This window comes from Sorex fumeus, unplaced genomic scaffold, assembly GCF_029834395.1.
Source record: "Sorex fumeus unplaced genomic scaffold, SorFum_2.1 ptg000006l, whole genome shotgun sequence".
Lineage (NCBI taxonomy): Eukaryota > Metazoa > Chordata > Mammalia > Eulipotyphla > Soricidae > Sorex > Sorex fumeus.
Genome location: NW_026606063.1, coordinates 63,252,687 through 63,396,865, shown reverse-complemented (window position 1 = coordinate 63,396,865; position 144,179 = coordinate 63,252,687). Strand labels below are relative to the sequence as shown.

At 40.4% G+C, this 144,179-nt stretch overlaps 1 protein-coding gene across 1 annotated transcript; it reads left to right on the top strand.

Moving 5' to 3' along the window:
* The first annotated feature begins 61,283 nt into the window (after positions 1–61,283).
* On the top strand, positions 61,284–124,731 carry MRPS9 (mitochondrial ribosomal protein S9). Its single transcript, XM_056124744.1, has 11 exons — positions 61,284–61,428; positions 70,543–70,722; positions 87,163–87,225; positions 87,321–87,351; positions 97,020–97,099; positions 109,679–109,764; positions 111,043–111,118; positions 113,511–113,679; positions 114,594–114,702; positions 121,051–121,220; positions 124,179–124,731. Exons 1-11 carry the CDS (start codon positions 61,294–61,296, stop codon positions 124,268–124,270), a joined length of 1,191 nt encoding a protein of 396 aa, XP_055980719.1. The 5' UTR covers positions 61,284–61,293; the 3' UTR covers positions 124,271–124,731.
* Positions 124,732–144,179: the final 19,448 nt, after the last annotated feature.

Genomic DNA, 144,179 nt, shown 5'->3' with positions numbered 1-144,179 from the left:
TTTTCCTGCCCCCTGTCTGAATTATTTTATATATTTTGTACACAGAAAGCTTGGGGACATTAAAGATCTATCACACGATGCAGGGGAGACAAGACAGAGTCAGAGATATGATAATATAACCATGCTTTTCTATCACTATTCAGAATCTCAAGGTAGTTCTCAAACATTTTACGTGGGATTTTCTCATTTCTCTTGAAGGGTTTGAAGAGGTGATTTTCAAGAATACCCATGAGTGAATTTTAACTCCCTTTGGCTTCCCTTCTTGAAATATGTCTTTTCTTAGAGAAATAAAACATAATGGGACAATATTTATTAGCACGATTAGTACTATAAATATGCACCTACTGGACACTGAACTGCTCATGCAAAAATTAATGGGAACACAATGGGAATACTGTCAATAAGTCTAATTCAAATTGTTTTCTTCCTCTTAGCAGTTATGCAAACTTGGGTAAATTTTAATCTCAACATCCTTGTGTTATAAAGGCGGGGGATCTAGTGACTACATCACATCATGATATTATAATATATAATATAAATATTGGGGCTGGAGCGATAGCACAGCGGTAGGGCATTTGCCTTGCATGCAGCCAACATGGCCGACCCGAGTTCAATTCCTCTGCCCCTCTTGGAAAGCCTGGCAAGCTACCGAGAGTATCTCGCCCGCACGGCAGAGCCTGGCAAGCTACCCGTGATGTATTCTATATGCCAAACACAGGAACAACAAAGTCTCCAATGGAGACGTTACTGGGCCCGCTCGAGCAAATCAATGATCAACGGGAGGACAGTGACAGTGAATATAAATATTTATATTTAAAATATATAATTTTATATATTTCTATATAAATATATATTATATGCAATATATAAGAGTCACTAATTTAACTTAATATGATATTTCGTACAGGGTTTTTGGAGTAAACAAATATAAGAGTGAATATGGGCATGGAAGTGGATCAGGTTTCATAATGTGGAAATATTTTCTTGCAGAATCACTAGGTTCACACCTTAGATCTAATGATCACTATCAGTTTACACGTTCAATGCATAGTGACACTTAACATTAAATTGTCAATTTCTTCCACAGATTTTAAAGTACTTTCATCTTTACCTACATTAGTTTGTAAACTAGGACAACATTCTTGCAAAAGAGCAGTGATTTTTTTCCTACTTCATTTTTGTAGTCTAAAAACAGAAGAGTGATGAAAGTTCCTTGAAATCATGAAGCAAATTATTGGCAAATGCAGAGAGGAAAAAAAGCAAAGCAAACAAACAAAAATTCCTTTCCACTAGATCACATTGCTTCCAACACTAATAGCGTCACTAAAATTCCATTCTGAACTCAAATGAACATAAAATTTAGAAGCAGCTTAGAAAACTCAACACATTTCTTACTGAGCTTTAAAACTTTGTAAATACAAGCAATTATAAAAATGTTTCGGCTCACTTTTCATTCAGTGAGTAATAAAAGCGGTTCAACAATTTGATATAATCAAGATATAGTCTCAAAATTAAAACTTACCTTCTTTTCATTTTTTTCAGACATATTTTGTGTATTTTAATTACCTTTCAGTACCTAGGTGAAGAAGAGTGCAAATAAATAGCTCACATTTTTTGTTAAAGATCACATTTATTTGACATTTTAAAGACGTAGCATCATAAGTTGGTTATATTGGCAGCAGTAATAATTCTAGAAATTTTGGCTTAAATTTTTTTAGCGCTGGAAATTGCTTCAACAAAATCAATCATTCATTTGCATAAGGAAGAAAATGTATGCTTTCATCCACTGTTGAAGTCATTCCATTATTTCCTGAGTGTCCAATATGAATTCTAGGAACGAGGAACTAAGGATATAGTAAAGGGAAAGTGTGAGCACCATGTACATAACATCCTATCCCCTACATTCTGACTGGAGGAGAAAGGCAATAAACAAAACAAATGTACTTATCCAAGAAGGTGATAAGTACTTTGAAGAAAAATGAACTAGGGAAGGAGGATTAAGACTAGGGAGGCGGGTGCACTTTAAGCTATGGGATCTGGTCAAGGAAATTTTTGTTAAAGGGAACATTTAAAATGATTTTTGGAAGGCTTGGGATCGTAGGGAAATCTGTGGTGAGGTATACATACTTAGGTAAGAAAGACCCTGAAAACAAGAGTCAAGGGCAAGTTTATACTTTAGGAGCTTATTTATTACTTTTTTCATAGTTACAAAGCTTTCTGGTTTGAGTTTCAGTTATACAATGATCAAACACCCATCGCTCCATCAGTGTACAAGTCCCCAGTATCCCTCCCCAACCTCGCTCCATCCCTTCCCCTGCCTCTATGGCAGACAGTTTCCCTCTTACTCTCCCTCTACTTTGGGCATTATGGTTTGCAATACAGATAATGACATACCATTATGTTTGGTCCTTTATCTACTTTCAACACACATCTCCCATCCCGAGCAATCCCTCCAACCATCACTAACTTAATGATCCCTTCTCTGTCCCAGCTGTCTTCTCTCCCAGTTCATGAGGCAGACTTCCAACCATGGAGAAATATTCCTGGCCCTTGTCTCTATCATCTTGGGTGTTAGTCTCATATTATGATATTTTATATTCCACAAATGAGTGCAGTAACTCATGTCTATCACTCTCTTTCTGACACATTTCACTTAGCATGATACTCTCCATGTCCATCCACTTACATGAAAATTTCATGACTTCATCTTTCCTAATAGCTGCATAGTATTTCATTGTGTAGATTTACCAATATTTCTTTAACCAGTCATCTGTTCTTGGGCACTTGGATTGTTTCCAGATTCTGGCTATTGTGAACAGTGGCTCAATAAACATACAGGTGCAGATGTTATTTCTATTGTGCTTTTTTGCACCCCCTGGGTATATTCCCAGAAGTAGTATTGCTGTGTCTTATGGAATCTCAGTTTCTAGCTTTTTAAGAAATGCCCATATTGTTTTCCAGAAATTCTGGACCAGTTGGCATTTCCACCAATTATGAGAGAGTCCATTTCTCCCTACATCCATGCCAGTACTGGTTGTTCTTGTTCTTTTTGATGTGTGCCAGTCTCTGTGGTGTGAGATTATATCTCATTGTTGTTTTGATTTGCATCTCCCTGATGATTAGTGATATAGATCATTTTCTCATATGCCTTTTAGCCATTTGTATTTTTTAGGAAGTCTCTGTTTATTTCTTCTCCACATTTTTTGATGGGGTTGGGTTTTTCTTTCTAGTACAATTCTACTAATGCCTTGTATATTCTGGATATTTATCTGAGGGGTAATGGGTAATTTTTTTCCCATTTCATGGGCTCTCTCTGTATTTTGGTTATTGTTTCTTTTGAGGTGCAGAAGCTTCTGAGTTAATGTCATTCCATTTGTTTACGCTTATTTTCACTTGCTTGGTCAGTAGTGTTTCTTCCTTAAAGATGCCCTTAGAGAGAGACAACAAAAGGGAATGCTCTGCCACAGAGGCAGGGTGAGATGGGGAGATGGGGGGTGGGAGGGATACTGGGATCAGTGGTGGTGGAAAATGGGCACTGGTGGAGGAATGGGTACTCGATCATTGTATAATTGATACCCAAGCACAAAAATTTGTAAGTCTACAACTGTACATCATGGTGCTTCACCAATAAAACTTTTTTTTAAAAAAGATGCCTTTAGCTTCAAAGTCATGAATGGTACTACCTACATTTTCCTCCATGTACCTTATGGATTCAGGTATGATATTAAGGTCTTTAAACCACTTTGATCTGACTTTTGTGACTGGTGTTAGACAGAGGAAATAATTCATTTTCTTTGTAGGTAAGTGTCCAGTTTTCCCAGCACCGCTTGTTGAAGAGGTTTTCCTAGTTCTACTTCAAATTTCTTGTTCTTTTACCAAAGATTAAGTGTTCATATGTTTGAGAGTCTGTGACAGAATATTCAACTCTGTTCCATTGGTCTGCGGGTCTGTTTCTAGTCCAATACCATGCTGTTTTAATTACTACTGCTTTGCTATACTTGGGAGCTTTTATGGCTTATTTGAGAAATTGCCAGAAAGAGTGAGTGTGACTAGAATAGAATGAGCAAAGAGGGCCTTGAAGGAGAGGTGGTTGGAGAAGTGAAAGACAGCAGTAAGGGGGAACAGATTCTTTAGGGCCTTAGTTCATAATTGTAAATACTCCTTTGGCTCTGAATGAGAATGGAAGCAACTGGAAGGTTTTGAGTAGAGAAATGGCAAGATATAATTGACACTTCAAGATTGCAGAAGTGGAAGCTCAAGGTTACTTGATAAGTTGTTTCAATAGTTAGCAGACATTTGGTCCACCCAAAAAGATTCTTAAATTGCATCCTGTTCAAAATGTCTATGTTTAGAAAACACCCCTGAGTTCAAGTGGCCTGTAATATTTATTTATACATTTGTTTCATAGGATTAACATTAAAAATAATATCATGCCATATTGGCCCAGGAATCCGGAGTTCCGACCTCCATCGACAATCGAGGATCAGGGATGCTGTCTCGCTTGCCAAGGCCTCGAAAATCAGATGGGCCAGACACGTAATGCGATTTGGAGATAACTGCTGGACTAGAGCTGTTACCAACTGGATTCCACGAGACTTCAAAAGAACGCATGGCTGCCCACCTACGAGATGGTCGGACTTCTTCATCAAGACCCTGAACAAGCGGTTTGATGTTCTTCATGTTCCTGGAGTGAGCAGATGCGACACTAGCTACATTAGCATGCGACAGGAACAAATAGAGACATTTATGGCGCTTGCTTGAGCGAATTGATGAGCAATGGAATGACAAGTGATACAAGTGATTGGCCCAGTAATTGTGTTGTGACTGTATTGCCTATCATGGCTCTTCTTATCTTGCTGGTCTCACTGGTAATGGTACATGGATTATTTAGATGGTTCAGGTTTGAATAATGCAGAAGAGTAGAATAATGCAAAAGAGTATAATAAATTATAGAAGATAATTTATAGAAGACAATTTTAAGATAAATTATAGAATATAATTTTTTGGGGGGGATAGCACAGCGGTAGGGCATTTGCCTTATGCGCAGCCAGCCCGGCCGAGCCAGGTTCAATTTCTTCGCCCCTCTCGGAGAGCCCGGCAAGCTACAGAGAGTATCTCGCCTGCACGGCAAAGCCTGGCAAGCTACCCATGATGTATTCAATATGCCAAACACAGTAACAACAAGTCTCAAAATGGGGACGTTACTGGGCCTGCTCAAGCAAATCGATGAACAACGAAAGGACAGTGCTTGCTTGTTGGGTCACACCCGGTGATGCTCAGGGGTTACTCCTGGCTTTGCACTCAGGAATCACTCCTGGCAGTGCTCGGGGGACCATGTGGGATGCTGGGAATCAAACCTGGGTCAGCCGCGTGCAAGGCAAATGCCCTACCTGCTGTGCTATTGTTCCAGCCCCCAAGAATATCATTTTTTAAGTCCCAGGAATATTGTCCATAAGAGTAGTTCAAACATTTTCTGAACTCAGGAGTTAATATTGGAAATATATAAACAGTTTCCTTCTAGACTCACTATGAGGGGCTGGAGAGACAGTACAGGGGTAAAGGCACTGGTCTCTCATGTGACAGTCAAGGGTTCAATTCCTGACACAGCATATGGTCCCCCAAACACTATGGATCACTACTAGTTGTGATCCCTGAATGCAGAGTCAGAAGTAAGCAGTGAATACAGTTGGTTATGATCCATACACTCCCTACTTCCCTCAATCATTATTAAATGCTACTGCCTTACTAAAAAAGCCAAGTGTGTCTTTACTCCATATTTTTAAACAGTTTCCATAATTTTATCATCTAACCAGAAGAACAGGCATAGATAATATTTAGCAGAACCTAGGCAGAATGATTCAAGTCCCAATCATCATATGTATCACACCACATTATTGTTATTTCAGCAATGATCTCAGTTATTGGCTCATAGATTGTCTCTGTTATTAAATGTCAGTTCTCCTCTACACTTTACATACATATCACCCTAAACAGTGTCATTGTGCAAAGCCAAAGTCCTCCAAGGTTGGTATTCTCCCTTTTCCTAAATATAGGGAAGTTTATTCTATTCTTTGATTTGCAGGTGTAACACTGGAAAATGCCTTGAAATTTCCACCCATGCATATCTCTAGGAAAATGATTAATTTTTTCAGTTACAAAAATATACCAGCTTTTCCATTTGAGTGGTGGATAAAACTGAGTAGTGATGCATAATTTCCAACTCTCTGTTTATGTTCTTGAAACTGTCTCAAAATAAACAGTCCTTAAGTGTCTAAGAGGCTGACATGCTTGTCATAAATATTGTTCTGCACTAAAATTTCATTGATACACATGAAAATTTACTTAATCTCATTTCAGTATATTTATCACTTGTCTTCAAAAAAAAGGTCACTTTTTCTGAATACCTGATCAGGATACAGTAACATATTTATCTTAAAACCAAGTACAGTGAGCTTGTGGTAAAAATTCCAAAAAATTTAAAAATAGGGATGGGAAATGGTTATTATGTTCTACACCCATTTTCTACCTACTCTGAAGTTCCCCAAATGTGCAGTGTTTACAATATCTGCACATAGTATTTTTTTGTTGAACTTTGGCTTTCCTATAAAATGACCCTGGTAACAAGTTTCTGCCTACTTCATTTTTCCTTGGGTTTAAGTTAAACCTAAACCCAAGTTAAATGGTCTTAGAATATGGTACATATAAGTGGGAAAGAAGGTCTAGTTTATATTCTAACAAAAAAGAAATGGAAGCTTTAGTTGTCCATCATTGTATTCTCACGCCTCTGCTTTTATTACTTACTTAGGGTGGTTCCATTGGTCAGAGAGTATGTTCATGTCTTCTCCTAAAGGCATTGTTGTCAACAATGGGATCTGAGTTTTTTTTTCCATAACTATGTCTGTTGAGGAAGTTAAGAGGAGGCATTTAGGTAGTGGAAGAAGACCAAATGGAGTCCACAGTTATTTGTGGTTCTATGAGAAATCTTTCCTCTAACAAAACCCCAAGGTGTTGGTATAGTCTCCTGGAAAAACAGGTTAGGCCTTACAATATAAAATGGCAATGCAGCCTGGAAAGATAGACTAGGTGATGGGCAGCAAACTTGAGAGCCCTGGAAAGAATAGAACAAAAAACTTTAGGGTCTTCAAGATATAGAAGGGAACACAGGCAAGAATAGGAAATTGTAAAAATAATAATAATAATAAAAAGAATAGAAAATTGTAATGACTTATACTTTAAGAATAGCTGCTGATTGGCTATGTGAAATATTTCAGCTTTTGCGGGGTGGAACCGGTACTTCCTACATGCCCTACCGAGGCCACGAGTTGCTCCCCAAGAGCAGCTCTCTGGCACAGCTATGGCCCCAGAGGCACACAGACCTAATTCAGAATCCAGCAGCTTGCGGCAGAAATGTGAATGGACTATGCCTTAAACTATGGCACCGTGCCCACCACCCTGGGAGGGAAAGGATGTCTGTCTCTTCCGCCTCCCCCGCCCCCCCCCCCCAACCAGCAGTACGATGGCCGCCACCTCAGAGCTTATCGGACAGCCAGGTATGAGCCAGCAGTGACGGGGCAACTGCAGTCTCATGGGATGGGGGTGGAACCAGCACGTCCTTCAAGCCCTACCGAGGCCATAAATTGGCCCCCATGAGTGACTGTCCGGCTTGGTCATGGCCCCAGAGGCACAGAAACCAATCTCATAATTATCTGGCTTTTGGCAGAAATCCCTTCAGACTTAATTAGTAAAATATAAGAAATCCAAAATCGCGCAACATCATATGGTCTTCATAACCAGCAATAGAAAACAAATTATTTCACAATGCCTTTTCAGTAGTTCTGATTGTTGGGGGGAAATTACAAATAATAATGATGCATCTTTTGTCAAAATAATGAGTGTAATCAAAGTATAGAGAGAGTTAAGTAGAAATCATCTGCCTCACAGGCATCGGGAGGGATGGGAAGGGGGATATATTGAGGTTCTTGGTGGTAAAAATATGCACTGGTGAAGGGATGGGTGTTTGATCATTGTGTAAACAAGACTTAAACCTGAAAGCTTTGTAATTTTTCTCATAGTGATTGAATAAATAAATTTTTAAAAAAAGAAATATTTCAGCTTCTGTTCTTCATATACCTACTGAATGTTTATGTACTTGCTAATTGTCTTTAATGTCTCTGTCAATTTAAACAATGATTCACATATTGGAAACCATGATAAGGAAGCAATATTGTGTTGAATAAATGGCTGCTGTCAGGTCACTGGTGCTGCTCAGGCCACGCTAAAGCTTGGACAGTCCTTATATGTTTGTTTGTATACTTATGTGTTTGTCTCATTCTCTGTGACTGACCTCCACTGGAGGGGGTTGAAGGTGGCAATCTTATTGGCTTAAGTGTTGTAAATTGCCACAGGATTCTACTCTTCAAGACAAGGTGTCATTTCTCCACCTTCAGTGTGGGGTGCTATATAATCAGAATAATTAGATATGGTCCTTCGAGCCGGAGCGATAGCACAGCGGTAGGACATTTGCCTTGCATGCAGCCAACATGGCCGACCCGAGTTCAATTCCTCCGCCCCTCTCGGAGAGCCCGGCAAGCTACCGAGAGTATCTCACCCACACGGCAGAGCCTGGCAAGCTCCCCGTGAAGTATTCAATATGCCAAACACAGTAACAACAAAGTCTCCAATGGAGACGTTACTGGGCCCGCTCAAGCAAATCGATGAACAACGGGAGGGCCTTTACCTTTTTTAATTAGATATGGTAGGTGCAAGATTATATGACTTCAAACTACAGGGTTCTGAGATTTTTTGCTGCCAAGTGAATGACTTCAGGCTGTCCTCCTGGATACTACAGTGAGTGGCCTCAGGTTCAGGTCTACTCCCGCCACTGCTGCTGAGACACTATACACATGAGTGAGCCTTGCCAAGGAAAGGATAACTGGAGGTACTGCCTATGCTAGAAGCACAGGATTACCCAGTAGGAGACAACTGCTACTGAAAAGCGAGTCAGCCTTCTACTCTCTCTTCCAAATCAAGAAAGACTGTTTCTAAGAAATTCTGATCTTCCAAAAGTGATTATTTCCACAACAGTTTAATCCCCCTCAATGATACAAGCTTTAAAATCAAAATCAAAAGGTTTCTAAAGAGATGTATGATGACCAATAAAAAAATTAACACTATAGTATAAATCTAACCACAAGAAAATACCTTTCTTACCTTGAAAAAAAAACCCTCATTTCATTTCATTTCATCATCCTGTTAATCGTCGATTGCCTCGAGCAGGCCCCAGTAACGTCTCTTTCATCCTAGCCCTGAGATTATATTCACGGCTCTTTAGGAGAATGAGACCCATCAATGTTACTGGTTTTTGGCATATTTGGTAGGCCACGGGGAGTTTGCCAGACTCTGCCCTGTGGGCAGGCTACATTCGATAGCCTGCAAGTTTGTCCAAAGTAGGAATGAGATAATAAGATGTCATAAAGAAAAGTTCTGATAAGATGTCTGGACATCTTACCAGAAAAAAAAACCCTACTACATATTAATTCACTGCCATTCAATTCTGCCAAGAATTGCCAAAGACTCAATAGATATTCCTCCGTCTATAAAGCCAAGACTAGGAATCTTTCTCCCCGAGTCACTACATTCTTAAGAAGCAACATCATGGGAAAACATGCTATACTTCTACATTAAAAGACTCAAGTACATAAAGATGATGACATTTCAAAAGTACCCTGTGAACACAATGTTTTCAAAATAAGAATGTTAAGAGAGTTGAAAAAACTTTAAAATTTATTCTAAATTTCAACTGGAATTAGTTAAGAATTGCTAAGAATTATTAGAGAATTGGTATAGGGCAATGTTGGGTAACACTGGGTTGTCCTTGCTGCTCCCACAGGGAGCTTAAAGTTTATTGAGCCACTCCCACAACAGTGAAACTTGAGGCACACCCAATTTCATCAGGCATTAATAATTCTATATTGCTTTTGTCTTTCCCTTATGCCATTTGTATGGTTTATTTAACAATGTCCTTTTTGTATAGACACAGGAAGACAGTTGATGCTATGCTATGCAACATGGTAGTTAATTGACTCCAAAATAATATTTACTCCTGGGAATCCATATTTACTTGACTTAAGCCTCAGTTGTCCTTAGTTCCTAGCACTCCAAGAGCAGGGTCCTGACAGGAACTGGATGTACCCAGGACAAGCTATGTGCTACCCTGGCATTGAAATGGCCCAGGTCAAGCGGCATAATACTTAACTATAAGTTAAGAGCACGGTTGAGGGTATGGTGCCACCAGCAGGTCAATCTATACCTGTGAAGTGAGTGCATCAGAAGCCTGATGGTGTCTTCAGACTTCCAGATACCCAAAAATTGCTATTGTGCCTTTGGCCAGACCCCAAAAACTTGGGGCAAAGTTTGCCAAGAAAGTAAACGGCCAAAAGTTAATCATGTGAGAAACACATCCACAAATCACCTCTGCCTCAGCTATATAATTGGAGGCATGGTCTCTCTAGTTCCTGATTGAACTGCTTAATGGCCATGATCCCAGAGACTCAGAAACAAATCTCGAAACCCAGCAGCTTTTGGCTAAAATGCATCCAGTCCCTGCAGTAAGCTACCGGTGCTGGGCCAACCCAGGTGGGAATAGGTTTAGTGCCTTGTCCTGTTCCCCCTGGAGGCCCGGTGGCAGCCATCCTCCAGAGGCCACTGGACAGTCAGGTTTGGGCCCGCAGTGATGAGACATACAGGGCTTCATGGGATTGGGGTGGAGTCGGGCCACCCCAGGGGGAAAGGGTGTTGTCACTCCGCCTGCTCCCCCTTGGCGGCTCGGTGGCCATCATCCTCCAGAGGCCATTGGACAGTCCGGCTTGGGCCTGCAGTGACAAAACTTGTTGGGCCTTACGGGATGGGGCGGGGAGCCGGTCCTATCCTCCCCATCCCAACAAGACCCCAAGTCATCACCCACAACAGCCTCTCTGGCTTCTGATCAAGCTGCTTAATGGCCATGATCCCAGAGACTCAGAAACAAATCTTGAAACCCAGCGGCTTTTGGCAGAAATGCGTCCAGACCATGCAGTAGGTTACTGTCACCGGGCCACCCCAGGGGGGAAAGGGTGCTGTCCCTCCGCCTGCTTCCCCTGATGGCTCAGTGGCCGTCATCCTCCAGAGGCCACTGGACAGTCAGGCTTGGGCCCACAGTGACGAGACATTTGGGGCCTCATGGGATGGGGGTGGAGCCAGTCCTGTCCTCCCCACCCCAATGAGACCCCAAGTCATCATCCACAAACGGCCTTTCTGGCTCCTGATCAAGCTGCTTAACGGCCATGATCCCAGAGACTCAGGAGCAAATCTCAGAACCCAGCAGGTTTGGGCAGAAATTCCTACAGATTTTAGTGTTAAAATTTTGAAATTTCAAAATCGCGTGGCCACACTGCAGCCATGCAACATCATATGTTATTCATAACTAGCAACAGAAAACAAATTGTCTACTGTTACCTTTTCAGCAGATCTGAGTGTTGGGGTAAAATCTCAGATAATAATGGTGGGTCTGGTGTCAAAATATTGAATGTGATCAAAGTAGAGAGAGAGTAATGTGGAAATCATCTGCCTTACAGGTAGGGGGAGGGTGTGGGATGGGGGTATACTGGGGTTGTTGGGGGTGGAGAATGGGCACTGGTGAAGGTACAGGTGTTTTATTGTATGACCGAGACTTAGACCCAAAAGCTTTCCAACTGCTCTCACGGTGATTCAATAAATAAAATTATAAAAAATGAAAAAAAGTAAGGTGGAGTTCATGCCCAATTCAATCAGCTAATTGGTGGCTGAATAAATAGCAGTACTCCTACATTAAAAAAAAAAAAGAGCACGGTCATGTACAAATTCTGTCATCATCCAAAAAGTAGTAACTGAATAAGGACCCTGGTGGGGTTAGGAAAGACAAAACTGGCCTGAGGCCTGTGGTCTGGAATATATAGCAAGATGTTCCCAAGAAGAGTTCCTTTAAGCTTAATATATCTCTTACTGTGTTCATACAAATGACATTTCTAGAAATATTATAAGAAGTAAATATACTGTGACTGTTTAAATGGATTGCTAGCTGAGGAAAGGAGAAAGCCATACACCCTGAATGGAATTCCACCCTTGGGCAGATCTCCTAGTAATCTGAGTGCTGAATCCTCAGATGAGATTTTGATTTTTGAGAATCCTCCTTGAGTTAATGTTCTGAAGGAGTGGCCTTATCTCTCTTAGTTGTTATGATAATGTTCAACCCCACCTTTGTATACCCACCCTTCATGGTTTCTATATTACTATGCTGTAAGGGGTAAGAGGGAACAGAATGAGACTAGATGTTGGGGAAGGATATGAGAACAGAACTACTCTGGGACAAGACTCTGGGACGGGGCTCTGGAAAGGAGATGCTGAGATGGAGATGCTGAAAGGGAGATAAATACGAGATGCTGGGACTAGATATTGGGAATGAGAAAGTTGGGACTAGTTGCTGAGGACTGGATGCTGAGGATGAGACATTGAAGATGAGGGGACTAGGATGATGGTACTCTGATGACCAGGACTATGACCAAAATGACTATTAAAACTGCACCATAAGGGGAGAGATGGGAACATGCCAGGGATGAGAGAGAAATAAACCGATAACCAACTAGACTGTGTTCCTATGTCTCCGTTCTCTGAGTCTTCCACCCGTCGTTTGGCCTGGGGACCAGGCCTCTCGACCGTTGAATGCCACCTCTGTGTCATGCCTGTGTGGACCCTTCGCAACCTCCTTACCCTTTTTCCTTTCATTGAAACTTACAGGGCATGGTCTTATATTTGTAGTGCTTTATAGAAATGAATGTGTCAAATATCTAATATCAATGAGGCTTAAAGGCAAGTGACAGACAGAAAAATCTTGGTGCTTTTTGTGTGTGCATGCGTGTGTGTGTGTGTGTGTGTGTGTGTTTGTATTTTTTATTTGGGCCACCCTTTGAAGTGTTCAAGGCTGAGTCCTGGTTCTCTATTCAGGGATCACTTTTAATATTACTCAAGAGACAAGAGATCAAACCTTGGTCAGTCACATGCAAGGCAGGTACCTTAACCCCAGTATTGTTTCTCCTACTCTCTAGTACTTTTCTGCAAGATACATTTATTTATTAATAAATTGAATAGGGTGAATTAAAATGCTCATAACAGATCATCAGAACCACCAGATGGAGGTTTTTAATCTGTCTTAGAAGGCACATAATAAAATCTGACTGATTTTTAAAATTGTAATTAAAAAATTAAAACTCTAGAAAACCAAAATCAAAATGCTCTTTCCTGTTTATGATAGAGAATACCTATTTAAGTGAAAACAGTAGCCAATTATAATACATTTATAAATTATCCAAGAGATGATTATTAAAGAATAGGTTAAAGATGTCTAAAGTCAAGCCACGGAGATAGAGTACAGGGGTAATGTGTCCTGACTTTCTTTTGATCCCAAATCAAGATATGACCTCACCAAGAATTTAGACCTGAAAACCCATGTGCACTCTTAGAGAAGTCTCTGGTACCACAGGGCCCATCTAGGACTGTGTCCTTAGGACCTTCCTATCCAACTGTCATCAGTTCTGCCAAGAATTGTGGAGCATGGCCCAGAACCACCAATTGGGAGCCACCACCAAATGGACATTTTTTACCAACTATTTACTTTCACTTCGGAGTAAAATAAAAAAAAAATACACTAAACAGCTTGACCAAATTAAGCTATAGAGTTCAAGAATTTAAGACAGGTTTAATAGAATTGTATATACATTTCCTTTCTGTCTTTAAACTCTTCTGTTTTACTATACCTAGAAGTGTTGAGTGACTATTCCTAGCTCTGTTCTCAGGAGTGATCTTTGGCAGTGCTCAGAGATTGAGTGGGGCCAACTGTATGTAAAGCCAAAAATGACTTATCTCCTGTACTATATATCTAGATGCAAGATTTTTTAGATGTAAGTTTTTAGTACCGAACCTGTGAGCATTTTAACCTGAAGTTTTTGATATTTCTTTTAGAAAATTGACATTAAATTCTATGTAATAACAAGTAGTTGTATTGTGGTGCCGAAATCATTCTCCTAACCCTGAAAGAGCCTTGAATATGGCACTTTAAAAAAAAAAAATCTCAGGGCTAGGACGAAGAAGACGTTACTGGCACCTGCTCGAGGCAATCGACGAACAACAGGGTGGTCGTGATCGTGATCGTGTATTGTGGTAAAAAGAAAAAAAACAAAGTGGAAATAATTATTAAAAACTACAATTGCTGAAATAAAAACTGGTCAATAGTATAAATGTTACAATGGCGTTCATCAAAATTATGGTTTCATGAACCACAGATATGATCCTGAGAGACAGAAAGAGAAGAAACACAGAAAGAGAAGGTAGTAAAGGAGAATAAGACAGAAACTGGACAAGTAGTGATGATTTTCAATCAAAAAGAAAAAAATATTTATTGGTTGGTGAAGTAGACAAAGAATAATAATGGTAAACCATTTTCAAAATTCAATTTACGGTGATTTACATTGCTACTTTGGAAATTGATATCCCACGCTTCTCCTCACCTCAAGAACTTGGAGTAAATTATTTTACTTTCCCCAATGCTTTCCATGAGTGTGTGTGTGTGTGTGTGTGTGTGTGTGTGTGTGTGTGTGTAGAAATAACTCATCAGAAAAGATTAGAAGAGTATAACCACAGAAGAGATCAAATATGGGTTGATGTGCAATGAATTGGAGATTTCAGACCCACTGAAATCAGGAACCTAAAGACAAAACTGAGGAAAAGGATGTAAACTCCTAGGAATTTGTAGAAATCCTGGGAAGGAGAATGGGACTTCCACAAAGTTCTGAGCCAAATTCATCTGATTATTCTGAGCCTCAAAGACTTCCTTCCAACCCACACCTGACTTACACAGTACTTAAACCCCTTTTCCAGAAATTACTCTCTCCACTGGGGGTATGGTGTTGCCAGCAGGTCAATCTGTACCTGCAGGGCGAGTTGATCAGCAGCCTCATGGTGCCTTCAGGCTTCCTGATATCCCCAAACTGCCGCTGTGTCTTTGGCCGGATGCAAAAACTTGGGGCCAAGTTTACCAAGAAATTAAACGGCCGAAAGTTAGGTATGTGGGAGCTACACCTACAAACGACCTCCAACTCACTTATTGGTCTTAATTCAGAGACCCATAAATCTCAAAAGAGATCAAAAACCACAGTAAGGGCCAATGGCGCACCCTGCAGAGCATATGCCAATAGTTTATTTCCTTGGAAAAGATGGAAACAAGGGCCATGATCCAGAAACACAGAAAATATCTCCAAACCGAGCAGCTCACTGCAGAGATGCCTCTGGACTTTAAGCCAGGTCAACTTCACTGCGGTGCCACAGATAGGGGCAGGCATCATCCCTCTACCTGTCCCCTAAAACCCCTGATGGCCGCCAACTTCCAGAACCCAATGAGAAGTGCAAGTACGCGGGTTTGGTGACGGCAAACTTCAGGCTTCAAGGGCTAGAGATAGCCAGTCCCTCTCATCCTCCGTCCTCATTGGGATCCTGGAGGTCACGCCCACAAACTGCCTCTGGCTGCTACTTAAGGTCCTTAACTGGCCATGACCCAGAGACAAATAAAAGAATCTCCAAATTGAGCAGGGGGAGGGGCGGGTTGGGGGAAATGCTGGGCACATAGATGGTGAAGAATTTGCACTGGTGGAGAATTGGGTGTTCAATCGTTGTATGACTGAAACCCAAACAGGAAAGTTTTGTAACTGTATCTCACAGTTACATATAATAATAATAATAAATTAAAATAAAATTCTGAATAAAAAAAGAAAAGGAATGTGTTCATGCCCAAATCAATCAGCTTAATCAATGGCTGAATAAATAGCAGTTCTCCTACACTAAAAAACAAACAAAAAATTGCTTTCTCCAAGATAACCTATGTGCCTCAGTTTCTCCCTATACAAAACTTCTGATAAATGCTTTCCCTTGTTCTGTCTCCTCAGAGTTTACTCCGCTAATAGTTTTGAATTTGCTATTTTATCTTCATTAGCATACCTTTATTCTTTCCTTTTGTTGAAAATCAACATTTCCCAAGAGTTTCCCCAGGAAATCTCTTTAAATCTCTCTGATTTACGCATTCAGGGGGTCACCTCAGAAAAGACCATCCATGTGGTTTTAAAGTATACGTGAATTATGCTGGTCTTGAGGAGCATGAACATAAGAAAATTCATCTTGTGTTTAGGAGAAAGGGTGGACTTTATTGTGATATTGACTCCATTTCAAACTTCTCTAATTTTTTCTGTAAAGTTTAATGACTATTTTAGATTTTACAGACCATATGGCCTAAACCACTATACTTCAGTTCTGTCATTTTGTGTGGATGCAGTCATAAACAATATGTAAACAAGGATCTATGGCTGTATTCCAATAATATTTTATTTACAGAAACAGGCTGTGAAAATGATTTGGTACACAGTCATAATTTACTCTACATAAGCACTTGCCAAAGTGAGTGAAAATGCCCTTAGATATTATGTATAGGGAAGACCTAGGGATGGGTAGATCTGGATAGCATTTGTCTGATCTTCCTGTGAATGTACAATCCATCTACATGGTTTCAACAAATTTTGAGAATGGATTACTCAAGGGCCAGTGGTTGGTTATAGATATACACCTTTGAATGAGCTTTCTCTGTTCTGTACCAGACCTATGTTCATTTATGTACCTAACAAACTACACTGTTTTGGTGAATGTATTAATTTGCTGGTGCAGCTGTCACAAGAAATAAAGTTCCAGAGACTGAATAGTTTAAACATCAGAAATTTGAGGCCAGAGAGACAGCAGCAGGTAAAGATTGGTCTTGCATATATTATCCCAGGTTCCATCCTGCACCCCATATGGTTTTCCCAAGATCCTGGCAGGAATGATCCCAGATCACTGAATGCAGAGTCAGGAATAAGAGTCATTGTCATGTGCGGCCCAAATATCACAAAAATTAAGAAAAAAAAAAACCAAACAACAGAAATTTATCTTCTTAAACATCCTGCAGATTTCCTAGCCTCCATTTAGTGCCCATTCAAGAGGCTTTTGGACTTTCAGGTTAGTTTCTTCTAAGACTTCACTCACTGATTTGCAGACACATTCCTGGCTTTTGTTTGCACCACTCTCAAGTCTTTTCCTCCGTGAATATCTGTATCTTAATCATTCCTTGAAAGAACACTAGCCATATTAAACTCTGTCTCTAATAGGGACTGAAACAAAAATATTTTGCGGAATTTTTTGTAGTCATATCTTGCATGATTGGGGCTTATTCCTTGCTCTGTGCTCAGAAATCATTCCTAGTAGATTTTGGGGGAGCATATGTGGTATTGGAAACTGAACCTGGGTTGGCCACATGGAAGGCAAGGATCTTTACTACTATACTATGTCTCTCCCATGCCCATCTCTTCCCCCTCCAGTGGAGACATTTTAAACTTACCATTTAAAAGATCTAATCTCTTAACAGTCACATTCTGAGCAAATAAAGACTTGGAGCTTCAACCCTCTAATCTGAATTTGTGGGTAACATAGTTCAGTCCATATTTATGAGAACACAAGCTTTTTTTTATTCTCTCCTCTTTTTACTGTGATTATACAATATCAGTTACCAGAAGACGGAAGCTATGTAGACAATCTATCAATAAACCTGTGTAGTGAAGACCAATAAAGACTTGGACAATAAGCGTGGATGAATGTGCCTGGTTAACAACACACATATTGTTGCATTTGGATAATGCAAGTATAGTCACTCTAATACCATAGATTGCAGACAAGAAAATCTCTATGCTTTTGTAACTTTCATAAACTCAGCTTACATGCTACCTTGTTGATTTTAAGGTGCATCCTTTCCATCTGATAAACCATAACTGTGCACATAAGAGTTTTTGGCAAGTTCTCTGAATCTTTTTAGTTAACTCTCAAGCCTGAGGTTTTGGACTCTCTTTATATTTCCAGTTTGAGCCAGAAGTGAGATAAATCTGGTGTGGAAACCCAAACTCTTTTATTTATGGTACACATGAGAGCAAAGAAAGTTAATTTCTCTAATACCCTAAATTTAGAATCAACATCATCAGTTACCTTCTAACTAGATATGTAATCCAGTGACCCAAAGACAGTTCTTTGAGAAAATCAAGAAAATTGATTGATATTTACCATCATATATATGCATATATATTTATAAAATAAATTAAAACCATTATGAGGAATTAGAAAGGTTGCAGTCATTAAACAAATAGATAGTGATCCCTGAGCACTACCAGATGTGTCCCCACTCCAAAAAGAAAAAAGCAAACACATAAATTTACAGATAGGAAATATCCACAAAATATATGGAATAATTATGGACTTATCAACTGAAAACTTCAGGTAAAGAATAGTCAGTAACTCAATAAACTAAAGAACAAAGCTCACTTAAATGAGAAATAGAAATCCAAATACATCTTTGTTTACTAAAGAAATCATGTTTTACTTTAAAACTATAAACTTATAAAAGATTTAAATTTAGGGGCTGAAGAGATAGTACAGCTAGTCAGGTGTCTTACACAAGCTTGTCTTACATAAGCCTGACCAGGTTGGATCCCTGGCATCCGGTATTGTTCTGCAACCTCCCCCCCCACCCCAGAAGTGATTCCTGAGCACAGAGTCAGCATAAGCCTTGAATACCAGCAATTCCACCAGATGTGCTCCCAACACTAAAATTTTAATCTAAAAAAAGGGATGTTTTTGGTGAAATTTCAAAAAAAATTAAGAATAAAATAACAATAGTACTAAATAAATTCTACCAGAAAATTAAAGAAGGAATATCTTCATCTCATTCCATGAGGCCAAAATTGCCCTGATACCAAAACCAAACAAAGGCATTACAAGTATACTGCATAGCAACTATTTTCATCATCACAAATTCAATTTTTTTCTTTTTGAATCACAACCGGAGATACACAAGGGTTTCTCCTGGCTCTGCACTCAGGAGTTACTCCTGGCGGTGCTCAGGGGTACCATATGGGATGCTGGGAATAGAACCCAGGTCAGCTGCATGCAAGGCAAATGCCCTACCCACTGTGCTATTGCTCCAGCCTCCACAAATTCAAAAATTTGAATGATAAGAAAATTGAACATATCAGTTATTTCTTGTCCACTTTATCATAACACAAAGGCAAAGGTAGAGGGTTTAGGGCATATTGATTGTAGAAAAGCAAGGTAATAGTATGTACCAAAATCGTAACTACTGATCACAATCAGCATGAGGAAAGGCAGGGAGAAGGAAGAGCGGACCAGAGGTGACACAAAGACAGGAGTGGAGGGTCATGGGCATTTTGGTGGTGGTGGTGTACAGTAATTCTGTACATTAATACTGTAAGCTTAAATGCTACTATAACCTTGCTATAATTTGAAAAACTGAACACAACTATCTACCTCTCTATCCAGCTTTTTGTCTCCTGATTAACAGACATTTATCCCAAGAAAACAAAGTTGGTTGAAAAACCAAAAATCAATCAACATAAATTAACCACACTCTACAGCAAAACAGGAAAAATTAACCACCTCTGCATGTGCAGGAAAGAGATCTGAAAGAGTACAAAATCTGTTCCTGATCATCTCTTTGCAAACAAGAGGCAGATAGGAATTTCTTCAATCTGATGCAACATGTCCATGAAACGTTAACATCGAAGCATGTTGGCTCACCCACCTTCCATGCTCTACTAAATTTCCAGGGAAATCTCTAAGTCAATGCAATTCAAACAGTTAAAATTCATGGAAACACTTGTGTCATAACTCCGCTCCAAAGTTCCTCAAATATTCTCTGCTGAGATGCCAAACTGAGAATAATTTCAGATACCTGGTGTCCAGGTTAGAACTCTGAGAAGTTTGACTGTGAGCAGACAGCCTCCCCCACTACTTCCAAAGTCAAGCAGCTACACCCACCTCCTTCAGCCAGGGCCGTGGCCCAGGCCATATAGATCCTGAAGTCTCTAGACACCTCCTAATTCCTCAGTACTGAAATTCTAGTAGGAGCACAGAAATTAGACAGGAGAGTAACGTAGAAACTAACTAAACAATTCAAAAACCTTAACACAGAAGACTCAACTAGCAACAAACAGCTTAATAAATCCTTAGACAAGGACTTAACCCCATAATATGATATAACAATTTTCATATTAAAAACTGATTTTTATACTTATTTATTTTAATATTGGATTGTTGCTATCTAATCAATTTCAAGTCAAATGTAGACAATTGTGGCTTTTGTCTACATTAAAATTAAAAGTTTTTTAAAAAAGAAAGAAAAAGACATCTGGAGTTGATGGGAACAAAACCCCACATTATCTAGGATTTCTTTTAATCATCTAACATTTATTCAATGCACAACCATCATTAAGGAAAAAAGCTTTTAACACTTTGTAAGTACAAATAAAATATTTTATTTCATCCCTGAAAATAAAATTGTCTAAATTTTGTAGAAGAGACTCAATGAGTTTTCCAAATTCTGACATTATATAATTAACTTAATCACACAAATGTAAAGAGAAAAAGAATATGGGAAAGCAAATTCACAAAACAATACGGCATTATTAATTACGGCTAAGAAAAACATAGTAGGGACTGGAGTAATAGTACTGCAGGTAGGGCACTTACCCTGAATGCAGATGACCAGGATTCAATCCCCAATACCCCATATGATCCCTCAAACTCCACCAGAAGTGATCCCTGAGTACAGAGGCAGGAATAAGTCCTGAGCACCACTTGGTGTGCTGCCCTGGCCAAAAAAAAAAAAAGATTAATAGAGTAAAAGTAATGCTTTGCCCTATTATTAGAAATCTTGGGGCTAGAAAATAGTACAGTGGATAGGTTTGATCCCTGGAATCCTGTATGGTCTCCCAAACACCTCCAGAAATAATTCCTGGGTGCAGAACCAGGAGTAACCCTTAAGCATCATCAGACATGACCCCCTGCCAAAAAATACTTTTTTTGAAATCTTTTTTTGAATTGAATCACAGGGAGATACATGATTACAAAGCCGATCATGATAGGATTTCAATCATACAATGTTCCAACACCCATCCCTCCACCTAGCTATATTTTCCACTACCAGTGTCCTCAGTTTCCCTTCTGCCACCCCAGCCCACACACACACACACAGCCTATCTCTGTGGCAGGCACTTTACCAATCTCTCTCTCTCTTTCTCTCTCTCTCTCTCTCTCTCTCTCTCTCTCTCTCTCTCTCTCTCTCTCTCTCTCTCCCTCTCCCTCCACTCCCTTTTGGTATTAGGGTTTGCAATACAGATACTGGAAGGTATCACATTTGTTCCTTTACCTACTTTCAGCATTCAGTTCTTATCCAGAGTGATCATTTCTATCTTTCTCCTAGTGGTGCCTTCTCTATCCCAAATGCCTTCTCCCCCAGCACATGAAGCTGGCTAGAAATTTTACAAGACTGTACATTCTCAACATATCCAATATCAAACCAGAGGTTTAAATGACAGTATGCTTAGAACATTAATTAAATCTACCGTATATATTGGGGGAACTCATGCAGCGCTCAGGGTCATTCTCCAGTGATTCTCTCTACCCACTGGATCAGAGATTAATAGAATAGGATAGGATCCATAAATAAACCCGCACATTACATGGACATTTAATCTATGATAAAGGAGTCAAAACAGTGCAACGAAGAAAAGAGAGTATCTTCAACAATTTTGAGAAAAATCTAAATCGCCTTACGCATAACAGAAATTTGTCATTATTTAACATCAGCACAAAAATTAACTCAAACTTGAATAAACTTACAGATCATAGATCTGACACCATAAACTATATAGAAGAAAATAGAAGTTATATACTCCAGAACTTCAACATTGGAGATCTATTTCAAGGTTCAACCCCAGTATTGGTGGAAGCAAAAGCAAAAATAAGCAGTAGAACTTCATCAAGTTCTACTACACTTTGAAAGAAACTAGCACAAAAAAAGGCAACTATCAATTACGAAAAGTCAGTTGCACAGCTATCATACAAGATAAATAAAGAACTCAAACAACTCATCAATCGAAAAAACAAGTAAACCAAGCAAAACATGGGCAAAACTTCGGAACTCTTTGAAACAGAATTTTAGCCTTGAATATAATGGGATGCTCCAATTCTTGCACGGAAATGAAGTGTTAATTTAATAGGCTGTTACATATTTATAGCCTATTTTTTAGGAACATGATTAAAATGTAATAAACTTTTTTATTTAAAAAATCTATAAAAGAGTCTTCTCTAAAGAAGACATACAGATGGCTCATAAGTACATGAAAAACATTACATTATTTGTTATTAGGAAAATTAAATCAAAACCACAATAAGATGACACTTGGAAATAGGTATAGACATGAATCTAGGGGAAAAACCCTCAGGAATAATTTATTGGAAAGTAAACCCTGTGGAAAATAGTACAGAGATTTCTTAAAAAACATAGAAAAAAAAGAAAATGGAAATCTTGTGTGCCATTACAATACATATAGACATATATGTCTCTAGTATATATAATACATATAGATATATATGTCTATAGTGTATATATGTACACAATACATATAGACATATATGTCTATAGTATATATATATATAGTATATATATTTTTTCACTTCTATGTTCATAGCCCATTATTCACAATAATTCCACTATGGAATCCACTTAAATGCTCATTGACAGAGGACTGAGTAAAGAAACCATGGAATACTACTTTGCCATTAAAAATGCATTATGCTGGGGCTGGAACGATAGTACAGTGGGTAGGACGCTTGCCTTGCATGCGGCCAATTCGGGTTCGATTCTCAGGATCCCATATGGTCTGTGCACTGCCAGGAGTAATTCCTGAGTGCAAGCCAGGAGTAACCCCTGTGCATCACCGGGTGTGACCCAAAAAGCAAAACAAACAAAAAAACAAAAAAAATCATGTCCCTTGGGACAAAAATGGATACATGTTGACATGATCATGTTAAAGTAGTGAGGGGGAAAAAAGATAATTACTGGATAGCTTCAGTCACATAAAGAATACAAATTACTAAAGTAAATGAACTATTAATTAAAACAAAACTAATTCCTAGCCCAGTAAAAAATCCTAATATCAAGCCTCAGTGAAAACTAATTCCTAGATTCAATAGTTCCTAGAAGGAAAAAGTGATGAGTGAGAGTAAAAGATAAAAACTGTTTTTCATGAAGAAAGTGTCTGGAGTTGAGGTAGAGTGTGCAGAGAATCCTATAGATATAGAGAGGCATTAAGGCATACACCTAAAGTTCTATAATGTAAATTAACAACAAGCCAATAAAAAGATTTTATGAGTACTGGAATCGCCAAGATAATATTGAAAAATAAATTAAGCTACCTGAACTATATGGAACTTAAATTATCTGTTTTTAAGTCTTAAAGCCACAGTATTTTATTTATTTTATATTTTTAAAATTTTTTATTAGTGAAACTCCATGTGGTACAATTGTTGACCTTACATATTTTTGTGCTTGGGTTTCAGTTATGATTGAGTACCCATACCTCCACCGGTGCCCATTCCCCACCCCCCATGCTCCCAGCATCCCTCCCACCCCCACCCTGCCCCCATCCCACCCCACCCCTGTGGCAGGGCATTCCCATTTGTTCTCTCTCTCCTTTTGGGTGCTGTAAAGCCACAGTATTTTAGGAGTACGATTCTGGTGTTCTCTCTCTCCTTTTGGGTGCTGTAAAGCCACAGTATTTTAGGAGTATGATTCTGGTGTTAGATAAATAGATGAATGCTGTAAAACTGAAGAGATTTTACACATAAATGACAAGTTATTTGTAATAATGGTACCAAAAGAATTTTTTACAATCTTTTTATACATGATGCTGAACTTTATTTTGTACCATATAAAATATTAACTTGGAGTAACTCACTGTCTACATGTAAGAGTAAAAACAAAAATACAGACTATATAGGTGTGTGTGATCTTGTATTCAACATAGAGCTTATAAATATAACACTGAAAATACAATGTATAAAAAGAAAAAACAAACAATAGAACTTCTTCAAAACTGAACATTTTTTTATTATGCCTGTGAATAAATGCCTCATTCTTGAGAACAGAAACTGGTGAGAGCTACTCATAATTTAGAAGACAGGATGAAGTGAGAACCTAATCAATGTTAGAGGAATTCTAAGAAAAGGAAACACACAACTCATTTGGGAATTAGCACAAATACAGAAGTAGCAACATTTGAAGCAAACTGAAAGATTTCAATAAAACTGGAAAAAAAGAGAAGAAGAGTGAATAGACCAAACTGAACAAAAGCACAGATTTGAAGGTACTTTGGGGTGTTCTTAAAATGCAACATCCTTCCTTTAACTACCATAAGTGTTGCTCTGTAGATATACAGATCTGTAGTTAGACTACTTATTATACATTTTATGATACATTTTTGTTGTGTATTCGATATGCCAAAACCAGTAACTACAACTGGTCTCATTCACCTGACCCTGAAGGCTTCACCGACATGGCAGCACTGAGAAGGATGAGAAAGGAGAGGCCGACAAAATCTCAAGGCCGACCTAGGCTGCCACAACGAAGGAAGACAAAAATGATCATCTGTACTTTCAATGCACGTACGCTAGCATCAAATGCATCCATGGAGGACCTGATGGTACAAGCGCGAATGATCAAGTACGACATCATTGGTCTGACCGAGACAAGAAGGCATGAATCTCACCATGCCGTTTTCGACACTGGAGAAGAATTGTTCCTCAGAACATGCGATAAAAGAGGTGTTGGAGGTGTCGGTGTCCTTGTCAACACAAACTTGGCCAAGAGCATTGATTCATTCGAATGCCTAACAACCCGAATTGAACGTTTACATTTGAATAGATGTGGCTCACTGCCTGCAGTTTCTATCTTCGTTGTCTACGCACCAACATCTCATTATGATGAAAGAGAAATCGAGAAGTTCTACATGGAGCTAGAGAAGTTCTATAAAGAAGACCACACCTTCTACAAGATCATTGTGGGTAATTTTAATGCCAAGATAGGACCGAGAAGAGCAGCTGAAGAACTTCACATCGGGACCCATGGCCTAGAATGGAACGAACAGGGTGAGAGACTGTCTGAGTTCATCATGTCGACCAAGACCATTCATGGTAACTCACAGTTCCAGAAGGCAGAATCTAAACGATGGACATGGGAGTCTCCCGGTGGACGATTCCACAACGAAATAGACCACATCATATTCAATCGACGGTTTTGCCTGACTGATGTCGCTGTTGTCCCAAAATTTCGAACAGGATCAGACCACCGTCTCCTTCGTGCAAAATTCTACTTCACAGAGCGGGGAGAAAGGGCTGCAAAGTTCAAAAAGAGAACTCCCAGAACGACCACCAACTGGGAACTCTTTGGCACTATTGCGGCAACATGGGAAGATGCCATTGTTGACAACATTGACGAGGAATACGATCGACTGGTTCAGCACCTCCATGAATGTGCGAGGAACGCCAAGAGAGAGATAGCCACAAAAAATCGCCTATCTTCGAAAACTCTTGAGCTAATTCGCCAGCGTGGTTTGGCGCATGCCTCAGGCAACCGCAAGCTAACGTCCAAGCTCGCAAAGCAGTGCAGAGATGCGATCAAGGAAGACCTCAAAGAGAGAAGAGCAGAAGTACTGGTAGATGCGGCAGAAGCTGGGAAAAGTATTCGTTACGCCCGCCTGTCCTTCGCCAACTACAAGAACAAGATGACTGCCCTCCGACGTCCTGATGGATCCATCACATCCTCCAGAACGGCAATGGAGAAGATTATCCATGACTTCTACTCAAATCTCTTCAATAGCCACGTCCACTTGCCGACATACCAAATTCCACAGGATGGATATGTCGTTCCCAACGTTCTCCCTTCCGAAATCCGACACGCCATTTCGTCGGTTAAAAAAACAAACAGCACCCGGCCCAGACAAGGTCAGACCTGAACACCTGAAGAACCTGCAGTCAGTACTCATCAAAACACTGGCTCGGCTCTTCACTCGCTACCTGTCTGAATGCAAGGTTCCGTCCCAATGGAAAACCAGCAGGACCGTACTACTGTTCAAGAAGGGAGACATCCATGACATTGGCAACTATCGCCCGATCTGCCTATTGTCTGTCATCTACAAGTTGTTCACTTGAGTCATCCTAAATAGGATTGGCAGAATACTAGATGAAGGACAACCATGCGAGCAAGCAGGGTTCCGCAAAGGATTCAGCACCATCGACCATATCCACACGATAACCAAGCTCATTGAGGTTTCTCGGGAGTTCAAGATGCCGCTCTGCTTAACGTTCATTGATTTAAAGAAGTCCTTTGATTCTGTTGAGACGGAAGCGGTCATTGAAGCCCTAGCCAATCAGGGCATTCAAGCCCAATACATCAGGATCCTCCGTGAGCTGTATTGCGGATTCACTACCAGGATCTCACCATTCTACAAAGAAGTGATCGTTGATGTCAAGAGAGGGGTGCGGCAGGGTGATACCATTTCACCGAAACTCTTCAGTGCCACCCTCGAGAACATCATGCGATGACTGGAATGGGAAGGAATGGGAGTGAAGATAGATGGTCGGCAACTACACCACCTCCGCTTTGCTGATGACATTGTTTTAATAACACCAAACATCAGCCAAGTGGCACAAATGCTGGCCGACTTTGACCGTGAGTGTGGAAAGGTAGGACTACAGCTGAATCTTACGAAGAGAATGTTTATGAGAAACAGCCTCGTTCCTGACGCCCCATTCGCTCTCAATGGAACGACCATCTCCAAATGCAACAGCTATGTGTACCTAGGTCGAGAGGTCAACATGACAAATGACCTGGCACCCAAGCTGCGCAGGAGGAAGAGAGCAGCTTGGAACGCCTTCAAGAACGTCGAAGAAATAGCTAAGAGGACGAAGAACCTCCGGCTCCGGGCACATCTCTTTGATTCCACTGTTCTTCCTGCATTAACATATGCCTCAGAGACCTGGGCCCTACGCAAACAAGATGAGAATGCTATTCAGGTCTCCCAAAGAAGAATAGAAAGAGCTATGCTTGGAATATCACGTTTCACTCAAATTAGAGAAAGAATCCAGAGTTCTGACATCTGTCGACGATCAAGAATCAGGGACGCTGTCTCATTTGCCAAGGTGTCGAAAATCAGATGGGCAGGTCATGTAATGAGATTTAAAGATGACCGCTGGACTAGAGCTGTTACCGACTGGATTCCACGGGATGTCAAAAGACCGCGTGGCCGCCCACCTACCAGATGGTCAGACTTCTTTGTTTAGATCATGAACGATCGGTTTGAGGCCCTTCATGTTCCTGGAGCGAACAGATGCCATTGGGCTACACTAGCACGTGACAGGGACAAATGGAGACATTACTGGTGCCCACTCGAGCAAATCGATGACTAACGGGAAGTTAAGTGATAAGTGATAAGTGATAATACATTTTGAATACTATTTCATATCTATAGGGATATATTCCCCAGAGTCTCCTTTTGAATCAAAGCTGACACTGTCACTGTCGTCCCGTTGCTCATCAATTTGCTAGAGCAGGCCCAGTAATGTCACCATTGTGAGACTTGTTGTTATTGTGTTTGATGTATCGAATACAACATAGATAGCTTGCCAGGCTTTGCCGTGGGGGCGAGATACTCTCGGTATCTTGCCAGGCTCTCTGAGAGGGGCGGAGGAATCGAACCCAGGTCAGCCACATGCAAGCAAACGCCCTACCGCTATGCTATCACTTCAGCCAAAGCACCTTTCAAAATAATTAAATAATGCTAGTAAAATTTAGAAACTCCTTTCACTTCAGAGAATATATTTATAATTTCCTCTCAGTACTCAAAACATTTTGATAATTTTTTTCATACTTACATTTATAACAAAAAAAGAAGGAAAGATCTTCCACTACTGTGACAGCTGTCCCCTTCACAATAACTGTAAGATTGGTCTGGTCCCCTGGGCAAAGCAGTTTAGGTCTTTAGAATATAATCAAGGCAAACAAAAATGCACCCAGGAAATAATAGAATAAAAGTTTGAAATTGGCTATGTGAAATATCCCAATCTCCTCTGAATGTACCATTAAATTTTGATGTGCTCACTAACTGTTTTTAATGTCTCTGTCAACTAAAATAACTCATATGGTGGGAGCCAGGGTGGGGAGGATATTGTATGGCCAGTCTGTGTCCAGGTCCTTGTGTGGACAGTCCTTGTGTGTTTGTTTGCCTCCTTATGTGTTCGTTTGTCTCATTCTCTGTCACTGTCCCATCTAGAAGGTTGTGGAAGGTGCCTATTTGATTAGTATTAGGCACACAGCCATGTGACGTTTAACTTTCACCATTAAAATTTCTGTGTTTGGGGGCCTGAGCTTATAGTATATTGGGTAGGTCATTTGCCTTGCAAGAGGCTGATGCAGGTTCAATTCCCTGGCATTCCAAGTGGTCCACAGAGCACTGCAGGAGTAATTCCTAAGTATCACTGGTTGTGACCCCCTCCCCCTCAAAAAAATTCCTGTGTTCAAGTATTTTAATACACTTCTTTTAATAGTGGTAACAGTGGCACATGCAAATTTTTGCTTTTTTTTGTGAGTACTTTTATGCCCATTGAGTTAATTAATTGGGTGTCTAGGTTTATTTTCATTTCATATCTGGGAATTACATCTGCTCAAGTATAAGGAATCAGTGGATTATATCGTTAACAAAAGGGTTATCATTCTCATGTGACTGTCTTTGGGTAAAGGGCAAGAATTAAAGCAGTATTAGTTACAGATAGCATTCAATATTAACTATATCAATATGCTACATTCAAAAGCAGCTAATGGAAAGTTAAGCATTAGCAAGACCTGTTCTGAGACTAAACAAGAATTATCAGCTTCCTGATAGTCAACTTTTGGGTTGAAGAGGTTTTTCAGTGGAAATGTGTGCATTTGATGAATGCTAATTACTGGTTCCAAATCTTCTTTAGCCAATCCATTTGCAGCTGTTATCCAAGTTATTTTATAAATGCCTGAAACAGCTGTCAACATTCTAAGGGGGAAGCTCTTCAATCAATGAATTGACAGAAATGCAATACTTAGATTTTTCTGAGCAGAAGGCAAGAGAACATAATACACATCTATTTTGTGATGTAGACAGCAATGAAAGGCAACAACTGATACTGCCATTTTGTTTTAAAGTGCCAAAGAAAATGTTCCTGCTCGTGGGCATGGAAAAGACATTACAAGAACAAGTTACTTGCAGGGAGACCCACAAAGTCAAATGGGCTGTTTGAGTGTCCTAAGGATACGAGCAGTACAATCTTATTTCCCATCAATAAGAAAGCTTGGAGTGGCGTATAGCATCATTGTAAATCATATTTTAATTAAAATTTTAGTACTTGTTGATGCTATTTGTTTATTGTCTCAATAAAACATTTTTAACAGATGACATCTGGACATTTTGCTTAACTTCTTTTCTTTTCTCTATAAAATTCTTTAGTAAATCTAATTGTCAAGAAAGGCAGCAAACTGACAGCGCTGGAAAATGAAGCCTTTTATTTGGTCTTGGAATCTGAATTTTTTTGAATTACAGTCATGTTTTTAGTGGCCTTGATTCCACATGAGAGAGATGGTTTCTTAAGGCAAGGCTTAGGTCACCTTTAACCATGACTAACACGTGTCTTTTATTTACTAATATTTCAACTTTAGGTGTCAAAATGCACATCTTTCACAGCAGCATTTTCTGGATGCTCTAGTGTCAGAAATAAGATGGAACCTACTTTACTTCTGCAAACGGTTCAAAAATAAATCTTAAACTGTCATAACCTTAAGTGAAAGTAACTCAATCTTTTCTCTGTGAGAACAGAAAAGCCTGCCTGCTCTGATTTTTTATGTTAACCATTGCCCTGCACGGACATGACATTACTCACCTGATGCCAGTAACTACAGGACAGTTATGGGGCATAGTTTGCAAAAGTTAATCTGGTTGTCTTGCTGGGAGAATACACATACTCATCTATATAAAATTAATACCGATGACCAAATAAAAACATGAAAACATTTCAAAACTAGTACTACTCTTTATGGGATAAAAATAACAGCACTGGATTATTTCTGAAAATATGTGAAATAATCATCTAACTTTCAATTGAAGAACTAAATTAGAAATACTTTGTTGACTGAGGTTTGAGCATTGATGAATAAGTTTTTTTTATTTCAATTAATGCTTATTCTATATTATTTCTTTTCCCCATCAATTAATGTACTTCTATGGTCAGTCACTCTTGGGGATACTATGGCTCAGAATGATCCCCCAGGAGAAGATTTGGAGACAAGGACATGTGTATAAAAGATTCACTGAAGGAGTGCTCTCGGCAGAAGCCAATAAGGGATAATGAGAATCAAGACAGGAAGTGAGAAAGGCAAGCAAGATTATCATTTCAGCTATATCACTATGAGAGAAGAACCAAGACTGATCTGTCAGTTGAATTGGATTATAAATTTTTCCTTGATTTATCCCAATCTGAGGCAATAGATCTGTGCTTTCATTGATTACAATAGTCAACTACTGGGTAAGAGTTTTCATGAGATGTGAACTCCTGGCATTTTCTGCATTTTTTCCCCTCAAACGTTTGTCCAAAGTGACTTCAGAAGTCCCAATGATAGAAGGAAGTGGTCACTCTGGATGAAGACTCTATGCTGAAAGGGGGTAAAGGCATATGCCTGATACCCTATCAGTAACAGTATTGTAAAAGCTACAATGCCTGCCTGAAAGGAAAATAGAAAAAGAAAAAAAATGCCTGCCATAGAGGGAGGCTGGTTGGCAGTGGGAGGGGAAGCGAGGAGGGAGGGGGTTGGGAAGAGAAACTAGGAACATTGATGGAGGCAAGTGAACAGTGGTGAAGGTATTGGTGCTGAAAATCAATCATGAATAATTTTGTAACTTTATACTTCACAGTGATTCAATTTTTTAAAAAGGGGGGGTGAACACAGATGTGGACACTTAGAAGCATAAGCATACAGAAGTCCGTGCACGCATAAGAATAAAAGACCAAATGTCATAGCCTCTCAGTATCTGTAATGTAAACTATAATGCCCAAAAGTAGAGAGAGAGAGAGTATGGGAGAAGTTGTCTGCCGTAGAGGCAGAGTGAGGACTGTGATGTGTATGTATGTGATTGAATCTGTCCAAGCCTCATAAGTGTCAAGAATATGTAGGAAATTTTAGACAATATTCCTGAAATTGTAAAATGATGATAAATGCTCACTCAGAAATCATGAGTTATGTACCTAGAAAAATATTTTTTTAATGATTTTATTTGGATTGAACCTGGGGCCTTGTGCATGCTAAGCACACGCTCTACCTCTGAGCTACACCCCTGCAGGCTGGAGCGATATAGCACAGTGGTAGGGCGTTTGCCTTGCACGCTGCCGACTGGACCGAGGTTCAATTCCTCCGCCCCTCTCAAGAGCCTGGCAAGCTACTGAGAGTATCCCAGCCCCACGGCAAAGCCTGGCAAGCTACCCCTGACATATTCAATATGCCAAACACAGTAACAAGTCTAACAATGGAGACGTTACTGGCCCGCTAGAGCAAATCCACGGGAGGACAGTGACAGTGACAGTGATTTTATTTGGGGCTGGAGCGATAGCACAGCGGGGTAGGGCATTTGCTTTGCATGTGGACCGACTTGGCCGACCCGACTGACCTGGGTTCGATTCCTCTGCCCCTGTCAGAGAGACCGGCAAGCTAATGAAAGTATCTGGCCCACATGGCAAAGCCTGGCAAGCAACCCCTGACCGTTTTCGATATGCCAAACACAGTAACAACAAGACGTTACTGGGCCCACTCGAGCAAATCGATGAACAATGGGAGGACAGTGCTACAGTGCTGCAGATTTTAGTTAGCAGTAATGAGTAGCATACGCACTGATATCAGTGAAGAAAACTTAAAGTGGATATTCCAACAATACTAATTAGAATCCTTAGGGAGTATTTATAAATCTCTACACTCAAGTTACACCACAGATGATTCAAACAAAATGCTTTTGGTCTGGGATCTGACATTAGTGTCTTTTCAACACATAACTGACGTGAAGAAACTTTAGCATGAAGCATGGTCTCAATACAGAAGAACTTGTAAAAGGAGAGAACTGCCTTTCTTTAAATGTTTTTTTTAACCTATAAAAAAACACCCTACTACTCAGTACAATGAGATGTTAATAAAAATAAAATTAATCTTTCCCCTATTAATGTATTGTTTGCATTTTTTAAAATGGTTTAACGAATACAGAGACAAGCTACTAAGAGTTCTTCAGAATCACTGGGTCTGAGCACTGACTTGTCAGATTTGCACTACTAGGCTGGGCATCAGTGGGAATTGTCCCTACTAAAATCTAGTTTTACTGTACCTTTATTTTGTTACTTCACTTTTTGATTTCTATATTATAAATAATTAATACATTAGTTATTATTAGTAATACCTTAAAATCGTTAGTGTAAATGCTAATAGACTAGGTTCAATCCCTGACACTGTAATAAAATAAAATATAACAAACTAGCAATAATTTTTTTCAGTCTTTTTTTTATTGAATCACCATGAACAACACTTACAAAGCTTTCATGTTTGAGTTTCAGTCATACAATGATCGAATACCCATCTCTCCACCAGTGCACATTTTTCACCACCACTGTCCCAAGTATCACCCCCACTCACATATATACACATCACAGTCCTCACTCTGCCTCTATGGCAGACAACTTCTCCCATACTCTCTCTCTCTCTCTACTTTTGGGCATTATAGTTTACATTACAGATACTGAGAGGCTATGACATTTGGTCCTTTATCTACTTTCGGAACACATCTCCCATCCCGAGCAGTCTTTCCAACCATCATTGACTTAGTGATCCCTTCTTTATTCCAGCTGCCTTCTCCCCCAGCTCATGAGGCAGGCTTCCAACTATGGAGCAATATTCCTGATCCTTATCTCTACTGTCCTTGGGTATCAGCCTCATATTATGTTATTTTATATTCCACAAATGAGTGCAGTCATTCTATGTCTGTCCCTCTCTTTCTGACTCATTTCACTTAGCAATATACTCTCAATGCCCTCTCCATTTTCTCCATTTATACTAAGCAATGGAGCAAATTTTATGACTTCATCTTTCTTAATATCTGCATAGTATTCCATTATGTAGATGTACCAAAGTTTCCTGATTCTGTCTATTGTGAACAGTAGACTAGTTATAATTTAACTTTGTTTTCTAACATCTCATTTTTTATGTGATTTAAGATTAACTTTAACATTAACATATATATTTATATTTTGAGGGGTACACAACATATAAATATGTAATTCTATAACAGTAACTGAAATTGGTGTGAGTGGAGCTGGACAGAAGCAGATTTTTCTACCTTTTTAATGCTAAACTGAAATCAAGGAAACTGTCATACCTTTAATAAATTAAGTGTGGTCCCCACGATAACCAGAAAGAAATGAACTATATGACTCTTACAAAGGAAAGTTAAAAATAAATAAAATCATTTCACTATAAAAACAATCAATGAAATACCAAAAAAAGAAGAAAAAAGACAGCTGCTGTGAAGGACTGCAAGGTATAAGGCATATACACAAAACAAATTGCAAAAAAGACAAAAGTTAGTTCTTTTCAGTAACTAAGTATAAATGGATCAAACTCTCCAATCAAAAGACAGAGATTTGCTGAATAGCTTAAAACATAATCCAACTATATGCTGTCTGTGAAAGACTCAGTTAAGATCAAAGACACAAACTGAAGTTAAAGGATGGGAAAAGATATTCTATGTAAACAGTAAGGTATAGCAGCATTATTCACAACAGCTACAATTTGGAAACAACTCACAGAGTCCATTGGTAAATGAATGAAAAGGGAATCCGTGGTCTATTCATACAAAGAATGAGTCAGCCTTCAAAAGAAAAAGAATTTTTAGCAGCATTACACAACATAAAATAAACTAGTCACAAAAAGATGCTTCTGCTTTATGAATTTCTTTGAGAGGTCTTTTGAGACCAAAAAGTGCAGTGTTTGCTGTCAGGGGTTGGGATCAGAGAAAACAGGAAATTGTGATTGTGTTCAAAGCTTCAGTTTTGCAAGATGAAAAGAGTTCTGGAAATGGAAGGTGAAGAAAGTCACACAACAGTATGAATGTACTTAATGTCACTGAACTTTATGCTCAAAATGGTTAAGATGGCCAATCTATCTTTACCTTACTGCAGTAAGGTAAAAAGAGATACATCACTATCAAGGTAACAGAGAAAAGAATAATAAGGCAATAAAGAAAATTGGCGCCAAAATAATACAAAGGGTATTCGACTGGTTGTTTTTCTAAATCCTCATTTACTCATTTACTCCAAATCTAGAGAATGTTTGAACCCCTGGCCAAAAGCGTTCACTTTATAAAATCTGCATATCAATATTTAGAGAAAATTAGTAATTGTAGTGATAAAATTACTTTTTAAATCATTAAATGATTTTTCGTATTATTTAGTAATTTTATTTACTCTGTATGTTTGCGCATATGTGCATGTGTGAAGAAATTAAGAACATCTGAGAAATTTAAGAGCTAATTCTGTTTTCACAACCAATCTACTTAGGTAATGCCGTTTTTTTTTCCTTTGAAGTATTTTATTTTGTGATATTAATATGTGGTATTTTTCTTTCCAACGATAACACTTTCTATTGCTAATAGATACTTTTAGCATTTAAAATATGCAAGCGAGTGTATCCAAATGTGACATGTTTTTTGGTATACTCAAAAATCTAATTAGGTTATTGTGAAAATCAAATGAGGTAAAATATGCAAAAATGTTGTAAAAACAATTTATTGAATAAATACATGATATACATTTTGTTCTAGATATGGTTATAATCTAACTTCAGAAAAGTATTTTATAAAATAGAAATTTGTAAAATAAAGGAGTTTAGTATAATGTGCAACAAATTCACCTCACGTACTTCTTAAACACGTTGCATTTTAGGTAGCACGGCGGGTAGGGCGTTCGCCTTATACGCGGCCAACATGGCCGAACCGAGTTCGATTCCTCCGCCCCTCTCGGAGAGCCCGGCAAGCTACCGAGAGTATTCGATATGCCAAACACAGTAACAACAAAGTCTCCAATGGAGACGTTACTGGGCCCGCTCGAGCAAATCGACGATCAACGGGAGGGCCTTTACCTTACCTTTACCAATTAAATAATTAAAACAATAACTAATTTTTTCGCTACACATGTTCTGGATCTGCACACAAATTAAAAATTTTAAGGTACCAAGTAGAAAATATAACAAAAAAAATTTAAAAAATAAAATAAATTTTAAAACTTTTTTTAAAAAACAATATTTTTAGGAAAGGAAAACACAGACTTTTAAAAATAAGGAATAGGAGTGACTGGAGACATAGTACAGAAGTCAAATAATTTGAGACTAACACCCAAGGACAGTAGAGACAAGGGTCAGGAAGATTGCTCCATGGTTGGAAGCCTGCCTCATGTGCTGGGGGAGAAGGCAGTTGGGATATAGAAGGGATCACTAAATCAATGATGGTTAGAGGGATTGATTGTTTGGGATGGGAGGTGTGCTGAAATTAGGTAGAGAACCAAACTTGATTGCTTCTCAGTATTGCAAACTATAACGTCCAAAAGTAGAGAGAGTTAAAAGGAAAATGCCTGCCATAGAGGCAAAGGTAGGGCGGGGTAGGGGTGGCGGGAGGGATACTGGGAACATTGGTGGCATTGGTGGTGGAAAATGTACACTGGTGGAAGAATGGGTGTTCGATAATTATATGACTGAAACTCAGTCATGAAAGTTTTGTGACTGTATCTCATGGTGATTCACTTAATAAGTAAATAAATAAAAAGAAGCTAAGATTCTTGCCTTTCATGACGTAGACCCTGGTTTGATTCCTAGCACCATTTAGAGCATTCCCCCTCCCCACCACAGCACTGCCAGGAGTGATCTCTGGTGCACAGAGCCAGGACTAAGCCCTGAGCACCAACAAATGTTAGACAAAAAAAAAAAAAAATTAAATTAAGGAAGGAATCGGAGTTTAGTGATGTTGGTAAATGCTAGAACCCTGATTTCACATACCCAAGTCAATAACACACAAGAGCCAGATGGTACTGTCTTTTGGGGTGCCAGGTGTCACAATTCAATGTGTAATTACCTATGTATCATGGCTAAGTGGTTAGTCCCTGGCAAATACCACAACCAAAATGTGTGAGCATAGCAATCAAATGTCAGACTCCTGGTCATTAATACAACAAAGGGAAATTAAGGAAGGGGAACCAAATTAAAAATAAAACAGTAAAATAAATAGGACTTCTGTTTTGATCATGGGAGGGAAAGGGGGGAAGTTATTTGTCAAATAATGCAGTTTCCCTTGTCATTCTTCATTTCAAAGAAACAAGACCACAGAAAGGACAAGTTGTTGGGAAAATTGATAGTACAATCATTATTTTCTGACTAATCATGTTGCATTTGCCTTGCTTCAAGAGCTAAGATGCCATTTTCTAAATTTAGAAGAAATGTGTCTTCTGCCAGGGTAGAAATCTTCAGTGATATTTTTCTGTGCACTCATTAGGCAACTAAACTGTGAGTGTGATAGCCAGTCTTACACCGAATTAACTAAGCATCAAATGAATTTAACTGTCAGTATAAACAGAAGCGATACACCAATACAAATCCTCCATGTGCACACATTTCCAGCTTAGGAAAAGGAAATCAGGAGACAAAATTCTCAAAAGTTCTCAAAATCCTCAAAAATTATTCATGACATCCAATGATAACTGCAGAATCATCAACTTATGATTCTTGACACTGAAGAATGGTGAGTTAGAAGAAAAAAACAACTTAGGATTTACATAAACATTCATTTAGTCAATAAGCATTTATTGTCTACCAAATGTGTGGAAAACTCAAGTTGGGGTTTTAATGTCAAATAGTTATGGACCCTTCCCTTATGATATGTGAGGAGCTAGAGCAACAGTACAAACATTAAAGCATTTGCCTGGCATGCATCTGTGTCTGCAGGGCTGGTTTGAACCCCAGCACTCCATGTAGCTCCTTAAGTACCATAACAGGTGGCCCCTGAACACCTGTGTGGCCCTCAAACAGAACAAAGTATTTAGGAACGACTTCAAATTCATTTCATCTAAGCACCCACTAGATTAATAAGCCCACTTTGGCAAGATCTCCATGAAGTGTTTGTACCAGACAATAGTGGATCCCTTCCTCAACTTCCCTTCCATCCAGTTTTTAACCATCAACAAACAAGTATGCATCAGGGGCTGGGTACTCTGTGGTAAACTGCTAGGAACAGAATAGCAAACAAGAATTTAAATATGACTTCTTTCCTGTAGAATTTAAAAATCTAAAGCTGAAAAATTAGCACCAGAAAGATAGTAGAGGGCAAGTAGCTTGCCCTGCATGCTGTTGATTTGAGTTTGATCCCCAGCATCTCATATGAAGTCATCCTCAGCACAGAGTCAGAAGTAAACCTGATCAGTGCTAGGTGTGGCCCCAAAACAAAAATCAAACGAACCCCAAAGAAAATAAATAAACTGAAAAGTTATATACTTCCTTATCGTTAGATTGCATTTGATATGATACAGCAACTGGATTGAGTGGAATTGGATGAGCAGAGCATGAGGCAGACCCTTATATTGGGCAGAGCATAGCCATGACAGAGTAGTTATAGAGGAAATCTCGTCTAAATTCAGCCAAAATCAGGACCATACTGAGAATACAACAGGTGAGAGTGCTGGCCTTGCATGTGGCCGACCAATATGGGTTTGATTGCTGACATCCCACATGATCCCCTGAGTGCAAAGCCGGGAGAAACCCCTGAGCACTATCAGATGTGCCCCCTCATGATAAATAAATAAATAAATAAAGCCATAATCCAGTTTACCTTTCAATACCTTTGCAGATTAGTTAATACCACATTAATTCTACTGCTACTGAGCAGAAAGTGACTCAATTTTCTTAGTCCAAAATTTATGTCAACATTGAGCGCAAATCCCTTCTTATTGTTAGTCAGGTATCCAACTGTAATACTGATTATGTACAAAGGTAAAAAGATGAAATATAATAATCTTTTTTTGTTTGTTGAATTTTTGTTTGGTTTGTTGCTGTTGTTTTTGTTGTTTTGTTTTGTTTTTTTGTCTATACCCAGCAGTACTCAGGAGATACTCCTGGCTTGACGTTTCAGAATTGCTTCTGATGGTGCTTGGAGGTGTCAGGTGCTAGGGCTTGAACTCAGACCTACTGAGTGCGAAGCATGCACTCCAGCCCATAAGGTAATCCCTCTAAATCTAATGTCCTATTTTCCCCTCATATTCTCTTCTTTCAACAGTAGAACAATCACATTCAAAATAATCTGTAATCCAGGCTAAATTGTATTTGCCAATTTTATCCTTCCAGTTATAAGCTTGCATGAGCTGTTGAATTCTTAAATCAAACTTTTGTTTTTGACTACACAAAGGAACATACTGCTATAATTAGAAACTTCTTTTGTTGTTGTTTTTTATTTGGGGCCACACCTGGCTATGCTCATGGGTTACTCCTGGCTCTGCATTCAGGAATCTCTCCTGGCAGTGCTCATGTACCATATGGGACAACAGGAATCAAACACGGGTCTCTTTTGTGGAAAGCAAAATCTCTACCTGCTGCACTATCTCTCTAGATCCTCTAATAATAAACTTCTAAATAATATGGATATTTAATAAATGCATGCCCCTAGGTTTTAGCAACACATATCTAAAGAGTGATGGATATATAAACAAGATGATAGGAAGTGATGAACTTACCATAAAAACAAATATTTTTATGCCGCAAGGTCACTAAGAGGGACCAGATATATAGCTCAGTGGTAGAGGACTTGCCTTGCATGCATGAGGCCCTGAGTTTGATTCCCAGAAAGTTTAAAAAGAAATCATGAACGTAGTTGTAGAAGCTTTGTTTGAAAAATTATATGCTTATTTCAGGAATGGCTGGAGTGATAGCATAGCGGTAGGGCGTTCGCCTTACAAGCGGCCAACATGGCCGACCTGAGTTCGATTCCTCCGCCCCTCTCGGAGAGCCCTGCAAGCTACCGAGAGTATTCGATATGCCAAACACAGTAACAACAAAGTCTCCAATGGAGACATTACTGGGCCCGCTCGAGCAAATCGACGATCAACGGGAGGGCCTTTAAATAAAAAAAATAAAATTTAAATAAATAAAAATTTCAGGAATCTGTGTTTTATGATTGCCACTCAATGCCTCTTTTGCAAACCACAACACCCAAAAGGAGAGAGAGAACAAAAGGGAATTCCCTGCCACAGAGGCAGGGTGGGATAGGGGGTGGGGGGTGGAAGGGATACTGGGACCCGTGGTGGTGGAAAATGGGCACTGGTGGAGGGATGGTATTTGATCAGAGTATAATTGAAACACAAGTACAAAATTTTGTAAGTCTACAACTGTACCTCATGGTGTTTCACTAATAAAAATTTGTTAAAAATAAAATATTTTTAATAACTAAAAAAAAAGGAATCTGTGTTTCCCAAGATAAACTGTGCCTATGAGTCAGTCTAAAGTCAAAAAACATAATGCAGGTGTGTACAATCTAATCATAGAAAACTTTGTTTCAAAAGAGACAAGGAGCATAATCATACAGTAGCCTGCACTGTGTTCATTGAAATTGGTCCATTTTCAGATTTCAGATGATACTTGATTTGGGGAAACACATGAAGGAACAGAAATGTTTTTCAGTAGAAAAGGGAAGATAGCATGCAAACTCAGAAAAATCATGTAAAGATACTTGAGGATAATTTTAAAGGCCTAATTTGATCCATTGAAACAGAAAATTCTACTTTGTAGGTATTATAAAATAACTGCCTTCAGAGTGAATTTAGAAGTGTTTGTGCATAATAATAGTTAAGAAATGAGTTAGATGTTTTTCCTATTTTGATTTGCCACTTGTAAAACTTTTTGAAAATAAAACCCTCTTGATCTATTTGGCAAAAAGTAATTGTTTCCTTCTTAAACTTCCAAATTACTTTTCAATTTTTTCATGACCTTACCACAGTCTTTCTAAAATGATCTTACTTGTGTAAAGATCTTTTCTCCGCTAAAGTCTGGATGCTCTGGAAAGACACGTACCATCTAAATATTAGTGGAGGGGCCAGAGCGATAGCCGGTAGGGCATGTACCTTGTATGCAGCCGACCCCAGCATTGATTCCCAGCATCCCATATGGTCCACCAAGCATTGCCAGGACTAATTCCTGAGTGCAGAGCCAGGAGTAATTCCTGATGTTTGAAACATCAAGCCAACATGGGTGTGACCCAAATAGCAAATAAATAAATAAATATATAAATAAATAAATATTAGAGTAGATCGCATAACAGAACTTAGCAAAGTATACATCAATAAATAATAGGGAGTACAAAAATATAGTTCTTGTATAGATTAAATTCTTATTTTATACCCACTCTACCAAAATTCTATTTCCCAGCTGAATAGCAAAATCTGTGGAGACTTTGAGTAGGTTTGTCATTGTTTCCAAGACATAAATTATCCTGTTCCTTCGTTAATCTGTGAAGAAGTCTCTGGGCTTTAGAACCCCAGAATTTCTAGTTATCTTTGAGTAAGAAAATTGAAAGTTTTCTGAAATTGATGTTTGTATTCAGGAAGCATTTTTCAAGTGCATGTGTGTGACACTTATGAGAAAGCAGAGATGAAATACAAATGTGGAACCAACATGAAACAGGACAGTGAGAGTAGTGTGGTGAATGGAGGATATGTGATTAACCTAAAGTATTGCATTTGACACACACACACACACAGACACACACACACAACTGTGCAGATCAAAGGTCACATTGCTTTTGTCTGAACATAATCAGGACAGATATCATGATATCATCCTAGGTCCTTACACAAGAGAAGGGATTGCTGACACTTAAGAGACCAACAGACAGAACGAACAGAGATTTGAGATATTTGTTGCTGAGGGGAGATGACAAGTGAACAGGGTCCCTAAATTGTGGTACCTATAAACAGACAGCCTGAATAAAGGAGAAAAGAGAGCCACACAAACACATTTGTCTTGTTTACCATTTTTTTGGGAGGGGAGGGGGGTGATTTTTGTGTTCCACCTGGCAATTTTCAGGGGTTACTCCTGGCTCTACACTCAGGAATTATTTAGGCAGTGCTTGGGAACCATATGGGATGCCAGGGATTAAACCCACATCAGCGACATGCAAGGCAAATGCCCTACCCACTGTACTATTGCTCCAACCCTCTTTATCAATCCACTTGGGGTTGGGCACTGCAGACTGAGTAGTAGGTGAGTAGCACTATATGCTGGCTCAACCCTTCCTTCTCTGTGGGCCCACAGGTTATAAATAGGTTATAATCTCCCCTATTTCTTCATTTGCTCATACATGAGGATAATTATAGTGTCTCCCTCATGGAGGTGCAATTATGATTAGATATGGTTGGTATAAAACTGTGGCAATGAAAGATAGTACAAGGGTAGGGCACCTGTCTTGCATGCCACTGACCCAGGTTCGATCTCAGGACCATGTACACTTTAGTACTGCCCACCCTCTGTCTCCCCACCCCTTCTTCTTGCCCATTACTACCAGGAGTGATCTCTGAGCACAGAGTCAGGAGTGAGCCCCGAGCACAGCTAAGTGTAGTGCCACAAAACAAAACAAAATTAATTATAAAACTTATAACATCATTGAACTAGTACTGTTGTATCAACTTACATTTTAAAATTTTTCATTTGTGTGCATATGTACATTGTTTCTGTAACTATAGTTCCTATTTCTTGGAATATCTATGGTCCTTCTAAATCCACTCTTACTCTGATAACAGCACTAGTGAGTGTATTACTTTTACTTTCTCTTTTTCCAAAGATTAAGAATGAAGAAATTACACTTAAGAGCATTCCTCTCTATCAAGTTCAAGTTCAAGTTACAATCATATTCTACTTATTTACATTTTCAAGCTGCAACAACTTCTGAGGAGTAAAGCACTTTTTGAACTGCCTCCCTTCTGTGTAAAGTGGTACTCCTTCTATTTGTCCAAAAATAGTCCTTTTTATAAAGTGCCTTAAGGAGTGCACTTTCGTTCTAGTTTTTCTGGAATTTGATGATTGCGTCTCTATTAATTTAGTTTTTGCCCTCAATGATCATATTAATTTTATTTATTGCCCCCCCTTAATATTCATATTTTTCTTTCTGAAAGTTCTCACACTTCCACTATCTCCAGTACATCACTTGGGCCATTTAGTCCCTTTTATATCCTACATATCCTTTTATACACCTGATCAGCATCCCTTACAGGGAGACTTCGACTGAGTCCAAGTACATGATTAGGACATTGTTGAAAAAAATTGCCAACATCATCACAGACTGTCTCCCACAAACTATTATTTCAAAGAGGTGATGACTTATAATCCCACCACTTGATTAGAATGACTAGTTTCCATGTCTACATGCACTTAAATATATATATATATATAGATACATAGATGTACATATCTATATATACACACACACACTATTCAAAGTAATTACAAACACAGACAAGGAGACACTGCACCTCAACACTCTGCTTCTGAAAACTTGTGAAAGTTTGAAGCATTTTCTGTGCAGGGCAAATAGTGTGATCGATTAACCTTTTGGTTTCATGTAAATTAGTCTTATTTTTGATAATGGAGCACGGAGAAGTGATTCTTGAAGCATTAAAACAGCACTGATTGATGGCTCCCTGAGTGCCAGGTCTTTTATAGCAAATATAATTGACAGCTTGGAGGTAAAGAGCAAATGCCGATGGAGAGAGTCCACATTGAACACAGAAAGAAAATGCAACAAAGATATGATCTGTTCTATTTTTATTTAATAAAATTCAATTATAATGATAAAAAAATACATTTCAGAGATGAAATTTATTTGTAGGCTGGTTGGAGCAGACTCATTTTTTAAATTGTTATAAAAACTTGATATATAGTTATAAGACACCAAAATCACCTCCTATATAAATATTTTATTAATTAATTTATTTTGTGTGGTACTGGGAAATCAATGCCAGTGTAAGGCATGTGCTCTACCACAGAGATATATCCATAAGTGCTTAAATCTTGTATAACATCAGTGAAATTTATATTGCTATTTTTTTTACCCATATATGCTGTTTATTAAGCTGGGAATGATACAAAGACTTTTAAAGTCATAGATTTAAATTCCACTTAGGTTATTTTTTCTACTTACATGCCTGTGATAGATATAGTCTATTAAAATCAACAATCATTCAATATTATTTATGGATGTATTCTCAAAGGATCTGAAAGGCAACAGTGCATTGAACAGATGCTTGTATATCTACCTTCACTGCACCATAATTAACAATAACTAAAGGTAGAAACAACTTGAGTATTCTTTGTTAGATGGGTTAGCAATATGTGGTCTACAGATTCGGTTGAATATTATTTGACCTTAAAAATTTTATGTATTTTTACCAAGCGACTTTTAATTCTCTAACTCTCACTCTCAGAGAACCCAGCAGGCTACCAAGAGTATCATATGTTTTCAGGCTACCTTGAATATCCTACCCACATGGCAGAGCCTGCCAAGCTATCTGTGGTATATTCGATATGCCAAATCCAGTAAAAAAAAAAAAATGGATCTCATTCCCCTAACCCTGAATACGACAGAGTCGAGAAGGATGTGAAAGGAGAGGCTGATAAAATCTCAAGGTCGAACTAGGCTGCCAAAACGAAGAAAGACAAAAATGATTGCCTGTACTTTCAATGCACGTACGCTGGCATCTGATGTATCCATCGAGGACCTGATGGTACAAGCATGAAAGGTCAAGTACGATATCATTGGTCTGACCGAAACGAGAAGGCATCAATCACATCACACCGTTTTCGACACTGGAGAAGAACTGTTCCTTGGAACATGTGACAAAAGAGGCATCGGTGGTGTCGGTATCCTTGTCAACACGAACTTAGCCATGAGCATTGATTCATTCGAATGCCTAACAACCTGAATCGGACAATTGCCCTTGAATAGGTGTGGCTCACTGCCAGCAGTTTCTATCTTTGTTGTCTATGCAACAACATCAAATTATGGTGAAGGAGAAATTGAGAAGTGTTACATGGAGCTGGAGAAGTTCTATAAAGAAGATCACACCTTCTATAAGATCATTGTCGGAGATTTTAATGCCAAGATAGGACCAAGAAGATCAGCCGATGAACTCCACATCGGGACCCATAGCCTAGAATGGAATGAACAGGGCGACAAACTGTCTGAGTTTATCATGTCAACCAAGACCATCCATGGTAACTCACAGTTCCAAAAGGTTGAATCTAAATGTTGGACATGAGAGTCCTCTGGTGGACGGTTCCACAATGAAATAGACCACATCATATTCAATCGGCGGTTTTGCCTCACTGATGTTGCTGTTGTCCCAAAATTCCAAATGGGCTTGGACCACCATCTCCTTCGTGCAAAATTCTACCTCACAGAACGGGGAGAAAAGAATGCAAAGTTTAAGAAGAGAACTCCCAGAACGACCACCAACTGGGAGTTCTTTGGCTCTGTTGCGGCAACATGGGAAGATGCCGTCATTGACAACATTGACGAGGAATATGATCAAATGATTCAGCACCTCCATGATTGTGCAAAGAATGCCAAGAGAGAGATAACGACAAAAAAAAAGGCCTTTCTTCGAACATTCTTGAACTTATTTGCCAACGTGGCTTGGCACATGCCTCAGGCAACCGCAAGCGAACGTCCGAGCTGGCAAAATAGTGCAGAGAAGCAATCAAGGATGACCTCAAAGACAGGAGAGCAGCAGTGCTGGTAGAAGAGGCAGAAGCCGGGAAAAGCATTCGTAATGCCCGCCTGTCCTTCACCAACTACAAGACCAAGATGACTGCCCTCTGACATCCTGATGGATCTATCACAACTTCCAGAAGGGCAATGGAGAAGATTACTCATGACTTCTACTCAGATCTCTTTAATAGCCACGTCTACTTGCCCACATACCAAATTCTGCAGGATGGATATGTCGTTCCCAATGTTCTCCCTTCTGAAATCCAACACGCCATCTCGTCAGTAAAGAAATAAAGAGCACCTGGCCCAGACAAGATCAGACCTGAACACCTGAAGAACTTATCGTCAGTAATCATCAATACACTGGCTTGGCTCTTCACATGCTACCTGTCTGAAAGCAAGGTTCCATACCAATGGAAAATCAGCAGGAATGTACTATTATACAAGAAGGGAGACATTCACGACATTGGCAACTATTGCCCAATCTGCCTATTATCTGTCATTTACAAACTGTTCACTCAAGTCATCCTGAATAGGATCGGCAGAACACTAGATGAAAGACAACCATGCGAACAAGCCGGGTTCTGCAAAGGATTCAGCACCATCGACCATATCCACACGATAACCAAGCACATTGAGGTTTCTCAGGAGTTCAAGATGCCACTCTGTCTAACGTTCATTGATTTTAAAAAGGCCTTTGATTCTGTTGAGATGGAAGCGGTCATTAAAGCCCTAGCCAATCAGGGCGTTCAAACTCAATACATCAGGATCCTCCATGAGCTGTACGGATTCACTACCAGGATCTCACCATTCTACAAAAAAAGTAATCATCCATGTCAAGAGAGGGGTTCAGCAGGGTAATACTATTTCACCAAAACTCTTCAGTGCCACCCTCGAGAACATCATGCAACGATTGGAATGGGAAGGAATGGGAGTGAAGATAGATGGTCGGCAACTACACCACCTCCGCTTTGCTGATGACATCGTTCTAATAACACCAAACATCAGCCAAGCGGCACAAATGCTAACCAACTTCGACCATGAGTGTGGAAATGTCAGATTACAACTGAATCTCACAAAGACAATGTTCATGAGAAACAGTCTTGTTCCTGATGTTCCATTCACTCTCAACGAAACCACCATCTCCGAATGCAACAGTTATATATACCTAGGTCGAGAAATCAACATGATGAATGGCCTGGCACCTGAGTTACGCAGGAGGAAGAGAGCAGCTTGGAATGCCTTCAAGAGCATTGAAGAAATAACTAAGAGGACAAAGAAACTCCAGCTCCGAGCACATCTCTTCGATTCCACTGTTCTTCCTGCATTAACATATGCCTCAGAGACCTGGGCCCTATGAAAACAGGATGAGAACGCTATTCGGGTCTCTAAAGAGGAATCAAAAGAGCTATGCTTGGAGTATCACGCTTCACTCAAAATGAGAGATAGAATCCGGAGTTCTGATCTCCGTCAATGCTCAAGAATCAGGGACGCTGTCTCATTTGCCAAGGCATCAAAAATCAGATGGGCTGGACACGTAATGAGGTTTAGAGACGACCACTGGACTAGAGCCGTTACTGACTGGATTCCATGGGATGTCAAAAGATGGCATGGAAGCCCACCTACAAGATGGTCAGACTTCTTCGTCAAGACCCTGAATGATCGATTTGAGTCTCTGCATGTTCCTAGAACGAGCAGATGCCACTGGGCTACGCTAGCATGCAACAGGGATGAATGGAGGTGTTACTGGCACCCGCTTGAGTAAATCGATGAGTAACGAGGTATCAAGTGATCAAAAAATCAGATTCTAAAAAAAAAATCAGATTCTGATATGTGCTGCAACATGTACAATATTGAAACAGAGTGCTAAGTAGAAGAAACCAGGCACAAGAGGACTAGATTGCTTTACTTCACTCCTTTGGAGTTCTATAATGATATGAGGCATAGAGAGGGAAGTAGAATGGGATTCCCAAAAAAAGCTGAAGAGCTCCCAGTTTTTGTTTGGAAAGCTGGATAAAAACCTCTGGAGATGAATGATGATGGTTGTACAACAGTGTCCATGTTCTAAATGTCAAAGATTTCAACTCTTAAAACGGGTGAGAGTGGTACATTTTATGTATTTTTACCCACACATAAGACACACAGGAATCTCCCCAGTGAACAAGATGAAAAGGGACGTTGTTGCTGGATTAGATGTAATGAAATTTGACCTACAACTAAACAACAGACTGTGAACACAAATATAAAACAAAGGACAATTTTGAATTATTGGAGGACTTTACATTGGGCCTCACCCCAACATAGCAGATTTGGATTAGGACCCAAGACCTTGCATTTATATAAACAACTATAATCTGTTAAATTAGATACTACTGCCACATAAGTAATTACCCCTACATTTAGTGGCTTAAAACTCCAAATATTTATTATCTATTTCTGTGGTCCATGAGTCTGAGATCAGCAGAAGTGACCTAAATGTCTCAAGAGGCGCAGTCAGCAGTTTAGATGTCTTCGAATGCATGGCAACTAGGCTGAAGAATCCTCTTCCAGAAGTTCACTTTCATGGCTGTTAGTAAGAGGGTTCTCATTTCACAAGCATATCTGTAGAGTGTTTCTTGACCAGACACCAGAGTCTCCTAGTAGGATGAAAGTGGGAGGGCAAAGAAAAAGGAAGTGGGAGAGAGAGAAAGGGAGGGAGGGTGAGAAAAGAGGGAAAAGGAGAAGGGAGGGAGAGAGGAGAAAAGGAAATAGTTAACCTTTTGTGACTAGTATTCAAATTAGCACATCTTAACTTACACTTACACTCTGGCTCTGGGCACATCTTTTTGACTCCACCATACTTCCTGCACTAACAAACACTTCAGAGACCTGGACCCTAGGAAAACAGGATGAGAATGCTATTTGGGTCTCCCAAAGAAGAATCAAAAGAGCTATGCTTGGAGTATCATGTTTCACTCAAGTGGGAGAAAGTATCTGGAGTTCTGACCTTCTTAGAAAATTGAGGATCAGGCACTATACCTCATTTGCCAAGGTGTAGGAAAATCAGATGGCCCGGATACGTAATGTGATTCAGAGACGACCACTGGACTAGAGCCATTACCGACTGGATTCCACAGGATGTAAAAAGAATGCTTGGCCGCCCACCTATGAGATGATTGGACTTCTTCGTCAAGACCCTGAACAAATGGTTTGATGCTCTTTGTGTTCCTGGAGTGAGCAGATGCCGTGGGGCTACACTAGCACACGACAGGGACAAATGGAGATGTTATTGGCGCCTGCTGTAGCAAATTGATGAGCAACAGGATGGCAAGTAATACAAGTGATACAAGTGAACTTACAGCTTATCTGTGAGCATATTCCATTCACTCAAACAAAGGTTGGGGGCACTACCTTTTGAAAAGAGGAATGCCAAAAAGTTGTGATCATTGAGAAACCAGTATGGTAGGTATATATATTTTTTAATTTTTATTAGTGAAACACCATGAGGTATAGTTGTAGACTTACAATTTTTTGTGCTTGGGTTTCAGTTACACAATGATCGAGTACCCATCCCTCCACCAGTGCCCATTCCCCACCTCCAATGATCCCAGTATCCCTCCCACCCTCCTCATCCCCCCATCCCACCCCACCCCTGTGGCGGGGCATTCCCTTTTGTTCTCACTCTCCTTTTAGGTGCTGTGGTTTGCAAAAGAGGCATTGAGTGGCAATCACGTTTGGTCTATAGTCTACTTTCAGCATGCATCTCTCATCCTTGGAGGATCCTCCCAACACCCTTTATTTGGTGCTCCCTTCTCTCTCTGAACTGCCTTTTCCCCTAGCATTTGTGGCTGGCTTCCAAGCCATGGAGTGAACCTCCTGGTATTTATCTCGGCTATTCTTGGGTGTTAGTCTCCTATTTTATTACTTTATATTCCCCAGACGAATGCAATCTTCTTATGTCTGTCCCTCTCTTTCTGACTCATTTCACTTAGCATGATACTTTCCAAGTAGTACCACTTGTACGTAAATTTCATGACTTCATCTTTTCTAAGAGCTGCATAGTACTTCATTGTGTAGATGTACCAAAGTTTCTTTAACCAGACATCTGTTCTTGGGCACTCGGGTTTTTCCAGAATTTGGCTATTGTGAATAGGGGAGCAATGAACATAGACGTGCAGATGTCATTTCAACTACACTTTTTTGCCTCTCTGGGATATATTCCTAGGAGTGGTATTGCTGGGTCAAATGGGAGCTCAATTTCTAATTTTTTGAGAATCGTCCATACTGTTTTCCAAAAGGGCCAATCCAGTAGTCATTCCCACCAGCAGTGAAGGAGAGTCCCTTTCTTGCCACATTCCCGCCAGCACCAGTTGCTTTTGTTCTTTTGGATGTGGGCCAGTCTCTGTGGAGTGAGATATTATCTCATTGTTGTTTTGATCTGCATCTCCCTGATGATTAGTGATGTTGAGCATTTTTCTCATGTGCCTTTTAGCCATTCGAATTTCTTCTTTGGGAAAGTTTCTGTTCATTTCATCACCCCATTTTTTGATGGGGTTAGATGTTTTCTTCTCGTAGAGTTCAACCAGTGCTTTGTATATCCTTGATATCAACCCCTTATCAGATCCTTTCCCATTCTGTAGATTGTCTTTGTATTCTGGTCACTGTATCTTTTGAGGTGCAGAAGCTTCTAAATTTAAGATAGTCCCATTTGTTTATCTCTGTTTCCACTTGATTGGTCAGTGGAGTGTTGTCTTTGAAGATACCATTAGCCTCAATGTCGTGGAGGGTTTTGCCAACCTAGTCTTCAATGTACCTTATGGATTTTGGCCTGATGTTGAGATCTTTCATCCATTTTGATCTGACGTTTGTGCATGGCATTAGGTCTAAGCCCACTTTTTTTGCATGTGGTTGTCCAGTTATGCCAGCACCTTTTGTTGAAGAGGTTTTCCTTGTTCCACTTCACATTTATTGCTCCCTTATCAAGATTAGATGTTCCATACATTTGGGATTGTGTGTATGGATATTCCACCCTGTTCCATTGGTCTGCGGCCCTGCCTTCGTTCCAGTACCATGCTGTTTTAATTATTACTGCTTTGTAGTACAATTTAAGGTTGGGGAGGGAAATTCCTCCCCACGTCTTTTTCCCAAGAATTGCTTTAGCTATTCGTGAGCATTTGTTGTTTCATATGAATTTTAGGTGCTTGATCTATTTCTTTGAAGAACTTCATGGGTATCCTTATAGGGATCGCACTGAATCTGTATATGCTTTGGGGAGTATTGCCATTTTGACGATGTTAATTCTTCCATGACTTCTACTCAGATCTCTTTAATAGCCACATCCACTTGCCCACATACCACATACCACACGATGGATATGTCGTTCCCAATGTTCTCCCTTCCGAAATCCAACATGCCATCTCGTCGGTAAAGAAACAAAGAGCACCTGGCCCAGACAAGATCAGACCTGAACACCTGAAGAACTTACCATCAATACTCATCAATACATTGGCTCGACTCTTCACACGCTACCTGTCTGAATGCAAGGTTCCATCCCAATGGAAAACCAGCAGGACTGTACTACTATACAAGAAAGGAGACGTCCACGACATTGGCAACTATCGCCCAATCTGCCTATTGTCTGTCATCTACAAACTATTCACTCGAGTCATCCTGAATAGGATTAGCAGAACACTAGATGAAGGACAACCATGTGAACAAGCTGGATTCCGAAAAGGATTCAGTACCATCGACCATATCCACACAATAACCAAGCTCATTGAGGTATCTCGGGATTTCAAGATGCCGCTCTGTCTAACGTTCATTGATTTAAAGAAGGCCTTTGATTCTGTTGAGACGGAAGCGGTCATGGAAGCCCTAGCCAATCAGGGCGTACAAACTCAATACATCAGGATCCTTCGTGAGCTCTATTGCGGATTCACTACCAAGATCTCACCATTCTACAAAGAAGTAATCATCCATATCAAGAGAGGGGTTCGGCAGGGTGATATCATTTCACCCAAACTCTTCAGTGCCACCCTCGAGAACATCATGCAATGACTGGAATGGGAAAACATGGGAGTGAAGATAGATGGTCGGCAACTACACCACCTCCGCTTTGCTGATGACATTGTTTTAATAACACCAAACATCAGCCAAGCGGCACAAATGCTGGCCGACTTTGACCGTGAATGTGGAAAGGTCGGACTACAGCTGAATCTTATGAAGACAATGTTTATGAGAAACAGCCTTGTTCCTGACGCTCCATTCGCTCTCAATGGAACCACCATCTCTGAATGCAACAGTTATATATACCTAGGTCGAGAAATCAACATGATGAATGACCTGGCACCTGAGTTGCGCAGGAGGAAGAGAGCAGCTTGGAATGCCTTCAAGAGCACTGAAGAAATAACTAAAAGGACAAAGAACCTCCAGCTACGAACACATCTCTTTGATTCCACTTTTCTTCCTGCATTAACATATGCCTCAGAGACCTGGACCCTACGAAAACAGGATGAGAACGCTATTCGGGTCTCTCAAAGAGGAATCGAAAGAACTATGCTTGGAATATCACGATTCACTCAAATGAGAGATAGAATCCGGAGTTCTGATCTTCGTCAACGCTCAAGAATCAGGGACGCTGTCTCATTTGCCAAGACATCAAAAATCAGATGGGCTGGACACGTAATGAGGTTTACAGACAACCGCTGGACTAGAGCCATTACTGATTGGATTCCACGGGACATCAAAAGATCACGTGGACGCCCACCTATAAGATGGTCAGACTTCTTCGTCAAGACCCTAAATGATCGGTTTGAGGCTCTGCATGTTCCTAGAACGAACAGATACCATTGGGCTACGCTAGCACGCAACCGGGATGAATGGAGACGTTACTGGCACCCGCTCGAATAAATCGATGAATAACGGGGATTAAGTGATTAAGTGATAAGTGATTAATTCTTCCTATCCATGAGCAGGGGATATGTTTCCATTTCCTCGCGTCCTCTTTTATTTCATGGAGTAGTGTTTTGCAGTTTTCATTGTATATGTCCTTTACCTCTTTAGTTAGGCTGATTCTGAGGTATTTGCTTTTTCGGGGGCACGATTGTGAACGGGATTATTTTTTTCATGCCACTTTCCTCTCTCTCATTATTTGCATATAGGATGGCCATGGATTTTTGGGCACTGATTTTATAGCCTGCGACTTTACTGTACAAGACGATTGTTTCTAGGAGTTTCTTGATAGAGGATTTAGGATTCTCGAGATATAGTATCATATCATCTGTGAATAGAGAGAGCTTTATTTCTTCCTTTTCTATCTGGATGTCTTTAATGTCTTTTTCTTGTCTAATCACTATTGCAAGTACTTCCAGTACTATGTTAAACGGAAGTGGTGATAGTGGGCATCCTTGATTGTCCCTGATCTTAGAGGGAAGGCCCTTAGTTTTTCCCCGTTGAGGATAATGCTTGCCATGGGTTTGTCATTGACTATCTTGAGGAAAGTTCCTTCAAAAACCATTTTGGTGAGAGTTTTCATCATAAACAGGTGCTGGATCTTGTCAAAACCTTTCTCTGCGTTTATTGATATGATCATATGGTTTTTATCTTTACTTTTGTTGATAGGATGGATTATGTTGATTGATTTCCAAATGTTAAACCATCCTTGCATCCCCAGGATGAATCCCACTTGGTCATGGTCTATGATCTTTTTGATGAGTTGTTGGATTCTATTTGCTAATATTTTGTTGAGGATCTTCGCATCCATGTTCATCAGAAACATTGGCCTATAGTTTTCTTTGTTGATAGCATCTTTTTTTGCTTTTGGTATTAGGGAGATATGTGCCTCAGAGAAGCTGTTTGGGAGAGTTCCTGTTTTTTCAATTTCCTGGAAAAGCTTGAGGAGAACTGGCAAAAGATCTTCTTTAAATGTATGAAAGAATTCACTAGTGAATCTGTCTGGGCCTAGGCTTTTGCTTTTGGGAAGACTTTTGATTACCATTTCAATTTCCTTGATATGAGTGGGTCTATTCAGGTGTCCCAAGTCTTCCTGGTTCAATTTTGGGAAATTATAGGAATCCAGGAATTTATCCTTTTCTTCTAGGTTCTCTTGTTTCGTGGCAAACAGACTCTCAAAGTAGTCTCTGATGATATTTTGAATTTCATTGGTTTCTGTTGTTATGTCCCCTTTCTCATTTCTGATTCAGTTTATTAGGGTTCTCTCTCTCTTTCTTTGTAAGTCTTGCTAGTGGTTTATCAATCTTATTTATTTTCTCAAAGAACCAGCTCTTGGTTTCATTGACCTTTCGAATTGTTTTTTGAGTTTCCATGTTGTTAATTTCTGCTCTAAGTTTTATTATTTATTTCTTTCAGCCGGACTTGGGTTTTTTTTGTTGGTCTTTTTCTAAGATCTTGACCTTTGTGGTTAGGTTATCTATGTAGGCCCTTTCTTCTTTCCTTAGGAATGCTTGCAACGCTATAAATTTTCCTCTTAGCATGACTTTAGCTGAGTCCGATAGGTTCTGGTAGCTCGTGTTTTCATTCTCATTTCTTTCTAGGTATCTTTTGATTTCATTTTTGACTTCTTTCCTGACCCACTCATTGTTCAACATTGCGTTGTTTAATTTCCAGGTGTTTTATTTGTTTCTCCATGTCTTCGTGTGGTTCGCTTCTATCTTGAGCGTGTCGTGGTCTGAAAAGATTGTTGATACTACTTCTATCTTTCTGATTCTATTGAGGTATGTTTTGTGGCCTAGCACATGGTCTGTTTTGGAAAATATTCCATGTGCACTGGAGAAGAATGTGTATTCTTTCTTTTTGGGGTATAAGGCCCTGTATAGGTCTATTAGCCCTCTATCTTCTATTTCTTCCTTCATAGCCAATGTTTCCTTGTTGAGTTTTGTTCTTATTGATCTATCCAGAGGTAATAAGGCGATGTTGAAGTCTCCAACTACTACTGTGTTGCTAGCAATGTCCTCCTTAAAATCTGTTAGCAGTTGTTTTAAGTATTTTGCTGTTCCCTCATTAGGTGCGTATACATCAAAGAGTGTGATTTCTTCTTTTGTACATATACCTTGATAAATAGAAAATGGCCTTCGCTGTCCCTTCTAATCTTTTTCAACCTGAAATTTATGTTGTCGGATACTACTATGGCCACCCCAGCTTTTTTGAGCTGTTTGCTTGTGGAATTGTTTTCCATCCTTTAACTTTGGTGTTTGCTCTGATGTTCAGATGAGTTTCTTGTAGACAGCAGAATGTTGGTTTCAGTTTCTGGATCCATTTTGCCACTCTGTATCTCTTGATTGGTGCATTTAGATCATTGACATTGAGAGAGATTATTGTCATAGGGTTTTGTGCCATCTTTCTCTATGGGTTGGTTGTGTTTATAAGTGTTTTCATTCTTTTCTTACAGGAGCCCCTTTAATCCTTTTAGATTTGTCTTTCAGTCTATGAAGTTCCTGAGCTGTAGTTTATCTACAAAATGGTGTATAGTTCCATCGAGTTTGAGTTAGAGTTTAGCTGGATAAAGTATTCTTGGTGAAGCATCCAGTTCATTGAGTTTTTTCACTATATCCCACCATTATCTTTACGCCTGGAGGGTTTCCTCTGATAAGTCTGCTGTAAATCTAAGGGGTGCTCCTTTGTATGTGATTTCCTTCTTTGACCTTGCTGCTTGCAGTATTGTGTCTCTGTTCACAGCATCTATCATTTTGACTTTGATATGCTTGGAGTGTTTTTATTTGGGTCTCTTTTAGCTGGCACCCTCTGGCTCCTTGGATCTGTAAGTCTGCATTCTTTAACTCTGGGAACTTTTCAGCAATGATTTCTTGACTGTGACTTTTTTATTGGGGTTGCCTCCCTGCCTTTCTGGTTCTCCAATGATTCTAATGTTGTTCGTCTTGGCATCATCTCCTAGGTCTCTGATTCTCCTTAGAGCTATTTTGAGGTCTTTTCCCATTGTTTGTTGTTCCCTATGTGGTTTCTGTTGCTCATCTTCAAGCTCACTGATCCTGTCTTCAGCTGTAGTCATCCTACTGCTGAGGACACCTACTGAGTTTTTAATTTTGTCTACCAAATCCTTTATTTGTGACACTTCTTTTTGTAGCTTTTTCTAAAATTTCTGCTCTCATTTCTTCCTGTGTTTTCTCGACTATCCATTCAACTGTTTCTTTCATTTCTTCCTTTAGTTTTCTGGATATCTCCTCCATTGATTCTTTTAGTAATTCCTTGACCATCCTATGCATTTTGTCTCAGAATTCTTTATTGGAGAGAGCATATATGTGGATAACCCCGGTTGAGGATTCGGGAGTCTTTTCTTTGTCCTCTCTTTGTAGTGGAGATTTGCGCTGTTTCTTCATGTTGTTTTGGTTGTCTAGTGGTAAAACCCTGGAATTCACTAGCGCTGTTCCCTCTTCTCATGGGAAAGAATTCTGGATAAGGTTGGCCGAATATTTTCACCCTTCTCCCTTTCTAGAGTCTGACCTTCCTCTCAAGGCATTATTCTTTGGCTATAGTAGGTATTATTCTTGAAAAAGCTATTAGAAAGTATATAGGAGCCAGAAACATAGCAGGTCAAGCAAGGCATTTACCTTGCATGTGTCTGCCCTAGGTTTGATTCTAGGTACTACTTCAGATCCTCTAGCCTGCTAGGAGTGATGCCTGAGCAAAGAGCCAGGATTAAGCCTTGAGTACCACGAGGTGTGGCAGAAAGACGAAAAGAAAAAAAAAGACGGAAGGAAAATAGAAAGAATGGAGGGAGGATGAAGAGTGGGAGAGAGAGGAAGGAAGGAAGGAAAGAAGGAAGGAAGGAAGGAAGGAAGGAAGGGAGGGAAGGAGGGAAGAAGGATGGAAGGAGGGAAGGAAAGAGGAAGAGGGGGGAGAACGGAAGAAAAGTAGATGGCAGAAAAATTAATCCAATCTAAATTTTCATTTATTGGATTACACATTTTTTATATTGAATGTCTCTAAGCACATTTCTGATCCCAGTATCTTGGTCTACAAACTACATACTTCAATCTGTGAAATATATTACCAAACTCTGACTATATAAAACTCAATAAAGCAATCCAAGTGTTGCCACTAGCAATGGGAAGGAAATAGTGTATTTTTTTGATTTAATTTGGTTTAAAAATTGTAACATACAATGTAAAAAAAAATGGACACAATGTATCACTTAATTTTAGCACTTTGGGTTTTCTCCCCTGATCTGCACAGGACGGGCACGGAGGCCCAGCTCTGGGCAAAAAAGCTGAGCGGCTCCAATTCCAACCAGGTACAGCCCGCCCCCAAGGGCCTGGGACCCTCTCTGGGCATGCGCAGCTAGATCCATCCTCTAAAAAGCTGGTTTTCTCCCCTGATCTGCGCGGGACGGGCACGGAGGCCCAGCTTTGGGCAACAAAGCTGAACGGCTCCTCATTCCAACCAGGAGACGTTCCCAACTCCTCACCCAGTGCCAGGGATTCTTTCCGGAGCCACGGCCGTGTTTTCCCACTACATATGCCATAGGAACCATAAGCCACCTTCTTAGATGGAAACTTCTCTAGTTTAGCTCAGCCACTAGAATCACAGTAGCCAATAACTCATAAGCCTATCTTAACTCACACTGCATATCAAGCAGAATAGTAACAGTGAACGTGAAGGACTAAACCACACTTGTCACAATGGTAAAGCAACGCAAAAGCCCACCAAAGTTTCTTATTGAAGAGTCTAGCCCAGATGACACCAACAGTACTGTAGTGTTAGACAACCTCTCTGACAAGGAATTCAGAAGGGAGCTACTTAGGATGCTTAGGGAACTAAAAGAAACAATGGAAAGCAATGCCAATAGAAGACAAGAGGATTTGAAGGCAGAAATGAGGAAAATGCAATCGGAAACGTCAGACCTGAAAAATCTCGTAGGCGAATTGAAAACTCAGTGGAAGGCCTCAGCAGCAGAGTAAGAGCTGCTGAGAACAGAATCAGTGAGCTTGAAGATGAAGTTCAGAGACTCTCCAGAAAAGAGCAGAAAATGGAAAAGAGACTCACAATTCAGGAACAGATGGCAAGAGAAGATCGTGATGAAGACAAGAGGGGTAACATAAGAATTATTGGAGTCCCAGAGGTACAGGAAGAAAACCTTGATGAAGAAGAAACTGTCAAAGACATCATTGCTACAACGTTTCCAGAGCTGAAGAAAACTTGTGACCACATTCAGGAGGCCCGAAGGGTACCAGCTAGAAGAAATCCGAATAAAAATACCCCAAGACACATTCTGATCAAAATGACCAAGACCTTAGACAGAGACAAAATTCTGAAAGCAGCAAGATCGAAGAAAGAAATATCTTACAAAGGAGCATCCTTAAAATTCACAGCTGATTTTTCTGATGAAACCCTCATGGACCGAAAACAGTGGTGGGACACAGTGAAAAAACTCAATGAAATAAATGCCTCCCCAAAAATACTTTACCCAGCGAGACTCTCATTCATAATAGAAGGAACAACACACAGTTTCACAGACAAACAACAGCTCAGGAACTTCATAGACTCAAAACCATGGTTACAAGAACAACTAAATGGGCTACTTTAAGGCAAGAAAGGCCCCTCAAATACACCAAATTTCTACAGAACAATGGGACAAAATCCCATAACAATAATCTCTCTCAATGTCAATGGGCTAAACGCACCAATTAAAAAACATAGGGTGGCAGGATGGATTAGAAAATTGAACCCAACATTCTGCTGCCTGCAAGAAACACATCTCAATGTCAAAGCAAACACAGACTCAGAGTCAAAGGCTGGAAAATAAGCCTACAGACAAACAGCTCCCATAAAAAAGCTGGGGTAGCCATCCTAATATCAGACCACATCGATTTCAGAGTGAAGAAGGTCATAAGAGACAGTGAAGGCCATTTCTTATTGATCAAAGGATCTGTACAACAGGAAGAACTTACAATAATAAATGTATATGCACCTAATGAGAGACCAGCAAAGTACTTAAAACAACTAGACTTGTATAGTAAAGTTGCAGGCTATAAAATCAATACCCAAAAGTCCATGGCTTTCCTATACGCAAACAGTGAGAGAGAGGAAAGCTACATGAAAAAAACAATCCCGTTCACAATTGTGCCCCAGAAAATCAAGTACCTAGGAATCACCTTAACTAAGGAAGTAAAGGACCTGTACAAAGAAAACTACAAAATGCTACTTCAGGAAATAAAAGAGGACATGAGGAAATGGAAAGATATCCCCTGCTCATGGGTCGGGAGACTTAACATTGTCAAAATGGGAATACTACCGAAAGCATTGTATAAATTCAATGCAATCCCTATAAGGATACCCATGACATTCTTCAAAGAAATGGAGCAAACACTCCTGAAATTTATATGGAACAATAAGCCCCCACGAATAGCTAAAGCAATTCTTGGGAAAAAAACATGGGAGGAATCAACCTCCAGAACTTCAAACTGTACTACAAAGCAGTAATAATTAAAACAGCATGGTACTGGAACAAAGGCAGAACTGCAGACCAATGGAACAGGGTTGAATACACTGACATCTCCCCTCAATCATATGATCATCTAATCTTTGATAAAGGTGCAAATAATGTGAAGTGGAGTAAGGAAAGCCTCTTTAACAAATTATGCTGGCATCACTGGACAGCTACACGCAAAAAAATGGGCTCAGAACTCTGCCTAACACCATGTACAAAAGTAAGATTAAAATGGATTAAAGACCTCAACATCAGACCAGAAACCATAAGGTACATTGAAGACAAAGTTGGCAAAACCCTCCATGACATTGAAGCTAATGGTATCTTCAAAGATGCCATGCCACTGGCCGAGCAAGTGAAAACAGAGATAGATAAATGGGACTATCTTAAACTAAGAAGCTTCTGCACCTCCAAAGAAACAGTGACCAAAATACAAAGACAGTCTACAGAATGGGAAAGGATATTCGCCGAATACACATCTGACAAGGGGTTGATACCCAGGATATACAAAATACTGGTTAAACTCCACAAGAAGAAAACAACCAACCCCATCCAAAAATGGGGCAATGAAATGAACAGAATCTTTCTCAAAGAAGAATTCCGAATGGCAAAAAAGCACATGAGAAAATGCTCTACATCATTAATCATTAGAGAGATGCAGATCAAAACCACAATGAGATACCATCTCACATCTCAGAGACTGGCCCACATTCAAAAGAACAAAAGCAACCGATGCTGGCATGGATGTGGCGAGAAAGGGACACTCCTTCACTGTTGGTGGGAATGTCGACTGGTTCAGCCCTTCTGGAAAACAGTATGGACGATTCTCAAAAAATTAGAAATTGAGCTCCCATTTGACCCAGCAATACCACTCCTGGGAATATATCCCAGAGAGGCAAAAATGTATAGTCGAAGTGACATCTGCACTTGTTTGTTCATTGCAGCACTATTTACAATAGCCAGAAACTGGAAGAAACCTGAATGTCCAAGAACAGATGACTGGTTAAAGAAACTTTGGTACATCTACACAATGGAGTACTATGTAGCTCTTAGAAAAGATGAAGTCATGAAATTTACATACAAGTGGTACAACATGGAAAGTATCATGCTAAGCAAAATGAGTCAGAAAGAGAGGGATAGACATAGAAAGATTGCATTCATCTGGGGGATATAAAGTAACAAAATATGAGATTAATACCCAAGAATAGCTGAGATCAGCACCAGGAGGATTACTCCATAACTTAGAGGCCAGCTGGGTATCCTAGAGGAAAGGGCAGTTCAGATAGAGAAGGGAGCACCAAATAAAGGGTGTTTGGAGGATCCTCCCAGGAGGGGAGATGCATGTCGAAAGTAGACTATGGACTGAACATGTTTGCCACTCAATGCCTCTTTTGCAGACCACAACACCCAAAACGAGAGAGAGAACACAGGGGATTGCCCTGCAACGGAGGCAGGGGGGATGGGGGGATGGGGGTGGGGGGGCCATTATCCATGGTGGTGGAAAATGGGCACTGGTGGAGGGATGGGTATCTGATCATTGTATAATCGAAACCCAAGCACAAAAAATAGTAAATCTACAACTGTACCTCATGGTGTTTCACTAATAAAAAAAATAAAAATAATAAAAATTTTAGCACTTTGTTCTTATATGTTCCAACACATCATTTAAAAAATAGTAAAAATTTGCTTCTAAGTAAGTATTTGACTGCTTTTTTAGTGGCTAAATTCCCACAATAAAGTTTAAAAGGTTCCCCTCCACTTGCACCCTCCTTTGCAACGTGTAGAAACTATTTAAGAGCATCTCTTTCAGTAATACAAGGTCTGGCTCCTGTACCTCGCTATCAATTCCTGTTGAAAGTTTCTCCAGCTAAAAAAGAAAATAAAAAGCAGAGTGATATTTTTATACAACCAAATGCATTTCTATCCTGAGGTTGCCGTTTTGAGCACAGCGGGTAAGGCGTTCGCCTTACAAGCGGCGAACATGGCCGACCCGAGTTCAATTCCTCTGCCCCTCTCGGAGAGCCCGGCAAGCTACCGAGAGTATTCGATATGCCAGACACAGTAACAACAAAGTCCCCAATGGAGACGTTACTGGGCCCGCTCGAGCAAATCAACGATCAACGGGAGGGCCTTTACCCTTTACCTTTTAATGTTCAGTGTTTCAGAAATGATAGCAGTTATTTGCGTGACGACTTTAATCTTGGATTTTCTGCTCTGCTTGCGTTTTCACCGTACAGACTCTTAAAATTTACGTTAACGTGTACCTTGTAGCAAGCTCTCTGGAGTACCCTCAGCTTGTGCACACGTCCTGCACCAGGAACCAACGACCAAGTATTTGGTTCTTTCGGTTACACTAAGACTTAGCACAACCGGGTGACATGCAAAGCTACCGCTTTACTATTCAGCCCGAGCATTATACAGTTCAACGAGGAGAGAGAGAGAAAGCTCTGCTTAGGACATGGGCTTCGCGCCTTTCACTGCTGCTGGAGGGGGGTGTTGAATGCCCCTGGTGGGGACCAAGAAAGGGGAGCTAGGAAAACTCCGGCTTTGGAGGGCGTGAGAGACAGGAACCATGGCTGGGAGTCCATGCTCAAGCTCCTCGGAAAGAGAAAGCATCTCTCTGAGTTGGAGGGAGAAGAGAGAAGAGGATAGAGCCGGCTGGGAAGAAGCGGCCAGACCGGGAGCGGAGCGCTTGGGGAGCAGCGGGTCAAGCGGTCTCCTCCAGGACCGAATAGAGCCGGCCACGCCCCGTGACCTCGCACACCCAATCAGCGATGAGCCATGCCTGCCTGCGGGGAAAAAGCCTTCCTCTAGCTCTTCCCGACAGCCTCCGCGAGCGGCGCCCTACAGCGCCTGCGCTATACCGAGGGCGGCCCCTATCTCCCCACGCGCCGTCTCTAGGCTCCGCCCCTTCCCCCTAGATCCCGCCCCCTGACCCTTCGGCCCAGGTCTCGCACGGCCAACATGGCGGCCCCCTTTGCTCTGTGGGGCTTTGCGGCTTCACCACGCTTCTTCCTCGGGGCGGGCGTCTGCCTCGCCCAGAGTCAGGGCCTCTGGAGAGCCGCGGCTGCTGAATTGCAGACAGGTGTCAGATTTCAGGTAAGGCCTGGTAGATGGAGGAGCGCCCGCGCCGCCACCTGTCCCCGCCCCGCGTGCCTCTGACCCGGACCCCAGTGCCCGGCTGTGGAGAAGTGAGATGGCAAGAGGAGGAGGAGGAGGAGAAGGAGGAGGAGGAGTAGCGCTGACTTGCAGGGACCCCCAGGAAAAGGGTGGGGAACCGTCTCCGGAGCGAACGGCCGGGCCGTTGGCACTGTGCTGGAGGCGGCTGGGCGTGGAGACCCGCCACCGGGGGCGGGGACTAGGAACCGGCTTTTGAAAAAAGTGGCTTGGCTTAGGGGGTGGGTGGGCTGAGAGAGAGGACAACGGGTTGGGCACTTGCCTAGAACTTGCTTTCGATCCTAGGGTCCCCCGAGCTCCACCTGAAGTGATCCCCCGAGCACCGCCGGGTGTGGTACCCAAACAGAACCAAGAAAAAAGTGCTCTGTGCCGGCCAGTGCCTCTGATCGCCCGCGCTCTGCCCTTCCCGGCAGGTGTAGACCCCACGTGCACCACCACCACCCTCCCCGCCCCCCGTGGGTCTCAGAGCAGCGGGAGAAGCGCTCCAGGATGACTCCTCCTCGGACCAGGCTCCCGGACCCAACAATGGTAGTTGCAGATTTTAGGCATTTCTAGAGGGATCCTGCAGAGCCAGGCACATCTGCCACCTTGGAGGGGCCACGAGTCCTGGATGAGGAAGGAGCCGGCCCGGGTTACTGGTAGCAGACCAGGGGGGAAAAGGCAGTTCCCCGAGGAAGCGGGAACTGAGCTGGTTCTCATCGCCATCGCTCTGGCTTATTTTCTTTGATATCTCATCCTTTCCTTTTAAGGGTAGTTTCAACACGTTCCTCATTGCTTTATAGAAAATACAAGGACGTTAAGATGTGCAGTGACGGTTTACAATTTTCTTTAAGAGAATTGATCATGAGGGCTTGGTTATAGGTATTAAGGTAAGCACTTGTACTTGGCTGATCCGGTTTGATCCTGGGACCCTATATGGTCCCCCAGCCCCACCAGGAATGACCATTGAATGCAGAGCCATAAGTAATCCCTGAGCACGGTGAATTGTGCCCCAGATTCTCCCAGCTGCTGAAAAGAAAGGGCTTGATAATAAATGCCACCACATTCCCACCTCTCTTCCTTATGAAACAAAGTACACTTGGATACTGTGTTCCATTGTTGTAATGAGAATGGCAAATCAATTTGGCATTTTTGCTCAACAGATTACCCCCAAATGTAGCAATTTAACAGACATAACAGACATATTCTAATTTCTGTAGGTCAGGATGCCAGGCATAGTTTACTGGATCTTCTGCCCGGGATCTCTCCAGCAGTTAATGTTGGCTGTGGTTATATTTCCTCTCAAGGCAGGGAAAGGTGCAGAGAAGAGAATCCATAGCCCAGCCCTATGGGTGTATTCTTACCAGTATTCCTGTCCTTGCTGGACTGACAGTTGGCAGAAGACCACCCTCTCAGTTTTGGACCTGTTGGCTTCTGTAGGGCCCTGTCCCACATCTGACTTGGGTTAAAAGGAGGGCTGTCTGATTGTAGCCTACTCTACAAAAGAACTTTCACTTTAGTGACATCAGAATCAAGGCCTGGGTTTAGTCTGCACCCATAGTTAGGGCAGTGTGCCAAATGCATACCATGTGGCAGAGTCCCTAGGAGCCATCTTGTTACCTACAACAGAGAAAGCTCCACCTGTATTTCTTTATGTATTTCTTTGTACTATTAACGACTTGTGTGCTTAGGCTTTTTTCCTATAGCTGAATTGTTAAGTGCTTGAAAGATAATCTTTGTATGTTTCATAATGTCTCCAGATATTTCCTAGATGCTCACTGTTTCTGGATTAAGTGTGTAGAGTGTTAATGTGCAGGGATATTGTGGTGTACCTGTGAATGTTTCCTATTGTTAATTTTTGTGAGACAGTAATGTATTTTTTGTGATAGTTGACAACTACTGTTAGTTTTTGTAAAAAATAAAAAACAATTGAAAACTTTTTCTGATTAGTAGCAAAGAAAACTGCATCTTCATGTTTGATGATTCCTTACTTCAGATTAGCAGTAATCTCATTTTAAGACAGCTCCATTTTGCTCTGCAATGATTTCTGTTGAAATTTAGTGCACAGCGTGACCCATAACAGTTCCTAAGATTTGTTAAATGACCTTGTAAGGTAATTTACTATTTACTGTGTAGAATTTTATTATGAAATATAAGGCATACCCAAACATGTTTGAAAATATAATACTTTAATGAACCTCTCTGCATATAAACCAGATTTTTTTTTGTTTTTGGGTCAGACCCTGCAGTTCCCCAGACTCACTCATGTCTTTGTGCTCAGGGATCACTTATAGTGGGGCTGGGGGGACCACATGGGGTGCTGGGGATTGAACTCAGTTGGCTGCATGCAAGACAAATACCCTTTCCGCTGTTCTATCTCTGGCCCCCAGTTATTTTGTCAATTTTGTTTCATGTCTTTCATCTTTTAATTTTATTGGAGTCTTAATGTAAATCTTTGAGTTTCCATTGATTTGTACCAAAATTTGCATCTCTAATGGACTTTTTTTTTTAAGTTTTTTTTTTGGTTTTGAGTCACGCCAGACCATGCTTATGGCATATGCCTGGCTCTGTACTCTGTATTAAGGAATCACTCCTGGTGGTGCTCAGGGGACCATTTGCAGTATTGGAGATCAAACTGAACCCCTCCACCCCCAACACACACGTATTGTATTTCTAGAACAAAGATAGATTTTTTAAAAACATAGTTTTTGTCTCAGCACTATATATAGCAGGAGATGAATAGTATTTTCATAATCTTTATTACCTATCTCATGTTCCAATATCCCTGATTGTCCAACAGTAACTTTTTATCATTTGCCTTAATCAGGATTTAAATGAGGTTTGTGTATTTGATTCAGTTGGCAATTATGTCAAGGTGTTTCTTTGATAACAGTTGGTGGAATGAATGTTTTCTCCTTTAGTCTTGTAGATTTCTTCTTTAACCTCAGATGTATTTGCCCTTCATAATAGCACCCTTGTTTCTCAGGAAGGAAACAGTCTTCCCCATTGGTCACAGTTCAGAAGAACTGCAATCTAGGACTCTTGACCAAAAATAGTCTCATGAGAGCTCTTTCCTCCTTTAAGATTATGAGCAGAAGCAGATTGGAAGACTGTTTTATCCTAACAGCCACATTCTTTTTTTTTTTAATTTTTATTAGTGACAAACCAAGAGGTACAGTTGTAGACTTACAAATTTTTGTGCTTGGGTTTCAATTATACAATAATTAAGTACCCATCCCTCCACCAGTGCCCATTTTCCACTACCACGGATCCCAGTATCCCTCCCACCCCACCTCACTGTGCCTCTGTGGCAGGGCATTCCCTTTTGTTCTCTCTCTCCTTTTGGGTGCTGTGGTTTGCGAAAGAGAACAGCCACATTCTGAATGTTTTAAAAGTGCAGTGGATCCTTGGGGTACCTGCATTATTATGATTATTTTTTAACCAGAGATATTTGACCTTATGTGTTTCTGTGGACCTGTAACCTTCTAAGATATACCCCCTTGTATGTGAGTTGGACACAATTCCTTTCTTAGGCTGGCATTCAGAGCCCACTAGTTGTCAGACTATAACTTGAGTCTTGAGTTCTGGTGCTGTTGCTCTCTATCCCCTCCTCTCCCATCCCATTTGTTCTATTTTTATTCATTTACACTGAGGAAATTCCTCCATGACAGTCCTGCAGTACCACTGTCTTGGAACATTGGCCTCTGGCCAAGTTTTGGGGCTTCCCTGCATTGTCAGGATGTGTCTGCTTCTCTCTCGCAACCTGCTTGATTGGAATTAGAGTTGTCTGACCTGCTTATTACCTTGAAAAAGAAACAAATCTGTCAGCTTACTTCCATACTACTCCAGTGAAAACCAAGTCAAGGAAAATTTGGTCAGAGCTTAGGATTTGGAAATAGCAGTTATGGAAAATATTGTTGTGAATTGTACGTAAGACTGGCAAAGCAGATTTTCTTTAAGATTCTTTTGTTTCTGGCCAAAGATCTGGGCATTTTGCATTTAGCGTAACTTGTTAAATCATGGATTGTAAAAATAAGTAGAGCACTCTCTAATGTAAATAATTCAGTGTGTACTCATTGCTGAAATTTAATAAATAAAGTTTTCTGCTATTGAGGTTGTGATGGCTTTGTAGCTTCAATAAATACTGGGAATTTTCAAATTTTCATTTCCCCCTCTTTTTTTGGCGGGGGTGTAGGGGGACACAAACATCAATGCCAGGATTAGAACTGGGGTTGGCCACATGCAAGTCAAGAACCTTAACTACCCTTCACTAGTCCCAGATTTTCATATTCCTAAGCACTGTATGCAAATGACTTTGAGAAGATCCTAAAGATTCTAAAACGACTTTTATAAAGAGAAATAGCAAATTAAGAATCCTTTTAAAAAGCACCTTTCTAAATGAAGAGCAGAAGAAGTTATACAAATTTGGGTGGGGGTGGGGGGGTTGAGGGGGCATACCAGGTGTTGCTCAGTGCTCATTCCTGGCTCTGCACTCAGGAATTACTCCTGGTGATGCTCTGGGACCATCTGTGATGCTGGATGCTGGAGACTGAACGCAGATTGATCGCATGCAAGGCAACCACCCTACCCACTGTACTATCCCTGACCCCACTATGCAAATATTTTTAAGCCTCATTTATATAAAACTAAGGAAGTTCTCATGCAAAATACAAAGACTAGTCACAGGATTTTTTTTCTTTTTTTTTTTCTTTTCATACCCAGCAGTGCTCAGGGCTTACTCCTGGCTCTGTGCTCAGAGATCACTCTTGGAGGGTTTGGGAGGATATGGGCTGCCAGGATCAAACCTGGGTCGGCCTCAAGTAAGGCAGGCACCTACTCACTGTACTATCACTTTGGTTCCTGATTTTTAAATGAAATGAGTCTTTGTATTCAGTTTTCAGTCACTTGAGATAAAGCTAAAATGTAGAAACAAAAGTAATGTAGAGAGGGATCTGCTCAGCAAAATGAAAGAATTATTTTACTATAACCACTTCCTTAAGGAAAAAGATTTAGTGCAGGAGAGTTCTATGAAGCATGGCATAAGAACTGATGAAAAGGAACTCAAAGGAAAAAATTTTGAGCATAGTCCACCGTTATGAGAAACTGAAAGTTCAAAATGGCTATAAGGAGAATTAATTATCAGGAAAATTTTTATTTAATATATAATGCATAGAAAACATATAATGCTTAAAATTTACAGAATACAAAGAAAAGGAACAAGAAATTAGACCAAGAGAAACTGATATATTTAGAAGACAAACAGACAATTGCCATGATTGAAAAATAGTACATGAGAATCTGGTGGATGTTGTTTTATTTCTATTCAGAAAAATATAATCACTAGTGAATTTAAGGCAGAATGTATAATGCCAAACTTAAGAAATGAAAAATAAAAAAAACATAGATTATGTGGCAAAATAAGATGAAAACATTTTTTTTAAAAGTTAAGTAATATGAAAAGAGAAAATGATAAAAGTAGTTAAATAAAAATTGTTAAATCCATAGGATGTTCTTTTTTGGAGGGTGGGGAAAGGAGGAGGCTTGCGAAGTTGCACTCAGGAGGTAGGGGAGTCCACCAGTGATTCTTGGTGAACTGGGCCTGTGTTTCAGTGTAAGGACCCAAGGATGCAGTGCTTCTCAGTGCTATTCAGGTGCTGAGATGCTGGCGATTACCTGAGCCATCCATGTGGTACTCAGTGCTTAGTAGTCTTTAGGACTGTTCTTGGTGATGCTCTTGGATTATGTGAGCTGGAGATTAAATCTGAGTTAGCTTCTGTACTGGAGATAATACTGTTGGACAATTTCCTGGCCCCTAAGTGGGGTATTAAAAGAAAAATGAAGGTGAATTCAAAGTTTAAATGACAAGTATGGATAATGATACTCCAGAAGAGAGTCAGTAAGAGGTTAAAAGGTCACAGGATTATGATCCAGCAGAATTATTACCAAGATAAAATTATTGATGGGAACAACCTGTTCAAAGGCAAAACTCTTCTAAAAGTAATGTTTTTTTTGTACCATTGAAACTCACAAAGGAAATATATGGGAAATGAAAAGGTATTTGACAGAATACTACAGGTATAGTATAGATGTAGATTCTTGTTCATTTCTCTGGCATTCTTCTGGCTCAGATCTAAGTATAAATTGGTAGTTAATTTTTTTCTTTAATTTTTCTTTCTGTATAATCACTGTATCGGCCATCAAATATGAAATATTCAGTCCATAAACTTACCACCTGCTACTTTTGTTTTATCGCCAATATTTATTTCACAGAGAAAGTAGTGTCCATGAGACAGAAGTAACCTTATACCTTTTTGCTTCCTTTCTCACACAAGCAATTTGTTTGCTGAGTACACAAGCTGTTTCTCATCTTAACACTAATGCCTGCCAGTTCCCCTGCTCTGTTGTTGCCTGCCTTGGCTCCCATGCTGATTATTAACCCATGTATCTCTGTATCTCGAGCTTAGATCTCTAAAAAGATGTTCATCGAGTTTCTCAAACTATGATGCCAGAATTGAACTCAATGCTTTTCCCTCCTAATCTAACTCTTCCTTTAAAATTTATTCATTCAGTGAATGGAGTCATATTCACTGGAAGACTCATTTCTCTTCTGAGGGCTGTGATTGATGATAGGTTGGGTCTATCTCTCTTACCAATAGAGTGTTGTAGCCTTGGGGGGGGGGGGATTGTTGTATCATAACTTTCTGACATTTAGGGAGATTTTTTCCTTGCTTTGAATAGGAGAAGCAGTGTACTTGATTATTCGAAGATGTCTAATCATTAAAAAAAAAAAAAACAACCTGGGAAAAGTCAAAACAAAACAAAATGAAAAGAGAATGATAAAAGTAGTGCACTGGGGCATTAGTGGCCACGAATATGGCTCCAGTGTGAGAGAGATAGCAGATTAAGAACAGTCTGATCTACGAAGTCATGAAATTTACATACAAGTGGTACTACATGGAAAGTATCATGTTAAGCGAAATGACTCAGAAAGAAAGGGATAGACATAGAAAGATTGCATTCATCTGGGGAACATAAAGTAACAAAATTGGAGACTAACACCCAAGAATGGCCGAGATTAGTACCAGGAATTTTACTCCATGGCTTAGAGGCCAACCACACATGCTAGAGGAAAAGGGAGCTCGGATAGAGAAGGGAACACCAAATAAAGGGTGTTGGGAGGATCCTCCCAGGATGGGAGAAGCATGCTGAAAGTAGACTGTAGACCAAACATGATTGTCACCCATTGCCTCTTTTGCAAACCACAACACCCAATAAGAGAGAGAGAACAAAAGGGAATGCCCTGCCACAGAGGCGGGGGGGGGGGGGGGGGGGGGAAGGGGGATGGGGGGGGAAGGGATACTGGGGTCCGTGCTGGTGGGAAATGGGCACTGGTGGAGGGATGGGTATTTGATCATCGTATAATTGAAACCCAAGCACAAAAATGTGTAAGTCTGCAACTGTACCTCATGTCTCACTAATAAAAATTTAAAAAAAAAAAAAGAACAGTCTGATCTTAAAAAGGCCAGGTGAACTAGAGAGCAGCATGTGTGCGTGATGTGTTTCCCTGCTTATGGCAATACTGTGAATTTGGAAGGCATGGGGGAAAAAATTGATGACTATAAAAAGAAAATTTGGGGGGAGGCCAGAGATGGTACAAAGGACAGGGTGCTTACCTTACACACAGACGACCCAGGTTCCATCTCCAGCACCATATACAGTGCTCCAAGCCCCACCAGAGCATCACAGCAGGAGGAAGCCCTGAGCACTTCCAAGTGTGACCCAAGACAAATTCTTGGCTACTGAAATGGTACAGGGGCTAAGATGCTTGTCTTATACATAGCCAACCAGGATTTGATTGCTAAGCGCAGCCAGGTGTGGCCCAAAACACCCAAATAAGAAGTTGTGTTGTGCTTTCCTGAAGAGAAAGTTAAATGAAATTCATTAAATTGCCCTTTATTACTCATTAAAAACTAGTGGAGAAACGATCTTTTAATCACCATCTTGATTTGTGAGTTTGAAAGCATATTTTTACTATTATATATTTGTTCTGTTTTTTTTTCTATTGTAACCATAGTGACAAACAGCTGTAGAGATTTTTGAGTCTCTTCTCAATGGCTAGGAAAGGGTAGAAAGGGAAGGTACTGCTGCTGATATATGAAAGAGAGATTTTTCATGTTAATAAAAGAGAAATGAATGAGAGTTCACTAAGATGCAGCTTCTACAGATTGACTGTTGCTATTAGAGTGTTTAAAAACGTTTTGAGGCAGAGATGAAGGTTGAAAACCAGACTTAAAGATTCCGAGGAAAGCCAGGACCCAAAAGATCTGTTCAGGAACTGAATGCAACTGAATGGACGTTTGGAAGCATTTTCTTTGGTACTTTACCATCCTTTATTACAGGTGAAGCTTTGTCATCTAAAGGAAATTCCTAGTGGCATGGCATGAAAGGATCAATAGCGACAAGTGAAGTGTGATTACTGATGGCTTAAAAGGTTGTGAAAGCCCTTGTTTCTGCAGTTAGGGGATTGAGTCTCACTCAATAAATAGTCTTGATGTTTAGTGAAAGTTTCTTCATTATGCCAACTTAATTAAAGCCTCAAGCTAAGCTGAAGATTTCATAGGAAATAATTTAAAGAAAGTTTTTGGAGTATGTAGCCTAAGGATGTATTTCCAAGCATGTGCCGATTTCTTTCCATCTCTTCTTTCATGTTTCTATCAGTTGTTATAATGAGCTCACACTGCCTGTTGTATCATATGCAGATATTTGTTGTACGTTAGGAGGTTGCATATCACTGATACTTTTATTTTTAATATTGAAATGCTAGTGTTGAAAAGACTTTATCAGTGTAGGTTTTTAAAAGTCAGCTTCTGAGCCAGGGGCAGTTTCCAACAGCTTTCCTTATAGATCTTCTTACCTTGCTTCTAGACTCTTGCCAACTGAGTACTAGTAAAAAAAAAAAAAAAGTCAGTTATTTGAATATCCTGTTTTATTTTAAGACAGTGGCCTGCAAGATCAATGTTTAATTGAAATATATTTGCACATTATATTTTTTTCTAGGTATTAAGGCTAAGACACACCAGGGTTGTAACAACAAAAAAAAATGTTGCTGCCTTAAGACGAGAAACTTACACAGAGGATTTTATTAAAAAGCAGATTGAAGAGTTCAACCTGGGAAAGAGACATTTAGCCAACATGATGGGGGAAGATCCAGAAACTTTTACCCAAGAGGACATTGATGTAAGTACAGTTTCTCAGTTGGAAATTAATTGCCGTAGAGTTCTGGATATCGAAAGCTCTTTCTTCAGTCTGAGCTCTTTAGCTCTCTGAATTTTAATCAAATTGTCAGAATAAGGGAAACTACTACTGAATATTGCAAGTTGAATCCATGGTTTCAGAGAAAGATGTTTCTCTGTACTCGAGGTATTATCAAGTATGGTGAGTTTTAGATTTTAACTGCAAGTGAATTGATTCAGTGTCATAGACAGTGATATTTATAGTTGATTTGAAAACAGCTGTGATGGCTTAAACTCGGCTTTCTTACAAAATGATAAAATAAGTGGAAATGGATATATATTCATGTTTACTGCTAATCCCAAAGTAAACTTAAGCTTGGTGTTTTCATTAACTGTATATTTACGTTTTCAAAATGAGAACATGTTCTAAAAGATTTGAGAATTAGGGATAGAACTTTCTACTGCTGCTGTACTATTGATTATTATTAGTAGTCCTGATAAAACTAGTAATAATAATACTTTTTTGCTGGACATCCCAGAATAATTTCCAAAGGGACTTATGAACTGAACAGCTTTGAAGACTGTTTAGTTTTTTTTTAAAGTTACGTATAGGGCCAAGGAGATATCTCAACAGGTAGAGCATAAGCCTCATATGTGTAAGGCTCTGGGTTTGACCCCCAGCACTACCAAATGTGGCTTCTTTTTAAAAAAAATTAATTCCATTTTATGTTTTATTAAGACACTGTGATTTACAAAGTTACTTATAGTTGTTTCAGGTATTCGGTGTTCCCAACACTAGTGTCATGTTCCCTCCACCGGTATCCCCAGGTTCCCTCCCACTCACTGACCTGCCTCCTTGACAGGCACATTTTAAAATTTGGGTGTTGTAGTTTGGATCTCATATTTTTGGTGGTGTTGACTCTGTAGTTTGGATATAGAGCTATACATACCTTTGATCACTATTATACCTGAGGCCCTTTCTTCCTGCCCCTCTTTACTTCCCTTTCACCTCTTCTCTCCTCCTCAATTTCTTTCTTTCCCTATCCTGCTTCCTATACTTTAGAGTCAGAAGTAATCGAATTCCCTCATTCAGTTATCCTATATACCACATGTTAGTGAGATCTTCCTGTACTTGTCGTTCTTCAGTTACTTCACTTAACATGATTAACATGATTAAGTGAAGTTCCATCCAAGTTGCAGTAAATTGCATAATTTCATTGTTCTTTGCAGCTGCATAGTATTCCATACTGTATATATACCACACTTTCATTATCTACTTATCTACTTGACACCTAGATTGATTTCATATCTTAGTCATTGTGCTAAGTGCTGCAATGAATAATGGTGTGCGTGTATCTTTTTGAATAAATGTTCTTGTATCCTGGGGGTAGATACTCAGAAGTGGAATTGCTGGGTCTTATGACAATGCTATTCTTACTTTACAGAGAAATCTCCATACTGTTTTTATTTTATTTTTTTCTTTTTGGTTCACACCTGGCAATGCTTAGGGCTTACTCCTGGCTCTTCACTCAGAAATTACTTCTGGCAGCACTCAGGAGACCATAGGGGATGCCGGGAATCGAACCCAGATTGGCCGTGTGAAAGTCAAACACCTTACCTGCTGTACTATTGCCTCCAGCCCCCCAGTACAGTTTTTAATACAGGGTGAATCGGATGACATTCCTACCAGCAGTGGGTGAGAGTTCCCTTTTCACCACATCAGATTGTTTTCAGTGTTTTTGTTGTGTTCCTTTCTCAGTGGTGTGAGATGATATCTCATTGTTGTCTTGATTTGGATTTCCCTAATAATAACTGATAATAAGCACCTTTACATGTGCTTATTGGCCATCTGTCTCCTCCAGATAAATATTTATTGATTTCCTCTTCCCATTTTTGATAGATTTTTTTAGAACATTTCGTTGTTGTTGGGGGTTGGAGTTTTCCCAGCTTACTCCTAACACTGTGCTCAAGGATCACTCCTGGTAGTGCTGTGGGGCCGTATTTGGTGCAGGGGATCAAACATAGATTGGTCACTTATTATGTAAGCACCATCCCTGCTGTATTGTCTCCCCCTTGCATGTCATTCATTGCAGCATTACTTAATACAAGAGCTTTAACATGACTTTGAGCTCACACATTGTAGTAGGTATCAACTAGATTCATGAGCAGCAGAGACTTATTCTTCTACCAAACTTCACTGATACTTAAAGGCCACAGGTTATTTGTTTACGATAACTTTTATATACTTTTATATTACATTGAATCAATATTAAACCCATTTTGCAATACTTCTAGCAATGCTAAGAGGACCACATGGGATGTTGGGGATCAAAACTGAGTCAGCTGCATGCAAGACAAATGCCCTACTCAGTGTACTGTTGCTTCGGCTCTTTGTCTATATTTTTTCTGTCTTTGAATAATTTAGTCATTTTTAAATCCGTGTTAGTAAATATTCTCATATTTTTTTAAGATTTAATTCTTTTAATGTTTGGTTCAATTCATCAGTGATATCTTCTGAACCTGTGATCTGGAAGGTGTGTTAGTTGGTTGGTTGGTGGTGGTTGTTACATTTATACCTGTTTGTTTTTAAACGGATCTACTTTCTCTCTTGTGAGCTATAAATTCTCTCATGAACAGTCATTCTTTTTGTTTGTTTGTTTGTTTGTTTGTTTGTTTTAATTGAATCACCGTGAGATACAATTACAAAGCTTTCATGTTTGAGTTTCAGTCATGCAATGATCAAACACCCATCCCTCCACCAGTGCACATTCTCCACCACCAATGTCCCTAGTGTACCCCCACTCCTTCAAACCCTCTTCCTGCCTCTATGGCAGAAAATTTCCTTCTTGCTCTCTACTTTTGGGCATTATGGTTTGCAATATAGATACTGGGAGACTATCACATTTGGTCCTTTATCTACTACTTTCTCTCATTGAGAGAAATATATATATATCTTGGAGAGCCCGGTAAGCTACTAAGAGTATCCTGCCCACACAGGCAGAGCCTGGTAAGCTCCCCGTGGTGTATTCAGTATGCCAAAAACAGTAATGATAACAGGTCTCATTCCCCTGACCCTGAAAGAGCCTCCAGTCATTGGGAAAAACAAATAAGGAGAGGCTGCTAAAATCTCAGGGCTGGGAGGAATAGAGACATTACTGGAGCCCACTCGAGTAAATCAACGAACAACAGGATGGCAGTGATACAGTGATCTACTTTTAGCACACATCTCCCATCCCTAACGATTCCTCCAGTCATCATTGACTTAGTGATCCCTTCTGTATTCCAGCTGCCTTCTCCCCCAGCTCATGGACAGGCTTCCCATTATAGAGCAATATTCCTGGCCCTTGTGTCTACTGTCTTTAGGTGTTAATCTCATATTATGTTATTTTATATTCCACAAATTAATTCAGTTATTCTATGTCTGTCTTTCTCTTTCTCTTTCACTTAGCATGATACTGTCCATGACCACCCAATTATAAACCAATTATAAGCAAATTTCATGACTTCATCTTTCCTAGCAGCTGCATAGTATGCCATTGCGTAGATGCGCAAAGTTTCTTTAACAAGTCTTCTGTTCTTGGGCACTCAGGTTGTTTCCAAATTCTGGCTCTTGTGAACAGTACTGCATTGAACATAGAGGTGCAGATGTCATTTCTACTGTGCTTTTTTTGCATGTTCTGGATATATTCCCAGAAGCATAGCAGTGTCATATGGAAGCTCAATTTCTAGTTTTTGAAGGAATGCCCATATTGTTTTGCCAAAAGGCTGGACCAGTCGGCATTCCCACCAACAGTGAAGGAGCATCTCTTTCTCTCCACATCCACGCCAGCACTGGTTGCTTTTGTTCTTTTGAATGTGTGCCAGTCTCTGGTGTGAGATGATATCTCGTTGTTGTTTTGATTTGATCTCCTTGATCATTAGCGATGTAGAGCATTTTTTCATATGCCTTTTGACCATTTGTATTTCTTTTTTGAGGAAGTTTCTGCTTATTTCTTCTCCCCATTTTTTTTTATTAAGTTGGAAGGGTTTTTTTGTTTTGTTTTGTTTTGTTTTGTACAATTCTACTAGTGTATTGTATATCCTGGATATTAATTCTTTATCAGATGGGTATTTGGTAAATACTCTTTCCCATTTTATGGGCTATCTCTGTATTTTGGTCACCGTTTCTTTTGAGGTGTAGAAGCTTCTTAGTTTAATGTAGTCCCATTTATGTATGTTTTTTTGTTTCCACTTGCTTGGTCAGTGGTGTTTCATCCTTAAAGATGCTTTTAGTGTCAGTGTCATGGAGGGTTCTGCCTACATTTTCCGCCATGTACCTTATGGATTCAGGTCTGATATTAAAGTCTTTAAATTCACTTTGATCTGACTTTTGTGCCTGGCATTAGACAGAGGTCGAAGTTTGGGTTTTTTTTTTTTTTTTGCATGTAGCTGTCCAGTTTTCCCAGCACCGCTCGTTGAAGAGGCTTTCCTTGTTCCACTTCACATTTCTTGCTCCTTTGTCAAAGATAAAGTGACCATATATTTGAGAGTCTGTGACAGAATATTCAACTCTGTTCTGTTGGTCTGCAGGTCTATTTCTAACCCAATACCATGTTGTTTTAATTACTGCTTTGTAGTAGAGTTTGAAGTTGGGGAAGGTGATGTCCCCCACCTTCTTTTTCCCAAGGATTGCTTTAGCTATATGTGAGGGTTTATTGTTCCATATGAATTTCTTTGAAAAATGTCATGGCTATCCAAACAGTCATTCTTTCTTAAGTCGTTGTCACCATAGGATTCTGCTACCAAATTGAATTTACCACTTAGGGTTTTTTTGTTTTCTTTTGTTTTTTGTTTTTCTTTTGTTTTTGTTTTGGGGACACACTCAGGGCTCACTTCTTGCTCTGCGCTCAGGGATCAGAGGCCATATGGAGTGTCAAGAATTGAACCTGTGTGCAGAAAGCAAGTGCCCCATCCACTGTACTGTTGCTCTAGCCACACCACTAAGGTATTTTTGAGCATTTCTTCTCTCCATTTTTGAGTGTACCTGGGGCATATCCATCTCACTGAATACAACAGAATCATAATTACATTTGGAGTGTTTTAACTTCATTGTATGCTGATCAGAATATTAGTTTAGGAGGTTAAAATTATTTTGATGAGGATTTAATTTTTAGAGTTTATATGGCCTATAATTTAATTGAGTTATCCTGTTGAAAGGCTAGACTCACTGTGTAATGTTTATGTAGGTAAAGTAGATAAATTGTATTCAAACTGAACCATTTTTCCATGTATTTTATTTATTTATTTGTTTTCTTTTTGGGTCACACCCGCCATTGCACAGGAGTTTATTCCTGGCTCATGCACTCAGGAATTACTCCTGGCAGTGCTTGGGGGACCATATAGGATGCTGGGAATTGAACCCGGGTTGGCTGTGTGCAAGGAAACGCCCTACCCACTGTGCTATTGCTTCAGCCCCCTTTCCATGTATTTTGGACAAATTTTTCCACTTAATATTCAGTTGTTTAACTAGTTACAACTAGATCGAGCTTTGTAGTGTATTTAAACAAATATTTAAGATTTGCGGCGATTTTTTTCATACACTCAAATATTTTTTAAAACTTGTTTACAGCAGACACACATTAGTGTCTTCATTTAGAGTATACTTTTATTTACTAATATTTAGAGAAACCTAAAAGGAGTATGTCACTCAGGCAGAAACAGTATACTTAGTTCTGGTTCAAGTATAGAATTGTTTTCCAGAGAAGAAATACTGAATATTACTATGTAAATATGAGGTGACAGCTTTTCTATACTACTAATACTGTACATGTGGTACCTGTACATATATACACATATGTCTTTGTGTGTACATACAGGAAAGTAAGTTAATGTTATTTTGTATCATTATGTAAATACTCTATAATAAAAACTTCTCTTGGGTTTGATCTATAAAATAATGAAATCATGAGTTAATATGATCAGTAACACTGTCCTGTAGCACTGTCCTCCCGTTGTTCATTGATTTGCTTGAGCGGGCACCAGTAACAGCTCCATTGTGAGATTTGTTACTGTTTTTGGCATATCGAATACGCCACGGGGAGCTTGCCAGGCTTTGCCATGCGGGTGGGATACTCTCAGTTGCTTGCCGGGCTCTCCAAGAGGAATAGAGGAATCGAACCTGGGTCGGCTGCATGCAAGGCAAACGCCCTACCCTCTGTGCTAATTCTTTAAAATATGTAGAATCTCTGTAAATTAAGCTGAATTTCTTGTGAGGAATATAGATGCAAAACAGAGACCCTTGTTGTTAAATTGATTCTTTTCATAGAAACAAATTCATTGTAGCTTAAGTGACAGTGTAGAAAGGAGCAGAAGCTGGGACTGGGAAAGTCTTTACAGTCACCAGCTTGTGTTGTCATGTTTAGGAGTGTCGCTGCATTCCATCGTTTGGTTTTCTCAGATCTAAAATACTGCATGCCTACCTCAGAATATTAATGAGGTGCAAGGTGCAGGGGATGAATACAATATGTTATTGTTCTTGTTGCTATTAATCATAATAAGTAAAACTAACATTGCTTGACTGATTCACTGCTTCTCTACTTGCCTTTGTCTCACAAGTACTTCATACCACCTAAGACAGGATGTTGGGCAGAAGGAGTACACTGTCGAGAACACTGATACGTGGCAGAGTGGTTTAAACTAGTTGATGCTTTCTCTCCCCTAGCTTTCTAACAATATACCTTTCTAGGAGTGTCACCCTTTCTCATTGATATCAGTGGCACAGTTCCTGCAAGTAATTGATCTGCTGTATTAAGTAATTATATTTTTTATGAGTTAACATAGAATAGCAAGTTAATATTATTAGGTTTAGGATTCCCTGTGGCAGTAAGAGCTATAAAAGCAAAAGAGAACAGTCACAGCCAGTTGTTACCAAAATATTAATTATGGGTTTTATCTAGTTTTTGAAACTGTTGTCTTTGTTCAGCTGAATATGCAGAATGAGAGATGGTGTATCTGATGGGTCATAGTATTCTCTTACTAACAGATGACCAAGAAGTTATGTACTGCACAAAAGTGAATTTTCAAGACAATCACCAGCTACTAGAAACCTATTTACATGTATGATTTTATTGACAAGTCTTTCATATATCACATTTCACATATATCCACTTTCAGTAGGGAGATAATATTGTGGAAACTAAGACTGTACAAGGTCTTTCTGGATCTAAAGTCTGATTTTTGTACACCTACTAAAATTAATTTGGAGGTTAAGATTCCCTGGAATAAAGTGTGGTTTCTCCACCTTATGTAGTAGAGTGTTATTTAACCTGGCAGTGCCTTAGGATTGTCCTTTTTGAGTGAGACTACTGAGCTCTGATGCCCTGTGGTGGTTTCAGGCACAGGTTCATTCCTCTGTCACATGGCTTGCTATGCTCCTGTTACTGTTGATAGAGTCTTCTCTCAGCCTCTTCCTGCCAAGATGTCTGTAAAATCTTATCACACCAAAGGTTGTATGTTCACGGGCTCACTGGACGGCACTGTTTCACCGCCTGTGTTTGGTGCTCTTGAGCCACTGTGTGTGACCTGGATCGGAACGGCTGTTGGCCAAGGGCAGACGGAAGAAAAAACGGGGGCCAGGCCGGTCTATATCAATAGTAGTTTATTCCAATCCTCTTCACTCCTGTCTTTCTCTGCCTCCTTCTCTCCTGGGCCCCAGTCTTGGAAGCTCTCTCCTTCTGGCTCTGACTCTGGATCTCTGGAGCCCGAGCTCTCTCACTTCTGACCCCTTTTCCGAGCTTACGTCTTAGTTTATATAGCAGTCTCATAAGGCGGTGACATAAAGTTGGGTTGAATACTGACGAATCAACAAAGAGAGGTAAGACCACTCCTCCAGGAGATTAACTCAAGGATAAAATCTCATCTACAGAGATTACTTCAGATTACTAGGAGATCCACCCAAGGTGGGATCCCAACAAGGGTGTGTTCTTCCTTCAGTTAGTAATCTACTTAAATAGTTGTAATAAATCTACTTCTAATATTTCTAGCAATGTCATTCTGTATGAGCACAGTAAGAGATATAAATTTAGTTTGGTTCTTCCTGAGAACATCTCACTATACATTTCGCAGTCCTCAGGCCAGGTTAATCTTCCTAGCTCCAGCAGGGTCCTAGTCTCGTCGTTACTTACTTTTGGATCATGACAGCATTTGTCCATGCCCTTAACTTATAGTTGAGTATCGTGGCTCTTTGGCCTGGCCCATTTCGATGCCAGGGTAGCTCACTGCTTGCCCTGGGTCCATTCAGTCCCTCGTCGGGACCCTGCTTTTGGGGTGCTAGAAACTAAGGGCAACTGAGTCAAGAAACCAGATGCCCAGGAGTAAATATTATTCAGAGTCAATCAACTCCCAAGTTACAAAGCATAATATTAACTGTCTTCCTGTGTCCACACAGAAAGGACATTGCTTACAATACAAGTTCAGTGTTCTTAGATGGGTGTGACCTGACAAACCTAAGCTACCTGAGGAAGGACAAAAGAGTGTTATCCTACAGATGTCTGTGTGTCTCCATCAGCTGTTCACACCTACTTTCCCGCCTTGTGGCCTAACTCAGGTTGTTAGATCTGTGACTTAAAACGAGACTCAAGACTCAGCACGTGAATCTATTTGCCCTTCTTATAAAGTCAGGTCAAAACTAGTCATCTTTGTCTGCCTTTCATCTGTGTTTTCATTGTTTCCTACTTTCATACCTTTGTCCTAGAAGACTATGCTGGCATCTTGCTTCTGGTTGCTGAATGAAAATTGTGCCTAATGATTCTATATTAGGAATATGGAATCATTCTATATTAGGAATAGAATGATTCTATATCATAGAGAAAAATATATAAATATATGCCTCTTAGAGAGCCTGGCAAGCTACCAAGAGTATCCCACCCGCATGGGCAGAGCCTGGCAAGCTCCCCAAGGCATATTCGATATGCCAAATACAGTTAACGACAACAGGTCTCATTCCCTTGACCCTGAAAAGAGCCTCCAGTCATTGGGAAGAGACGAGTTAGAGGAGGCTGCTAAAATCTCAGGGCTGGGAAGAATAGAGATGTTACTGGTGCCCGCTTGAGTAATTTGACGATCAACGGGATGACAGTGATGCAGTGAATGATTCTGTATAATAGTGTTCCCTTAGTCCAGTAAGACTTTTTGAAAGTGCAGATATAGTAAAATAAAAACATTTTATGACTAAAAAGATCCTATATGTCACTGTTAATATTTATTTTAAAGTTATGTTGTTTTAATTTTTAACATTATGAAAGATACATTTTTATATTATTAATAATATTAAAGCAGGATAAACCTGCTAGGAAATTTTTTTGGCAAAAGTACTTTGTTCCATTTATGGTCAGTATTGGCGTTATTTATATACATAATAAATTGGGTAAATAACAAAATTAATTTTTTTTAAAAATCAGGCAAAAAATAGTTATCAGTAGATAAATTTTTTCATCTCAGTAATAGCTTAATTTTTACCTGATTTCTTAATATCCTAAAAAGAAAGAACCCACCAATTGCTTTTGCCCATTGAACTACAGTTCCACTAATCTCCTTTAGAGATCTACTTGGAGGAACAGGTTTCCTCTAAAATCACATGTGTGGTTTTAGAGGAAACCACACATGGTTGGAGCTGGGGCTATAATACAGTGGGTAAGACACTTGCCTAGTATGGCCGACCAGGGTTTGATCCCTGGCATCCCATATGGTCCCCTGATCCTGAAAGGAATGATCCCCAAGTACAGAGCCAGGAGTAATCCCTTATCACTGCTGAGTATAGCCCCCAAACCAAAATAAATAAATAAATAAATAAATAAATAAATAAAGCGAAATAAAATCACTCAAACACACAGTGTATCGTTGTGCACAGGATGTCTAAAATCATTGTACACACAAAGTGTCTTAAGATCATTGCACACCATGTCTAAAGTCATTGTGTACACAGTGCCTACCTCACTGCACACAGGGTATCTAAAATCATTGTATACACATAGTGTCTAAGATTATTGCACATGGAGTTTAAAATCATTGTATACACATAGTATCTAAGATCATTTAACACATGGTGTCTAAAATCACTGTATACACAGTATCTTGGATCACTGTATGCACCACAGCATGTCTTGCTATAAGTTCTTATATTCTGAAAATAGATCTTAATGCTGTGGTTCTCAACTCCTGTTTCACAATCCTTTTTATAGGTACTACCAATATGATCAATATGTAAAGTGTTCTGAGCTGTAACAGTATTTGTGGAGAGGAGGAATCTGTCAAATACATGTTGAACTGTGTGGGTTTGGTAACTCAATATAAAGCAATTACAGTTTGGTCAGAAGATTTTATGTATACAGAGATTGCAAAAGAAGTAAGTCCTATATTGTGTAACAGAGGGAAGGCTAACTTTTCCTCAAGTAGTGATTCAAGGCAAAAGACTGGCTAGGTGATTATGAAAGGCGTTGTAGCATGCTCTTATGCTAGAAGAGACAATTCTGGCTAATCCGCTAACTATTATGAAATCTTTTAGCCTGTTCACATGTACCAACAAAATTTTCTTTTCTTAAGATCATGTAAACAGTGGGCTGGAGCAATAGTATAGTGGGTAGGGCACAGTCACCAGCATCTCATATGGTCCCCCAGCACCACCAGGAGTGATCCCTAAGTGTAGAACCAGGAGTAAGCCTTGAGCACTGCAGGGTGTGCCCCCCAAAACCTAAAATCATGTAAAAAAAAAAGCTGAGGACCACTGATTTGCTTGTTTTTTTTATTTTTAAAGAAACAATCAGTTCTAAATTTTAATTTGGAGATGTTTCAGTTGTATTAAATATCTTGAATACAGAGTTTTACTTGCATTTATTAATGTCTTTATTTGGGACTTAAAGTTAAGTTCCCCATTACTATAGAATTGCAGAAAAAAAGCCAGCAAATTGATATATAACACTCCTGAAGTCTACCAATTACTTTTTAATTGGTATTTTAGACCTCGTTCTGAAACTAGAATGTTTTATTCTCCTAAGTGTGAATATGCTGTATGAAGTTTCTCTAATTGATTTGCTGTGCCCATTCCATTTGATGTATCATTTTTCACAATATTTCATAATTTGTACTCAGTTCTAATGAACAGAGTCATTAGGACAGGCATGTCTAAGTACAACTGACAGCTAACATTAGGTGCCAGATGCAGTTTATAAAGCTATGTAGAACTGTAGAGAACAGTTTAAATAAATTAGCACCTGTACATTAGTCTCACTTGCTGGTAATTTATAAGCGAATCAGTAGAGATGACATTTAGGTAAGTCATTGATCAAGTTAACAGCTGCAAGTCCACTGACCAGCTGGGATACCTAATTAATAGAGATTGCGTTCCTGACCCAGCACTTCTCCCGGGTTGAATCTGGAGGCCTTTCGTACTTTGACTAAAGCCTGAAAATATAGTTAAATACTTTGCTTTCATTTTTGGAAACATTTGAAGTATTAGTATTCTGTTAATTTTTTTTTTAAAGTAAGAAATTTGTTTATAAATGAAAAGTGCTTTACTCTGTGGCTTATTTGCTTTTTAAAAATTGACATTGTTTTTATTAAGCACATTTTTGTTTGGGCTTCAGTTAAATGATGTTGTGGCCTAATAATATTTTTAAAGTGTTCTTTACTTCCCATTAAGCACATAGGCTCCAACATTTTCTTTTTCCTGGAAGAAGCGAGGTGTTTTTTTCTTCTTCTTCTTTTTTTTTTTTTTTGACAAGCAATCATTGAACCGAAGTCATATATTAACACTTCATTCAAATGTGACATCAGTTTAAAACACCCTAAACATTGCCAAGTTAAATTCTGTACAAATTCCACACATTAATATAGGAAATTTAACATTGAAAATATAGGAGAATGCTTTGTGTTATATTTCTATGGATCAAATTTTTTGTAAGTGAATATGAAACCAAAAAATTAAGGCATCAACACTCTTAAATCAGAGTTAGGCATTGATTTTGTCACTATTTTAGGTATAGATTTGTAGATATCGGTGATGTTTGATTAGCAGTGTACAAAACTATAGGCCACATCTAAAGTAAGTTTCGGTATTTGAGTAAAGTTCTCTTGAAATACAATACGAAGCCTAAAATAAAAAAAAATTGGGTAGCTAATATTTTCAAATTTCATGAAGAATCATTGAGTTCCATTGGATAGACGATAGATTTATTTGTTTTAGTGAAAATTTGGGTGTTGCTTTTTGCTTTGGTTTTGGTTTTTGCTTTCTCTTGGCTCTGTGCTCAGGGCTTAGGGGACAGCATTGGGTTCCAGGAATTGAACCTAGGTTGGCTGTATGCAAGGCAAACACCCCACTCATTGTTCTATCTTTTTGGCCCCTGGTTGAGTGTTTTTTAATCTAAACAGTAAGGATTTGGGGGTTTTGTTTGTTTTTATGTTAGTTGTTTGGCAGTGAAAAAGTACTTACTTTGGGACCAAAGAAATAGTAATAAAGTAAGATGCTTGCCTTGCCTATGGTCAACCCCAGTTCAAATCCCCAGGACCATGTGTGATCCCCAGATCACAGAACCAGGAGTGATCCCTGAGCTCTCCCAGGTATGGCCCATTACTCCGGTCACGGTCCTCCCGTTGTTCATCGATTTGCTCGAGCGGGCCCAGTAACGTCTCCATTAGAGACTTTATTGTTACTGTGTTTGGCATATTGAATACATCACGGGTGGCTTGCCAGGCTCTGCCGTGCGGGCGAGATACTCTTGGTAGCTTGCCAGGCTCTCCGAGAGGGGTGGAGGAATCGAACTCGGGTCGGCCATGTTGGCTGCGTGCAAGGCAAACACTCTACCGCTGTGCTATCGCTCCAGCCCATGGCCCATTACTATTTCTCAAAAAAAAAAAAAAGTTCTTATATGAAATTTCTGGTCTGTATGGGCCAAAGCACAGGTCAGATGTGAATTGCCAATTTATCTCTGATTTAATACTTGACGGCTTCACCTATTGCTGGTGGTAAAGGTAAAAGTAAAGGCCCTCCCGTTGTTCATCGATTTGCTCGAGCGGGCCCAGTAACGTCTCCATTGGAGATTTTATTGTTACTGTGTTTGGCATATCGAATACATCACGGGTGGCTTGCCAGGCTCTGCCGTGTAGGTGGTACTTTTCCTAAAGTGCCACATGCTTCAGGGAGCAGTGGATAGATAGATAGCAGTTGACAGAAAGGTTCATATTAGTCAAGAGCCAGGTATTTTCTTACTCATCTTCTCCACTGGTCTTATGACTTTATTTCATTTAGCACAACATTTAAATTCTACATTTTAAAATCATGCTAACATAGCTATTTCCAAGTGACAGATTGAAAAAACTGTCTGCAAAAAGATTGGGGTATTTGAACACTTTCTTTGTCTTCACGTTCTCATTCTTTCTGGGCAATTCTGAACCTTTTCTCCAGCCCAGTCTTTAAGGTCTAAATTTTATGTAGACTAGTTCTCCTGCTTCTTATACTTTAGTATAGCCATTGTATTTGAAATACCAGTCATAACTTTATGTCCAGTTTGAAAATTGCATTTTTTTTTTTAGTTAATGGGTAAAGGCCCTCCCGTTGATCGTCGATTTGCTCGAGCGGGCCCAGTAACGTCTCCATTGGAGACTTTGTTGTTACTGTGTCTGGCATATCGAATACTCTCGGTAGCTTGCCGGGCTCTCCGAGAGGGGCGGAGGAATCGAACTCGGGTCGGCCATGTTGGCCGCTTGTAAGGCGAACGCCCTACCCGCTTTGGAAAAGCCACAAGGGCTCCATGTGTTGGCCTTTTGGAAAACTTTGTCTTCCATGAAGTGTCTTCCTCATGTGGGGCCGAGCTGCCAAGTATAAATAAGTAGGAGGAGAGTGTGAAGGTCTCTGCCATCCATGAGGCTCTGTAGCTGGGGGAACCTCTTGAACTTGTTGCTTTTGAGAAAATCTGGCTGAGCCAGCCAAGGATGTAAAAGCGGGGGAGGGTGGGGAAGGGGCAGAGTGGTTGCTGAGGGAAGACTGTGTTTGGAGGGGTTTGTGCACCTGCCTTTCTGCTAGAATTAATCTCCAGTCCCCAGTAGACCAGTGACCCCTGCACACCTTTCTTTCAGCTGTATCTTAAACTAGAACCAGAGAATCCTTGACAAGCAGTGGCAGCCTGTGTCATTTTATGTCTGTTCTTTCCTGTGTAACACGGTAATAGCCCTTGTAGTTGTGTTAGGTCCCCCACTTGCCATCGCTTCTGGAATAGGATGAGGCAGAGCAGGGTAGGGGCGCAGATTATTCATCTTTCTTCTAAACTAGCAGAATGCCTAGAATCATGTGGGATGGATATTGGTTGGAAACAGTTTATCAAGATAAAGATCAGTTTCTTTCTTATTAAGCATCTTTTGAGTTTTCTCTAATTATGCTACCAAATGACTGAATGGTATAAAAATCAGTAGTCTAATTTTGATGGGTTCTGGGCTCTCTATTTGTTAACCTGTAAAATGAATAGTCAGTGAATGTGTGATTCATTTACACATCCTCAATCAAGGAAGGAGTTTCACAGAGGTGCAACATTTTGATGTGGCACATTATTGACATTATTATAATGCATGTTATGCTTTTATAAATTCAGTCAGCCTTAAATGCCTAGATTAAGCCTCTGTTTATACAAGTCAAAAGGTTAGTAAGTTATCTTTATGGTCTTAGATTCAAAAAGGATTGTTACCTGACACCCTCCGACATAGAAACAGCCCAGATCCACAACTGAACCTCATCAACCTCATCGAACTGCCAAGGCACCAAGCTACTCTCTTCCTATGAATTCAGAAGTGCAATGGAAATAAAGGGTTTTATTGTTTCATAGTATGAGATGCTTTACCTAAAACATAACTATAGGCAGTTTGATTTAATACTAACACACAAATAGTTTATTTTTTATAAATATTGTTGTTATTTATTGCCAAACAGAATTTACCTGCAAGGATTTTAATCACTATATAAGTTAATTAATGGTTAAGCAGACACAAAAGCAACAAAATTACTTTTTTTAAAGACAGTATAGTCTTTTGCTTTGCTCCAAAATATGTAAGAACTCTGTTGAGAACTCTGCAGAAAAGATACTCTGAACACAGCGGCATGCATATTAAACAAAGACTACTCTAGGGTATGGAACTCAAAAAATAATGTTGTTATAGGAATAAATGCAGAAAATAATTTTTAAAGATCATGATTTTATATTGATTTATCTAATACAAACTTAATATTACTTGACATTTCATTTATTTTGTATTAAGTATCTCTTCTTCTGCTATAAAAGTTTGGTCTCTACAACATTTTTGCTTATTTAATGCTGCAATAAACATAATATTTCTAAGTATAATATTAACATGACTATTGATAATAACCCTATCAAGTAAACTTGAAAAACATTTATAGTTTTTATTGCTAAATTTTTTTTATTTGGTCCTATCACATCTCAAATTTTCTTTTAAAAATTTTGGCCTACGCTCTCCACACTTAGGCTGAGCCTCACCCATGAGTAAATCTATTCCTGAACTCCGCGGCCGCATCTCATACCTCACACCACTCATACTCCAAGAAGTAGTGCACCACTTTTGATGGGGTTAAAGTAGAAGGCAACCGGCAACCAATCTTAGAGGGAAATATATTTTTACAGATACACACACAGACATAAGTGTGTGTGTGCATATATATATAATGTATATATACATATGCACACAAGGCCCAACATATTACTAATCTCTTATAGAAGAGTTTAGTGGCCCCTGGATAAAATACAGCAATCTTCACACGCTCCTCTAAGGAAGTTTCTTGGGACATTTTCAGCAGTTTATTCATAACAAAGAATACATAATAAATTATTTCTGTTCTGCTTTGGAGCAGGGGTTGGGGTTTGGGATGGAAACATCCAAAACATGATAGTGGGAAGGTGTAATGGTGGTGGGACTGGTGTTTGAATATTAAATGTAATCAAATATTATGACCTACTTCATAAAAATAAAATAAAATTTAAAAAATTTTGGACTGCAAAATTTGCACATGGCTAGATTTCAGCTTTGTAAAAAGGGGTTACCCAGAGAAAAACTAATTTTTGTGACCCTCAACCTTCTCCCACCCATTCCTTAGTAGATTGATTTTTGTTAGTTTCCACTTTTTTTGATAATGCATATGTTTGCAAAAAGAACCAAAACAGAAACCTATAAACATTTTTTCCTGTATGTGCTTCTTTTTTTTTACAACTAGCTTCATCCCTGGCCCCTTCTAGAAAATGTTAATAACCAGGTATTATTTTCTTGGGGGGGAAAGTAGATGTGGTGATTCTGTCATTCCATGTGAAAGATTTTGAAATGTTTGGCACATAGTAAATACTCAGCAGCTATTAGTGATAATGTGAACTTGTTTTTACTAAAATTGTGAATTAACCTTTGTATATTTTTCCAGAGAGCGATTGTTTACCTTTTCCCAAGTGGTTTGTTTGAGAAGCGAGCCAGGCCGATAATGAAGGTAGATGTCATAATATCTTTTTTATAAAATAAAAAATTTTACTAAGGTGTATATGTTATAGTAATTATCTAATGTACCGTTAATTTCTTTTACAGCATCCTGAAGAAATTTTTCCAAAACAAAGAGGTAAGGTTGCTCGAGTCAAGTGTTTAGAAAGTTCTTTTTTTTTTGTTTTGGGGACCCTGGATATATGTGCTCAGGAGCTAGTCTTGGCCCTTGCTGGAGGGTAGTGGGGTCATTCCTGGAGGTTCTCAAGAAAGCGTATGTGGTGCTGGGAATCTCACCCAGGTCTCTTGTGAGCAAAATGTGCACTCCAGCTCACTGCACTACGCTTCAGTCTCAGAAGCTACTTTCTTTGCTCTAACTGAAACCAGTCCAAAAGAAATTTAAGAGCTAAGTTGAAAAGTAAAAACCAACAAGCTCTTCTGGACAAGGATCTTGTCTTTAAAGAGTTCTTACACTAAAAACCTAAGATAAGGACAGATCAGACCCTGACTGAGAAACTGATCTAGGTATGGATAGGACATAAAAGATTCATAGAACACTCTGGTGCTCCCCTCTGTAGCCTGCCCTTCCTGAAACCATTCCTCCTGTTCTCTTTTCCTGCAAACACTCCTTCTTGGGAGTATGATGGATCTGGGGGAACAATGAGTTGACTAGCTTCTCAAGTCTCTGGCACCCGGATAAACCTGTTTTTCTTGCACCAACTCTTCAGTATTGACCCCGAAGTGAAGCCGCTCAACTTGGGTTGAAGGATACAGTGTTCCCTACGGTGAGGTAGTCCTGTGTCCAAAAGTTAGCACCCTAAAGCACACATAAGTGGTGCTTGGAGGTCACTCCTGGCAGTGTTCAGAGATCATGTGGTGCCAGGGGTTGAATCCAGGACTTCAGCATGCCAAGCAAGTGGTCCAGATGTTTGGACTCTCCCCCACCCCCCAAATGTAACTCATGAAAAGAGATTGCCAACTTTTTTTATTTAAACAGTATTAAATTAAATGTGATCAAAAGTTATTTGCGAATAAGCAGTTCATCCTCATTCTTATCTGGTAACATTTTCTCTGGCTTCTTTTACCATTTGTTTCCAAATGTGTAAAGTAGACTCTTGAGGCAAACTCAACTTTAAAGTCATCAGAAAATAGTGAATTTATGTTTTTAAAGTTTAGTTTAGATGCGTGTTGACTTGTGGTAGTTGTCAGTAAATTTGAACATATTAAAGCTACTTGAGGGGCCGGAGCAATAGCACAGTGGGTAGGGTGTTTGCCTTGCACGTGGCCAACCCGGGTTTGATCCCCGGCATCCCATATGGTCCCCCAAACACCACCAGGAGTAATTCCTGAGTGAAAAGCAAGGAGTAACCCCTGAGCATTGCTGAGTGTGACCCAAAAAGCAAAAAAATAAAAACTGAAGCTATTTGAAACCACTCAATTTAGAGGTGTCATTACTCAATCTTATACTGTGACCCACCCAAGCCTTCCCTTTGAATAGATAACTGTGTCCCTGTTTCTTTGGTGTTACCCTTGCCTTTGGTGCCTCGTCTCATTTAATTTCCTTACCGTGGAGCAAAAACATGGCCCGAGAAACCTGAGTGCAGATCATTTCTGTATTTCTATAGTTTTCCCCCTTTCAGAACTTTTGGAGAATCTGAAAGGACTTATATAAATTTCCCTGAAAATTTAGAAAGATTCTCTGGGGTTAGGAGAAGTTGTAGTCTGGACATGTGTAACAGCCAGCCTCTCTGGGAGAAACGCCTGTTGATCTCTATTGGCTGATGGGCCCAAAGCAGAACCTTAAAAACACTTTGGTACTGCCAGACTGAGATCCCTTGGGTGCTTTGCTCCAATTCTTCAGCCAGAGCTAGTGCAGTGGCACCCTTCCCAATAGAGGTTGTGTCAGTGCTGGAAAGCCCTTCTGTTCGGTTCAGTTGTTCCTTGTGCTTTTCTAGGATGATGCCTTCAGACACACTCACAGTGAGCAAACTTTTCCTAACATCATTGAGTTTTTCTAAAGGTTTTAACTTAATATTCACAGAAGCAGCAGTGGTCTTTACTGTTTTCACTCATATCTGATTGGTGTGCATGATACTTAATTTATATAATTATGAAAATAACTAGAATTGTGATGAATAGGTTTAGGAATAAATAGACCCTAATAGTGTGTAACTCAGAAGCAAAAACTGTGAATGTATTAGACATATGTATCTAGAAATGCTCAGTATGCAGGCAGTGTTAGTGTTTTAGTTTATTGGATAGAGACTAGAAATAATTAACATATTCCAAAAAAATTCTGTTTTTGCATTGATATCTTTGTTAAATCTTATGTGCATCCAGAGATAGACATTCTATCTATTCTTGCACTTTACTCTTTGGAATAATGTTTAAATCTTGTTTAAAATATCTATAGTCTCTTTGTAAATATTTATTCAGTTCTTAGATATGGTTGACTGTAAAATATAACATTAATTCAGTTGATAGATTTTGGGGATCTAAATAAAAACTATTAAAAGTGCACACCAATGTTAGAGATGCAGCTTTGTTTTTGTAAAAGTAAAACTGCACATGGTATAGTAATTATACTTGGTGTCTATATATAATCAGCTGGACGTTACAACCGAAATTTTCGTATATTCCTGAAAATGTCCATTTGTTATTTTGGAAATATGTCAGTGCTGGTAGAATTTTCTAAATCACATTTAAGTATACTTATGCTTAAATAGTGCTGCTTCTGAATTGGTAAAGTGATGATGGGTGGGGGCTTGTTATGAAGGGATGGCCACATCCGACAGAGCTCAGGGGCTATTCCTGGCTCTGTTCTGGGGAGTGACCTTTGGCAATGCCAGGAATTGGAACCTGGGAAAGCTGTATGCAAGGCAAGTGCCTCATCTTCTGTATGGTCTCCCTGACCTCTGTAAAATGATTTTTGACACCTAATATTTAATTGTTCTTAGTAAATATAGGACAAACTGATTTTTATGTTTGTTAAAAAGAATATAGTGAACTTTAGATTGGACTAGATTATGACATTTGTAAGGTCGTAGTACTTCCCTTACTAAAAAGGAATTGTCCAGGGTCAGGGAGATAGCTCAAAGAGTTGTAGCAATAAAGATAGATACCGGATATGTGATAGAAACGATAAATAGCACCTAGTGCCAGATAAAATGGAATTTAAGGAAGTTGGAGAATGGTTCAGTAAGACAGCAACGGCAAACAAAGGAAACAGGGGCCATGCTGATTGGTGATCACTTGCTATTTATTCCAATCTCAGTCCTATTCTCATCTCTCTATGCCCCGCCTGCTAGTTTCACCACATTATAGAGAAACGATCAAGGGTTGGGAGTCAGCAGTTACACATAGTATGGTTGTACAACCAACAGAAACTACTTCTATGACAAAATCTCATTCTGCAAGGTGATCTGCCCAAGGGTGGAATTCCATCTAAGGTGTAGAGATCCAATTAAACGTTCATCTTAAATTTACTTCTTAATAATCGTTTAGTCATTTTGTATGGACACAGTAAGAGATACATTTACTTAAAGGGTAGCTCTCCTGGGGACATCTCACTATATATCCCAGACTACAGTCCTTAGGCCAGGTTACTCTTTCCTAAGCCCAGTGGGGTCCTTACCCAGTTACTTCTTTTTGAGTCATGACAGAGTTTGTCCCTGACCATGTTCTTAACTTATTATAAGTTTTATGGTGTCTGGCCTGTTCCTTTTTAATGTCTGGGTAGCTTACAGCTTGTCCCTTTTTGATGAATGGAAAACCTACGGCTTGTTCTGAATCCATCCAAGTCCCTTGCCAAGACCCTCCTTTTGGGGTTTAAGAAACTATGGGCAACAGAGGCTTAAGTCAAGTAAATATGACAGATGCCCAGAGTAAATATTATTCAGAGTCAATTAACTCCCAAGTTACAAAAGTATAGCATTACACAAAAGCATTACACATAGCATTAAACATCTTCCTGTGTCTACACCAAAAGGAAATTTCTCTAAAGTAAACTATGCAAAGGACATAAAGGAAAGACAGAGAAAACCAAAATTTCACTTGCATATACAAAATTCAGAGTCCTATAAGATTCAAGAAGACTTGTAAAGACCCTGTGACTTTCACAGGTCCTGATTTGGGGATATAAGTGATTAACAGATAAGGGAAGCAGAGCACAAAGGAGAAGTTAAAGAAGTTAAAGGTAAAGAAGTTAAACAGAGGAATGGGAATACCCTGAGAGCACTGTGATGGGTGTAACTCAATAAACCTAAGCTCCTTGCAATGGAGGAGAAAGGACAAAGCAATGTTAAACCTAAAATGTTATAACTATAGCGCAACACCACCCTCCTTCCATTTTTCTAAATAAAACACCCAATGTATTAAAACAATAAAAGCCTAGCAGAAAAATAATGGTGAAAAGGAAGTAGAGTTTATAAAGGAGGAGAAGAAAACTAGATTGTAAACCTAAGGAAATAGATCAGGAATAGTATTCTGGAAAAGAACGATGAGCTCTTTATCACTGACGAGATTGGAAGTGTCAATCCAAAATTATTAACTGTCTAGGGCAGGAGAGAGAATTCAATGGGTTAAGGGCATGCTTTATTGCAGGAGGCCTCGAGTTGAATCCCAGTGCCACATGGTCCCCTGGACACTTCTGGGAGTGGCCCTGGAACACAGAGCCAAGAGCAACCCCTGAGCACTGTAGGTTGTGGCCCAAAGACGGTCCACAGTCGGTCCTCCCGTTATTCATCGATTTGCTCGAGCGGGCCCAGTAACGTCTCCATTGGAGACTTTGGTGTTACTGTGTTTGGCATATCGAATACGTCACGGGGAGCTTGCCAGGCTCTGCCGTGTGGGCGAGATACTCTCGGTAGCTTGCCGGGCTCTCCGAGAGGGGCGGAGGAATCGAACTCGGGTCGGCCATGTTGGCTGCGTGCAAGGCAAATGCCCTACCCGCTGTGTTATCGCTCCAACCCCCAAAGACAAAACAAAATAATAATGTCCACATCTTCAGCAGAATTTACATTATGGCCAAGTTAGCTACCAGAGTCTTGCTATAGATGGGAATGTATATGGTACGCAGGTGAAAGATGAAGGTGCAAAATGTCAACATAGATGAAACGCTTTGGGTTATCACTGGCTGAGTCACATACAACAGAAACTTATTTCTCAGGGTTTTCAAGGCTGGAGGTCTGCGATCAAGGTAACAGCAGTTTGATATCTGAGGAGTGCCTGCTTAGTTCAGAGGAATTGGCCTCCTGCTGTGTCCTCACAGGAAGAAGGGACTAGGGATCTCTCTAGGTCACTAATCCCATTCATGAGAGCTCAGCCTTTCTCGAGTTAATCACCTCCCAAAGACCCTCCCCTCAAAGAACAGTCCAGTGAGCATTAATTTCCAGTGTTTGAATCGGTTGGGGAGGAACACAAACCTTTCATCTGTAACTGATAGGCAGCTTAAAAAAGTACAGCTTTATACTATTTATATTATTAATGCACTAATGATGCATTAGTACAAATAATTTTCTATATTTCAGTCAATATATGCACATATAAATGCACTGAAAGTCCACAACAGCTGACTCTATGCCTCCACTGAGTGCATGCCGATATTTAATATTTATAAGAGGTGAGCAGAAAGCAGGGCTTAGAGGGAAGTTTATAACAGTGTAGATATTAGTGGAAAAAATCTAAAATGAATCATCTAAGTATCCATCTTACGAACCTAGAGAAAAAAGAGCAAAGTAAATCCAAAGTAAGAAGTACGAAAGTGGTGGGAGCCTAGGGGTCAGGAGAGGGGAAGTTGAAAATAGGTTTTCAGGGAAGAAAGACAGCAAAACCTGATTTTGTGAAACCCTCAGTTAATTCGATAGGCCTATATAGTCAGGCAAATTAAAGAGAAAGGGAGAGGAAAAAGGCTGACAGCAGAAATGAAAGAGGGGTCACTGTCATAAATCACATGGATAATCAAAAATCAATCATGAACTTCTGTGAAGAGCTCTGTTCACAGATTTGATAACCTAAAAAAAAAAAAAATTAGCCATGAAGTCAGAATCTGCCAGAACTATGCAAGAAGTAGACAGATTTTTAAAGATCCTCTATTAAGTTTAATCAGTGATTAATCACTTGTCACTGTCACTGTCCTCCCGTCGTTCATCGATTTGCTCGAGCGGGCCCAGTAACATCTCCATTGTGAGACTTGTTGTAACTGTGTTTGGCATATTGAATACATCACGGGTAGCTCGCCAGACTTTGCTGTGCGGGCAAGATACTCTCAGTAGCTTGCCAGGCTCTCTGAAGAAGGGGCGGAGGAATTGAACCCGGGTTGGTCGGGTCAGCCACACGCAAAGAAAATGCCCAACCGCTGTGGGTTACTGTGGCTCTTCAGAATCAGTTCAGATTCAGTTCAGATTCAGTTCTTCAGTTCAGAAAAACAAACTCATTTTTCATTAAAGAAAAGCACTAATAGGATGGATTTTGTGAATATCTAATAAAATAAATTTATGAACTGCAGTTGACTGTCAAGAAAATGGAAAAACAAGGCACAGAGAGACCATATTTGGAAAAGTCAAGTCATATGTGCTAAGAACTATTACCAAAATATACAAAGAACTCAAAAAATCAACATGAAAGCAACTTGATTTAAAATGGCCAGAGACTTTGATCTCAACAAAGAAGATACATAATAGCAAATAGGAAGAAAGTGGCTATTCTTGTGTATGGTGGGAGTGGAGGTGGGGGGCTAAATGGGTTATGGGAATTCTTTATCTTCTCAATTTTGCTGTGAACTTAAAACTACTCTTTTAAGAGTGTTATATAAGTAGAATATGGGACCTGGAGATAGCCTCAAGGGCTGGAGTTTAAGCTTTGCATGCAGGTCGCCCAGGTTTACCCCCCCCAGCACCATATGGTAACTATCTGAATAAGGAAGTAAACACTGAGCACTGTGGGTATAACTTCCCACTACCCTCTCCCCCCCCAAAAAAAAAAAATACCCTTGTTGGAGTGATAGTACCATGGGTAGGGCCCACACCTTGCACAAAACCAACCCAGATTTGATCCCTTGCATCCCATATGGTCCCTGGAGCCCCACCAAGGACTCCATTATTCCTGAGGCAAAGTAAACCCTGAGCACAACCAAGTGTGGCCCTCAAACAAATTCATAAGTGGAAATTGAATAAAAATTCAGTTTTTAAACACTCAAAAATAGAGCAAGTGGGAATGCCCTAACACAGAGGCAGGGTAGGGTAGAGGGGATGGAGTGGGGGTGGTGGGAGGGATGCTGGGACCATTGGTGGTGGGAAATGGGCACTGGTGGAGGGGTGGGTACTCAATCATTGTATGACTGAAACGCAAGCACGAAAGTTTGCAAGCCTGTAATTGTACCTCACGGTGATTCACTAATAAAAATAAATAATTCTGTATTTAAATAGTAAAACATAAGTGTATAAAGTTAATTTTATAGAAAGCATGAATATTTGAGATGACAATATCAAATCAACAAAAAAATACAAATAAAATAGCTAGGGAAAGGTTTCATGTTGCTTTAAGGAAATATAATATTACAGAGCTGCTACTTTGAAAATCATGAACAAATCTAATATAATTTCGACCAGAGTTCTAATGGCCTTTTGGAAGAAAACATAAGATTTGAGTGGAAATGTTCAAGAAATAGTGAGAAAACACTTAAAAAAATAAAGAGTTGTCAGGCTGGAGCAATAGCACAGTGGGTAGGGCATGTGACTGATCCCAGTTTGATACCCTGCACCCATAATTTCCCCCAAACCCCATCAGGAGTAATCCCTGTGCAGAACCAGGAGTAAGGCCTGTAAACCACTGGATATGCCCCCCCACACACACACACATACACCCCCCCCAACAAAATACTACAGGAAGTATAAAAAGTATGAATATGCAATAAAAAGCAGAAAGCTAATTTTGAGGTAAAAGGTGACCATGTACAGTAAGGATAAGATGACTGATGGACCCAAATAGAGTATTCAGCCTAAACTATTTGTTATATCTTGTGAATTATAAGACAGTTTTTCGGATTTTAACATTTTGAGAACAATTCATTTTCTATCAGTGAAAATGGTGCTGAACCCCACCCTTTTTTTTTCTTTGTATGGAGTATATGATAGAGCATCTTAAGATGTGAAAGCAAGTATATATGCCTATATATACTCTTCTGGACCTAGCCATACTACATAATGAAATTAAGTAGACATATGCATCAATCAGACCCAATTCAGAAGTCCTTCTTTCCTGGTCACTATCTATTTTAATGAAACTGTGAAAATTGATTATACAGTAAAAGTTATAAATACCAAAAGTTCACAGGACTTCAGCAAATCTATGAAATTTTTGTTGGAAAAATACTTGATTTTTCCACAACCCATTGGCAAATGAGGATCTGGTTTCCTTTTTTCCCCCAGTCAAGATTTTTCACTATTTCAAAACGAAATACCAGGCTTTGTTTTAAGAGTATTCACTTAAAGTGGCTTGTTTGTAATGCTACTTATCCTTAGAAGAGAAAGGTAGCGCTCATATTAATCAAATGTTATTTCAAGTGAAAATGCTGTACTACCTTTTCAAAAAACTAATGGAAATATAGCTGTCCTTTTCAGACAAAATTATACTTAAATATCTCCCTCACAAGAAATTTTGGGTAGGTTAGACATCAGGACATGAACACAAATAAACAGAGAAAAGATGGGAAGATTGTTTCTAGGAAACTCAGAGTCTTAAAGCTTGGATTCTCAGTGGGGGTGACGTTGACCCACAGGGGTGTAAATTGGTTCAGAAGAGGTGAAAAAAATCTTAGCCATTAAGAGGTTTTGTGGCCCTCCAATGAGCCTCAGTATACATCAGCAGATTTTCAGTATATCTGAGATATAAAAATTTCACAGGGAGGGAGGCAGTTGTTGAAAAACTATCTAAAAAGGCTCATCAGTAAGGATGATAATGGGGGAAGGGGGGGGGAGGCAGGAGTTAAGAAACAGTGCCATAGTAGGAAAAGTGACAAGTTCTACTATATACAAAGTCTAAATTTCTTGATAATTAAAGACATCATAAAATGCAAAGTCAAGTGACAGGTTGGAAGACAAGGATGTACAGCTGGAAGAAAAGGGTGTAGGAAAGCATAGTTTTCCATGGATTTGGAGAATCCAAATCATAGAAAACAACTCAGCAGAGATAAGGGTGAAAAATGTGGAGTTGGTATTCGGTTTGTTATAATGACTGTGTCTCAGTTTATTAGATGTAAATGACCATATGTATTTCAAAAGGAATTACATAGAACACATTTTCATGAACTTCTGGTTTAGGCATTTTACACTCACAAAGAGATGTCAGCACAGGGTCTAAACAATGTGGCATAGAAAATCCATTTAGGGTCTTTTTATTGTCCTGTTTCGGGTTTCCTGGAGATATTATATAATAGACTTATTCGCTTCTCCTTCTAAGAATAGATGGTTGTATTGTATTTATAGCCAAACCTGAATTTTTTGGTTTATTTTCACCATTTTGGCAGGATGTGATATTTAAAACAAGTTGATAGACTTTTCTGGTGCTGAAATAGGAATAGTTCATAAGATATAAACATTATCTATTTTAATGGATTTGAAATAGAAAATATCTGAAATATTTTCAAGTTAAGGATGCTAAAGTAAATCTGAAAATTCTAAATATTAATGTTCATCTGTTACTTCAAAGTTTTATCAGAATAATAAATATTTCGTAACTCCAGATAAATTTAGTTATTTGGTTACTGTAAGTTAATTTTTGCTGTTCTCATATGGCTTTTTTTTTTATTAGCAATCCAGTGGGGAGAAGATGGCCGTCCATTTCATTACCTCTTTTATACTGGCAAACAGTCATATTACTCATTAATGCATGTAAGTATATCTACATTTACAGTAACTAGTATGAGCAGGAAACCAGTATTAATACAAGATATTTTTCTTGGCTTCAGAACTTGCCTGTAACAGACAAAAACAATAGTTTTACCTGTTTACAGATAAGATAGTATGATGGAAGACTTCAAGATTAATTCATTTTTTTGTTAATGGTAAACATTTTAAGCTCATGGATTATCCTTAAGATTTTCATTGAGATTTTTGTAAGAGGGTCAGTGTTCAACTCAATTGTAGGACATAGAAGTGCTCCCAGGGAGGGCAGACCAGCTAATTCCAGGGTGCTTGTCAGTAGCAGGTTTTATGTTGAAGGAAGCCATAGTTAACAGTAGTTTTTTGTTATTCACTTGTTAATTTTGCTTTGCTTTCACTAATGCTATGTTAGGGAGCATTGTAATTTTGTTTCAGAGCGCTAAATGTTTAATCATATACAGATTTGGGGGTGTTACTGTGGGAAATTTGTAAATAGAGATTGTCAATACATAACCTTAAACAACACTTTCCTATTAAAGATCAAATTTGACTTTACTTATGGGATTATTTCTGAAAGTTACAGAATTCTTTACTGAGCAGGAATCTGTCCCGATGTTGCAGTAATCCCGTGCACACAGTTCCTCTCTGCCTTTTAGAGCTCTTTGGTGCTTATTTGTGTTCCACAGTCCCAAAGGACAAAATCCCCACTTGTCAGGTACATTTATTTCTTGGTGGGGGAGGGGAAATTTTTTTTTAAAGAAAGAAAGAAACCTTCTTTTCTCTTTTTGTTGACCTTGGGCAAATGAGTTTCTTGCCCTGGCAGAAATGAAATAAATGATAAATGTGGAGAGTGTCTTTGCTGAGTAATGGCGCTGCGGCTGCTGAGGCTGCCTGAGGCCCCCTGCTGTTCATTTAAATAGGTATGTCAGATCTGCCTCCCAACGCTGCTGGTTTGATCTGTGGTAATATTTGTGAAGGTTCCATATGGACTTGAGCCCCCTGCAGTGCTCAGAAATAATGTACAACGCTTCATGGTGCAGACGCAAATTTTCTCTGAAAAGGGATGCAGTGCTGCGTTTTAGCTGTCGGAGGGGATGATGGAGCTGACGCGCTAGGCCTGTCAACTTGTTACACGGATGGGTTGCACTCAGCGAAGCTGTGGAAAATCTGTGCCTTTTAACTTTTCTACTTAATCACGGTTGTAGCATTGCCTTTAGACTGTATGCTACATTAATTCTCTCCCTGCCTTCTGCCTTTCATCCCAAGTTTCACGGGAGAAAGTAAAGCATGCAGGTCTGGTAGAAGAGCCTTATCAAGCAGCTGTCATCTGACAAGCCATTTGCATTTATTTTGGCTGAAACTGAGCAACCCAAGGGCAAGATACTTTGTTGCATTCCATCATAATGAAGAAATTACACATTGTATAAGAGGCCTAACTATTTTTAGTTGATGAGCTTTAAAAGGTATGGCACAGGAATGGCTCATTTTTTAGCAGATAGAATACTGCCACCGTGCTCCCTGACTGCAGTGTCAAATTAGATCTGATGAATAAATTCTTTCTACGATTAATATAGTTTCTGTTACATAGAGGAGTCCTGTTTGCAGCTGTTCTGTTTTAGTTAGATTCAGTAATTTAGGTGAGTTTATTTTGTTGTATGATTTCAGTGTGCAAAGCAGAATTTGGAATTGTGTTGGAATTGGCATCTGTTTTACTGTTTGTCAGACTATTTACATGAATTACAGATATTTTGTTTAAGTTTGAGCATTATGATTCAGATCATTAATAGATAGTGAAACCTATTTTCAAAACTGGTTTTTATGGACTTTTAAAGTGACTGCATGTATGGGGGAAAAGAATACATGTTTTCTCTTAGTAAATGCCAATCACATTGGCATCGCCTATGGCAAGCATTAATAATTATAGCTAGTCACATCCGTCTCACTTCCTAGATGATACAGATCAACATCCTTTGAAATAGTGTGTGACTAAATAGTCACTATTCAGCTTGCAAAACTGGTTTTGTAGTGAAATCAGAAACCACATTTGAAATGATGAAAGGCAAAGCTCCTTGAAGCTGCTTCCTATACTTGTTCTTTCCTGTGTTCTACGTTCTCTTGGTAGGGGCAAGGGTGGTCATTCTTTGTGTCCATAGCATCACCACATTCTGATGCAGCAAGCATTCGCTCTCAGTACTTGTGGCCACTAAATACTGAAGATAAAAAGTGAAATTTCTTTTCAACTCATCTTCCCATCCGGCAGATTTAAATATAAGACACAGAAGCCAAACTGTCTTTCCATCATTCTACTCACCTATTCCAGTTCTCTGAGGACAGCAGGCCCCAGGCAAGACTTTTGACAAGAAGGGGTGGGGATGCGGGGGAGGATGCAGCAGATCTCAAAACTTGTGCATGAAGTTCTGCCCGGAGACCTTCTTCAGGTCCATTAATCTCTTAAGTCTCTGCGGTAATTAATAATAGATCCTCTGGGGGGGGGGGGGGGGGGCGGGTATTGTCTTTTTTTTTTTTTTTTGCATTCAGTTGCTATTTGCATATAAAGCGAATATATTATATGGTATTAGAGCGTCTAATAAAAGACAATCCTGATGCAGCTTAGGGTTAAGGAGAATATATGATGCTTCAGCGAACACCATAGAGAAGTAGGAAGGAAGATAAGAAGAAAGAAACAATCCATTAGGCCTTGATGAGGCATAATAGAAAAGTATAAAGGGGAGGAAAATGTGCTCATCCAGGGGGTCTCCAACTTTGTCAAATATATTACATTCTGAGGATTAGGTTGGAAGACCAGTCGGAACTGCCGTTTTTCCCTGGATGCATATGTTAGGTAAGCTGACATGTAATGAATGATCCTTGTGCCGTCAGTTTCCTGGAGAGTCAGTAGCAACCAACTAATTTTACAATATAGTGATTATGATCTATGTAAGTACTGAAAAAAAAAACACTAAACTGCTAATTTTGATAATAAAAAGTAAGAATGCATAAGACTTAAGGGGGTTTTCAAAGGATCATTGAGTGCTGAAAAGAGCTTCCTGCTTGAGGGCACTCGCTCATCTGCCTTTATTTCCCCCCAAATGGACAGCCTTCCATTTCCTGAACTGCCACTTGGATACTTTCCAGACAGGATATAGAGTTTCTACTCTCCAGCCATGACTTAAGAGTTCCCGTATAGGAACTCAGGAACAGACTGAGAAATGCAGAATTAAAGAAGTTTCCTGAGAGAATTGATCAGAAGTGTAAAGGAAAGGGCTGGGTTTCTGAAGAAGACCTGTGTCTCTGCAGAGAGGAACTGCTGTCTGGTAGGATAGAGTCAGAGTCCAGGTCTGGGTGCGCAGTTAAGGCCAGTCTACCAGCCTGGCACAGAAGTGCTTCTTTGTCGACAGCCACAGAAAGTCTTCGAACAACTTCACAGAAATTTAGGGTGAAAATGATGTCACAATGGAAACTATTTCACCTTGTGTAGAATGTTTTTAAGTCAAAGCATGCCAACAACATCAGTGGTCTTGTCCAAAGCACTTTATGGGTAGCTTCATTTATAAAATACTCTGCCTCAAAGAAGCTCTGAAATTAAATATGTTTGGAAAGGCTATGTGTCAGTTGCTAGAAAGCTCTCAGAAGAGGCACTTCGCATGATAAACGCTCTGTGAAATAATGCAAACCCATTGCATTAAGCCACTGTTGTTCAGACATTGCTCTTGGGAATCCTTTCTACCCTGATCACCTTTTATGTCCTATGAAACCCATGGTTAGAAAAATCTGTAAAGAACAGGGGCTGAAGTGATAGTGTACCGGGTAGGTCACTTGCCTTGCACACAGATAATCTGGATTTGTTTATCCGGGCAGCCCATATAACCCCCCCTCCCCCCCCAACCCCCACCCCCCAGCATCTCCAGCAATAATTTACAGCCCTGAATTTACAGCCAAGAATAAGTCCTGAGCACCTCCAGGTGTGGCCCCAAAACAAAAACATCTGTAAAGATTATTAGAAACCCTAAGCATTTATTGAAATTATATCCAAACCCCTCCTATCCTAAAGCATTAAAGCGGAGTCTGTGGATCTCTACAGACTGTTCTAGAAATTCAGCATCTTGGGAGTGAGCGGATTAGCTCCTTGCATAGCAGCTAACACAGCCAAGCTGTCCCACAGTTAGTTGTGAGGACATAAGTATGAAACGGTGCTCAAGCCTTCAGGGCTGCACCCAGTGACACTCAAGGGACCATGTGGTATCAGGAAAAAAGCCAGGCCTGGCCACATGCAAGACCTGTGCCTTCACTCCTATTCTGTCTTTCCAATCCTAAAATTTTAGCAGAATCTTCTCAGGGTAGCTTTATAGTGTACAATAGAACATTTTATAAGTATTTCTATAGATTGGGCAAATTACAGTGAATTCTGAATATTACAATGAGTTCTCATTCATGTTGGTAGGCTCTTGGAAACTGACTCTATGTGAAAAGATTCACAAAGTAAGCAGAAACCAGGTCCTCGAAGAGGTTTTTTACCTTTGCTGTTTGTCGGGATTGTTTTTTCTCATCAACATTGTAATAAAATTACTTACTCAGTGGCCTACTTGGTGTACATTAGCCACTGATGAAATTTTTACCAAAACATTTATTAAATTGAGGAATCAGGAGACCTTACACCATGTTTAAACCATTCTACCAGATTGAGAAAAATAGTTTAAAACATGGAAGAAGAACAAGTAAAGTTATGGATAAACAAGATTCCTCTCTTTAGAAAGAATTGGCTTGTCTAGAAAGTCTTCAGTTTACTCTAAACAACTGTCCATATTGTAAAACAATACAGTCGATATTGTAAAAGATAAGAACAATAGCACAAGCCCAAAGGTGTGAAAATTCCAGACTCAATAAACCAGAGTCCTGGGGACTTGGTATCAATTTGATGATAACCCACTAAACTGGAATCATTTAAACACCATCTCAACCCTGAGAATTTTATTTAGAAACTGTCATGAATAACTGTAAATTATTTTTTCTCTCATTAAACTTTGCTTTTAATAGGTCTCAAAATTCTGACAGATTTTTGGTCAAGTTGTTTCCATTAAAAAATACTGATTTTAAAAACTAACAACTTAAACTGCCACACACCATGTACACACACAAAAAAAAACCAAATGGTCCACAAAACATTTTCCTTTCCTTCTGAAGGTTTTGTGATGCATTGCTATCATTCACCAGTCTTTTACTATTAAACTTAAATGGCCAATTGAGACAAACAGTTCTGAGACCCTTCTTGTAACCACTGATTAAGACTGGGGTGGCAGGTTATGGCAGACTGGGAATAATACTCATTAAGCCTTCAGAGACTTGGGGACTTGACTTCTTACATAGCTTACATCTTCCTATAAATGTTTTGAACCTTTGTGTAGTGCCTTTATCTTTAAAAATGGAGTTAATCAGGTATGTGGGAACCCATGACGGAGATCTCCAAGCCCACTCAGATAGGGACTGGGCCTCCTCCCCGCAACTCCCCAGTTTTCCAGTAGCTTAGCAGTCACACTCACAAACTGCCCTCGGCAACATGTAATCTCAAAAACAGCCAAGACCCAGAGACTATAAATATAAACTCAAGCTCCCGGAACAGAGTCATGTAGAATGTCCTGGAGCACGACTTCTTATACTCTAGCCCACTTACGTACCAAAAGTAGCACACATTTGTTTCGTTTTAACATACCTGCTTGTATTCTCTTATATATGGTCCTAAATGACTCCACAGTGAAATACAGCAACCCTCACACTTCCCTCTTATTGTGGTGGGAAGGTGCTCGGTGTTGGGATTGGTGATTGAATATTATCTGTAATGAACTATTGTGAACTGCTTTATGAAAATATATAAAAATTGCAAAAAAAATTTTTTTAATGGGGTTAAGGGGCTGGAGCAATAGTACAGTGCGTAGGAAGCTTGCATTGCACACAGCCGACCTGAGTTTGAACCCTGGACACTACCAGGGCCCCCCCACCCGCAAACCAAAAAGTTTTTATGTTTTTAATGGAATTAAAACCATGACCCTTCCCGGGGGCTGGAATGATAGCACAGCAGGTAGGGCATTTGCCTTGCGTGCAGTCTGCTCAGTTTCGATTCCCAGCATTCCATATGGTTCCCTGAGCATCGCCAGGAGTAATTCCTGAGTGTAGAGCCAGGAGTAACACCTGTGCATTGCCTAGTGTAACCCAAAAAGAGAAAAGAAAAAAAAATGACCCTTCCCCCAGAAAAGTATTATAAAATAATTACTAGTGACCATATAAAGTGCTTATTTTTTTTTAAAAAAAAAAAAGCTACAGATTGGCTAGGGCATACAGAATTTGATTAAAATCTGCATGCTCTCTTAAGACTTTTCCTGACAGCAGGAATTAATTCGGTAATTAATTCGGTAATAAAAATTGCTGTTCAGAGTATCTCTAATGTACATTTTCCTCATATATAAGAACTACTGCATATCATATATGTTTTTGGCATAATAATTAGGAAAATTAACCTTTAAAAATGGGTTCAGGGGCCAAGCGATAGTACAGCACATAATGGATTCAGTTCAATCTCAGACACTACATGGTTCCTTGAGGATCCCTGGATGTAGTTCTGGAGACCCCTGAGCATTGCCAGGGATGGCCCTGAAAACCCTAGCCAGGTGTCCCAGCACTGCATCCATGGCCCCTTGCATTGATCTGCTCTTCCTCTCCCCTCTCCTCGTTAACTGCAAATCAGGGGTGGGGGCCCACACCACTCCTGAAAACCACTTCAGAACCCAAATACAGGAATATAAAGGAATAAGCAACCAATTCAGCTTAGTTCCCCCTTTGATTTAATTCGTGCTGCTTTGTAGCGGCATGATTGTGTTTGGGGTTTTTCATTGGCAGTACCGGGAATCAACCCAGGGCCACACGCGTGAAGTAAGTGCCATCAGCATAATCTCAGCCTCCATAATGGGTGATTGCTGTTATAACATAAGGTAGACTTTAAATTTGAGTAGTAGAAGTATGTGGTATTGGAGTTACTGATACTTGTATATCATTTCTACTGTATGTGTACCTTTCTGGATGACTGTATGTGAGATAATTTCCTTTTTTACCTTGAATAGAAGCACATGACATATAACGTTCATAGCATATCCACTCAACTATATCTCTTGCTATTCGCAAAGTATCACAGAACTTAAATAACAAGAACGTGATAAATAAATATCTCACACACACAGACACACACGACACTTGATTTTGTATATATCAGGAGCCAAAAAACATCAAGAAGATTGTTATTTAGGAAATTGCTCTCTTTGATTAAAATATTATATATATTTTTAAATCAGTTGCTTTTCTCTTATTCATATTTAAGAAATTGCTATTAGTTTGTTAATACAAATTTTGTGTATCAAAATACAGCTAACTTTCCTAATGTCATTTTCACAAGAAGTATTTGTTTGCCCTTCCTCAGATTGGGATTTCTACATGATTAATATAACCAAAATAGGTTCTTAGAAGGATACTAAAAATCATAATAAGCTTCTGCTTTTGAAAGGGTTTAGTTTAAGCCTTTTTTTCCCCCTGCAAACTGAGCATCTGGTATTTTCAAATTAGGCACCTTCTAAATTTGACTCATACATTATGGAAATCTGATGACATGAGGGGTGGATAGGCTTGCTTTGATTTTATGAAATATTAATCATAGCTGTGATTAATGATTCAGCATTTCACATCTGGGTTATTCCTGTCATATTTGAAAATTATACTATTAAATACAGTATATAAACTTAGAGTGGATGGGGTCAGACTAATTCTCTAGTGTCCCTTAAAAATTAAGTGGAAACTTAACAATGTACCAGAAGCTACCAGTGATAATCTGTGGATGTTGACAGTTCCTGGCATTTTTTATACCCTCAAGGATTTTTTTGATGTAAATTAGTCCATATCTCTTCAGGGATTTGAAGCTATAGAATGTCCTTTCAAGAGAACTGTTGTCTAACTAACCCAGATAGAATCTCAGGAGTGATGTGCGTGTGTGTGCGTGTGCGTGTGTGCAGAAGAAAAAGAATAAATAGAAATGGTGAAACAATAAAGTGGTTTTGATTGACTTTTGAATGCTATACCTCATCTCTGCTAATAATGCCTATTTTTAGCATTATTTTTTATTTTTTTATTACTTATAGTAATAAGTCAAACATTGTGCTAAATACTTCTGAAATATTTTACTACTTAAGCATGTGTCAATGAACATTCTACAATTTGATGGATTATAACAATCTAAAGCCAATGAATAGATTTGACTATGTTTAAAATTTGTTTGTACTTTCCACGGGTGTTTTTCCTCATATTCTACAATTTTTTTTTGCACCAGTTTTAAATTACTATGGACAGTAATAACACATTCAAAGAAAAAAATGGGCTTTTAGATGGTTTCAGGGCTTGGGACAATGACTCAGTGGGAGAATGGGGGCCTCGCTTTCAGAGAATCCAGTTGCAGTTCCCAGTCTCAACAAAAAAAATAAGCAAAGAAAAGATGGCTCAAACATAACTAGAAAAAAATGATGTATTTAGCAGCCCAAACTTTGATTTGAAACTCACCTATGAGGCAATATTCTGGTTGTCTTGATTATAGCAGGAACCATTACAGGCAGAGGAAGGATGTTTGATAACTATTGCTGGTGTTCTCCTAGATCAATATTTTTTTTCTTTTTTTAATTTTATGAATCACTGTGGGGTACAGTTACATACTTACAAACTTTCGTGCTTATGTTTCAGTCATACAATGGTCAAGTACCCATCACTCCACCAGTGCCCATTTTCCACCACCAATGATCCCAGCATCCCTCCCACCACCCCCGCCCCATCCCCTCCACCCCATCCCACCTCTGGCAGGGCATTCCCTTTTGTTCTCTCTCTCCTTTTGGGTGTTGTTCTTAGCTACATTTGAACCCCGCAGCTAAGCTCTGACTTAGTCAGTGTCAGACTCAAAACCAGGGCAGCCCAGGAAGACAGCTACCATTCCTGTCCCTGAGCCCATGGGCAGCAGCTGAGTGGGTTCCCAGAAGCTGGGGCTGGTGCAGTGAGATGTTTGAGATGTCTGGACAGTCAGTCTATGTGTGGGACCTCTTCTGCAGGGATTTTTTATTTTACTTTACCTGTTTCCAGTACCAGAAAATTCTCCTCTAGGATAGGATGTATTTACTCTCTGTAATGCACTATCCAGAAAGCTCCCAACTCACTATCTGAGCATTTAAAAATCAGTTTAAACAAAAGAATCTCAGAACTGAGCAGCTTGCTGCAGAGATGCCACTGGACTTTGCACCAGGCTGATTTCACAGGGTGCTTCACGGGGGAGCAGACGTTACCCCTCCACCTGCCCCCTAGGAATCCCGGTGACCACTGTCTTCCAGAACCCAACGAAAATCCCAAGTACTCAGGATCAGTGACAGCAAACTCTAGGCCTCATGAGACACGGGATGGGCCAGTCCTTCTCATCTCCCTGTCCCTCTGGAACCCTGGATGTCATACCCACAAGTTGCCTCCCGATGACTATTATTTTTTCATGAACCTCTGTGAGATACAGTTATAGACTTACAAAATTTTGTGATTACGCTTCAGTCATACAATGATCAAGTACCCATCCCTCCACCAGTACCCATTCTCCACCACCAATGTTCCCAGTATTCCTCCCACCACCCCACCCCTTCCTACTCCCTGCTTCTGTGGCAGGCACATTCCCTCTAACTCTCTTTAAGCACATGATCCAGAGACACAGAGAAGAATCTCGAAACCAAGCAGCTCACTGCAGAGATTTCTCCAGACCCTAATTATCTAAAATTTTAGATTTCCAAGAATGCATGGCCACTCTTTTGGCCATGCTACATCCTATGTTATTCATAGCAGGCAGTACAAATAAATTATCTAGCATCTGCCTGTTCTGTGGGTTAGAGTGATGGTAGGAAATTCAAAATAATGGTGGTGAGAAGATGTGATGGTATGAGTGTAATCCATTATTGTGAACAAGTTTATGAAATTAAAAATATATATAAAAAAAGAAAAAGTCCATTTAAAAAGTATAACCCTAACCACAAAGTGTCAAAGGAAGCTTACCTTGGGAGAAGAAAAGAGTCTTAAAAAATAAAATGGAGGGGCTGGAGTGATAGCACAGCGGATAGGGCATTTGCCTTGCATGCGGCCAACCGAGGTTCAATTCCCAGCATCCCATATGGTCCCCTGAGCACCGCCAGGGATAATTCCTGAGTGCAGAGCCAGGAGTGACCCCTGTGCATCGCCGGGTGCGACCCAAAAAGCAAAAATAAATAAATAAATAAATAAATAAATAATGGGGGTGGGGAAAGGGAGGAGGAAGACAGAAAGAGAAAATGAGAAAGAAAAGACGTAACCCCCATAAAACAAAAGAAAGGAATTCCATCTTAGGTTGGGATCCAGGAGATTCCAAAGTGGAATATGCCCAGCCATATGCAGTGTTACTTTTAAACCTGCTTTTTGATTGTGTTTCTCCTACTGAGTTCTCTCCACCCCCCTTTGCTGTGCCGCCCTGAGCCTGCACTCCCAGCTGCAATGCTCCCTGGGCTCAGACGCTTGCTTCCCTTGGGCGGTGCTGCTCTCCTGGTGCTTGCTGGGAGGTTACCCGGAGCCCTCAAGTCCTCCTTCATTCTGCCTGTAGCGCTCCATTGGGTTTGCCAAGGCACTCGCACACGCCTGGGTGTGCGCCCGAGGTCACAGATTGGTGGTGAGGGATTTCAGACTGCAGACCCTCTGGGCCAACCTCTGTGTGTGATTTCAAAGCTCTTGGACGCCTGCTGACAAGCAGCCGCGGACCCGTCCCCTGGCCCAGTCTGCACTTCCTCTGGCCCGGTTTGTCACAATGCGCAGCTGTAGCTGTGGGCAGGGGCATGAACTGTAGAGTCACTTGGGAGGAGCCACATCTCTGGGCATGGGAGGGATGTCAAGTGTTTCCATTCCCACTTGCATGGTGACAAGTGGAAACATCAGTGAGACAGATCACTGATGAGCCCCACACTAGAGGATTTTTCCTGAGAAAGTCTGGGCTGGGCTGGGGTCTGAGAGTCATTTCTACACGGTTCTGGGTGTTGATGCTGCTGCTACCCTGCGAATCTGCCTTTAGAATTACCCAACTCGTTTACCTCTTTTGTTGGAGGTATCATCCATGCTAAGCCCTGAGTGTGTGTGTGTGTGTGTGTGTGTGTGTGTGTTTGTGTAACATCTAACTGCTTCCTCTCTTTCAATTTTTCCACACCCTTCGCTCTCCTCTAAATTAGCTTACAGAAAACACAAAACAGAGCAAAAATTCAGAATTCTGAGTCTCCCCTACCACAGGGGTCTGTCTCCTTCACATAGAAGTCCTGGCTCATTGAGTGTGATGTCAGCTCCTCTCATGGGCGAAGCCAGAGCCTCAGCTTTCACATCTTTCTTCCTACCCTCCTTCTTCCCTTCCTTTCTCTCTCCCTCTCTCAAAATAGATTCCTGAATGAGATTGCTTGCTGCAGGATGAAGATAGTAATAAAATGCCAAGCACTGATAAATACAGACACATAGAACACGTCTCATCTTAGAATAAACTCTGGATCAGCAGCATTGCATATAATATGGCAAGTCTAATCTGCGCCCACAGGAAGTTCCCCCCTAAAATTTGAAATTATAGGACTAATTGAGACTAATGGACATCTCTGTCAGTAACAGGTTGTGTCTTCTAGTATTAACAGTTGATATTGCAAAGATATTAAGAAGGGGGGAAAATGTTACCTATATTACTCTGGCTTATTTGAAAATGTTTATTCATTAGGTGTTAGTGTGTTAGGTTATGTGCAAATTATAAAAATGAATATACATTGGCTGTGAATTCTCAATTAAGTTTGGTAAATAAAAAGAAATGAAAAGAGCATTATTCTACTCACTGTAACCTCATTTCCTGGAAAAGGTGTTTCATTGATAATGTTTATTGCCAGCTTACTCCTTTTCACAGGTTCCAGCAAAATGACAGATTTTTTTCTGTGGTAAATAAATAAGTGATATTTACTCACAGACTTTGATAGAAAGTAAATTAATAAAAGAAATTTTAAAAAGAAATCAAATAATGAAAAATAAATACAGTCCAACAGTTTTAAAGATAAAAACAATATGGCCTTGAATGTGATGTAAGTACTATGTGTTGGATAAGTAATGAAGCCACAATCCCCACAGCTTTTACTGGTTAATTCTCTAAGCTTAAAAAGCACGTTGCCAAACCCATCATTTCCTTTTTTGGGAAAATCTTGATCCTGTTTGAGGAACTCTATGCCACAAAATAGTTTATAGCTCTTTTTGGTTTTAACAATGTTACTGGGGTTGCATATATTTATATTTATTTAAAAATTGGTGAATATCAAGAATGCTGCAGTATATGACTTAAAATTCTCACTCATGACTGTAGATTTCTTCAGAAACATTTCATTCTTATTGTACATCTCTGTGATGGTGACTTTTTCAAGTAAGGGATACTTGAAGGATCATCTTAGATAGAAATGCTATGTACCATCTTTCTTATCTTAACCATATATTTTTTATTTGCCATAGGACGCCTATGGAAAGCTACTAGATTTAGAGAAACAACAAAATCAGCTGCGAGCTAAAGGTCTGTCTCCGGAAAAGGCTAAAAGCATGTAAGTTCTTTCCTTGCATGAAAATGAGTAAAAAATTTGAATTGAAAACATGGCACAAATCATTGGTATTTTTCAGGCATACCTAAAGTCTAAAAACATGTTCAATGTTTCAATACTGAAGTTAGGTGTCAAAGTAGGAGGTGATTGTTTTTGTTGTTTGAGAGGAAGAAAATGAATATTAAGGATATTATGTGTGTTTCCTTTTTTGGGAGGTTGGATATTTCAAGATTTGCACTTCCTGTTGGCAAAACATTACTGTAGATTAGATCAGTTTGAGTGGCCAAGTTTTTTTTTTTTTTAATTTTTGCTTGTTTGGGTCCATAGCCAGTATTTTTCAGGGCTTATTCCTGGTTCTGTGCTCAGGGCACCATACACAGTGTCGGGAATTAATCCCAGGTCAGCCACGTGGAAGAAAAATTCCTTTGCCTTTTACTGTCTCTCCAGCCCCTCAGTGACCAGTCTTAAATTTTTGTCATCCTCCTAATCTCAGGCAAAGGTCCTAGTTCTTGTGCAGACCTTGTTTAAGTTGCAAATATTATCCCTAGTCTTCAACTTGTAATTTTTTCCATTAACAAGTTAATTTTCTATCCGTAGCATCTCCTCTGGAGTAAATTAGGAAAAAGAAGTACATTTTCAATTTTATTTATTTATTTTTTTTAAATTTGGGTGCGATACCCTGTTGTGCTCAAAACTTACTCCTGGATCTGCACGCAGGGATCACTCTTGACAGGGTTCAAGGAAGTATACAGGGTGCCAGAGATCGAACCAGGGTTGACCATGTGTCAACCTTACAAGTTCCTTACCCTCAAGTGCCTTACCCTTTAAGGCACTTTCCACCTTTTTTTTTTCTCTTTTCAGTTTTGTTGACTTGTTTGTTTTTTGTTTGGGGGGCACATCCAGTGGTGCTCAGAGCTTACTCCTGGCTCTGTATGCAGAAGTCTCTCCTGGTGGGCTCCTGAGACCGTTTGTCCTACCCACTGTACTATTGCTGTGGTCCAAAATCTGTTGGCTTTTACTGTTGAATGATTCTCACAATGGCATGTTTGATCTTTCAAACACAGTATTTTCAAGATTAAGTCCTTTTTGTAAAGTAAATTGGGGAAATTAAGTCTGTCTCAAAAAAGGTTTGCTTGGATGAGATTTTACAGCTCTGACACAAAAATCTCTTATTGAAGGATTGCTGCTACATGAGGGTTGATGAGGGTTTTTTTTTTTTTTGTAATAGGACTCTGGTGGCATGGCTAATTTTAAGAGAAAATATATGTGATATTTTAACAGAGACCTGATTGGCAGCAGATGGCTGATTAAGGAGGAACTAGAAGAAATGTTAGTGGAAAAACTGTCAGATCAAGATGTGAGTAATTAATCTTTTTAATTTAAGGGGATCTGCATCATGAGAAAACACACAATGCTGTGTCTAGGATCCTACAGAGATGGCCTTAAGAGGCAGATACTCCTCAGATGCTCCTCAGTAGAACATGGCAGTGGTTGATTTCTGCCTTGTGGGGGCCAAGGGCTTATCTGTGGTCAGGAAGGAGACAGATCTAGTCCCCAGACCTCCTCGTGTAAATACCCCACGCCCTTTGCTGGTTGTTCTAGGAAAGTGTAGCAAATGCCATTTTTCATCCCCTTCACTAAAGCAGAACACCAATTTTATAAGCTAATGATAAGTGTAAGGAGCTATGATAGGTTAAGTAGAAAGGAATGGAGTGCGTGGTTTACCTTCATGCAATTTGCTGTTCCCTGGCTTACCTGTGTGCGATATGTCCAATGCCAGAATTTTTCATCTTGGATCACTTGTATTTTCATCAGAACAAACCTCTTGAATTTGAATCATTTGAAATAGTGACTACACAGGAAGTAGTTTTCTAAAATCCAGACCAAGCTTAGAATTTTTAGAGGTGTCAGGATTCTATACTTTAACCAAGCCCCTTTAGGGAAGTATATACATATAAAGTTTGTGATTCTTGCCTTAACTCTTAATTAGATTCCAGATTCTTATTTTGTTAAATATTCTGATATATATATATATATATATGTATGTATGTATCATCAGAGGAAATAGGATGTTTTAAAGAATCTGAATGTTTGCATTTAGAGTGTATTTAAGAGTTGAATGTAGGTAAATTTACAAAATTACAGCTCTTGGTAATGGCTCACTCTGTCACAACCTTGTCATCAAGTAGATGTCAAGTCATGTGCTTCATTTGTTCTCTTTCTCACTTAACAAATTGGAGACATGAATGATTTGGAAAAGTTGCCATTTGCTTTACCAAGGTATCATGTATTTGGCAAGTGGTAGATCTAGAGTTCATTCATGATAGAGCCCTCATACTAAGTCAGTATTGCTGCTGGATCTAAATGAAAAATTCCTTTTTGTTTTGATGTTGAGCACATTATTTATAGATTATTTTCTCTATCTTTTTACAGTTTTTGTATAACATAGTTTTTGTCTTTTTTTAATTTTGAAAATATCACATAGCTGAGTGTGTAGCTCTGAAGGCAAAGCTGTGTTTGTCTGTATGCCATAGTCTGCTGTACATTTGGGGTACCCTTTCTCAGAAGCAGTCCCTAGAATCAGGGCTGGTATCAAGATGAGAGTGTACTCTGTATCTTCACCCAAAAACCTCTTCCTTATCAAGGCTGTAGCACACCTGTAATTGGCTGTTTGTAGATTCTGTGGTCACCACTGGATGTGCGACAGACGAGGAGCAGTTGAGAACAAAGGACAGAAGCCAGTGAGTGAAGAGGAGTGGAGCTTTGATCAGGCCAAGCACTAGAAGTGCTAAGGATTTCACTCCCGACTTAGAAAACTGCTTTCTCGCTCATTGCACCATCTCAGAGAGCAAGCAGTAATTGAAGCAGCTCTTTTTAATTCGATTGGTGAGATCTTTATATATGTCAACTTATTAATGGCAGATTTTTTACTGTAAAAGCAGTGGAGACAAGATGATATGATTTTTAAGGTTGACTGGCTATCAGAAATTGGGCTGACACTTGGTAATAACTAAAGATCTCAAGTATTAGTTGTTTCCTTCTGCATAAACACTTTAGAATGATTATTCTGGCTTCTAATTTTAAGGGGTTAATACCAAGTTGTTTACTTTCTAATCACATGTTCAAGAACTATTAAAAAAATGCACAGAGTAGCAAGGATAATTTATTTCAAGAGGTTGCCCTTTAAGTCAAGTATCTCTTGAATTTTTAAATAGCTTGATTGTTCAGTTTTAAAGGAAATCATAAACATTAAAGTAACACAGCTTGAACAGCTAAAGATATATTTGTCAAATGTATTATGAAATATAATTTAAGAGGTACATTTACTCAAAATCAAACTCTTCCCATTTTACTGTAGATAACTTAGTCAAAATTATTTATGAAGCTCTCCTAGATACACTTCTAATAAAAGAGTAGAAATTATACTTGAAGATCATCGAAATATTCTTGGGGGAATAAATTTTAAATCTCAATTTCAAGTAATCAAATACAGAGAAACTGATTTTTCTTTGGATGATATATCTCTTTTGTTTCCTGAAAGATGGAACACGAAGGCATAGGGAAAGTGGTCCATCTGTGTGTGGAGCATCTGCGTGCTGTTTTAAAAGCATCACAAAGGTGCAGGAGTGTCATCCTGTCAAAATTCATCACGAACAGCAACATTCAAAAGATCAAGTATATAAAAATAGAAAAAAATTTAGCAAATGCAATTACACTTGCATCTTCTAATGAATTTTTATTGTCTGCAGTATGCACAGTTCATTCGGCTGCTGGAAAGGTTATTGACATTGCAATGTGGTGCTGCTGAGGAAGAATTTGTGCAGAGGTTTCGTAGGAGTGTAACTATTCAATCAAAAAAACAGCTGATTGAACCTGTGCAGTATGACGAGCAAGGAATGGCCTTCAGCACAAGCGAAGGTAATGACATTCCGTGGAGAGAAAATAAATTTAGTGGAGATTGAGAAACTCCAATTATTTTTATTTGCGATTGCTTTCTGATATTCATTTGATATATTTGCTTATATTTGCTACTGCCATGTTGGATTTCCTAATTTTAAGTTTGTGTGGAAGTTTCTACCAACTAAACCTCACAGTGTTCCAATGTTCCAAGTTTAAAAAAATAAAAATCCTTACACGATTATCCTGACACTTTATTTTTACCCTTTCAACTGGTGGAAACTATAGACTACTATAGTAAAAGATTCTTATGTGAAATGAAAATGCTCAGTGACTCTACATGTCATTGCTAAAGCTACAAAACGTGAAAGGCTCAGGCCCTCAACTGACATTTCCTCTGTAAATATAGACATTTGACATGGTGCCCCTTTTAGGAGGTAACATAGAATATCTAAGATTCTTCAAGGTTTGCATCACTCCTTTTCATTTTCATCTACTGTTTTAAAAGAAATGTGACCTTTGCTGAGCATAATTTTTTTTTTATCAATTGTAATTTGTCCTTTTCATGGTTTTAAAATTATGATGTATTTTTATTAGTTAAAGACATTATAAATTGGTTGGCTTAAAAAATGGTATAAATTAATATGAATTGATTTGTTGCTTGTTAAAACTAATTTAAATCTTTGTAGTTCCATAACTCAAGACAACATTTACCCTATTGTTAAACCTATTTACCATGTAATAATAAGTTTATTACGTGGCTGATATTGTATGTTACCTGTTTTATGTTTTACTTGTAACAGTTACAGAACTTGCATGTGTAACATGCTATAAATCTTTATTCTGTGGCCTGGAGGAAATTTCATTGTAATTTCTTTCTGTCTCAAATCTTTGATCTTTAAGATTTTTACTAAAAGAAATCTTTTATTTTAAAGGTAAAAGGAAGAGTGCAAAAGCAGAAGCTATTGTCTATAAACATGGCAGTGGAAGAATCTCAGTGAATGGAATTGATTATTTGCTTTACTTTCCGGTGACGCAGGACAGGTCAGCTTTGGAACTTTGTTCTCACCTTTTGTTTCTAAAGAAAATATATTTTGTTTTAGAGACATGATCTGTTGAGGTCTTTCTGTGACTCTCTAATTATATTTTTCTCAGTGATTATTTCTCACCAGAATAACATTATACTGACTAGTGGATACTGTACTTTTTTTTTTAAATATAATTTTCCAGATTTTGTAAAAGCATGACTAGAATCACTCATCTGACCCTTCCTCCCCTCTTTATTGATCCTTCTGGAATTTGAAGATTGTATTTTACATCTATCTTACATTCTAAAATACTGTGCCACAGTGTTAGAAAAGTACTTTTTTTTTTCTTTACCCTGTTTTTGGGGGTGAGCCTGCATAAAACAGAACAAAACAAAAAAAACTGGCCTCAGTATTTTCCATCATAAATATTTGAAAATGTCTGTTAGCACTTCAGATATTTTTTTCCTATTCAGGAGAAATTAATTATATGTAGAGAGAGCAAGCAAAGAAAGTTGACTTATTATTATTATTATTAAAATAAAATCTCAACAGACATTGAGATTTTAGTTCCCTATGCTAAATATGCAATTTTTATTTAAATATGGCAATTTAATTTAATATGATTTCTTGCTCCCTCTCCCTTCCTTCTGTTGATGCTGTTTGTTAGTTTTTAAGCTTTGTATCTCACAAAGAAATAGCTGTAATAATAAATAATTATTAAGAATCAAATTCTCTAAATAGACTCATCCAAGACCTCTTTTTGAGTGGGAGTTTAAAAAAGTATCTTCTGAGATGGTGATTATTTTTTCTACTAGTCACTATCATCTGCAAGTTAGATTGTTTCTGCCTGATTCCTTTTCACTCTCTGTGTTCTCCACCTGAGTGGGTAATAGTATCGGGATGCAGTGAGTAAAAGTCTCCGAACCCCAATGCTCATGGAGCAAAGATTGGAAAAAAGTTCCTTCTAAGAAGATGCGCTCTTGGGGACTGGAGTACAGTGGGTCCTTGGGGACTGGAGTACAGCGGGTAGGGCGTTTGCCTTGCACGTGGCCAACCCGGGTTTGATTTCCAGTGTCCCATATCGTACCCCCAAGCACCACCAGGAGTAATTTCTGAAGTAACCCCTGTGCATCTCCGGGTGTGACACAAAAAGCCCCCCACCCCTCCCCCCCGCAAAAAATAGATGCACTCTGGACAGAATGATTGCTTCGGAAAGCATGTCTATACCGTGTGTGTGTGTGTGTGTGTGTGTGTGTGTGTGTGTGTGTGTCTCACAAAGAAATGGCTGTATTCATAAATAATTATTAAGAATCAAAGGCAACCCATGCTTCTTTCAGTGTAAGTTCATCTCATTCTGCCCAGCATCCTTTCACAGAAGCTCTAACTTCCTTTAAAAAATGCCAGAGAGACCCAAGAGCTTATGTATTGGTGACTGCTGGGAGAAGTGGCATTTGATAATAACCTGTCTATCAGTTTGCTTTCAGGTACTCCTGAAAATGTGATAGCAGGTCTCAGTTATGACTTAATCTCATGATTAAATTATATCTTTAGAACTTACACATTAATTTTAATTCACTGGGCATTTACCAAGAATTGTCTGTGTACCCAGGCTTTTCCTGGGCATTGTGAAGATAACTGCAATTTATGGTATGATTTTTAGATTCAGGAAATTATCAGCTTCAGGAAACCCATGTGGTTTCGTCAGTTTTCATTACTTGGGATTTGAGCAGTCACACTGGCCGTGACTGCTTTATAAGCAGCTCAGAGTTTATACATTCTGCTGAAACGAAGAATCAAGGGATCCTGTTTCCAGTTCTGTTTCCTGACTGTGGGACCTTGTAAGATACTTAATGTCACTTCCCTATTCCAGAGGAGAAAGTTGAACTTGGTGAACTCTGTAAGATGCTGATCTCAAATTAGTTCAACTCTGATTCATCTCTCTGGTTCTTTCTATCAGACTTGTTGACAGATATGGCAGGCAAATGTTTGGGAATGTAAGCAATGTTGTCTTTCTAGTATCAGTAGAAATTTTGTTCACACAATTACTTAAATTATAGACATTTATTTTTTGTTGTTGTTGTTGTTATTGGACCATATCTGGTAACGCTCAGTGATTACTCCTGGCTTTTCTATCAGGAATCATTCCTGGTGGTGCTGGGGACTATGTAGGATCCCAGGGATCAAACCTGGGTTGGCCACATGCAAGGCAAGTACCTTATCTGCTGTACTATCTCTCCAGCCCCAGATAGACATTTATTTTTATGTGGCTGATGCTTTGGAATGCAAAGATCAAAAGCCTTTCTGATTTGGAAAGTCCTTTCCTTTGTCAGTAAGCCAATAAAGCAGCTCTTAATTGGTCATCTCTACTAAAGAATTGCATTCCTCATACAGTACTAACCACATAGTAAAAGAGGTATGGTGAACATTTTAAGTAATAAGAATATGGAACTATATATCACAAAGGTACCTGCTGCAAATTTGACGTAATAGGAGTAATGTATAACAAAATGAGAAAATTGTTCATTGGTTTCAGGATACACAACAAAGAATGGAATAAGTCAGATTTTTTTCTTAAAACTCAGGATTCCCTCTGATTTCTGTTGCTGAGCTGGTGGGTTCTTGAGAACCTTATGAATGTTTTGCAGAAAAAAATCAAATGCTGAAGAAGTTAGAGTTTGTTATACAGTTCAAGTAGATGGCTCTGGGTTCCTCCCCAATGTCACGGCCTCTCCTTTTACCTGTGTATGATGTCATTCATGCACTGGAGTGATAACGCAGCAGGTAGGGCGTTTGCTTTGCATGCGGCAGACCCAGGTTCAATTCCTCCATTCCTCTTGGAGAGACCAGCAATCTACCGAGAGTGTCCCGCCTGCATGACAGAGCCTGGCAAGCTCCCCGTGGCATATTCAATATGCCAAAAACAGTAACAAGTCTCACAATGGAGACGTTACTGGTGCCTGCTCAAGCAAATCAATGAACAATGGGAGGACAGTGCTACAGATGTCACTCATCCTGCCCTTTCAGGCCCAGTCCAGCGTACAATGTCCTAAGTCCTGTCCCTCTTCGTCTACTCACCTCCCTTATACAATGGCCTGGTCTTGTCCCATTGCTGTTCTCTACCCAGTATATGCTCTCCTGGTCCAAGATCTTCAGCTGGCACCCTGTCACCCATGTCTTCTTGCTGGGATTTGCTACTCTGTCACTGAACCTCTCTGGGACTGCCCAGTGGCTCCCTGTCCCCTCAGCTTTCCTTAGTCTCTAGACATGTGGCCACTTGCATGTGAGATCTCGCTTGTCCTGCTGCCTCTCTGGGCATAGGGGAGGGGCAGAGAAAGCAGTGCCTTGCGGGGCTGCTCTCTCCCACTCAGCCATACTGTTACCTGTTTTGACCAGATACCTTCAGATTTCACATGACCTGACATCGACCAGTCTACCTTGTGCTCCTCCCTGCCATTTCTGACCTAATAGTCATGAAAGGAGACAAGAAAATTTGTGATATATTGTCATGCCATCTAACTATTTTTGTATAGTTCTTGCAAAAAGAGCCCAAGTACAGGGACTGGAGAGATAGCACAGCAGGTAGGGCATTTGCCTTGCATGTGGCCAACCCAGATTTGATCCCCGCCATCCTATATAATCCCCAAGCCCTGCCAGGAGTGATTCCTGAGCACAGAGCCAGGAGTAATCCCTGAGCACCGCTGGATGTGGCCCCAAAACAAAACAAAAACCCCCAAGTTCATGCAAAGTACTAGTACAGTTTGCGACCTAAATTGGTTGAAATTGATCAATGGGCATTTTTCATTTGTTTATAACTGAAGAATTGCTCTGCACAGGCACACCAACTTCCCAACCTGACAGCCTGTGTGTGTTACAGGGGGTAGAACCCAGGGTCTCATGCACATAATACACCTCACCCGTGAACCATATCCCAGACACCCCATTTCTTCTTTAAGGCCCTTCCTTGGCTGTATCTCTAGGCATTCAGTTACAAAGTACCCTTTTGTGATGTTTCAGTCTGAGTTTATTTCTAGAAGCAATTTTGAATGATCCTAACTTTCTGGGATTGAGACAGTTGCATCTTAAGCCCCAAACAGGTGGTTGCTGTCACTTCAGCCAGTCACAGCCCACCCCCACCCCCCCACCCCCGGGCTGAGACCTTGCTAAGATCTGTGGCATGTGTGCAATTTCTCCCAACCTCAGTGTCCCTGCTGGGGAAGAAGCAGTGAAATCGCGCTCCTCACCTCCTTGTGGCCATTCTAATAATGACTATTATTTATAATAGCACTGTTGTGTTTTTTTAAAACATATTCCTGTTTGTCATTTAGTTTCTTTGAAGCATTTGTTCACAAAAGCAGTATAAGAATGATCTTTAAAATCCCATATAGGGGGCTGCAGCGATAGCACAGCAGGTAGGGCATTTGTCTTGCACGCGGCCAACCCAGGTTTGAGTCCCAGTATCTCATATGGTCCCCTGAGCACCGCCAGGAGTGATTCCTGAGTGCAAAGCCAGGAGTAACCCCTAAGCATCGCTGGGTGTGACCCAAAAAGCAAAAACAAATAAATAAATAAAATGCCATGTAGGAGGTCAGAGATAAAACAACTCGCCTTGCTTGTGGCTAACCCTAGTCTGATCCCTCATACCACATAGCGTCCCCCAGGCACCACCAGGGGTCACTGCTGAGGACATGAGCCAGGAATAGCCTCTGAGCACAGCCTGGTGTGACCCACTCCATCCCCCCAAATTTAGAAATAATAAAGCAGTATAAGTTTATTTTATTTCATAGTACTATGTGTATTGTTTTTTTCTGTGAGTGTAGGCTTTGGGGTTTCTTTGTGGGGTGGGGGGGGCACTCCTGCTGGTGCTTGGGACACGTGTAGTGCGAAGGACTCCTGCAAGCAAGCTCCAGCCTTTCAGTCATTACACACACACACACACACACACACACACACACATACACAGAGCCCTGCATCTTTGTTTTTGTTGTTTTGGGTGTTTGATCCCTGTTGACACAGTATTGAAACAGTATTGTTGGGAACTCTCTGGACATCTTGTCCCATGGATCTCTGTGTGATTGTTGTGTGGGGTGGTCTGAGGAGTGTAACACTTGAATGTTCTGTCCACATTTTTGTCTTTCAGTTTAAATATGTTATAGAAGCTTTGTTCAGGGTCTAGAAAGCTCAAAAATGGCAGGCAAAGTAAGCAGATACAATGCATGTAAACTTTTCTAAATAAAAATTCAGATGCGGTAATAAAGCACAATAGCAAAGGCAGTGATGCCACCTTGCACTTGACATGTATGTGATCCTCAATGAGACTTGTGTCCTGGCACAGCAGGATGCCGGATATCTTTCGTTGGTGTTCCAGCCCTTGTTTCTATGCCTGGATATGTTCCATTGGTGTCCTGGTCCTTGTTTCTGTGCCTGAGTACATTCCACTGGTGTTCGGGACCTTGTTTCTAGGCTGCCGTCCTGGGGCGAGGTGGGCATTCACTGCTGACAGGCACACTCAGCACTGGTCAGGAAGCTGAACCTTTCTACTGAGAGAACTGATAGAAGTAGGGGTTTCCTATTAGTTAGTGGGGGGTGTGGGGAAGTAGGGTGTGGTTTTTGTAACTTCAAAAACTTTGTTAGCACCAGCTCTGTGCGTTATATAGATATGGGATAGTGATCTTTATTTAGTGACTTCAAATGACACTTGATCATTGCTCAGGAAGAACTTCTGGAACACTATATCCCAGGATCAGAGATAGAGCTCTGTGTTACAGTATTTGCTTGCGTGTGTGGGGGCCCTGGGTTTGATCCTCTGCACTACAGATTCAGAAAACATAGCTGCTCCTTGAGTCTATAGAGACTAGATGCCAGTGCTGTATTAGTGTCTCCCCATTCTTTGCATGGTTATTTTTCAAGCCTGGCAAAGTTCTCATGAGCTCAAAGAGACCATCAAACAGTGAGATTAGGTGCATTGCTACATCTCTGGAAAGGGGGAATAATCTTTATTCTCCGCAAAGCATTCCAAATGCCGGAAAGGTCAGTGTTCATATAGATCAGCAGGGAACAGCACTGATGTCCTTGATGTCATTTTCCTGTGCAGCATGGGAGAAGTCTATTCAACTGTGTGACTTTTTTAGGAAGCCATCATTATTTTTTTAATTGAAGTAATGTCGGTTTACTTTACATAGATTTAGGTGTATCCTGCAGAGGGCAGTAACTCTGTATCCATCATGATTACCACTGAAAGTTCAGTTTCTGTCATGGTGCAGCCAACCCCTTTTGCCCAGTTGACCCATCCCCTTGCCCTGTTGCTAGTAAGTAAGACAAAAGCGGGTGTCTTTGTAGTAAAACATATACTTGTTCTGTGCTTCAGAGAGCAGCTGATGTTTCCCTTTCACTTCCTGGACCGGCTTGGGATGCATGACGTGAGTTGCCGCGTGACGGGCGGCGGGCGGGCGGCACAGGCAGGTGCCGTGCGCTTGGCCATGGCCAGAGCCCTGTGCAGCTTCGTCTCAGAGGAGGAGGTCGAGTGGATGAGACAAGGTGAGCTGTCAACCAGATGTGACTTAGTCATGGGTTGAAAACAAAGGGAGGAGGAGGCTTGCAGTAATAAAAATAATGGTTTCGAAGCTGGAGCAATAGTACAGCAGGTAGGGCGTTTGCCTTGCATGTGACTGACCCGGGTTCGGTTCTCAGCATCCCATATGGTCACCCGAACACTGCCAGGAGTAATTCCTGAGTGCATGAGCCAGGAGTAAGCCCTGTGCATCACCGAGTGTGACCCAAAAAGCAAAAAATAATAATTATAATAATAATGGTGTCTCATTAACATTATTCTGACACCACACCCCACTCCCCTCCCTCTCCCCTGCCCCCCAACCCATTTGTGCATATCTGATCCCCCATTATGTTGCCTTTGGACCTTGGTGCCACACTGTGTGGTCCCATCTCTAAGAGGTCTGAGAGGTCACTCTGAGTCTGTCCCTCTGGTTTCGCTCAGCCTTGCTGCTCTAAGAAAGAACAAAATCAGGTAGTTCGCAGCAAAATGGATAAAAGTAAAGGCTTTTTTGTGTTTATCTGTCATTCTCATTGTGGTTGCCAAGGAAGTACTTGTGTACTCTTGCTGTATACACAAACACAGGTATACAAGTATGTCACATACAAGGTCTATAAGAAAGGGCGGGCTGCATTTTCTTTTCATGTTCTCGAGCCATGAGAGGAGGCTCCATTTTTGCTCCCTACCAAGTGAATGTGAATGATCACAAGATAAAGAGGAGCATCCCCAGCATTGGGAGGGTTTTGGGGGGCCTTCAGACCTCACGTGTTGTCTGGCAAACAACTGCTGCGTCAGCTGCATTCAGCAGTTGAATTGGTGATTTTTGTTTTATCACAGAAATTTGAAGGAAGAATTCTGTGATTTAACGATGATTTAGGTATTTCCAAAATTATTGTTGATTTCCATTTTTCCTTGGTTATGTTTGCTTGAGTTTTCTTTTTTTCTTTTAGTTTAGTTTATAGGAATTGCCCACTTGGCCCCTGGTGGGGGATCAGGTCTCCTCTAGGCAGGTGCTCACAAATAGGCCAGTGCTCAGGCCACCCACTGCAGTGTTTGGGCCTGGCAGTGCTCAGGTGGCAACAGAGCCACTTGTGGCGACCCTTGGAGGATCTGGGAGGACAGGCAGCAGTGCTGTGGTTCCAACTCAGGGCTTCCCATGCTGGGCCAGTGCTCTGCCACCCAAGTTTTCTCCCTGGTTCCAAAACTTTATTTTCTTTTCATGTTTTACATGATCTAACACCTGGAGCCCAGCAGGAGTCTACGCAGCATAAAAGGACATGTGCTGTCTGTTCCTTAGAGCACTGTGTTCATAGCACTGATCATAGCTGGGATGGCTCCCATGAATCTCTGCCCTGACTGTAGAAGGAAGGAAGCACCATGGGTGCTGGTCACTGTCGCCTACACAAGTCAACCCCCCCCCCACACACACACACACACACACACACATACTCCTTTTAGACCTGCAGCTCTCCTCTGAGTCAGTGAGATGTTTTCCGTGGGGCCTGGTGATGGTCGGGGATCTAGAGCACGTGCTTCACGTGCCTGCATGCCCAGCACTTCAGGCTCCCCTGAGCACACCTGTGTACCCCCTGCCCATGCACTCAGCCATTGGGGTTCTGCCAGAACGCTGTGGGTAGGTCAGTAGAACTGTGTTGGAAGCCTTTGAAACACCCCTGTGCTTTGAAACAACAGAATTGTATTCCTGTCTGCTCATGAAAATACTTGGGTAGACCCTTATTTGAACAATTCTGTTAGTTTAAGCTACGATGCGTAGAGGGGAGAAATAAAGCAAAGAAAGCTTATAGTCAGTACTAACATGTAAACAAGTCTTACCTGCATTTTGTCTAAGTTACTAATAGTTTTATTTGTGACCTTTAAGCATAAGTAAGTACAAAAGGTATATGATAAATATTTTTAGCTCCACTTTGTTTACAGCTATTAAAAGACCTCTCTCAAAATACCTGAGCTTATGTACAGTGAGAAGAAGTGTTGGGGTGGGGGAAGGTGTGGGAGCAATAGCACAGTGGATAGGGTATTTGCCTTGCACATGGCCGACCCGGGTTCGATTCCCAGCATCCATCTGGTCCCCTGAGCACCACCAGGAGTAATTCCTGAGTGCATGAGCCAGGAGTGACCCCTGTGCATCACCAGGTATGACCCAAAAAACAAAACGAAAAGAAGTGATGGCAGTGAAAAACAACTGTGATCCATTTGCACTTCTCTAAGTGCAAGATGGGAGCTTCCATATCCCTGGGATACATGACATAGTGTCTTTAAACACATTCTGTGCTCACTACCATGGGGCTGCTTCTGTTTGGGCCATTGCTCAAGAGTTGCTCCCTAATGGCTGAGATATTTTCCTCATGATGAGGAAAGTGGACGTTTCCAGTCAAACTGCCTTTATTCTAGAATAAGTGAAATCTGAGAAGACAGCCCTTAAAGTTTTAGTCTGTGGTGCAAACTATCAAGGGATATTATTGTCCTCCCAATTAAAAAAGAGCTTTTTTTCTCAAATGTGCTTGTTACATTTTTATATGCATACATTTGTGTCTAATACAAACCTACAATTTGTCTGTCCTGCAGTGTACAATAAGGTTTTCTTTTTCTACCTCTTGTCCCCATTAATTGATCTCTAGTAAGTATGCTGTTTACCCCCAACTCCCACCAAGAGCAGCTTTAGTTTAAGTTGAACAGGTTTAAAAATCAAAAAAGGCATCATGGTTCTCATTGGATGAAGAAAGCAGACTCGAATAATACAGGTGGTGTTTGTTCCGAAGTGGGGAATCCATTCTGCCAGAGTGCAGACACAGACCAGCTATGGAGTCCATCCACGCCTGGTCAGCTGCTTGAGGTCTTCCTGCCTCCCCAGACTACAGTGCCTCAGGGTCCCCACCGGGCACCCCATCCTTCCCTGCTTCCTAAACTTGTCTCTTCTCATGCCACAGCTGGACTCCTGACTGCTGACCCCCGAATCCGGGAGCGGAAGAAGCCAGGCCAAGAGGGAGCCCGCAGGAAGTTCACCTGGAAGAAGCGCTAATCGTCTCTTCACAGCAAACACAGTCTTTGTGCCCAGCATGTGGCAGGCACACAGTGATGTTTGCTGGCCAGCGTGGAATCATCAAACTGGGCTGCAAGATCCTTTTTAAATGTGACTTTGTAAAGATTATCTTTAAAAAAAAAAAAATCAGTGTTTGGCCCTTTTTGGTTGCTTTATTTTCTTTTTAACTTTCAGAAGGTATTATTAGAAGCCTAATAAATAGAATTGTGGCTTTGTTAGAGCTGATGGGACCATCCAGCAAAGTCTAGTCAACATACCAATCAGGACCACATAGGACAGCCCAGCCCCATGGACTGAGTGATCACCAGTGAACACAGTGAACAGAATGAGTTTCCTTTGTCCCCAGTGGGCAACTGTCCCATGTCTGTTGTTTAAGACTATAAACTGGCTTGTTCTCCTCTGGAGAAGCCTTTGTTCACTCTCAAACATGCATCTCTTGCTCCTTCTCTAAGTAGATTTCTTAAAATAAAACTATTTTGCTGCATTGTCTACTGAAATTCTTTTCCGTGAAGAAAGGGCTTCAGGCACTTGCCTTGAATGTGACTAACCCTGGTTCAATCCCTAGCACTACATGGAGTCCCCTGAGCACCTCCCACAGTGATTCTCGAGCATAGCCCTAACCCCAACCCCAAAATTAAGTAATAAATGTTTTCTTAAACCCTATAAGTGAACCTCAGAGTCTCTAGAAGGTTAACATTGTTTGGAATTCTCACTAAATTTCCTCCTTTAACTTCTGTCATTGGGTTAAACCAAAGTGCACAGTGATTTAGAAGTTTGGAAAAGGCAAGGAATCAAGGTGATGGTATAAACAGGCAGATTTCTTTAAAAATGAATGAGAAAGTTCCTTGATTCTTCAGGCATTTTTTTTGGGGGGGGGTACATTTTTGCTTTTTTTGTAACACTTGGGTACATTGTCTTAACTAAGCTTTCCATAAACTATCAGAACTATTGTAGGTACTGAACAGTGAGGGTCTGAGAGGCATTAGATAAGAAAGAATGAATAAGTTGCCCTGTATAAATGATGAATCCAAATGCTATTAAAAGAAGACTAATAGAGTCCCCGAAATTGCCAGAAGAACCATAAAAATAATTTTTGTCATCCCACGAAAATGATTGGCCCCATCTTTGCTGCAGAAATGTTGCCTTTAGAAGTTTTTTCTTTCCTGCATTAAGGCTTAGCTGAAGCACAGTAAACTCATTATGAAAATCAGAAGTAGTCTTTGAACACTACTGAATGTCAATGCTGTGATCAAAAGCTCATCAAGGAATTGTTCCTGACATTTCACAGAAAATAATTGTAAATTACTACTAAGGTGCCAAATGTGAACATATTGCTTTCCCTTCAATCAGGCTATTGCCTTTTCAAACAATATAATCAAAAATCCATGGCCCCCTCCCCTTCCCCAAAAAGAAAAAGTCTCCATAAGTAGAATTAAGTATTTTGTTAGAATTGTAAATGTACTAGGGCCAGAGCGATAATACAGCAGCCAGAGCACTGGCCTTGTACGCACCAGACCTAGGTTTGATCCCCAACATCCCATAGGGCACCTGTGGGCTCTGCCAGTAGTGGTTCCTTAACACAGAGTGAAGAGTAAGCCCTGTGCACTTCTGGAGAGAGCCCTGAAAACAAAAAACATGAAAACAATGAAAAGGCATTTAGGGGGTGGAGCGATAGCACAGTGGGTAGGGTGTTTGCCTTGTAAGCGGCCAACCAGGGTTCGATTCCCAGCATCCCATATGGTCCCCCAAGCACCGCCAAGGAGTGATTCCTGAGTGCATGAGCCACTAGTAACCCCTGTGCATCACTGGGTTTGACCAAAAAAAGATTTAAAAAAGGTACTTAAAGCTCTTGGCCCATGAAGAACAGCCCATATCAGAAGTGTGCTGCTGATACTTTGATGTCCTTGCCTTGCTGGCCAGGCTGGGGTACAGTGCTCCTGCCAGGGTGAGCTGTACCTGGTGGCACTGCCTGCCAACACCCCTCATACATGTAATCAACCAGTCCAGTGTCCACACCCCAGCTGTCTCCTTTTTGGAGCCCCCACCCTGTCCCATGTCCCTGCTCCCCCCAGCCTTAATCTCCTCAAGGGCTGGAGGCAGAGAGCCCATGCCCAGAGTTCCCGAGGCCCAGTCCCGCTGCTCAAGTCCTCCACCTGCTCCTCCTGGAGGCTCTCCTGTTCCTTCTCTCATATTTCCCCTCTGCTCTGGTGCTCCCCTCATGAACTCTGACACTCTGCGGAGCCCTGAGTAAGTAGCAAAGTGTCCAGTAGCTAGTCTCCCCATCCGGGCCAGGTATCTGCACCAATCACCAATGCATCACCTGAAACCAGGGGCAGCACCATCTCCACAGTCGTAGAGTAGCAAGGCAATGGTGCCGCTTATGTTGGTGCTTTTGCTCTTCCAGCTTTATTCATTAACCAGATGTTTATGCGAGGAAGGGGGAGTTTCTCCTTTTCAATATTTAGAAGCAAGGGCTGGAGCAATAACACAGTTGGGTAAGGCGTTTGCCTTGCATGCAGCCAATCCGGGTTTGATTCCTCCATCCCTCAGAGAGCCCAGCAAGCTACCGAGAGTATCCCACCCATATGGCAGAGACTGGCAAGCTCCCCGTGGCGTATTTGATATGCCAAAAACTATAACAAGTCTCTCAATGGAGATGTTACTGGTGCAAATCAATGAACTACGAGAGGATAATGATACAGTGATACAGAAGCAAGTGCCAGAGCGATAGTACAGGTAGTCATGATTTGCCTTGCCTGTGACCAACAGGTTTGATCCCCGACATCCCATATGGTTCCCCAAGTACTGCCAGGAGTAATTCCTGAGTGGAGAGCCAGGAGTAACCCCTGAGCATTGCCGGGTTTGGCTCAAAGCCCCAAAATTATGTTGTATTATGTTTATTATAAATAGAATGTGATATATATATATATATGTGACAATGTGACACATCATAATATATCTCTGAGCCTCCCAAGCAGTACTCCAGGGCTTAAGTGGCTACTCCCAGTAACACCTATCAGTGGAGGCCAGATCGTCCGTTGTTCAGACTCCATGTAGCTGAGGCCACCAGGCTACCCCAGTGGTGTCCTAGGGAAAGAAAGAAGCCAGCACCCAGCACAATAAGGCATGTGATCTGCCCTTTGAGCTTTCTCCCAGGCCCTAATAAAACTTTTTAAAAGGAAAAGAGGCGGGGCTGGAGCAATGATACAGCAGATAGGGCATTTGCCTTGCATACTGCAGACCCAGGTTCACTCCCTGACATCGTATATGGTCTCCTGAGACCCTCTAAGAATGATCTGTCAGCACAGAGCTAGGAGTAAGCTCAAGGCACCTCTGGGCACAGCCCCAAAACAAAAGAAAAACAAAAATGAAAGATCTCAAAGTGAAAGTTCTTTTCCCATATGTCCTGCCTCCTGACAATGGGGGTAGCTAGAGGTGATTTGAGACTGTGGCTGCCCACAACGTTGGACTTGGGAGATTCTAAACTCAGATTCAGAAACAGCTTAGAATTCCCCTGCACTTGAAATCTCTAACTTGTTTGAGTGTTTCCAGTCCTCAGCATTCCTAGGGGTGGAGCAGGATTTCTCTCAGCTGCAGTAGCCTTGGCTTTCACTCAGCCCAACAGACACTTCCTGATCCCTGTGAGGCATGAAGACCCCCTGTCAATGCTGAAAATGTTCCAGGGCACAAGAGGAAATCCTTGTCCTTGCACTGGTCGCGTGTTTGCATTGAACTGCAAAACAAAATCAGCTAAACCAAGTGCATGGGGTGAGTCATAGCCTGAAGGAGGGCTGAGGGACTGACTAGGAGCTGCGGGGAAGGTGCTCTCAATAGGGTGGTGAGGAGCCTTTGCAGCAGACAAGAGAGCATGACTGAGCAAGAGACATCAACCCAGACCTGGAGCACTAAGTAAAGGGCTAGACTCAGGCAAAATCCTTGAGAGGAAAGAATACACACATGTTCACAAAAACTGTTTTGGCCACATTAGTTGCAATGGGATTTCCCCAGGAAAAGTGTAAAAAGCACATAAGGCAACTTCCTGAAGCCAGCAAGAGTGGGTGGTTTGGTACCTGTCAATCAATCTGATCCTTCACACATGCCAGCAGTCCTCAAGACCAATTTGGGAATATTTAAGGGTGCAGGTCTGTGGGCTGAGAAGAGAAGATGGTGCAATGTTTCTGTTGTCACCGTAAGTTGTCAGTTTCAGATTTTTTGTGCATTTAGATAAGTCTAGGTACTGATGGGTTTTATTTCCTTCATTTGGTTTGTCCACACCCAGTTGTGTTTCGGGCTTACTATTAGATCTGCACTCAACAATCACTTCTGGGGCTCAGGGATTGAAACCAGCACCTTACTAGTACCTACTGTACTATCACTTGGGCCCTAATATTATTAATATTTTTTACATTATTAAATATTATTTTTTCATGTATTCACAACCTTTTAAAAACAGAATATGTGGTGGTTTCCATTGAAAGAGCCTTGATTTCTATTAGTTCCCTGGTTCACCCACAAGATGGAGTAGTTTACAACTAAATGCAGAGGAAAGAGCCGGGAAAGGAATGGATTCTAGCCTTTTACAGAATCTAATGTAGATGACTCATGTATATGTTGTTTTCCTGAAATCATCAAACATAATGATTATGTCTTTTAGTACCTCCAATGCAGATGAAACTCGAAATTTTTTTTCAGTATTTACTCCCAATCTTCATATCATCTATTAATGATAGATTAAGGGCTGGAGCGATAGCACAGCGGTAGGGCGTTTGCCTTGCACGCAGACAACATGGCCGACCCGAGTTCGATTCCTCCGCCCCTCGCGGAGAGCCTGGCAAGCTACCGAGAGTATCTCGCCCGCACGGCAGAGCCTGGCAAGCTCCCCGTGACGTATTCGATATGCCAGACACAGTAACAGCAAAGTCTCCAATGGAGACGTTACTGGGCCCGCTCGAGCAAATCGACGAACAACGGGAGGGCCTTTACCTTTACCTTTAATGATCTATTAATGATCTCCCCTCTCGGAGAGCCCGGCAAGCTACCAAGAGTATCTCGCCCGCACGGCAGAGCCTGGCAAGCTGCCCGTGACGTATTCGATACGCCAGACACAGTAACAACAAAGTCTCCAATGGAGACGTTACTGGGCCCGCTCGAGCAAATCAATGATCAACGGGAGGGCCTTTACTTTTACTTTACTTACTATTAATGAAAGCCATTAGGAAAGTCTAGGAAACAGTTATAGTACTTTAGCAGCAGCTTTCGGTAATGAAAAAATTCTTGAAATGCAGGGTCAGTGTCTCCTGCTTCCACTACAAGCTTCCCTGCCCCACTGAAGGGTTCTTATCATTTCCAGATCTTTGCTAGTCTACATGGCCTTACGATGAACATAAGTATGCTTTTCAAATTAGCATTTTGCATTACTTGGGCAGATACCTTGGGGTGGATCATATGGTAGTTCTGTTATTTTATTTTATTTTATTGCTTTTTGGGTCACACCCAGCGATGCACAGGTGTTTCTTCTGGTTTTGCACTCAGGAGTTACTCCTGGCGGTGCTCAGGGGACCATATGGGATGCTGGGAATTGAACCCGGTTCGGCTGCATGCGATGCAAATGCCCTACCCACTGTACTATCGTTCCACCTCCTTATCTGTTATTTTAGAAGTCTCCATTCTGTTTTTCATGAGGCTGAACCGGTTGACATTCCCACCAGCAGTGGATGAAAGTTGTTTTTCTACTCATCCCCTCTAGCTCTGGTTGTTTCTGAACTTCGATGTAGACCATTCTCACTGGTGTAAGGCAATAACATCATTTTCATTTGCATTTCCCTGATAATCAGTGATGATGAGCACATTTTTCATATACCTTTTGGCTATTTATTTTTTCTTTGAGGAAGTAATTGTTCAGTTCTTTTATTTGTTGATGGGGTTGTTTGGGTTCTTTTGTGGTTGAGTTTGTTTCATGCTTTATAAATTTTCCTTTTTGCCCTTTGTCAGATGTCTGATATACAAACATTTTTCCCCATTTGGCAAGCTTTTATTTGAGCTGGAACTTCTTTCAGAGTGCAGAAGCTTTCTAGTTTGATGTTGCCACATTTATTTTTTTTAATTTGTTTTCACTTTCTTAGCCATTATGTTGAATCACTTGCAACACTTTCTGATGTCAGTCAGTATCTTGGAAAGTTATTCCTAATTTTTTCTTGATGTGTTTTGTGAATTTACATCTAAGATTGAGGTAGTTAATTCATTTTGAATTAACTTGAGTATACCAGGTGATCCAATTTCATTTTTTGGTATATGGCTGACCAGTTTACTACTCAGATGTATTTTCACATTTTGCTATAACATGGATGAAGCCGGAGGGTCCCCTTAAGAAAAGCCAGGAGAAGAAAGACAAACAGGGCACAGTGTCCATTAGAAACACATCCTTAGACTCGAATGACAGGACTTAGACTCAAAAATCACAAATCACAAATCTTCCTGTTATTCGTCAATTGCCTCGAGCAGGCCCCAGTAACGTCTCCTTCATCCTAGCCCTGGGATTATATTCAAGGCTCTTTAGGAGAATGAGACCCATCATTGTTACTGGTATTTGGCATATTGGGTACGCCACGGGGAGTTTGCCAGACTCTGCCGTGTGGGCAGGCTACATTCAGTAGCCTGCCAGTTTGTCCAAAGTAGGAATGAGATAATGAGATGTCATAATAAGATGTCGTGCGGCCGCCGGAGGTCTTCGGCTGCCGGAGCCCTGGTCGGGGCGGGGAGGAAAGCTCAACCCGCTCTCCTCCAAGGGGCCCCTGCGAGGACAGCCAGGCGCGGGGGCAGGAGGCTTAGATTTTCAAAGCAAATGGTGGCAAGGAGGAGGGGCAGGCAGTAGGAATCCTGGGGACAGTAGTAAAGGGACAGTAACACCTTGGTGGCAAGTGTGGTATAGTAACATTGTACATCAAAAACATCAATACCCTACTGTGAACTATTTTACTTTCATGGTAATAAAATACTAAAATATTTTAGTATCGTTTGACTTCTTGTTTCCAGGTGTTCAAAAGACTCTTCCAACATTAACACATTGATGACGACAACAAAAATGAAGTAGCAAGAATTTGATTTGAAATTGATGTATGACTGAATATTTAGAGACTGAGATTCACATATCAGTGCATCTGGATGCAGTCTCTGTTAAAGTTTGGTTAGAGTGATCCAGAAATTAAGTCCAGAAATTAAGAAATTAAATCCAAGTCACAGGTGTTGGCTTGCCAGGACCTGACATGGAGCAAGGAGCCCCAAAAGCACCTGGCAGGATCAACCTCCCACCCCACCTCCACCGGGGTTGAGGGGCTGAGAATGTTGTTAAAAATTCACCCTCTAGTGCCTGCCATAGAGGCAGGCTAGGGTGGGGGTTGTCTTGAGGGGTGGGAGGGAATCTAGGGACAGTGGTGCTGGGGAATTACACTGGTGGAGGGATGAGTGTTGGAACACTGTATGACTGTAATGCAATCATGAACAATTTTTTAATGTTCTCATTGTGATTCAATAAAATGCTTATGAAAATATTTAGCATCCCTTATATCATGAAAGTCTTATTAATTTTAAGCATGAAATAAATTTCAAGAACTAAATATAATTTCTATGTCACAACTTTGATTTCCAGAAGAAGTCTAATGACACCAAGTTGGGAAACTAAATCAACCATATGGATGAAATGTAAGATTGTACTAATAAAAATTAAGAATAAACCTTTAGTGTTTTAGTTTTAAAAAATTTTACCCTCTAATGTTCATCACAAACATCCGAGTGAGTTGCAGACTGTAGGGAGAACCCCCAAATAAGTAAAGCATCAAAGTTACTATGTCACTGTGATCTGTACGTTCTCTCCAACAATTAGTGTCACTTCTCAGGATTCTGCTGGTGCACACGCTCACGTGGAAGTGTGTTTCTCATCATTGTGATTACAATGTGCATACCTTCTTCAAATGATATTCTTTCTAATATCGTAACCATTTTTCTAATCGTGGAGTTATGAGTTCCCTAATTACAATTTTAATGAGTTCGGAATATTCCATTCATTGAGCATATGTTCCATGATTGACTTCAACCATTTCATACTCTTAGCCACATGTACTTTTTTAAAATGCAGTATTGTAAAATAAGCATGTTTGTATGTATGCATGCTTTTTCTTTCGTTTATCCTTAGGGTGAATTCCCAGAAGGAACTTTATAGAGTCAGCAGGTACCAATTTGCCGTCCCTTTGCCCACGACTTCTCCACTGTCCTTCTTTGCAGGCATGTGTGAGTTCCGGTTTCACCAGGCCAAGATGAGCTCTGAGCATTTTCACTTCCAGAAAACTCCAATTTCCCACTTTGTCTAACCCAGAGCACAGCAGCTGTCTCTCCTGTAGTAATGTTCTTAGGGTGTCCTTTCTATGACCAGTGCCCACTATGCATGCATCCCGTTGCCTCATTTCCTGGCCTCAGGCCTTGCCTCGGTCCCTCCCTCCCCTAGATCCCTCTCAACCAGCTCTGTACCCCTTTCTAGAAACTCAATAGCCCTTTCTAGAAACTCCCTCTGGCAGCCAGGGACCCCTAAACATACTCATTCCCTCTATATGAACACTTCTTTGCCTCTTATACAATCACCTCTTGACATCAGGAGGGGTGTTCCTGGACCCCTACTCACACTGAAATCCAGGGCTGTGCAAATCCTCACATGAAAGATATGGTATTTAAACTGACCACGTTCCTCTTTAATACTTTTTTTTTCTTTTTTGATTACACCTGGCAATGCACAGGGGTTCCTTCTGGCTCTGTGCTCAGGAATTACTCCTGGCGGAGCTCAGAGGACCATATGGGATGCTGGGAATTGAACTTGGGCTAGCCGCATGGAAGGCAAACACCCTACCTGCTGTGCTATCATTCCAGCCTTTAATACTTTAAATCATCTCTACATTATTTAGCTGTAAACTAATACAGTATGAATACAAGGTAAATAGGGGTTATACCAAAATTGTCCAGAGAATAATGACAAGAAAATCATCTGTGTGTGGTGAGCTGCAGCTCACATTGGCCTTTATTTTTATTTTAAAGAGTTTATTATTTATTTTTAATAAATTTATTATTTATTTTTTAATGAATCTCCATGAGGTACAGTTACAAACTTACAAACTTTCGTGCTTATGTTTCAGTCATACAATGATCTAGCACCCATCCGTCCACCAGTGCCCATTCTCCACCACCAATGTTCCCAGTATCCCTCCCACCACCACCCCCATCTCTGTGGCAGGCGCATTTCCTTTTACTATCTCTCTCCTTTAGGGCATTGTGGTTTGTAATACAGGTATTAAGTGGCCATCTTGTTTAGTCTAGATTGCTTTACTGCAGCTGTGGAACCACAGATCCCTAGTGCCAACTCAGCCCTGCCCTCTATGCCCTGATCCAGGTAATCTGGCTCCTGCTTCTGCCTCTTTATTGAAATGGTTTTTTCCAAAGTCACTCAGGAGGTCCACTGCAGAAATCAGGGGCATCCCTCAGTCCCATTGCATTTGCTCTCTGAGGCACTTGACACCATCCTTCTGAAAGCTTTCTCTCTCCTTAGTGCCCATGTCCCCCTGCCCTTCTGGCATTCCCTTTCAAGTGCTTGCTGTGTCCTCTATTGACTCAGTCCCTAACCATGGCTGTGTCCTTGGAGTAGGACCACAGCAGAGTCAGAGGTGCACAGAGCCTCATCCCTTCTCTCTCAGCCCTTACATGCACCCTCAGATTTATGCTCTGCAGTGCACCCGAATGCTGACATCGAGACTCCCCATTCTTGGGTTTCAGTCTGTCTCCTTCCGTCGTCATTCTACACATAAACTCCCCGATTCCTTCAAGATTCTAATTCCCATGCCAGTGCCTTTCCTTTCTTTCTCCTGCAAGGTCTTGCTCTTGTGTCTGATGCTTGTCAAACTGTGGAACACCTGAGTCTGGATGCTGCTCGTAGTTCACATTCAGCCAGTATCACCAAGGGTCAGTATTCTCCACTTTCCCTGCCCATGCTCTTGTCCTCCTAGCAAATGTGATGTCAATGGGCCCCACGGGTGGCTCATGTGAAGTGAGGAGGGAGGAGAAAGACGGTCACTTTCTCCAGATCTGCCTCTGCCACCCGGGACCCAGGGTTACTTCTTGCCTTGCAGAAAAGAATTTCAGGAGTAGATAAGCAGTGAAGTAAAATAGATTTTATTTGGAAGTTTTGAAGGGAAGGAGGGAGAGGAAGTAGGAGAGTGGAGAGTAACGTGCTCAAGAGAGAACCCGGGGTAGGGCTAGAGTGATAGCACTGTGGGTAGGGCATTTGCCTTGCGTGTAGCAGACCCAGGTTCAAATCCCAGCATCGCATATGGTTCCCTGAGCACTGCCAGGGGTGATTCCTGAGTGCAGAGCCAGGAGTAACCCCTGAGCATCGCCGGGTGTGACTCAAAAAAAAAAAAAGAGAGAGAACCTGGGGTTGGGGTAGGGGGAGAGGGCTAGAGCGATACCACAGCAGGTAGGGAATTTACCTTGCATGCAGTTTTGATTCCCAGCATCCCATATGGTCCCCTGAGCACCACAGGAGTATATAAATCCTGAGTGCAGAGCCAGGAGTAACCCCTGTGCATCTACAGGTGTGACAGGGAGAGAGAGAGAAGGAGGGAAAGAGAGAGAGAGAGAGAGAGAGAGAGAGAGAGAGAGAGAGAGAGAAAGAGAGAGAGAGAGAGAGAATCCGAGCTTCTCCAAGGGTGGAAAGAGCCCCTATACAAATCCCAGCATTAGACATGAAATAATGAAAGTAGACATCTCAAGAGGGGAGATGCAAGCGACACCTGCTCAGCCGCCACATGTGCTCGGCCACCACATGTGTTTGGCCATATGGGCACAAGCAGAACATGGTCTCAGACAGCATATGTGTACACTTCCTTTGTTCAAAGTGGCCTTTATAGGGTTTCTCCAACCTGCCCCCATGTAGGGCTTCTACCGAGGTCAAAATCTGTTGCTAAGAAGGTTACCAAGGAGGTTGAGTTGGTGATGGTCTTCTTCGAAATTCCTTTCCTGCCCTTCTGTTTCTGTAGGAGCTTCTCTGAGTCTTATCAGAGAAGACTTCTCTGAGTCTTATCTTAGGTGAGCATCTTATCAGGCCTTAGTTCCTGTTTTCTGCAAGGTTGGCCTTTGTAACTTCAGAACTATTACTTCCCACGAAATTTACTGCCATTGCCTGGGGAGGGGAACTTCCCTATCTGCCTGCCTGCCTACATCAAATGCAGACGCCACTCTGTGTTCTATTCCAAGCTGTCCTTCCCTTCAGATTCCTTCCCATTCCCTTCATCCACGATCTCCCACCCTCTGGGTCACTTGTTCATCCAACCCTATTCCCAGCACCCTCAACTCCCTCCCCTCAGAGCCACCATCTGCAGCTCCCAGCTTTCATGGCATGGGCTTACTCCTGCTGAATCCATCTAGTGCCCTCATGAATGTGACGTTCTATGGTCTGTCTGCCATGTGAACAGGCAGGCCTGCACACCAGCTTTCTGGATCCAGCTGCAGGTTGTCTTCCACGTCTGTGCTGCATTTGGATAGGTTCTTTAAGTTCATTCTGTTTGCTTGTATGTCAGAGGGAGGTGATAATAGCATCCAACTCAGGGACAGGCATTGAAGGAGGCAGGTAGACAGAGAAAGGCCCTCAGCAATAAAACTTAGGTCAACAGAACTTCTGGGAGGAAAATCCTAAAACTGATCCACCCTGCGGCCGCGACATCTTATCAGAACTTTTTTTATGACATCTTATTATCTCATTCCTACTTTGGACAAACTTGCAGGCTATCGAATGTAGCCTGCCCACAGGGCAGAGTCTGGCAAACTCCCCGTGGCATACCAAATATGCCAAATACCAGTAACAATGATGGGTCTCATTCTCCTAAATAGCCTTGAATATAATCTCAGGGCTAGGATGAAAGAGATGTTACTGGGGCCTGCTCAAGGCAATCGACGAATAACAGGATGATGAAAATGAAATGAAAATGATCCACCCTGTGGATACAGAAAACAGACTTGATAAGACCTTCAGCAGACCCTGAGGATGTTGGACCCCCTCCCCATGAAGTTTCTCAAACCCTCAAGCCTCTCCCTTAATCTGATTAAAATGTGATCCAACCCTGAGAAGCCTCCAGAACTTCTGGATCAAGACAACCCGAGAAGAGCCTATAAAAGACACCTTCAACAAAGGAAAGGTGCACATATGCTGCCTGAGCCCATGTGCTGCTTGCACCCACAGCCTAGCACATGTGGCAGCTGAACACATGTGTCGCCTGCATCTCCCCTCTTGAGATGTGTACGTTCATGCTTTCGTGTCTAATGCTGGTATGTGTGTAGAGGCTCTCTCCACCCTTGGAGAACCCCTTGTTCTCTCAAGTACATTTCTCTCTCTCTCTCTCTCTCTCTCTCTCTCTCTCTCTCTCTCTCTCTTTCTCTCTCTCTCTCTTTCTCTCTCTCTCTCTCTCTCTCTCTCCACACACACACACACACACACACACACACACACACACACACCCCTTTAAAAAACCCTCCAAATAAAATCTGTTTATTTCACTGCTTGTCTATTCCCGAAATTCCTTTCTTCGAGGTGAGACAAGAACCCAGTAACCCGGGGTCCCGGGTGGCAGAGGTGGTTGGGGAGAAAGTGACCATCTTTCTCCTTCCCACTTCACACGAGCCACCCGTGGGGCCGACGGACATCAGCATGAGACTGGACTGAGGATTACCTATCACCAGATCAATCAGTACTTGGGAGAGCACCTGAAACATAGTAAGCATCTATTAAATGTTTGTTACTGTGATGCCATCCTTGTCCTCTGCATAGCAGGAAGTGGTTTCTAAAAGATCCAAACAGTGCCTACTCAAACCTTCCATTTGTAAGCAAATGGAGCTATGTCAAGCTAAAAAGTTTCTGTTCAGCAGAAGAAATCATCTGTAGAGGCCAGAGAGATAGTACAATAGATAGGGCCCTTGCCTTGCACAGAGCCAACCTAGGTTAAATCTCAAATACCCCATGTGATCCCCTGTGCTCACCAGAAGTGATCCCTATGTGCAGAGCCAGGAGTAAACCCCCAAACATTGCTAAGTATGGCAAAAAAAAAATCAATAAAAAGAAAACTTAGCAAAAGGGAGAAATTATTTGCAAATCAGATTTCTAATGAAACATATACTGACAGAAATTAATAACCTAAAAGCACAATAATTTTATATAAAAATGAGGAGAGGGCTGCAGAGAGATGGTACAAGAGGAAAGAAACAGGCTCTGGTGTCCACAGTCCTGGTTCAAATCCCTGATACCACATGTGGTCCTGTGAGTACCACTAGGGGTCACTCCTGAGCACAGGACATCTATGGATAGCCTCAAAGCCCTGTGATGTAGCCCCACTCCCAGTCCACCCCAAAAATAAGCAGAAGAGCTGAAGATTCATTTCTCTAGAGAAAACATACAGATGGCTGGCAGGTAAGTTGAAAAGATCCTCAATATTACTGACATCATGGAAATGTAAATCCCAAAAGCACAATGAACTATGACATCGGGGGCTGGAGTGATAGCACAACGGGTAGGGTTGCATGTGGCTGATCTGGGTTAAGTTTGCCTTGCATGTGTCTAACCTGGGTTAAGTTCCTAGCATCCCATATGTTCCCCCTAGCACCACCAGGAATAATTCCTAAGTGCAGAGCCAGGGGTAACCTCTGAGCATCACCAGGTGTGACCCAAAAAGAAAAGAAAAAAAGAAATATGCCATCATACTGTAAGATTTTTTTTAAAGACACAAGACCAGCCTGATGAAGTAGCTCAATGGTAGAATATGTCTCATCTGTGTTAGTCCCTGGGACCCTCACCCCATCCCCCCTCCACTCTCACCCCCACCACACACACACACACACACACACACACACACACACACACACGACAATGTTGATGAAAATGTGGATAAGAGGAATCCTGTGTAGCCACAATGGAAAACATTGTGAATGTTCCTCAAAATCTAAAAATGGATCCATTATGTGATCAAGTAATTCCATGTTTGAGAGTTTATTCAAAGAACTTGGAAAAAACTAGTTTTTAAAAATACACGCAAAAAAAAATACACGCACACTCAGATATATTATTGCATTGAATAAAATAGCCCAGACATGGAAGCAATCCAACTGTCATCAGTAAATGAATGAATAAAGAAATGTGGTATTGATATTTGGTGGACAACTTTTCATCCATAAAAATGAATGAAGTCTTATTTGCATAAAAACAGAGATTAAGTTTGAGGACACTATGCTTAGTGAAATAAGTCAGAGAAAAATACTGCTGATCTCACTTATATGTAATATATTTTAAAAATGAACCAAAAATCTGGGGGTATGGTGCCGCCAGCAGGTCAATCTGTACCTGTGAGGCGAGTACATCAGCAGGCTGATGGCGCCTTCAGACTTCCAGATACCCAAAAATTGCTGCTGTGCCTTTGGCCAGACTCCAAAAACTTAGGGCAAAATTTACCAAGAAAGTAAAGGGCCAAAAGTTAGGTATGTGGGAAACACACATACAAACCACCTCCGACTCAGCTATATAATTGGACGCATGGCCTCTCTAGTTCCTGATTGAACTGCTTAATGGCTATGATCCCAGAGACTCAGAAACAAATCTCAAAACCCAGCGGCTTTTGGCAGAAATGCATCCGGTCCCTGCAGTAGGTTACCGGTGCTGGGTGAACCCAGGTGGGAATAGGTTTCATGCTTTGGTCTATTCCCCCTGGTGGCCCAGTGGCCGCCATCCTCCAGAGGCCACTGGACAGTCAGGTCTGGGCCCACAGTGACAAGACACGCAGGGCCTCACAGTATGGGGGTGGAGCTGGTCCTGTCCTCCCCACCCCAACGAGACCCCCATCGTCCACGAACGACCTCTCTGGCTCCTGATCAAGCTGCTTAATGGCCATGATCCCAGAGTCTCAGGAACAAATCTCGGAACCCAGCAGGTTTTGGCAGAAATTCCTCGAGATCTAAGTGTTAAAATTTCAAAATTTCAAAATCACGCGGCCACTACTGCAGCCACGCGACATCATGTTATTCATAACCAGCAATAGAAAACAAATTGCCTACTCTTTCCTTTTCAGCAGATCTGAGTGTTGGGGTAAAATCTCAAATAATAATGGTGGGTCTGGTGTCAAAATATTGAATGTGATCAAAGTAGAGAGAGAGTAATGTGGAAATCATCTGCCCCACAGGTAGGGGGAGGGTGTGGGATGGCGGTATACTGGGGTTGTTGGGGGTGTAGAATGGGCACTGGTGAAGGTACGGGTGTTTCATTATATGACCAAGACTTAGACCCAAAAGCTTTGTAACTGCTCTCACGGTGACTCAATAAATAAAATTATAAAAAATGAAAAAAAATGTAAGGTGGAGTTCATGCAAAATTCAATCAGCTAATCAGTGGCTGAATAAATAGCGGTACTCCTACATACAAAAAAATGAACCAAAAATCTACAGCTACCTCCTCCCCTCCATCATGAAAACACAAATCCTGTGCCTGGGTTGAGCCAGCTGTTCATATGAGAAGCACAGCGCTCCCACAAAAGTGACCTCTGGGCTATGAACTTGACCAACCTACCTTCAGTCTCTGTGGGATTCTTCAGTGTTTTGCCTTCCGTGCCATTTAACACACCACACCCTCTATATTTCTTGTCTCACTGAGGGACTTCCAGTGGGACAATAAGAACATGGAGTTTTGGAATTCTAGTTTGAACTCTCTGGTTTACAAGTGGGGCTGGAGCAATAGCACAGCAGTAGGGAGTTTGCCTTGCACGCAGCCAACATGGCTGACTCGAGTTCGATTCCTCCGCTCCTCTCGGAGAGCCCAGCAAGCTACTGAGAGTATCTCGCCCGCCTGGCAAGCTACCCGTGATGTATTCGATATGCCAAAACACAGTAACAAGTCTCACGATGGAGACATTACAAGGCCCGCTTGAGAAAATCGATGAACAACGGGAGGACTGTGACCGTGACTGATTTACAAGTAGGAAAAAAGGTCAGCTATTTACCCAGAACATATAATAAGTTGGTGGTAAAGATAAACATTATAGCCAGGTTTTTTGAACTCCTGATACTGCTTTTCAGCAACCCTGATCACATCATGAAAAAGCAAGACCTAGCCAGAGTTGGACCAGATGCTAACATGGGGCATCACGGTGCTCCCCACTAACGAGAATCCTCTTTGCAGCTTGAGAACACATGGGGCAAACATTTTTATTTGTTTATTTAATTATCTGTTTACTTGTACATACAAACATACATCCATCCATCCATACATACATACATAATTAATCATCCATTCACCCATCCAACCATTCATTCATTCCTCCTTCTATCTTTCATCCAACTAGAATCAGCAGTTTAGCCCATAGTCCTTAGTACAATGGAATGGCTTGGCCCGAATATTACCTCTGCCACCAGCCCAGCTTGTGTGATCTTAAGCAAGTTATTGGCTCTCTTATGTCTTACATTCCTTATTGTAAAATAGAGTAACAATATCATTTCTTTCATAGGGTGATTATGCTGAAGAAATTAGCCCGTAAAATGTTTGCAACTATGCCCAGCACATATTAAGTCATGGATGTATTTGATCCTGTGTTACATTAGGAACAAAATTCTCCAAAATGGGAGAAGTAATGGCAGAGCTGGTTTGTTTGAGACATTTTTTGGCATTGTTAGCAGTAATGATGATGAAAGGATCCACATGGCAGTCGGAGAGGCCTGAGTTTCACAAAAGTTTGGAGTAACAGGAGGCTTGGGCTCTTCTTAGTGTTTATGTGTCTCTGAGGTTGAAATGAACAAAGATAAATGAATGGAAGATTTTGAACAATATTTTGATATTATGCAAATAGAATAGCGAGATTTGTTTAAAAGCATTAGCATAAGTAAAATTTAAAGTTTATGGGTTTTTCTAATGAGAAAGACAAGAAATAAAGCTGAGTGCTAATTTCTGACAATTCATCTAAATGATAAGAGGCATCAGGGTGTTGTCAGGAAGGAAGTGTGCTTCTCCTGCCTGATGTCTGGCAGCCTCTGCATTTAAACCAGAGGGGTTTCTCTCACTTGTCTCTCTCCGTCATTTCAGGTGTTCGCAAATCTTCTTAGAATATTAATAAGTTCAATACAAAATTTCCCTTCTCATCATGCAAGAACTTTTCCTGATTATCTATTGATTTACATAATCTGCAAAGCAAGAAAGAATTTCATAAAAAGGCATTTTTGAAAGCTACTGATTTTGTTTTGTTAAAAGTGGGGAGGTATTTTTGCAAGAGGGCTAATTAAATTCTTTTTCATTTAAAATAAATTCATCTCATTCACTCTAATTGGAGGTCAAAGAAAAATGCCAAGAGCATCCGTCTCCAGGTTTCTGTATGAACCAAAGTCTTCATTTCTTGGTAACAGATTCCCAAGCATGTAGTTGCTAGGTCATATGATTACCATGTTGGTTGTGTAAAGAAACAATCAAACCGTTTGCCATGGTGGAGAAATCATTTGACATCCCCCTTGGCAACGTGTGAGTGGTCCAGTCTCTTTACGTGCTAGATGTTGTCACAATGTGTTTATTTTAGCCATTTGATGGGTGGGAGTGTTATCTGACTATGATTTGAGTTTTCACTTCCCAAATGGATAATGGTGTTAAACCATGTGTACGTGCATAAGTGCCATCTGCCCCTTTCTTTTGTGAAGATTTACCCTGTCTTCACTCTTGACTTGCTTTTATTCTTTGCTTTTCTGCAATAGAACATTCAGAGTTCTTTCTCTAAGCCAGTTGCCATCCTTCATTAGATATGTTTGATAATATTTTCTACTCCTAGCTTTATCTTCTCATCCTTTCACCAGGATATTTTCTAGAACAAAAACACTTCATTGCAGAGAGATCATTCTTCTTCTATGGATTCTGCTTTTGGTGACAAGTTTGGGAATTCTTCTAGCCATAAATACATTGGTATAAATAGTGCTCTGGTTTTGTTTAGTTTTTTCCCTTGCTGTTTTATATTTTACATTTACATATATTTACGTTGTAAATATATGTAAATAGAATAGCGAGATTTGTTTAAAAGCATTAGCATAAGTAAAATTTATTAATTAATTTTAGGAACCATTATTTAAAAAGCTGTCAGTAATTGTGTTTCAGACATACAATGTTTCAGAATCAATCCCACCACCAGTGTTAACTTTCCTCCCCCAGTGTCCCCAGGTTCCCTCCTATCCCAGCCCATCTCCTTAACAGGTACATTTAAAAGTTCAATTAAGGGGCTGGAGTGATAGCGCAACAGGTTTGCCTTGCACACGGCCAACCTGGGTTCAATTCTCAGCATCCCATATGGTCCCCTGAGAACTGCCAGGAATGATTCCTGAGTGCAAAGCCAGGAGTAACACCTGAGCATCGCCAGGTGTGACCCAAAAAGAAAAAAAAAAGTTCAATTATAGTTTGTGTCCATGCTCTCAGTTTTGTTGACTCAGTGGTTTAGATATATCCATATTCCATAGTTCTATCCCACCTCTGAGCCAGAGGCCCCTAGCCCCTGGCCCTTTTACCTCCCCTCTGCCTCATCTCACTACCCCTTCTTCCCCTGCATTTTTCTCCTTCCCTACCCTTTTCATTTCTGTCATCCAGGGCCAAGGATTTGCCCAGCTTTAATACACATGGACATGTTTAAAGCTGCAATTCACTTTAAATTAACTTTTGTATTCTATAGTGTGTGGTGTTACACTGTGGCTCATTTTTGTTATAAATTCCAATATCACATATGACAAAGACTGGAATTGTAGCCAAGTAAAAAGGTGAGCAGACTGGAAGGTGATCTAGAAGATAGAATTAACCAACCATGGCAATTTAATTGGAAATTGCAGTGGGAGGGAAAGAAGAATCAAGGATGAGCTCCAGTACCTCTGGGAAACCTTCAGATTTACTGGAGCTTACTCATGTGGGGACTTGAAGGCAGTACGAAGAGAAGGTTCCCTAGCCCAGGAGAAAAGAATCAGACAGGTGGGGTAGGAGCACACAGGTGGCATGAATTAATCTCTAGGAGAGGAAGGCATGCTGAGCTAAAAAGAAAAGGTCTGAAGGAGACAGTAGGAAGACAGAGACAGGGAAAGAAGAGAAAGAATGGAGAGGACATTTCAGGTTCCATGTGTAAGTGGTTCATGAAATAACCATGTGTCATCAAGGATTGTGGATGAGGGAATGAGTGTGGGGTGGGTTTTTTTGCGAGGGGGGTGACTAAGAAGTGATTATATCTACTGTTCACTTTCACATCATCTATTGTACTGTACATGTCTGTGTGGGTGTTATACCTCACCAAAAAATGTACATGTTTAGAGAAGTAGAAAAAAATTATGTAGACAAGTTAAAATACTATTTAAACCTATTGATTCCATTTCTCTAATCCAAACACCTATAAAATTCAACAAGGGATATATATATATATATATGTCATTCAAAGCATAATTTGGGGTCTCTAGAGGTATTACATCCATTAAGGCGCTTGTCTTGCATGCAGCTGACCCAGGTTTGATCCCCAGCACTACATAGGGTCCCCTTAGCCTGTTAGTGTCTGGTGTCCAAAATAACACACAAAGCAATGAGTTTTGTAGTATAAAGTTTTATTTGGCACAAGTCAAGCAGGCGTTGAGTTCAGAAAGCTGACAAAGCTGATTGGTCAGGGCGATCCCCTCTAATAGGAGAGCGACTCCCTCCTTTGTTCTCGAACCCTTTTTTCTCTCTGATTTCTGCAAGTTGCCCAATTCTTGGTGGTCTAGCTAACTTCCTGGTGACCTTTTACTTGACTGGTCACCTCCAGCTGGTTTGTACTGGGCAAGTGCCGTGTCA

Excerpts from the sequence above, each read along its gene's own strand:
- MRPS9 (XM_056124744.1), top strand. The coding sequence starts at position 61,294 with ATGGCGGCCCCCTTTGCTCTGTGGGGCTTTGCGGCTTCACCACGCTTC. Across the intron at positions 70,723-87,162 it reads TTACCCAAGAGGACATTGAT|AGAGCGATTGTTTACCTTTT; the intron begins GTAAGTACAGTT and ends ATATTTTTCCAG. Across the intron at positions 114,703-121,050 it reads TTTCCGGTGACGCAGGACAG|AGAGCAGCTGATGTTTCCCT; the intron begins GTCAGCTTTGGA and ends TCTGTGCTTCAG.